The sequence below is a fragment of the Adiantum capillus-veneris genome, chromosome 25 (genome assembly GCF_014529385.1).
Source record: "Adiantum capillus-veneris isolate H3 chromosome 25, ASM1452938v2, whole genome shotgun sequence".
Taxonomy (NCBI): domain Eukaryota; kingdom Viridiplantae; phylum Streptophyta; class Polypodiopsida; order Polypodiales; family Pteridaceae; genus Adiantum; species Adiantum capillus-veneris.
Genome location: NC_140955.1, coordinates 93,280,407 through 93,424,585, shown reverse-complemented (window position 1 = coordinate 93,424,585; position 144,179 = coordinate 93,280,407). Strand labels below are relative to the sequence as shown.

The following is a 144,179-nucleotide window of genomic DNA, read 5'->3' as shown; positions in this document are numbered from 1 at the left end:
CTCTTAGCTTCAACATGTACAAGTGTGTGAGTGTGTGTGTGTGTGTGTGTGTGTGTGTGTGTGTGTGTGTGTGTGTGTGTGTGTGTGTGTGTGTGTGTGTGTGTGTGTGTGTGTGTGTGTGTGTTCTATGGTAAAATTACACACAATTTACCCTTATTCCGTGACTAAGTGATCCATCAATATATATTTTTATAGTACATCCTCCAGCTCAGCGAGCAGGCCATAAGTCCAACAACCCAAGAATATGTCATGTTTAGCTAGAGGATCGATAACAATCATGAAAAATTTCCACGTGTTTTGTGCTTAAACCATACTATAGTTAGTTAATGTTTTAATCCTGTTAAACCATAGAGACCAAGTGAGCAGAGCTCCCTGGAATATATAAGAAATGTTCTTAGAATTTTTTTGTAAAACCACAACAAAATCAGATTATCAAGTGAACAAGTCTAAACTTCCATCAGCAGTCAGTCAACCAGTAGCGAATCAACCATAACCAAAATCTAAATTTTGATCTCATAAGGCAATTTTTATGTAACCATGTTTCCCCATACCACAAAAGCCACATCAGTAACCTTAAGTCAGCCATAATTTTTGTTTATGCCACTTTCTAGGTAGTAAAGCAACAGGATTAGATTAAAAAACTATAGGTTGGTCAGAAGCTAGTGTTAGAATCCACCATTTTTTGTACCTCATAAGCACAAGATCCTGCTAAGCTTAGATTAGTATATCACATTTTCTAAAAAGCGTCTCCAGGTCCAGAGTCCAGAGTCCAGTTATTTTATACAAAGGATCAATAATAGAAATCATTCTCATCACATTTTATGCCCAAGCCTTCCCATTATAGGCCTAACAAATTTAAAGCAGAAATGTACAATTTTGAGTTTCACTCCAAACCCTGCAACATCGGATCAGGTATATCATCAATCAACATTAGTAAAAGACAAGTTTAGAACAAAAGCTAAAAAAATCCAGTGTGGTAGAATGCACAGTATACACTAATGGCGGTGAATAAAACCTTTGAAGTGAAGCCATCCATCATCACAGTAGCAGTGGATACAGATTCTTGCAAAGCTAAGCATCAAACTGACCTTACTCGTACATTCTACACCAAGTCTAAGTGAGAGAGGGAAAAAACCCTCACCTTATATAGTGAAAGAGGCAGGGGAAATCACCAAAAGTACTCAGTTGTGGAGGTGCCGCAGCAGCCTAGCATCGATTCTCCTCTATATGAGTGTAGGAGGTTTTACTGCTAGGAATCATTCCAAGAGAGTAAGGCAAGAAATCCATGCCAAGTCCCCACCAACAAGCAAGGTCATCAGAGTGAGATCGTGATACATCATGAGTGGAAGAGATCCGCCGTGACAGAGAGATGAATATTAGGTAATCGGATCAAATCAAAAGCCTCCTCTCTCACCTAGGTATGGGGCCAAAAAAATAGGTTTTAAGCAACCCCTGTAAGAGTTATATTAAGGGGTTTTACCCATAAGGTAACCAAAAATGGGTGCAGGTTTTTTTTTAAATTAAAAATTATTTGTGGTAGATAGTTCCATTTAACCACTATAATCTGCATAGAAAAAGCTAGGAATTATCATTATGGGATGTGTATAGTAAAGCACCAGGTAATCGCCCAAAAGGCAACAACTCAAGTTTTAACTCGAGTGCATATAGTTAGATGACATAATTACTAGCCAGATATAGTGATTCAAAGCATAGTCAAGGACACCCTCTAGATGAGGTGTTAGAGCAACAACAACCCGATGCAGTGCCAAACCAAGAGTTATTTAGAGGATCCATAGTAAAATGATTTCCAAAAGGTATGTAGTTGGATGTAGTAGTTATTGATAGATGAAAGGGACTGTGTGTGTGTGTGTGTGTGCGCGCGCGCGTACACACACACACACACTCACACACATACTTGTACATGTTGTGATTAATCTTTGGCCTTTGGTATTTCTTACCTCATCTAACCTTTTCATAAGTCTTGGATGTCATATGGTACTTGTATTTGACAAATAATCTATGATCTAGTCAACCATTAGACTTGTTGTGACTCTCATAAATAGATGATACAAGAGCCTAACTTACATTAATTTTATCTGATGAATATCTTGATTTTGGTAAAACCCTTGGTAGAATCTCTCCCTTGTCGTTTTGGATGACACATGCAAGGCTAAGAAAAATTTACTTTTTTTAAATCCTACATATGACTACATGGAATATTGGCTTGACTTTACATCCTGGGCCCTACAGAACTACCTGTTATAGGGATTCTTGGCTTCCTTACATAGGGTTTCCCTTGTATGGGGTTGTGTGGATGAAAAATTGGGGAGAAGTTCCCTTCCTATTGGGAACATGACCCTCTTCTTATCTTTTGGTGGTTGGTGTCACAAAGGCCTCTTGGGAAAATGCATATGTGGAAAGGGGGGATGGATATGAACCACGAGCTAAGAGAGAGGGAGAGAGATTTTGATAGATATGAGTGTACGAAAATAAAAATAACCTCTTATGTTGAAAAACATTTGAAGGTTATTTAAGTCTTTGAGGCCCATGCAACAACAACTGACCGTGACCACATGAACTTGTGGTGCATTCTCTACATGCTACAAGAGATCTATACCACATGGGAGGCCTTATTCCAACATTCCTCCCTATAAGACCGACTACACACAAATTGACAAATTGATAACATATCAACATATATAGGCAAGTCTGTCAAGCCTTGTGAAACAAGAGGAGAACCCCCGTTGGACAAAAACATAGGGTATGTGTACTTCTCTCTAAAGACAATTAGAAGGGACAAAATATATAGACTCAACAATAAAAACATACTTGGTTACACCACATAATGATGAGTGAACATAACAATAAGACTCTCCCAGCAACAAGTGCCCCATAGACATGGACAGATTGATGTCTTGGGATGGTATTACCCTTAGATTCAATGACTGGACGAAAATTGACAAGCTCTGAGAAACAACCTTGTGTGATATGTTTACAATCACTGCAAGAAAAATTGTTTGTCACGTTTAGATTTATTTGGAGAGGCATAAGGATAAAAGATTGACAAAGCTAGGCCAAAGGCATCTCGTCTCCACAACTTGAACCCTCGCACTTTTCATGACAATGTAGCCCCTAGATAGTTCTTTTGCTGCAGATTGGTTTTTCAAAGAAGCATCGACCAACGGGAAGTTGTGTGTGTGTGCATGTGTGCGTGCATGTTTTAGAGAACAAGTGAAGGAAGAAGAGCTTTGAGCAAGCAAGGAGGAAAAAGGGAAGGTTTTCTCACTTTCTCTCTCACTCAATAAGGCTTGGTTGACAAGGAGGACAAAGTGAGATAATTACTCTCTTGATCTCTCCAAATCTCTTTCTTTTTCTCAAAAAAGAAAAAGAAAAAGAATATGAAGAAGATCAATGATTGACTTCAAGGACTTGCATCGTCTTTATCCTCTCCTCTAGTGTATTCCACTTGTTGCAAGCTGCATAGAAGGAGAGTTAACCCTAGTGTTTATTGCTTGTATTGAGCATACATAGGGCCCCATTTGTGGAAATTTCTTGTAATTGGCTTCTAAGTTGAATTATCAGTTTGGTTCTTGGTTGTAGTTTGAAATTTATGTAGCATGTCTTGTGGTTTGATTCTTTAAATTCACTCTCTCACATTTAGGGGCTTGGTGCTTTCTCAGCTCCTCTCCCTAACCACTTAATTCCAAATAGCAGGGGAGAAATGGCATTAAGCTTTGTGTGTGCATAAGCTTCTGGAGAAGCTAAATCTTGATTCATAATAAAAAATTGGTCTTCAACAATTTTGGGAGCTCCACAGTCACTACACAATAAGCACACTAGAGACTTGGAGCATTGAAGATCATAGCAAGGCAAAGGGGGCATTGAATTTTAATGCTAGTAGGAGATAACACAAAATAAATCAATGCAATGCATAGCTATAAGTAGCACTAAAGCATGGTAGCAAGTAGCACTAGAAACACAAGCTTAATAGATAGCTTTAAATTCAATGCAAGTAAGGAAGTGAAGAATCGTTGAGATCTTGCAATGAAGAGCAGTAGAGAGCATCACAAAAGCAACAAGAGAAGGGAGTTGGAAACTCCCGACAAGTTCATACAAATAGACACAAGAAAGTGGGAAGACTTTGGCCTCACAACCTCTCCCATGCATGCTTTCTGGGAGTTTTGAAGCATGTGTCCATGGAGCAAACACAACACACACTCTTGCAACTTGTAGTTGAAGGCAGCTATAGGCACTTTAGAGAGAGCAGGAGTGTGTATAGGAAACACACACAACACACATAGTGTACAAGGCTCAAAACGTGGAAACATTGGACTTTGAGAGTCTGAATTATGAGCTTTAACATAGCTCAGAGGTAGTGGCTACTGGAGATTCAACATCGACATAGGTTTGCTCAGAGGTAGTGGCTACTGGAGGTTGGAGATTCAACATCGACATAGGTTTTCAAAGATAGAATTTGTGGGATTGACTCAGTCTTTTGGCTTTGGCACAGGATTCTAAGACAGGTTTTTGGAATTTTCTTTACAAGTGGACTTTCATTATGTGTTTCATGGCTCATATCTCTAGGCTCACAGGGGACATCACACTTTTGCCCTGTTTATGCACTCAGGATTCTTACAGGTGTTTCATCTCTCTACAATTTTTCAAAGAGGCTTATAATATCCATATGAATTTTGGCTCTATGTGTGACATTTGTGGACATCTTTCAGAGAGAACGAGTCTCTAGATTCTTGTGTATAGCCTAGTTGTCTACTTGGACACTCTTTACATAGGTACTACAAGATTCAAGTTTCAAGTCTACTTAGGAAACATTTTTTCTTTACTTTATTGTCTCTTGTGTGGGAGCTATGTGCATATAGTGTGCACTATTGAGCAATGTGTGCTCTTTTGAGAGCGACAATTTCATAGGGATTTTGGTATATTGCTTGCATTAATATTTGAGAGTAAGTCCTACTACGTATAGTAGTGACTATATGTAGTAGGACGTTGCATTGTAGATACTACCTTTGTAGTGACGTTGTGGAGCCATTTCTTGGCCTCCACAGAGTCCCAACAACCTTTTCTTAGAATTGGTCTGGAAGAAATCACTACTGAGATCGACTATAATCCGCAAGCCTTTGGAGGGTTGTGGTGAGGTTTTATTGATTGGGGAATTCTCAAATGTTGAGATCCTTTTGGTATGATAGAGGTTTGTACCCTATTTACAAGTCCTTGCCGTAGTCTTTTGGCTTTTGTGATTGATGGTGAATTCACCCATATTTAAGAGACATTGTTTATGAAATTTTTCATGCTTTTGGCAGCATCCCTTTTTTTTTGAGACTTTGCTCTAGTTACAGGGGGAGACTACCAAAATCTTCCCAAGATTTTCACCATAGTCTTGGTTTTCTTGCCATAGACTTGATACTTGGTAGTTATGGCTTTCAATTCTAACTTTTCCATATGGAAAGAGGAGATTCAGGTGGTTTTGATTCAGAAAGGTCAATTGAAGTCATTGTTTGAGTGGCAAGAGGGCGATGATTACACAGATGTCCAGTGGAAATCACTTGATGCCAATGCTAGATCCACTATTTGTTTATATCTTGCAGAGTTAACGTATTCCACTATTGTTGGTGAAGCTACTTCTAAAGCATTATGGGATAAATTGTGCAATGCGTATAAGAGCAAGTAACAAGGTTTACTTGATGAAGAAGCTATTTGAGCTTTATATGAATGAAGGTAGCACCATTTTTGGACACTAAAATGAGTTCAATGTTATCTTTCAATGACTTAATTTTGGTGGAGGGGTGCAATCACTCTTCTTGTTTTTGTCTTGTCTTCCTCATGGGATACTATTTGCATAGCCATAAGTAAATCTGCACCTAAGGGGAAGTTCGTTTACAATGATGTAGTTGGTATTTTTCTCACTGAAGAGACTTGCATAAAATCTATTGAGCCTACCAACAGTGGTGATGTGTATGTTGCTAGCTCATAGAAGAGGTGAGGTTGCACTCATGATCATGCCAAAATAGAGATTGCGAAAAATCACGCAGTAAATCTCAGGGTTCTAAGCATAATGTTGGGTGTTATTATAACCATAGGAAATGACATCTGAAGAAGGATTGTAGACCATGGTAGATAGACAAGAAGAATTCTCAAGATGAGAAGTAGTTTGACAATCTTGTAAAAGGCAAGGGCAAGATTGATGAGGCCAATGTTGTTGGCATAACAAATTATTCATTTTGTTGTGTGTTTACATCCCCTTGGAGATCACTATGAAGAAAAGTTGTCTTCACATCCATTTGGACCAACTCTAAGTTCTAAATAGTTACTAGTCCAAGCACCATACATAAAATAATCATCTTGACCACGAAAAAAATGGTCAAAATCCACACCTTTTTGTTGTTTGAACCTCTAGCTACAAGTCTAGCCTTATAATTAAGCTTTGGATCCCTTGATGCATACTTATTCTTGTAGACCCATTTACATGGAAAATCTTTCTTTCCATGAAGAAATTTAACTAGCTCCCAATTACCATTTTGCTCAATTGAGTCTAGCTATGATTGCATCCCTTGCTCCCACTTAAGCTTGCCATCCATTTGCATAGCTTACCAATACCAAGAAGGTTCACCACAATCATCTGACATGACATAATCCATGCTTGGCTTAAACTGTGCAGGTGGATGTGAGGCTTGTGTAGACAGTCTCAATCTGTGACTACTAGTGTCTACTCTCTCTGGAGTGGTGCTAGTGGAATGAACATCACTAGAGTTTTGAGTTGATTTTAAGACCATGTCCTCAAATGTAATTTTTTTTGTATTTGTTCATCTTTGACTCATTGATGATCACATGTGAGCTACAAATATATTTGCTAGATTTTGGGTGCTAGAGTCGATAGCCCATCTCTCCATCTACATAATATCTTGCAAAGATGCATTTGCATGACTTTGGGATGAGCTATTTCCTAAGCTTCTTTGGCAGATGTTTGTACGCTTCACATCCAAAGACACATAAATGATCATAGTGTGGTGTGTTCTCATACCACAACTCTTAGGGAATCGTGAAATTCAATGGAGCACTCGATGATCTATTGATTAGATGCACCGCTATCGTAACAGCCTCTACCCAAAACACTTGAGTTAGATTTTCCGTAGAAATAATAATAGTGACTCTCTCTTGAATTGCCTTTTATTCATTTTCTCAACAATGCCATCTTGAGCACGTGTGTAAGTGCATTATACTACCACCTTATCCCTCTTTTTGCATGGAAGCCTGTGAAGATATACTCTCCACATGATCAGTTCTTAAGCCTTTGAGCTTCTTGCCATAGTGATTCTCTACCATTGCTAGGAACTTTTAAAAAGTAGGGAATACATCATCTTTGTGCTTCAATGGATAAACCCACAGCTTTTTAGAAAAGTAGTCTCTCTCTCTCTCTCTCTCTCTCTCTCTCTCTCTCTCTCTCTCTCTCTCTCCCCCCCTTGCTCTAGATAGCACTGCACACATTGTTATGCACAAGCTCTAGCTTCTCTCATCGCTTTCTACCCAATGGAAAAGATTTTCTCCTAGTTTGTTTTCCAAAAATGCATTGTTCACATACAAGTATGAATAACGTAACACTAAAAAATAACCAAAACAAGCTAATATTTTCATTTCTTTTTGGTTTGTATGGCCTAATTGTCTATTCCACAACTCAATACCCGGTAATTCAGCTATACTGATACAATCTTCTTTTACACACGAGACATACATAAAATAGAGTGTTTCATGTTTATGCCCCTTGAGAACAAAAAAATTGCCTTTGTGAATCATCCATGCTCTATTCCCGAAAACGAATCATGTAACCCAAATCATCAAGCAGTCCTGCGGTTATCAAACTCTTAGCAAATTTGGGGACATGTCTAACATTCTAAGCATAAATTATGTACCATTCTACAAGACCAATGTTATGTCTCCAATACCCATAATGTCAATCACATGAGAATCTCCAAGTTTCACAATGTTGTGACGACCCGCATAGGACCATATGTTGGATGAGAGGGCCTCTCCTAGCATGTGCATGTGCAGTAAGATTTAATATGCCCAATCCTCCTTACTGAACATGCATGGTGATACAGTCCCACGCAAAGTAGACTTGAAATATATCCACAAAAATCTTCCCACAGTAATCTAGCCACCACAGTAGACTTGAACGGCTGCAAAGATTTCTCTATCCAATCAAGTAAAGGTATATAGTATGGTAGGTGGGGCATGAGAATAGCCTCTATAATCCTCAATATTACATGCAAGGGCCATTCATCATTGTTCCATGAGGCTACCTTAGTCAATACTCTTTCTACCAAAGAGCTTTCATGGAAACTTCCCCACCCACAAGATAGCCTAGATATCTAAGAGATTCAATGGACATTTCAACCCCAACAAGATAGCCTAGACGCCTAAATATGTGCCCTTTTGGCAACCTCTTACCATTCTAAAAATGCTAGAACCAAATCCTAGTTTTTTCAACACCCTCTTTGCAAAGTCCTAGAGCACTGAGTCAAAGGCCTTAGCAAAGTCAATCTCAAAGACTACTATTTCTTGACCAGTTTTGATTCCATATTCAATGCCCAAATTCACAACAAGGATGTTATGGTAGATAGATCTTCCGGCTATAAATCTCGATTGAGCCTTGTGCACATGTTTCTTGAGGAAGGGAGTAAGTCTTAATAATAAGATAGCCTTAGCCAACAATTCATATATGATTCTTATCATGGTAATAGGCCTCCAATCTCCCATATTCTTTGGAAGTAATTTTTTGGGAAATAGTTTTATAATGCCTCGCTTGAGACATGGATCCAAGAATTGAGCATGGGCACAATAATGCTCTTAAGTTGCTCCCAAAATTCAATCAAGAACTCCTTAGATAGCCCACACGTTCCTAAGGTCTAGATTTTGTAGTTTAAATAAGGAATGTTGGGTCTCTTCTCCTCAATAAATTTCCGCTCCAATTTCTCTGCATTAGCATGCTCATGAATCTACAGTGTTAAGTCTACCCTGAATTGTCTTCATCTTGGCCTTAATTTTGTCTACGTCCTTATGTAAAATGTTCATGGAATATGCCACATAATGTTCCATAATATCCATACTTTGATCCAATTTCTATCCTGTGTCAGTATGCACCACTGTTATACATTCCCTTTTGTGCTTGCTTTTAAGACTTTATACCTGTCATTACAATCCTTCAAAGCGTGTTGTTGCTAGTGCAAGAATCTTGCTTTAGTTGCTTTTGTGCTTGCTTTTAAGACTTTATACATGTCATTACAATCCTTCAAAGCGTGTTGTTGCTAGTGCAAGAATCTTGCTTTAGTTGCTTTCATCTTTTCATCTTTTCCGATGACATCTTTGGCTCGTTCATATCTAGCCATGTCCCCTTGACACATCGCTCCAAGACTTACTTCCATAGCTACCTTACTACATTACTAATCTTATCCTTGTGCTCTGAAGCTATAACCCAATAGAGAATGTAACCCAAGCTAGCAAGGGGTTAGAATGAGAGGTCTTAACTTGATAAATAAGCAACAACACCTCTTGTCTAAAGAGGTGGCGTTTTAACAAAGAATGATTAATCATCAATGGTCTCTTGGGACCAGCCTTGTTTTTCTTAGGGTCAATCTACTGCAGGGATAAGGTAAGGGGAAAGTGATTAGAAAGGGTAGTAGACATTGTTACCATATACATGTGGTAGTGATGTGTGTGAACACACTTATGACCGCCAGGGCATTTTTTCCCTCACTACTAGGAGGTTTTTTCCCCCGTGCATTGTATATACACCCATTACTCTAGGGCTATCTATGTTTCCACTGCACACTGAGTGAAACACTCTCTTTTGTGTGCCTTGAGCTTCCTTCATCTTCTCCAAGCTGTGTGTTTTTTCTTGCAACCCTAATTCGAACAATTGGTATTAGAGCAAGTTGCGTCCTTCCGGGGTTTAGCTGCCAACAGCTCCAGCACACATCTGCTCACTTTCTCCAATTTTTGTGAGCTTTGGCTAGCCTTCGTAGGTTGAAAAAAAATTGAGTAAGCTCCTAGACCTTGATTTGCTTAGAATTTTGATTTGGGCTCATTTTCACCTCCGTTTCCACTACAAGCAGTACTGCACAGTGTATTAAGTCATTTTGTGTAAATTTCCGTCAGTGTCATTTTTTTCATAATAGGTCTCTTAGAGTCTTCTATGGTTTGTGTTATATAGCACGTGTTGTTCTCGCTTTGTTTCTCCTCTTTTTGGGCAGTTTTCACATAAAGTGCAGGCATTTGTCATGGCCGACAACAACACAGATGTGTTCAAGATGTTTGCAGCTGAGGACAGATTTGTATGGGGACAATTACCCTATGTGGGCTTACATGATGCAACATGTTCTTGTGTCAAGGTGTCTAGAATATTGTGCAGGGCAGTGATGTACATGGTTCTAAGAATGTAGGTGATGTTGAGGATGTTGCAGGTCTCGCTGCAAAAATTGGTGCTATTAGAGTTGTTTTGCCTACGGCAGAACAAGCTCGTTGGGATGTAAAATATGTGAAAGCGCATGCATTGATTGCGTTGTCGGTGAAGCGTACTATTACTCCTCACATTCGTTCAGTAAAATCTACAAAACAGGCTTGGGATATTTTGGCTGGTCTTTATGCAAGTCGCAATGAGGCAAAAATTGCATTGCTGCGTAAAGAGTTGGAGTCAAAGATTATGGATGTGGAAGATGATATCAACACTTTCCTTGCTGGTGTCAAGGATATCAATGAGAAACGTATTTATGTAGGTGAAGTCATTTCGGACAGTTCCTTGTGCAGACTATTCTTGATGCCTTGCGAGATTCCAGACTTTTGCTAGTACTTGGAGACTTATGACCCAAGCAAATTCTGAAGTTGTCAAGTTTGATGCATTATGCAATGTTGTTGCAGGAGTCACTTTCCAAAAAAAAAAGGACTAGACAATGTGCTGTTGAACATGCCTTTATTGCTGCTCAAAGAAAAGGTGGTAACAGTAATGCAGTCACTTCTCATGGTTCTTCTGCGAGTGGAAAATTACATGTTCCTAATGCTTCTGCTGGCAGCAGTTTGTCTGGAAATTTTGGTGATAAGGGCAAAAAGAAGATGCATTGCCATTATTGTAAAGCTAATGACCACTTGATCAAGTAGTGTCCTAAGTTGAGGCTGAGAAGAGAGAGGCTAGTTCCATTACTAATGTTGGTTCCACTACAAGGGCAACTATTGTTGAGTCTTCTGTGAAAGGAGACTATGATGTTGATGTTGATGTAGAAAGGGCTTTTAGTGTAGAGTGCACTTATAATCATGCTCTCCGTGATGCATGCATGTCAGTTGTTGCAAATTCACATGTGTGGTATTTTGACAGTGGTGCTACAAAGCACATTGCCTCACATCATGATTTGTTCACCTCTCTTGAGTCGGCCTATCATGGGAATTCAGTTACTTGTGCCAACAATGCCTCTTATCCGGTTCAGGGAGTTGGAAAGATTGTGCTTACTTCTGCAAATGGTAGTTTCTTCACACTTTTTGATGCACTTTATGTACCTGGGATCAAGAAGAATCTTTTGTCTATTTCCGCACTTGCTAGACTTGGTCTTGTAGTCAAATTTGTGGATGACAGATGTACAGTACATGATCTTAATTTTGGTGATAAATTTGTTTTATATAGCATTTTATGTCATGGGCTATATAAGGTCACTTTGTATGACAAGTGTGGGAAAAATGTTGCAAATGCAGTTGTGGATTCAAAGGCTATTTCAGATGCAAAACTTTGGCATGCACGTTTTGGTCATCTGAATTGTTAGGAAATAAGACGTAGCTAAATAGATAATTGAGTAGATTACTTATTGGAGAGAGACAGATTTTCTCCCACGAGATTATAGAGTAGAGAGAGAGAGAGAGAGAGAGAGAGAGAGAGAGAGAGAGAGAGTACACACGATATACGTGGTTCACTCAATGTGGGCTACGTCCACCGGAAAGCAACCACTCAATGGATCCGAGTTGCATCTTGTGAATCCATGATCCACCATCCATCGATCAAACTTCAAGTACCATTGTCTTGATGCTTGCTTTAAACTATACAAGCTCTTCTTTAATCTGCAAACCATTTTCTCCTTACCTTTTACTTCATACCCCTTTGGTTGAAGCATGTAGATTTCCTCCTCTAAGTCACAGTGAGGGAATGCCGTATTTACATCCATTTGTTTGAGATTTAAATCATGAGCATCCACAAGGCTTAAGACAAGCCTAATTGAGTTCATTTTTACAACAGGATAAAAATATTTCATTGAAGTCAATACCTTTTTTTTGAGAAAACCCTTTTACCACAAGCCTAAGCTTGTACCTTTTCTTCCCACCTTCTTCTTCCTTAAGCTTGTACACCCATTTTTTTTGAAGTGCCCACTTACCTTTAGGCAACTCAACCAACTCCCATGTTTGGTTGCGATGTAGTGAGTCCATCTCCACTTGCATGCTCTTCATCCATTCTTCTTTGGATTCATGATGCATAGCTTCTTCATATGATTTTGGCTCTCTAGAATCTGAGATCAAGAGATGGTTGAAGAAAGGAACAAACCTTTCTGGAGGTCTAATTGCTCTTGTGGATCTTTGGGGAATAGGTTGAGGCTCCTCATTTGGTTGATGTTGTTGCACATTGTCACCATTTGCAATCCTTGAATCTTCACCTTCCTCAAGCTCCATGTACTCATCATCTGTTTCTTTTCTTTGTTTTCTTTCCAAGTATTTTTTGTAGATATTTTGTTCGTCAAAACTACATCCCTACTCCTAAAGATTTTACCATCTTCAGGATTCCATAGGTGATACCCAAAGTCACCTTCTCCATAGCCAATGAAGAAACACTTTTTGGACTTTGCATCTAGCTTTGAGCTTAGGCTTCTATCTATGTGCATGAAAGCTTCGCACCCAAACACTTTGAGAAAAGAATAGTTCACTGATTTACCTGTCCACACCTCCTCTGGAACTCCCCCATCCAATGCCGTTGAGGGTGACCGGGTGATTAAGTACACAGACGTACTTACTGCTTCCACCCAAATCTCAAGCGGTAGGCCTGCATGTAGCCGCATGCTTCATGCTCGCTCCATGATTGTCCTATTCATCCTTTCCGAAATCCCATTCTGTTGAGGTGTTCTTGGGGTTGTTCTTTGCCTCCGAATACCATTGCTAGCACAAAAGCTTTCAAAAGCTTGGCTTCAATATTCGCCTCCATTGTCGAATCTGAGGCACTTAACCTTGGTATCTGCTTCATTCTCCACAAAGGCTTTCCACCTTTGAAATATGGAAAGCACATCGGACTTATTCTTCATGACATAAACCCATGTTTATATACTTGCATCGTCTATGAATGTTACTTAGTACAATGAGCCACCAAGTGGTGGTGTACTTGCAGGACCCCAAACATCAGAATGAACCAACTCAAGTTTTTTATTTTTTTCTTTCATTTCTTGATTTTTGAAATTCTACTCTCTTTTGTTTATCATAAACACAATCTTCACAAAACTCTAAATCCACTTCTTTCAAACCTGGTAGAAGCTTCTTTGTTTGAAGGATTTGCATTCCTTTGGCACTCGTATACCCAAGCCGGTAGTGCCACACCACATTGTCGACTTCTGTAGTTGTTGCACAAGCTGAAGGTTGCGTGCTAATAGTACACAAGTAAATTGTACCAACCTTTTTGCCCTTGGCAACCTCCAAAGATCCCTTTGAGATCTTCCACCGTTTGTTTCCGAATGCAATGTTGTGACCGTCATGATCCAATTGTCTTGTAGAGATCAAACTTTTGCGAAGAGAAGGAACATGCCTAACATCTTTAAGCTTCCATTTATTTTCGTTAGTAGTTTTACAAAAACTGTACCTTTGCCAACAATCTCACAAGCTTCATCATCTCCCAAGTATACATACCCAAAATTATCTTTGGTGTAATCTTGGAAATGTTGCTTGTGTAGTGTTGCATGGAATGAAGCCCCGGAATCTACTATCCAGGAATTAGACACATTGTCTAATGAGAGAATTAGAGCATCTTGCTCTACTTTACCTGCCACATTGGCCTCCGATGTTGGCTTGTTGTCTTGAGACTCCGACTCCTTCTTCTTCTGGACCAGCAATCCTTCTTGACATGACCCTTCTTGCCACAGTTTGAACATTCAAGAACTGACTTTGTGCGTGACTTGCTCCGCCTTGAGCAATCATGACCCTTTTGGTTTTTGAACCTCTCCTTAGGCCTTCCTCTTGTTTCCACTGACAATGCATCACTTGATGATTCTCCTGTGCTTCTCCTTCACATTTTCTCGCTTAGGAGAACACCCACAACATCATCAAACTTAAGAGTATTTGTGCTAGAGATAGAGTTACTTACAGCCATAACAAGTCTGTCCCGACTATCTGGTAGAGATGATAGTATAAGAAGAGCTTGCAATTCATCATTGAAATTAATTTTCACTTATTGAAGTTGACTTATGTTTCTGTTAAAGTCATTTAGGTGTTCTACAATTGAACCATTTTCTGTCATCTTTAGATTGAACAAGTGCTTCATGAGAAATACCTTATTGGATGCCGATGGTTTCTCGTAGAAGTCGTCAAGTGACTTCACCAAGTCCTCCGTGGTCTTCATCTCCAAAATGTTGAAGGCCGATGCACACCGATGAAGTGAGAGGAGAGAGACTAACCACTTACCCACTCCACACAGAGACACACACACCCAAAAAACTCAGCTCAAAAGAGGAGAACTTATGATATTTAGATACAAATGAGCTTAGGCCAACACCAATGGGGAAAATAGCTCACACAATATGGGTAAAACATGCCAGATACAATCACAAACTGGAGCGGAAGCTTCGCTCATAGAAGAAACTTACACAGCCAAAATAGAAAAAAAAGAGTCAGGAATTTGGCAAAATGGACAGTGCCATCGTGTCCAGAACGGCCCAAAACCCCAGTCTACAATGTCAAAGTGCTCAAATCCGACCTCGGATGAGCAGTTTACGACCAAAACAGGCTCCAAAAACCCCAAAAACACACCTGCGGCTGTTCCTCCTCTCTTCTCCACATTTTTTCTGGTCTTCTCTCTGTTTTTTCAGTTCCCACACTTAGCTTTATCACTTGGGCACCCTTGGCCTTTTAGATGACCTCAAACGGACCCCGAACAAGCCAAAAACTGACCTCGCAATGCATAGTTGTCACCTTTTTGCATCATCCGCACACCTGGCACTCAGCTTTTTTCAATAATGCATCCCGCCACCACGTGAAGTGGCCCCAAACTCCTGACATAATTTTCCCACCCCCTAGCCTGCTAGAGAATTCATGCTCAGCAGTAGCACTAGTAGATGCTCATTCCACCTGGATCAAAAGGCCAAATACATATCGCCTGATTCACAAGAAGCATCATAACACCACACCTACATTTGTCAACAATCAACCAAAATGAACCATAGGCATATTCAACTAACACATCCGCCCTGTGTGGAGTTCCAAAAGCATAAATATTGCATGCCACATTCAACCCAACCGATAGAGACAACTCAAGTGACTCATCACCTGGCATCTTGGCTTCACCAGCCATAGCAACAACCTGCAAATCATGCACCCAAGTAGCTAAAAGCATTGTGTGAAGGTAAAGTTGTTGATATCCAAAGCACAAAAGTATCCCCGCAGCACACATATCCCTAGCATAGGCATCCACATAGCTGAGATTGGACTCATATATGCCAAACCCCTTCTCATCATCATAAGCATACTCATCATCACACATAACTTTATCCACATCATAATCATGGCTAGCACCACTATCCATAGGTTCTAGCATGGGTTCATCAGTCTCCAAGAATACAGATCCCTGCTCTAAACCACAATCATGCTCACAAATCGGTTCAATCATTGCACATACATCAAAATATGGCTTCAAAACAGGCTCCACATCCAACAAATCCACAAAATGGCTCTCAACCTTGCCCTCTTCCCTAATTTCCAAGGAACTAGTATCCAAAGATACGTGCTCATCATCAATAACCTCGACCTCACACTCACACCCAGAATCACAAGGTACACAAGTAGCCAATGCATCCTCTTCAAGACTTTTCAATCCTGTATCCAAAGCATTACTCACCTCTTTAGGCTCTTCCATAAACCTGTCAACCTGCAAGACCTCTTTACGCTTCACAATAGACCTTGGGAAGAAACGAGAAACATCATAGGATACGTTACTTTTCACCTACTTAGGCTTAACTTCATCTTCCATGTCAAATCCATCTTGCACATGCATACCTGTACTGATACCATGTTCCTCAAGACGCTTAAACTTCCATTCCTTGTGCTTTGCAATGCATACCGCATCTTCAAAAGACTCGGGCCTCTTCAACTCAACCTCGAACTGCAACCAAGGTGACAAACCATCAACAAAAGAACTTTTCTTCAATGAACAAGGGGGGGTCTCATCCTTAAGAGCAACACACCAACGAGTCCATAAATCTGTAAAACCTTGTACATAGGCATCAACACCTTGACAAGAACCTTGCTTAAGAGCATTGAGCTCATTCCATACTGCATTTGCATCTTCAAAAACCTGGAAACGCTCTAAAAAAGCTTCTATAAACTTGTCAAGACTCAAACCATAAGAAGAAGCAACTGCTTCTTTAGCTTCCAAATCCATGAACCAAACACGGGCCTCATCTTTCAAAAGCAATCCAAATAGCCTCAAAATCTTGTCCTCATCACACATATTGTTTCTTATGCATGTCACCTTGACTTGATCCAGAAAGTCTTCCGCATCTTCACCACTTCTTCCATGAAATTCCGGATAAGAGAAATCCATGGCTACCCAAGTTACAATGCTTTGAGAACCCCTTCGAACACACGTGCAAGAACCCAAGACTTTTGACTACCCAATCCCCAGAAACTTCAATGGAGCTCAGCTTTAGATAAGGACAAACACATGCACATCAAATGAGTTTTCATAGTTAATCATCGGAATTACAACAGGCAAAGGACATTCCAGTATCTCCCTTAATCTTCTTGGCCCGAACATGAAGACTATGCGCTGCTGGAAAAAGATCTTCTAGGACACATGAACATTTATCTGGATTCTTTGAGTTAAATGAAAAGGAGTGAATTGAGGTCCGTTTTGATCATCCATTAAAGCCAACCATACAGCTCCCAAGAAAGCACATTTGACTTATCCTTTGATTTTGCCAGAATTTCAGCAGCATAACAGCACAAATGCCTTAAAAGACCAAAAGACCAGCCATCATAACTTGGAAAAAATTCGACAGAGTTTCCCCAGAAGTAGACCAATGAGAACCCAAAACATAGACTGTATATGTATGCATAGACTGCCAACAATAGAACCCGAGCATCAAATAGGACTCACTAGTACATAGCCTATGGCGAGGTCACGAAAAGGGTGCTCCAACTACCTGTATCACCAAAAGGATCTCCACATTTGAGAATCCCCCAGCTCAATAAAACCTCACGCTATCGACCCTCACATGAAGGCTCATGCAAATCGCGTATAGTCAAGTCTCAGAAATGACTATCTTCTAGATCAAGTCTCAGAAATGGCTGGGACAGCCAAATAAAACCAAATATGGCTCCACAAAGGTGTACAATGGCAGTTTCCACAAGTAACGTACAATCCAGCAGACAATGCGCTCAAACAGGTGCCAAGTGATGCATACCCACAACAACTGCAAGTGACACCACTGCTAGTATATCATTGTACTCCAGCTACCTGTACCTGTGTGAATCACCTGTACCTGTACCTGTCCCTGTAACCTGTAACCTGTAGTCTGCAACCTGTAATCCCGAATCTTGAAGCTTGAAGCTCGAAGCAGAAGGTACTCGAAGAAGATCCTCAGTGGGGGCACCAAAAGAATGTGAGCGGGATGGAAACACACACAATGCGTCTATAAAAACCCGACACACACTCTTGGGAAGATACACACACACACACTATGGGGCACCACTCGGCTTACACAACCCACCTGGCCGAGACAGGGAACACACCGATGAAGTGAGAGGAGAGAGGCTAACCACTTACCCACTCCAGATAGAGACACACACACCCAAAAAACTCAGCTCAAAAGAGGAGAACTTCTGATATTTAGATACAAATGAGCTTAGGCCAACACCAATGGGGAAAATAGCTCACACAATATGGGTAAAACATGCCAGATACAATCACAAATTGGAGCGGAAGCTTCGCTCATAGAAGAAACTTACACAGCCAAAAAAGCAAAAAAAAGAGAGAAATTTGGCAAAATGGACAGCTCCATCGCGTCCAGAACAGCCCAAAACCCCAGTCTACAATGTCAAAGTACTCAAATCCGACCTCGGATGAGCAGTTTACGACCAAAACAGGCTCCAAAAACCCCAAAAACACACCGCGGCTGTTCCTCCTCTCTTCTCCACGTTTTACAGGCCAAAAATTGACCTCGCAGTGCATAGTTGTCACCTTTTTGCATCATCCGCACACCTGGCACTCAGCTTCTTCCAATAATGCATCCCGCCACCACGTGAAGTGGCCCCAAAGTATGGTCCTCATGATGAACTTTCTGTATAATTATCACAAGAAAACATCCACGTTGTGTCCGTACTCATCCACGTGCAAGTATTGACCCCGTTCGGCCTCCTGACGCAACTAGATGCCATATGACGCACCTGCTTACCTCATGTCGTCGGCCCGTGGATAGCTTCCTCGAGAAGTTTTACGTGCTACCAACTCCTCCTTATTGTAGAAAAAACACACTGGTACTGGTAATATTGAAAATCGATGCACTATGTACACCTTGTCCTACCTGTACACATGTGGGCCCCACGTAACCACCTGGCTCTAGAAAATGGGCAATCCTTTATTTGATGCACCATGCATGTGTATGTACATATGCGTAATCCCTTGCTCCAAAAAACTCCTGACAACGCCAAGCTTAACCATATTGTTCTCAGTGCCTTTCGATCAAGGACAATCCATGCTTCGTCTGCCATTGTTGCGGGCTTCTTTGCAAGACCGCCTAGTGGCAAATAGAGGTCCTTCTGGTAGAGATAGTCTTCAATCTGCATCTTCCAATGTTGGTAGTTTTTGCCGTTGAACTTCTCAATCTTGAGCTTCCCTTCCTCCGCCATAACTCCCACTCAATTCAAGGAATCCTTTCCTTGAGATAATTTAGCTACGAGCAAACCTTGCTCTAATAGCAGTTGTTAGGAAATAAGATGTAGCTAAATAGATAATCGAGTAGATTACTTAATGGAGAGAGACACATTTTCTCACACGAGATTATAGAGTAGAGAGAGAGAGAGAGTACACACGATATATGTGGTTCACCCAATGTGGGCTACGTCCATGGGAAAGCAACCACTCAATGGTTTTAGTACTTCAAAACAAGAAGTAAGTTACAAAGGGATTATACCCTTTTGGAGCTCCTGCCTTGCTTCACTCTCACCACCTCACACCCACCTTGTTGCATCAACTTCACACTATCAAATGTGTGTAGAAATGACCTCCTTTTATAGGCCAAAAGGGCTACCCTCTCTCATGAGAGGCAACCATGTGTAGCCGCCCTTGTGTAGATAAGTCCAAATCGGACCCTCCAATCTGCCCATGTGTGGCCGCCCTTGAGAAGACAAGTCCTCCTTTGAAATCAGCCACCAGCCATTGAATTTGGCCACCATCCTCATCGGCCATTGACTACCAGCCACCGGGCAACTGACAGGTTGTTTTTCGACCACTTTTTGGCCGCCGTGCGGCTATAATATTCCGGCAAAAAAGAATATTCCGGCGAAACCTAGGCTCAAGACTAGGCGTGAAAATTTTGGTTTCCGGCAAGTGATTTTATTTTCTGGCGAGTTATTTTTTCTTCACGCACGATGGCTTCTCCTCATAATGGGGGCCTTCCAAATGTGCATTTTTAACACAAAAAATTACAAGGGGTAAATCAGGCTCCATACTTAACATGAATATTACCAATTTGCAGAAATTTGATATGGTTGCTTCTTTGCTGCCTCTTGAAGCACCTGTCAAACATGTCTATGAAGGCTGTATTTTGGGTAAGATGCAGCGTTCTAAGTTTTCAAAGGATGGTTCAATTAGGGCCACATGCATGTAGCAGCTTGTGCATAGTTGTGTGCGTCTATCGCACGTTCAAAGCAAGGGACTTTTCGTACACTGTGTGCGAGCCACAAATGGCTGCAAGCACACAATCAGACTAATCTAGCAAGCTCAAGAGATCAAGGGTGTGTCACTCACCACCCTATGCTCGCCTTCATGGAGGATTCCTCGTCGCAAAGAAGAAGGAGCTACCACTGTGCTGCGCTCAACCGCCTCATCGCCGTTGTGCCATCGCAATGCTCTCTCTCTCTCTCTCTCTCTCTCTCTCTCTCTCTCTCTCTCTCTCGCATACACACACACAAGGAGATGAGGAAGAAGATTGAGATGCAGCAAGAGCACTCTTCAATTGCACAAATGAGAGAATGAATGTTTTTTAGGTTTAGGTGACTTTTATATGAGCTCACCCATTCACACTTGGGCGCCCATGCTTAGCCAACTAGCCCTTGAATGTTCCAGTTAGAGTGCACCTCTTATCGGCGATCACTCTTACCCTTTTTCTACTGGACTGACAAGCTAGGTACATGACTACTAGAAGTGGAAGCCGGTGGTTAACATGTCTCCCCTTCCTGAAGTAGATTCCGCTCTCGGAATATAACAGTGTAGTATCGGGATCCATGATAGGAGTACTTGTAGAAGAAGAAAAACAACATTATGAAAGCTCAAAGACAGCATGTGCAGATGTGCAATAAGTGAGATGCATACATGATATTCTAGAAAATGCAAAAAAAAATCACGAATTGTAACATTGCTAACTAAAACAAGTGTAGTACCTCAATAAAATGCAATTGAGTTAAGGTCTATTAGGTTGACTCTAAGAGAAGTACACAAGAGCTAGGAATAAAGTAAGTACTAGATTGACCAACGTTAATTAAAAAATATCGACTAAAGAGTAGTTAACCCTTGGAATGTTGGTCGGGGTCTAAAGACTAGTGATCTTGTCACTTATACCACTTAAGTGTGATCAACATAAAATACAAGGAATTTTGTGCTATTTGCTTTCTCTTTCCTTTTCTTTTTCTTCTTTTTTTCTTGTTTCTCTCTTTTTTGTTGTTGTCATAGTTGCTACAAGTAGCTAGGGGACTAGAGGTCTCAAATACCAGCACAACAGCTGGGAGACTCGAGGTCTCAAATACCAGCTTAGCACATGGACTTCCACAACACAAGTCACACTTAGGTAGAATAAGATAGAGAGAACTATATCCTCATAGCCTAAAACATTACTAAAGTAACTACAATTAATAGACTATTTAGGAATTAAAGTCAGCAATTAAGTTGTGTAGTTTAGCATAAGGTCATGATACCTACTTAAAGCTAACTAATAGCCCAAACTCAAAGAGAAGAACAAGGTACTAGAAGTTTGAAAATTTTATAACATTTAAATTGACAATGTCACAACTTCATAAATTTTATGCATTGTTAGAAACTCAAATGACAAGATGCAAACATGTAACTGTGGAAGCATAGATAAAGGAAGTAGTACACCTGATATAATGGAGAACATCCGTTGTAACATATAAACATGCATTTTTTTTGTCCTTTAAATACATCCTTATGTAGTCACAAACTGCACAATAGTCACCGCCAAACATCCACCTTCTAGAGGCACATCAGTTGTGAAAAAGAACATTGCTAATCACTAAACTCTAAAACAAAAACACTCCTATCGTACTAATCCTACCTACCCTCCATCACTCAAGTGATGAGGATCAAGGTGTTTGATGGCATAGGTTTCTGTTTTAGTGTATCGGATGTGACATGTGTAGGTCTGGGTCAATGATTTCGACTAGTATTGTGCCCACTTGTTTGCTAACTCCTTTGCTCTTTTACTTTTTTTTTTAATTTTTTAAACTAGGGTTTTTAGTTACTATATATCTATATAGATACAATCCATCAAGACTCCCCCCGTCCTTGGGTAGATCATGCTTTAAAAGGATGTCATCACCTTTTGGAACCAGTTATTCCAATTGGTAATAGGTGAGGATTTTAGCCAATAGTTCTCTATTACCTTGGGTGCCTCATCGAGTTGCAAGGGTGGTAAGGTACTCTCCCATGAACGAACTTGAAGTAGTGCATCAGGTAATAATTGAACAATGGGAGGTGTCGAATCTTTTGTAGCTTCATGGAGGTTGCCTATGGTAGGTGGAGGTTGTGTAGAAGCTTTTACCTCTATGGATGCATTACATGAGGAGCTAGAATCTTCATGGAACTCCCCCTTTCATGAGCTAAGCCAAATAGATTGGTTTTGCCTTGGAATCCAAACTAGCTCTAAAGTAGGTATGTAGCATTCTGTGATCTTTTCGTTCCCACGGTCTTCCACCGGCTTTGTAATTACAAGGTTTGACTCACATGGCTTTGTAGTGGATAGGGAAGAATATGATTTACGTTTAGGTGTTCAAATTCAATCATTTCCATCATAGTAGCCTTGGGCTTCTTGGGAATCCACCATGATTTGGTTTTCACCTTCTTAACCTGAGTGGACGCCTTCCTTCGAGGTTTCCTTTTTGAATTAACTTGAACCATAGGGGGGTTCAATAACGATACCTTGGGGACCCATTGATATATACCCTTGGTTAGATCAAGTGGAGCCTTTGATGTAGCATTGTCTATTGTAACCATGGAAGTTGAAGCTTTAGAGGGTTGTGCTACTGGCAAGGATGTTGTGACTTTTTGGATTGGCAATATTTTGTTGTTTTTTGTGTTATGAAGAGGGCAGATTTCATGTGTTATTTCTTGAGCCGTAGGGCCATGAGTTGGTTTTTGCGTCGTGATACTCCCAATCGATATTACATTTGACTGCAGACATCCATTTGCACCCCAGGTTTATATTACCCTCCATAGTACCAACATGCATGGCCAAAAAGCTTTGAACCACAGTTCCATTGTCAGGAGTGTGTAGGATTCCAAAAACAGTGGTCTTATTCTTATTGACACCGTTGACTTGGATGGTGCTTGTTGATAGGGGTGGTTTTCCTAGCTGACACCAAATTCCATATGATAACTAATTATGTTGAGCTCCTGTATCCAAAATTTGTTATATAGTACTCTCCCATAGAGTCTATTTAATTCAATTGAATATCATAGAGGTGGCTCATATTCTAATGAATCATCATCAGTGTCTTTAGAAAACGCTTTCGTGCTTCCCAGATTAGCCTCTCGTTGGCGTCTAAGACGTTGTTGTCTTTCTCAAGCCTCAACCCTTGCTTGGATCTTTTTAATCTCTGCTTGTTCTTTGGCTGCTTTCTTTTTGTTTATTCGAGCATGCACATTTGCTCAATATCATCACCTCTATATCTCTTACTCTTCTTGTCTAATTTTTTATTACGATCGATCTCTAGTGAAGAGTCACTAGATGAATCGCTACTTGTGCTTTCTACTCCCTTAGATAGATTGTCATCTAGGGTACCACTCAACTGTGAATGGTTTGTCCCCACATTTGCGCTCAGATTTAACTCAGATTATTTGTCCTCCGAGTCAATTTCAATTGATGATTCTGACTCCAAATCATGTGGGCTATAGTCTTGTGAGACGCTACTAATTCCAATGCTAGTCAAACCTTCATCCTATAGGTCACCAGAAGCTATATGCATTGCTTCTAGCATGTTTAAGGGTACGAATGGTGGCATTTCATACCCCTCAGGTGTTATCCAGGTCGGTCCCCTATTTCCCCAAGTGTCTATGGTTGCTGCTAATTGGACCCAATCCACATTGTCCGACTCAGTCATCATCCATATAAGGAGAATCTTCCCCAACATCAGTGTCCATTTTACATGTGTAACAATACTGTAATGGGGCCGAGTGAACTGTGGTGTCAAATCTATGATCAATTATAAACCTGTTTCCTAGAGGATGTGCTCGACCAGTTACAAGATCCACGCGATTGACAGAATCTTGGAACTGCAAGTAGACATGGTTTTCAGACCAGTCATGCACCATTTTTGCTTCCCACATGAAAGGACGTCCTAAGATCATCTCAGATGTCATAGTGTGCTTGGAGAAATCCATAACAATGAAGGTATTTCTTATTTTATGTCCAAAGACCTTAATCTTGAGATTTTCTAGCATCCCAATAGGTTTAACAATAGACCCATTGGCCATCTTTACTACTATGGTTGTGGTCCCAAGGTGAGGTCTTTCCATAATATCCCAGCAATTTTTAGTCACAATGCTAACCCCAGGGCCACCATCAAGGATTCCCTTCACAGTTAATCCCTTGGTAGTGGTTGGTATGGTTGCATTGGATTCATCGCCCTCAAACTATTGTCCCAACTTGTTAACATGTATTTCTACAACAAGGTTCTCATCTAGGTTGGGTTGTGAATCTAAGTGTTCCTTCTCTATTGGCATCTCCCTCGCTCCATCCATCTGTGCAAATTGTGGTAGCCCAACTTTCAATTCTCCATTGAGGAAAGCTCGAAGAGCTAAGAGTCTCCATATAGTTTGGACATGATGGTGGTTCTAACTTTTGAAGCCATGAAATCCATCAATTTGGCAATGTTGAATGGTATCTTTTGGGCTTCGATCCCTTAGCGTGGGGAAGATGGGATCTCCATTTCTTCAATAGGGTCAGGTAGTCCCTCTGTAAACATTCTTTCCAATAAGAAGTGAGTACGCCCACTTTCCCATGACTTTAAGTCGCTTTCTTCTTGGATGGCACTAGGTATGGCTAGGGGTGTACGGACTTTGTAAGGTTGTTGTTGCATAGGGAACAATGTGTCTGTAATTTGGATTTGCATAGGTGTTGGTTCTAGATTCCTTTGGGTATATATTACCAAACTCCTTAATTGCTTGACTCGCTCGATATCCTCTGTAGGGTTTGGATAAGTTCATATCTTCTTCTTGGATCCTGGCCATTGTGGCTTATGAGGATCTTCCTTGTTGGTTTCTTTCCTTGTGGTTGTTTTGGTCTCCATGGTTTCACCTGAATCAGAATCCTCTTCAACGTTGTTCATACGGGTCGTCACAAGTCCCTATGTTGGACTTTGAACTGGGGTCTAACTTCGCTACTTTTTGCAATCTCTTCCTTCGTGTTTTCTTCTTCTTCTAAGATTGGGCAATTGATGCCATGTCTCTTTATTCAAGAATATAATTTTATTTTTGGAGCATCGATCGTGTGAGTACCTTTACTGGTATCACAGGTCTACTTTGTGATGGCTCCTCGGTAGCCTCAATCAAGTTTAATGGTGTGATCTTCGGTGCATTTGGATTATTCAGACATTGGGAAATCAAATGATCTATGCCACATCGGTTACACATGAGTATCGGCATTGTAGACGTGCTCGCTTGATTGGTTTGCATTAGTGTGGCGTTCTTTTGTAGCGTAATAAGACACTCGGCCACACGATGTGGAGCTCCACACTCGTTTCATTGAAGAGGTGGTCTCTTGGAAGTGTAATTGATATTTTGGCCTCTTGCAGCAAGAGTAGCTACTTGATAGAAAGGTTTGACTTGTTCCCAATAGTCCTCCATGTATTATTGTGGACTTTCTTCAAGCGCATCAATTCCATAGGCAATATTAGGGTCTATATCTTCCTCACAGCCTTCCAAACAAGCAATAGATGACTCACAACCCACTTGATTCACAGAAGTGATTCTCGGATATGGTGGTTGCGATCCTAGCACTAGAGGTGGCAAGGGTGTTGTTTGAACAACATTTTGGGCCCTGGGGTCCATGTGTTGTGATGTTTGTTCAAGAGGTGGGACCAACATCAATGCAGGCACTCGAGTTGTGTTTGTCCATTCCAAGGTTGGTCTATTGGCCATTGTGCGCTTAAATACTATGCAATCCTTAGCTTGATGACCATACCTCCCCACAGGCATTGCAATTTCCATTGAATTCTACTCTAAAAATAGGGCATTCACTGGTACTATGTGGACCATAGCATACTGAGCACCATTGTTGCTCCCTTCTTGGATACATATGATTGTTTTGTGGAGCACGATTTTCTGTTAGATTCTCTTGAATGTCCTTGGTGAGATCTACTAAGGTCATCTCAGATATCTTTGGCTCCTTAGCAATAGGCTTTAAGGTCATTGGTTGATGCCCGATGCTTGCGAGCTAATAGATTTAGGCTCAACAGACACTCTTTCTCCTTAAATCATTAAATTATCCTCCAATCGGATCGCATTGGTGGTAACTGCTTCCCAAGTGGTGATACCTCTAATGACTAGGCCATTGTAGATATCCTCATGTCGTAATCCCCTAATGAATTTATCGAGCAATTGATTGTTATTGAGCACTCATTTTGATTACAACAAGAATTCAAATGCTTCAAGCGACAAATAAAGTCTATCATGGACTCCGTTGGTCCTCAAAAGAGTTGATTTTTTATTTTTACTTAAGCATGAGGCTAACATAAGTAATTATAAAGGGTGACTGAGGCCTGAGCCTGAGCGTGGGCTTGGGCTTGGGCTTGGGAAATATTCTCGATCCCGATCCTACCTTTAAATTTTTTATTTTTTTTGGATAAGGTCACCACGGCCGCGCTGAGCGCGTGCGAGCACACACACACCTAACCTACCTACTTGCAACTAACAGAGCACTGTTACACACTAACACAGTACTACAACATCTAATTAACTAATATTTCTACTTATTGTATCTTACAGATCTAACATGATAGATCTAATACCTTAAAGCTAACACCTTACCAACAGAAAACGGTACCTTATAGCAAAAAACTAACACTTTATTAACAGAAAACAGTACACTGCAGCAAAAACAAAGGTCACAAATCCTTCTCAACAAGCCACACACCTTCTTTCTCTACCTTTCCTACATTTCATAATGCACCACAAAGCAACATAGAGTGCTATTCGAGCTTAATGCGGGGCATTTCTCCGACAACGGTGCCAAATATGTACACGTTTGTTGCACATGTCAAAGCAAGGGACTTGCCGTACACTGTGTGCGAGCCACAAATGGCTGCAACCACACAACAATACTAATCTAGCAAGCTCAAGAGAGCAAGGGTGTGTCACTCACCGCCCTACGCTCACCTTCATGGAGGATTCCTCGCCGCGAAGAAGAAGGAGCTACCATCGTGTCGCGCTCAATCGCCTCGCCGTCGTCGTGTCGTCACAATGCTCTCTCTCTCTCTCTCTCTCTCTCACACACACACACACACACACACACACACACACACACACACACACACACACACACACACACACACACACATGCGCGCACGCACGCACGCGCACACGCATGCGCGCATACACACACAAGCAAGGAGATGAAGAAGAAGATGGAGATGGAGCAAGAGCACTCTTCATTTGCACAAATGAGAGAATGAGTGATTTTTAGGTTTGGGTGACTTTTATATGAGCTCACCCATTCACACTTGGGCACCCATGCTTAGCCAACTAACCCTTGAATGTTCCAGTTAGAGTGCACCTCTCATCGGCGATCACTCTTACCCTTTTCCTATTGGACCAACAAGCCCAGCCCATGACTACTAGAAGTGGACGTCGGTGGTTAACAATAGTGATGTTTGTGGGCCCATGCTAACTCCGTCCTTGGGGAATTACCTTTGCTTTGTGACTTTTATTAATGATTACTCCAGGCATGCATGGGTATATATCCGCTTATAGTGAAGTCCAAAGTATTTATGTCCTTCAAACAATTTCTCGCTATGGTTGAAAATGTCTCGAAATGTACTATCACACCCTCCATTCCGATCGAGGGGGGGGGATATATGTCTCATGAATTTAATGCATCTCTCGATAGTCACGGGATAAAACACCAATGTACAATGCCTTATACGCCTCAGTAAAATGGTGTTGCTGAGAGTAAAAAAAGGTTACTTACAAAAATTTCACGATGTACAGTCAAAAGTCAAGCTTTGCAGCATTCATTTTGGCTTGAGGACATCATGTGTGCCACTTATGTACTTAATAAGTGTCCTACGAAATGTTTGTAGTCTATGACTCCATATGAAGCATGGCATGATAGAAAGCCTTCTATTGAGCACATGCGTGTTTTTGGATGTTTGGCAAATGTTTTGGTGCCAAATGCAGTGCAAAAAATTGGATGATAAGGCTGTCAAATGTATTTTTGTTGGTTATAGTGTTGAAAGCAAAGGTTACAGGTTGTATTATCCACAAACAAAGCGTATTCTAGTTTCACGAGATGTTGTGTTTGTGGAAGATTCTATTCAGCCCTTGCTGTCATTTACTAAAGATGGTAATGTAAGCTCACGGGACATTTATGACACTTTGTTGCCTCTTTTCAATGGTGGAAGTTCAACTGTGAATTCCAATGAGGCAAATGTACAACCTATGGGGGAAATGAAAATGTTACAGATCAACCTATTGATGATGGAGATGTATTTGATGAGGAAAGGGTTGAAAATGAGCAGGCTAGAGGTATGCCAAAATGGTTGGTGCATACATTGCATGACAGTGAATTGGATGCACCTTTGTCTAGTTGCACTTGTTCAGGCTCTCACCATGCATCTTATGCATCAGATTGTTATGCTTTGGTTGTGTCTAGCTTACATGACGTTGAGGAACCTCTATCTTTTGATGAAGTACAGAATTCAAAAAATTGGATGGTTGCCATGCAATTAAAATATGATGCACTTATAGAAAATGACACATGGACTTTATGTGATTTGCCTCCTGGAAAAAAGACCATTGGTACAAAGTGGGTTTACAAGTCGAAACGCAAGCCAGATGGTGAGATTGATTGCTACAAGGCTTGACTTGTTGCAAAGGGTTATGCACAACAAAAAGGCATAAATTATGAAGATATTTTTTCTCCCACTTGTCGTATGACTACTGTGCATTTTCTATGTGCATTGGCAGCTCATTTTGGTTGGGATGAGGCAATCGTACATTGTTATTTCTTTCTTGAATGGTGACATATTTGAGGAAGTTTATGTAATGCAGCCTCGCGGTTTTGTCAAGAAAGAACAAGAGGATAAATTGTGCAAATGTATCAATTCTTTGTATGGGTTGAAGCAATCTTCTCGTGCTTGGTATGAGAAGGCTGATGCTTCCTAGTTAAATAATCATTAGCACACTAGTTCGTAAAAGGTAATATCAACCATGCATAAGATAACCAACATTTGTTAAAGTATGCGCCAATGGTAAGCTAGATTTGTGATGAAAACACCCCCTTTCCAACCTAAAAGGGCTAAAGTGATCAGCTTAACATGTCTAATCATCAAGACATTACCCAAGTAGAAAAACCTAGCTACCTAGAATCAGCCAAGTACTCCGAGCTAACAAGTGGAATTAACTCTGAGTAGCATTTTTTTGCTAGAACCGCTTACAATCTAAAATAGTTTTTGTACTAAATAAATAGGCTTATAGTGGTTTTAGCAAACAAGTCATTAGTATGAAAAAATTATCAGTAGCCAGGTATCATAACTTAACTGAGATCATGAGAGAGTAGATGATTAAATAAAACCTAAATTATATATACCATAAGGTATAGTATAAAGTAGGAAAGCTTAAATAGTACTATATTAGCTAGGCATTTCGAGCAAGCAGATGCCCAAGTACTGCTAGGTCATATTGCTCCATTAGTTTCAAAAATAAAGGACCAAAATTCCTATAAACAACCGATCGATGAAAGCATCAGGAGCTAAGGAGCTAGCATGTTCTTAGCCAACATGAGTCATAACTTAAAACTAATATCAATTTTATTATCTACTAGGAGCAGCAATTTGAGGCCAAAGTAAGCTCGGCCCTAGTTAGGGTTATGAAAATTCGCTACCAAAGTATGCAACATGGTTGAGCCATGTGTGGTAGTAAGTATGTGACACAGCCCAACCCAACAAACAATCATTATCATTGTGAGAGAAGTATCATATCAAGAGTTTCTCAAAGCATCCAAGGAAGTAAATGAACCAAGGAGACCTGACAAATTAAAGTAACTAGAATTAGCTTGTAATTAGAGTGTAACTATTATAAACAACATCATGGGAAGTAATAGCTAGGTAATACTCGTAATCAATCAGCATGCTTTGAGAGAGAGAAAAAAACATATCAAAAATTTTCCTTATTCAAAACCATTGAGACGGGATATGTCAAAAAAAACAAACCCCAGGTCACATTAACGGCAATAGTAATAGATAACTGAAATTTAATCATCGAGTAGATAGTGGAAGAATCGGGTTTACGTTTCATCCTAATGATTGAACGGGCATGCAAGCAGAGCCTTGCTCATTTTTTCCATGACCAACTACAATGGCATGGCTAGGAAGGAGGCATCCCTATTTTCTTGTCACCCACAAAATGTATTGGGTTGGCATCTCTTTAGTCAATCCACACAAAGGTGTTGTGAACCAAAAATCTCTTTGGCTTTCTTGGCCCACTCAGAGTTGGAAATATGGTTGCAAGAATGCACATGAAGATGGACAAGATGAAGGAGAAGCTCAAGAGCACACAATACAGGGAGTAGTATTACTCAATGTGCCAGTACAAAGATAATGCTTTCCCTAAAATGTTGGGTGTATAACCAACCTTCAAAAGAAGGGAAAAAGGTGCCTTGGCGATCATTACTATGTTCACACACAACACTACTATTTGATTGTTATCCTTGTTTTAAGTATTACACGAGACATTTCATCACCAAATCTTGAACTTGAAATAGAAGTAGATAAAACATAATACAAAGAGTAACATAGAAAGATGTGCCCTATTTCATTATCAGAAACAATCTGGGAATGTTTAGTTTTACAAATGAGTATGGAGGGAGTGATATTCTTTTATTGCAACATCAACACATGCAAACCATTGGCTTCAAATATGATACTATTATGCTCATAGCTATGGTGTAATGAAGTGTCCTTCACTTTCTCCTACTATGTACATGTGCATGTATGCTTGTTTATGTAGGTTGGACCCAACCCATGCAAATACTCTCGGCTGAGAACACACCCGCTCTCTCCATGTTGAAATACCAATATCCTTAGTTTGGAATCAACTCCAACTCTTCAAGGACAAAGCAATTCATTGGTAATCTCCCCCCCAATGGGGATATAATGGGGTCTCCAAATTTTGGGTTTAAGTGTACAATAGTGGATACGATATTTTACAATGGATCTAGAGTCTTCGAGGTATTGTTCTTCAAGGTTGAAGACCAAATGGAGATTCTTTGTACATCTACCATCATATTACGTGGGCTAGTGGTACATGGATACCATGGCAACTTGCCAAGATTATTAAAGAGGAACTTATGATGACTTTCCTCGTTTGGGTTAGCTTTGGCGAGTTACTAGCCTTTTTGTGGCCCTACATTGGAGAGTTGTCTTCCTCACTAGGCAAACTGTTGTTTATCTCTACCATTAGCTGACCTAATAAGGATAGAGTCTACATGATGTGGGACACCAACAAGCCTATGCTAGACACCTTGGACATTGAACTATAAGGCATAGGGAGAATTATCATCTATACTATATATTAAGGAGACTGGTTTTCCAGTGCCACGTGTTGCAATTTCCTTTATCCGGCTACAGTGAGGACAGTGCGCACGCAGGGGGGGAGAGAGAAAAAGAGAGAGGCAGCCGAAGGCCGCCGGCCACACTATATACTTAAAATGGAGTGGCTTAGCAGGCAGCTGCCTACCAATGTAGACATTTGGACATTTCTCTTAGAGTTTTTCTACATTGGTCACCAATGCATATATAATCCCCTCATATCCAGGTAGCAATCATGCGGTGCCATGGTAACAAAACTGTGGTAAAGCCCCCCTCCCCCCCCCCCCCCCCCCCCCCCCCCCCCCCCCCAAAACACACACACACACTTGGTCACTTTACTTTGCCTTGGATGCGTCTTCTAAATTCACACACACTTCACTCCTGCTTTGGTCTCCATAGTATGATCTGATGGGTATATTGTTTTGTGAAGCACTCACCTTGAATAATTAACCTGTATGGTGGACTCTTGCTATGTAAACATGTACCTTGATACTATGTGCATTTTTCTTCTCTATGGCTGAAACCTCAACGGATTTCTATCTCTCTCTCCGAGGGATATGTCATGTTGATAGCCATTTTTGCAAGATGTAGAACGAGGTCGAAGCAAGGCATGACTCGTGTACAGGCTTGGGTGGTCCGGAGACCCAAGTGAATCGTGCCGGAGAGACGAGATAGCGGCAATATTCCATTGGAGGTGGACTAATGTTCAGATATGAAAAAGTCTGTGTGTCAAAAATCGATGAGGTTCGACGAAGGATTTTGTTCGAATGTCATGATGTTCCTAGCATTGGGCACCTTGGCATCGAGAGAACTTTGGCTTTGGTCAAGCAATATTTCTATTGGCCAAGAATGCGCTCTTACATAGAGAGCTATGTGAAGAGATGCGCTCAGTGTCAGGTCAATGAGGCAGAGCGCCTTAGGAAAGATGGACTGCTACATCCACTGGAAATCCCAGATTGCAAGTGGCAAAGTATTTCCAAGGACTTCTTCGTTGGTTTGCCAAATACTAGTCGAGGCAATGACGCCATTTGGATTGTGGTCGATATACTCACAAATGGAAAAGTTTATACCAACAAAGTCGACAGTAAAAAGCCATGAGTTGGCGGTCTTGTTTGTTAACCAGCTTTACAAGCTATATGGTCTGCTAGAGGTTATCGTCAGTGATTGAGATACCAAGTTCACTGGGGAATTTTGGCGAGATGTGTTAACTCGTCTTCAAACGAAGTTGAGTATGTTGTCTTCTGACCATCCTGAGTCTCGACAGACAAATCAGACATTAGAGGACATGTTGAGGGCTTACGTCTCTCACCAGTGATTTGATTGGGAAAGGTATCTTCCACAATTAGAGTTTGCCTACAGTAGCAGCAAGCATTCTGCTACTGGATTTAGTCCATTCATGTTGATGTATGGATTCAATCCTAAATCCCTGATTGCTATTGGCTTGGAGAAAGTCAAGGAACGTCAAGCTTGTGGTTTCTTGTATGACATGCAAGAAATTCTTGAATTGGCTAAGGATAGTATAAGAACGGCTCGTGATCGAGTCACCACTCATGCTAATCATAAGAGATCTCCAAGGACTCTAGATGTGGAAAAATGGGTTTATCTGAGGATACCCAAGGATTCCAAGACTATGCGAACGGGAAGGTATTATAAGCTTCGACTAGATATTGTGGTCCATTCTTAATCACAAAAAAAATCGGTCAAGTTGCCTACAAATTGGCTCTTTCTTGAATGTTAGTGTACATCCAATATTTCATGTTAGCCGCCTTAAAGAAAAACTAGGCAAGACCAACGTTGTTGTGCCTAGCGAGGAAAATGTATGGCAAGATATGCAAACTAAGGATATTCCTCAAGAACCAGAGGTAGTTTTAAATCATCATACCCATCATTTGCGCCAAAAAGGTTATGACGAGAACTTAATTAAATGGAAGGGTCAATCTGAAAGGTTCGCCACTTGGGAATCAGTTGGAGCTTTGAAAGCTCAGTATCCCCACTTCATTGATGAGGACATCAATGGTTCTTAAGGGGGGAAGTATGTTATGTCTTGCTTATAGGAGAGAGGATCTAGCCTAAACGCCGTCGAGATGGGCGTCTAGTGTCCGAGCGGACGTAGTGCGAACTCCACCAGTGTGGCCGGTCATTATAATAAAAGGAAGGCCAAGGCCTCATTGCAATTATCGACGCATTGCAATTATCGACGCCCACTTGCAGAGTGCCAATGGTTAGTCCATGAGGCTAGGAGTGCGCGAGGTCACCTCCAGGAGGGGAGGCCGGGTGGTATGGGATGCTCGGTCTTACAGGTGTACGCTTACCTTCTTGGACACAGGCCCCAACACGGGGGAGCTTCCGAATGGTGGCTATGGTCCGGTGGTTTGTCCGACGCATCTCTAGGATGTCTGTGTAGCCGAGAGATCCACTCCATGCGTTTGTTTCAGTACTCCATCACAAAGAAGGCCTCGGTCTATGCTCAAAGATTCTAGAAACGAAATTGAGAACGGTCTGTAGAGCTTCACGCTTTGGGAACAAACGAAAACAGAATTTAGAGCTCGTCTCTCGGGAATTTTCCTCTTGGGAAGGAATTGATCATCGAGTCAAAAGATTTAGAATGGAGGGGTCACTCCAATTCTTGTGTTTGTAAAAAGATTCTCCCTAACAAAGATTCTCTTTAAGGGGGAGGACAGCCCATCTTCTGGTCCCAAATACTATGTCGGTCTTCTCCCTCATCTCTTTTGAGTCAAAGATTATTTATTTTCAGCTTGTTGATGGCTCGTGTGCGCTCTCGCTTGTGACAGTGCTATCAAAGCTCAAATTCCTCACTTTCTCTGCAAAGGAGGACGATTTCGGGAAGGAACGAGAAGAACCATGACGAGCCACGGAAGCCTACCGCTGAACACGACCTTCAGTGCGAGTACGAGTTCAACTCGCGGAATTGCCATAGTTTATTTCGTTGTCAGCTACCCAAAAGGTCAAAATCAAGAAGCCGCAAGGAACAAATGCGATGGGTGTCACGAAAATACCATCGGTGGTAGCAACTCGAAGAAGGATGATGCGGAAAGAAATGTCGAAGTGCACAAGCGATCCTTGGATTAGGAGAAACGGCCTTCCAAGAGCAAGGGCCAAGAAAAAGAATTTTCTATGCTTAATGAAAGCAAGGATGTCTCTATCTCTTCTCCATCATACTCTCCTCATTGTACTACTACATCTCCTTCTCATACAATATCTAAATCTTCTCCAAAGAAGAAAAGTCCTACTACTTCCCTACATAATACTAAAGAAAAGCCCAAGTTCAAGAAGGATAACTGCAGATGAAATCGCAAGACGTGGGTTTTCAAATCCAGTGACAAGGATGTGAATTTTGACAGCTACATAAGACGGAGAGATATCTCTAAGGCATTGTCTTTCATCAGGCAGTTTGAAGTTGCTTTGCCAACAAGAACTTCACTGAAAAATCCAAGTTGCATCATGTTGGGATGAATCTCAAGGAGAAAGCGAGCAACTGTCGGTTAGCCAAGATTCAGGAAGGTACACAATCCAGAATGTGGGCTCAATTCAAAGCTGAATTTTATGAACAATTTCTTCTGCCAAACTTTGAGAAGGACATTCGGAAGGAATGAGATGTACGTAGCTTTTTGGGATGTTCCTATTATTGGAGGTTTATCCGAGGCTTTCCTCAAGTAGCAGGACCACTCCATGACCTAACAAGGAACAAGATTCCTTTCAAATGGGGATTGAGACAACAAGGTGCCTTTGATAGGCTACAATATCTATTAAGCCATGGACCTATTTTGATAGTGCTAGACTTAACGAAACCATTCAAGGTTCATTGCGATGCTTCAGGTGATTGCTTCGGTGCAGTGCTTAACCAAGAAGCCCATGCATTGGCTTATTAAAGTAGAAGGCTTAAGGTGTAGACTTGCATGCCTTCATCTACGCAAAGGAACTTATGGCTGCAATTCTCTCCTTGTCTACCTGGAAGCACTACCTTCTAGGAGCGGATTTTGTGATCAAAACCAATCATAAGAGTTTGCGGTATTTCCTTACACAATGGAAATTATCTAAGAAGCAAATGATATGGCCTAACTTTTTGTCCATGTTTCACTTCCAAATCCTTCACATAGCTCTACGTAAGAATGTGGCTACATACGTATTTTCTAGACGGCCTAAGGTGAAAGAGATTACTTATGTATCAGGGTTATCCTCATACGTCATACAATAGCATCCATATCGTATGATACGTTCCGTATGCTCCGTGCGTTGCGTCCGGTACTCATGCCGTTATTTTTTTCAAAAATTGGATCCATTAGCCAGTTTGATCAGCAGTCAACAGTTACATTTCCGAACGTTTCCGCATTGGGAGAGTGGGCATTTGGGATCCTTGGGGCATGTCACATGTGACATGATGCCATAGTCATAGTCTCTCTCTCTCTCTCTCTCTCTCTCTCTCTTTCCCACATCTCCCTTTGAGTTTTAACCTACCTCTCCCTCCATCATCCATGGGCCATGGCACATCATACATGCTCTCTCTCTCTCTCTCTCTCTCTCTCTCTCTCTCTCTCCCCCTAAAATCTATATAATTCTTGCCCATCCTTTCTTCTTCTCCATCAACTTACCACCTCCCCTATCTCCCTCAAGATCTCTCCATCACTCTCAAGCTCTCTCCATCATTCATCAAGCTCTCCATAATGACACCCTCTCTTTATGAAGCCTTCACCAAGCATTACCGATACTTTAAAAGGGTGAAGAGGAAGAAAAATGTGTGCCGTTGGTAGAGCTTCACGCTATGGGAACATATGGAAACAAAATTGAGAGCTCGTCTCTTGGGAATTTCCCGCTTGGGAAGGAATTGACCATTGAGTCGGAAGATTTAGAACGTAGGGGTCACTCCAGTTCTTGTGCTTGTAAAATAAAGATTCTCTTCAAGGGGGAGGGAGGGGGGGACCAACCCATATTTTGGTCCCAAATACTATGTCGATCTTCTCCCTCATCTCTTGAGTCAAAAGATTATTCATTTTCAGCTTGTTGATTATTTGTGTGCTCTACTGTTTGTGACAATTGAACACGATGGCCTTGGTTTTATCAAAGTTCACTGACAAACCACTGCCCTATGCAAAAGTGTGAACGTCCTTGAGATGTTGCTGCCATACCCTCTATGGAGTCTACTATAAGCACAATATCATCAGCATACAACAATCGTGATATCCAAGTGCCAGCCTAGAAAAGCCAAAGGTCAAGAAGGATAACTGCAGGTGACACTGCAAGATGAGGGTTTACAAATCCAGTGACAAGGATGTGAATTTTGACAGCTACACAAGACATAGAGACATTTCCAAGGCATTGTCTTTCATCAAGCAGTTTGAAGTTGCTTTGCCAATGAGAACTTTACTGAAAAATCCAAGTTGCATCATGTTGGGATGCATCTCAAGGAGATAGCAAGCAGCTGTTGGTTAGCCACAATCCAGAACATGGGCTCAATTCAAAGTTGAATTTTATGAACAATTTCTTCCACCAGACTTTGAGAAGGACATTCGAAAGGAATGAGATGTACGTAGCTTTCTAGGATTGTGTTCCTATTATCGAAGGTTTATCCGAGGCTTTGCTCAAGTAGCAGGACCACTCCATGACCTAACAAGGAACAAGATTCCTTTCAAATGGGGATTGAGACAACAAGGTACCTTTGATAGGCTATAGTATCTATTAAGCCATGGACCTATTTTGATAGTGCTAGACTTAAGGAAACCATTCAAGGTTCACTGCGATGCTTCAGGTGATTACACCGGCGCAATGCTTAACCGAGAAGCCCATGCATTGGCTTATGAAAGTAGAAGGCTTAAGGATGTAGACTTGCATGCCTTGATCTACGCGAAGGAACTTATGGCTCTGATTCTTGCCTTGTCTACCTGGAAGCACTACCTTCTAGCAGCGGATTTTGTGATCAAAACCGACCATGAGAGTTTGCAGTATTTCCTTACGCAACGAAAATTATCTGAGAAGCAAATGACATGGCCTAACTTTTTGTCCATGTTTCACATCCAGATCCTTCAATAGCTCGACATAAGAATGTGGCTACAGACGCATTGTCTAGACGGCCTAGGGTGAAAGCAATTACTTTTGTATCAGGGTTATCCTCGTACGTTGTCAACAGCATCCATATCGTACAGTACATTCCGTATGCTCCGTGTGTTGCGTCTCGTACTCGTGTGGTTATTTTTTTCTAAAATTGGAGCCGTTAGCCAGTTTAACCATCTGCCAATGATTGCATTTTTGAACGTTTCTGCCTTCGGAGAGTGGGCATTTGGGAGGCTTGGGGGGCATGTCACCGTGACATGATGCAATAGTCATAGTCTCTCTCTCTCTCTCTCTCTCTCTCTCTCTCTCTCTCTCTCTCTCTCTCTCTCTCTCTATAAAATCTATATAATGCTTTCCCACCCTTTCTTCTTCTTCATCAACTTACCACCTCCCCTATCTCCCTCAAGCTCTCTCCATTCATCAAGCTCTCCCTCAAGCTCCCCATCACTCTCAAGCTCTCCCTCAAGCTCTCCATAATGCCGCCCGCTCTTTATGAATCCTTCACCAAGCATTGCGGATACTTTGAAAGGGTGAAGAGTAAGAAAAATGTGTGCCATTGGTAGAGCTTCACGCTATGGGAACATAAGGGAAAAAAATTGAGAGCTCGTCTCTTGGGAATTTCCTGCTTGGGAAGGAATTGACCATTGAGTCGGAAGATTTAGAACGTAGGGGTCACTCCAGTTCTTGTGCTTGTTAAAAGAATCTCCCTAATAAAGATTATCTTTAAGGGGGGGGAGACATACCCATCTTTTGGTCCCAAATACTATGTCGATCTTCTCCCTCGTCTCTTTTGAGTCAAAAGATTATTCATTTTTAGCTTGTTGATTATTCGTTTGCGAACCTGATTGTGACAGTTGAACGCCATGGCCTCAGTTTTACCGAGGTTCACTGACAAACCACTTCCCTACGCAAAAGTGTGTACGGCCTTGAGGTGCTGTTGCATACCGTATGAGGAGTCTTCTACAAGCACAATATCATCAGCATACAAGAATCATGATATCCAAGTGCCTGCCGACTCGGCTCCTATGCCTCCTAATCAATATATAATCAAAGAGGGTCAAAGTTTGGTCAATGAGTGACCAACATTAATAGTGTGATAGTTATTTGGTAAATTGGGATCACCATACTTGAACATTGACACGATCGTGGACATACTCGAAATGTCCAGAAACCCCTCACAGAGCACTATTAAACATGAGAGCTAGTAGATCCCCTACCGTGTCTTTGGCATGTATGAAGTACTCAGCTACTAATCCATCATGGTCATGTGATCTCCTCGTACTCGACTTGTCAATGGCTTTTGTTTACCATGTATATGGGAAAGAAAGTACAAGTGGGTGGGCAATGCTATGGCGGATCGGGCATAGGGCTTGATATGGCATGGTAAATAGTGAGGTTGCATACTCCCCCCAAGTCTCCGGAGAGGTAGTAGCGACAGGTGTGGAACGCTCTTGAAGCATCCTCCAAGCCTCCCTTCAATCCTAACTCAAGAACAGTTGGTACATGTCTCTCTCAAGCAGGGCCAAGAATGCTTACGTCTTTGTAGCAACCTCTCTCCGCAACTCAGCTCTCATCTCTTTGCATTCCTCATCAAACCAACTGTTCTGGGGCATGCTCCCACAAAGTTGTCACATTGTGGGCTGGCTATGGGGGAAAGATGTCGTCATAGCCTCAATGAAGATCTGAGTTAGCTCTGCCAAAGTCCTCCATGGATCCATACTCAAAATTCTATGTCTCAGATGTGAAGACTCTACTCGTCTCTCTACACAAACTGTATCTCGGGAGCAAGTCTATAGATCCCTGAGTATGGCTACTCCATTAGTGGAACTCCATCGAAAATGATATGACTTGTAACGGGACGGCACCACGTGTCAACTGAAAAGAACAAACTAGAAAAAAAAATTAGCACTTCAAAAACAATTGAAAAGAGAGAGAGAGAGAGAGTCCACATGACACAGGACGGTAGAGTTCCACTCTCAGACGGCACTAGACCCAAACCCTGGCATCCCTTCCGGATTTCTTTATATTTCTCAACAAGATACAAGCTTTGAGAACTCTGCTCTACTTCTCCATGCGATAGACTGCCGGAGAGAGAGCCCAGTTAACAAATTTAAAGGCCCTTGGCCTATCCAAAAGCATTTACATGAAAAGCAACACATCCAAAAGCTCAGTGTTCAAAATTTGACGAAAAAAAGTAACCAACCCAAAATCCAAAATTCCATACAGCTGTTAGTGCGAAATTTGGGCATGTCCGTATAGTCTACCATGTCATCAGCTTTGCGTAGATTTGGGTTTTAGTCGGTCTTTTAAGGTTTCAGGCCCCTCGACCAAAATCTATCAGTTGGTTGGGTGAGGATTATTAATCCTGACCCTTTTTTCTTCTAGGGCCTCTTGATCGGCTTCAGTAAGTTGGACTTATTATCTCCTCTAATCCTTTAGAAAGTCTCCTTGTTGGATTGTGTTTTTATGTTTTTATACATATTGGTCCTTAAGAACAATCCTTAGTTTACTCCTTAGGTATCTACACACACACACACACATCTAGACTAGAAAATCCCTCTGGTTGCCCTTGGCGAACTTCTTTTGTTAAGGTTTAGACCCCTCGGCCGGGATTGTCACATTCGATAGTGTTAGGATCACAGAGTCCTAACCCCCTTCATCTTCAGTGGTTGACATGTCAACAATTTGTGTCATAACCCCCTCTTGAAAGAAAAGTAATCGTTCGGGATTAAACTTACAAAAACTCGATCAAGTTAGCTCAAAATCCAAGGGTCGTCCCGAGGGTCGATCCATTTTCTCATTCCGTAACAAAGCTCTTGATATTTTGGCGTAGCAATGTTAGCCATCACACCCAGACTGTGATGATCTTTATAGGGGTGTCGATTCATTAATATTACATACGCAGGCAATCTCACCCAATTCCAAAATTTTAAGGTTATCATTCACGATGCAACACATATGATTACAGATGCAATTACATGACATAGAGACATAAACTCACCGATGAACACTCCCTCTGAGTACAGAGGTCCCAAATCATGAAAATTTTAAAGGCACACATCCCCCATGAATACTCTCCCCACACTCACATGAATCCTCCCCCTAGGAAAAGCTTGACCCATGAGATTTTCAGACATCTTTAATCACGTTCTTCTCTTCAATACTCCTCCCAAAGCAATGTTCAAGCCATGAGTTGATCACATAATTTCAATCACAATTTTCTCTTGAACACTCCTCCCCCAGACGAAGGTCCCAACCATGAGTGATCCAAAGGTTTTCCCAAAATCATTAAAACCAGAATCAAGCAAAGTCAATCGGCACCAAGACAAGTTCAAAACAGATAAACTCCATTTCAAACGAGTTTCAATTTAAATAGATAAACTCTATTTCAAGTTCAAAAAGATAAACTCCATTTCAAACTAAGTTCAACAATATCTAAAGACAAAGCAAACTTAAAAGTATTCTAGGTAGATCTCGATCAATCGAACTCGAAAGACGATTGGCTTTCCATCTTGCCACAAAGGTATAATTTGGTTCCTTTCATAAGTTTGTAGCCGATTGCAACGTATTCCATAAACTCTTTCGTAACAAAAACTTGCTTGGACAAATAGTATTTCTATAGCCGTGTGATGGTAGTCCAATGATATAGCGTTCGCACTCATCCTCCAAGGGTATCAACTTGAAGAGACACGTGAAGATAGATGTGGAGGAATTTCCTATTGTAGGCTATCATAGAACCGTGGCAAGCATTTTCATGTTACCCCACTTTGCAAAAAGCTGCACTTCAAAAGAGGTCATGTAACTTCGGGCAAATAATTTTCTTGAATGCTTGCCTAGTCCTTGGAGTGTGTGGCTTGGATATAGCTAGTCTTTGAGGAAAAAAGTGGCTCGAGAGATATTGAATTCTTAAGTGTAGTTCCCCAGGGCATAGATGTTATCAAACTCCTACAAGAACTGTAAAGTTTTGGTGCCATGTTACTTTGTTTGTTCTTGAATGGATTGGTATGCTTTTAGAAAAGCACACGCCTAAAGCTTTCATACCACTGTAGCACGACGGCACCACGTGCCAACTAAAAAGAACAAACTGAAACAAACTTTTAGCACATCAAAACAATTGAACAGAAAGAGAGAGAGAGGATCCTCACGAGACACAAAGTGGCACACTCGTGCCTCTTGCGATATTTCTTTATAATGCAACAAGTCCTTGAAACTCTGCTCTTCTTCTCCACGCGGTAGAATGCCAAAGAGAGAGCCCATATAACATATTTGAAGGCCCTTGGCCTATCCAAAAGCAACAGCTCAGTGTCCAAAATCTGACACCAAAAAGTAGCCAACACAAAATCCAGAATTTCGTCGAGCTACCATCGCAAAATCCGGGCATATTTGTACAATTTGCCACATCATCAGTTTTGGGTAGATTTGGGTTCTCGTTGATCTAAGGTTTTAGGCCCCTTGGCCAAAATTCGTTCATTTGGATGGGTTAGGATTATTATCCTAAACCCTTTTGTCTTTTAGGCCCTTTAGTAATTTGGTAAGAACTTCTACTTCTATTGTTAGGGTTTGGGCCACCATGTCAGGATCTCCAGGTTGGCCAAGGTTAGGATCAAGGGGTCCTAACCCCCTTTCGTGGTTGACACGTCATCAGTTTGTGACATATCCCCCTCTCGAAAGAAGAGTAATAGTCCGGAACTAGACCTGTAAAAACTTAATCAAGTTAGGTCAAAAATCTCAGGGTCAATCAGTTTTCGCATTCCATATCGGAGCTCTTAATATTCTCGCGTAGCAACGTTAGCCATCACACCCAAATGTACCAATTGAAAAGAACAGATTGGAACAAACTTTTAGCACTTCAAAACAATTGAAGAGAGAGAGAGAGAGAGAGAGAGAGAGAGAGAGAGAGAGAGAGAGAGAGAGAGAATCCACACGATACATGGAGTGGCAAAGTTCCACTCCCAGACGGCATTGGCCCCAAACCCTGGCGCCCCTTTCCGTGTTTCTTTATATTGCTCAAGCTCTGGGAACTCTGCTTTGCTTCTCCACGCAATATAATGCTAGAGAGAGAGCCCACATAACATAATTAAAGGCCCTTGGCTTATCCAAAAGCATCTCAATTGAAAAGCAACACATCCAAATGCTCAGTGACACCACAAAGCATCCATTGTAATATCCGAAATTCCATACATTTGTCAACGCGAAATTTGGGCATGCCCTTACAATCTTCCATGCCATTAGCTTTGCGTAGATTTGGATTCTCGTTGATCTTTTAAGATTTTAGGCTCCTCGACGGGAGTCTGTGAGTGTTAGGAAATAAGACGTAGCTAAATAGATAATTGAGTAGATTACTTAATGGAGAGAGACAGATTTATATACATGAGATTATAGAGTAGAGAGAGAGAGAGAGAGTACACACGATATACGTGGTTCACCCAATGTGGGCTACGTCCACGGGAAAGCAACCACTCAATGGCTTTAGTACTTCAAAACAAGAAGTAGTTTACAAAGGGATTATACCCTTAATGGAGCTCCCGCCTTGCTTCACTCTCACCACCTCACACTCACCTTGTTGCATCGACTTCACACTATGAAATGTGTGTAGAAATGGCCTCCTTTTATAGGCCAAAAGGGTTGCCCTCTCTTATGAGAGACCCTACAATCCGCCCATGTGTGGCCGCCCTTGAGAAGACAAGTCCGCTTTTGAATTCGGCCACCGGCCATTGACTTCCGACCACCGGCCAACTGACCGGTTGTTTTCCGACCACTTTCCGGTCATAATATTCCGACGAAAAAAAAATCTCGGAGGCCTCCGCCCCCGAGGCCTTTAAAGTTGCCCCTGATTCTTGTCCGTGAAAATTTTGGTTTCCGGTGAGTGATTTTCCTTCACGCACGATGGCTTCTCCTCATAATGGGGGCCTTACAAATGTGCACTTTTACCACAAAAAATTACAAGGGTAAATCAAGCTCCATACTTAACAGTGAGTTGGTTGAGTTAGGATTATTAATCATAAGCCCTTTTGTCTTTTAGGCCCCTCGACTGACTTCAATAAGTTAGTAAGAACTTCTTCTGCTTCTTCTGTTAGGGTTTAGGCCCCTCGGCCCGAATCTGCAGGATGGCTAGGGTTAGGATCAGGGATAGGACAAGGCTCCATTGTGAGATCGTGAATACATGGGGTGAATCCTATTTGAGCTTAACACATAATCTATCGTGCTAGCTCCTCGTTTATGAGGAAAGCAAGTAAAACTGCTAGATGTCATATATCTCCCCAAGCCATTTAGAATGGCTCTCCCCATCTCCAGTAGATATCTCCCATACTTTATGTACTCCTTGTTTTGTGAGTTGCGACTAAGTCTAAGCTTTGTAGTATCTATCTCTATCAGCCTCTTCTCAATCGTGTCAAAAGAGGAAAATTGCCTCTAGGTTGCAAAGTCTCCCAGTAGGATGATATCCATATCCCTAGAGAGCTTCCATATGTCCTCATCAAGAATCATGGAAGGTGACTGTTTCTTGGGTGATGTATAGGGAGATGTGCTGGAAACAAAATAACATATTGCAATGTACAATAGTCTATCCGTCTCTGCTCCCACCTTGACCCTGTTCATCCCTTCATACAATATGAATGAAGGACTGCAACTCCTCCTTGTACAATACTGCTACACCTCCAAATCCTCATCCTAATCTCACCTCCAGTAGACTCCCAACAGTATCCTGTCACCTTCGGTAGGGTGCTAACCAATGCCTGGTGTCTCTGAATAGAAGATGACGTCTCTTTGTTCAAAGCTGTCTTCAAGGCACCTACATCAAGCTTCGGTGATCCATTACAGTTCAAGGCTGCTGACTTTAGGCTGGTCCCATGCGTCTCGCACAGTCATGTGGAGCATCTCTCCAAGATCACACCTCTCCTCCCTCAGTAGAAAGCAATTTCCCTTTCTCTCTGGTTGCTTTGATCTCCGGCATTTTCTCTTGCATGTGTGTTATCTATGCTAGGGTGAGATCATCAGCCTGGAAAATCCCAATCTACTCGAGTGTTGGTCTTTTCTTCATAAACTCCTTTTTAGCTCTCCCATCATTCACTTTTTTTTCCTATCTCCAAGCCCTGTGTGCATAGGTTCAGAATGCTTATTTGTTTCAGGAGTTCAATACCTTCTTCCACATTGTTGGTGTCCTTGAGACCTGTGACACAAATATGAAGAGCTCTCATCTTCCTCTTTTGCTCCTCCTCCAAGGTCAAGTTAATCATTGTGGTGGATGGGGGTGTGGTAGTAGACATTCCATCTTTTCCTTTATGTGCGACCTTGATCCACTTCTCCACTTCATCAATCTTCTTTTGCATTTTGAAGAGGATATCCGCCCATGACGAGGCTTCCCGCGTTTTCCACTGCTCCTCTTCCTAGAGTGTTCTCATTGTTGTTACTCAGCTCCTCTGTCAATGAGGGCTGGGTTTCCCCATCCTTCTCCGACTTGCTTTTATAGTCTTCGAGTTCACCATTGGACCTTCAATCACAGCATCCTTTTTACTCATCAACTTTTCCACTTTGGATTTCCATGCTTCAAAAGTGAAAGTTGTCTCATCTAACTTTTTTTGTAACAATGTCTTGGTAGCAATGACCTCGGCTTTCATAGCATTTCGCACTTCCTCTTTGGGTGTATTATTTAGTTCAGTTTTGTAGGCTTGCATGGCAGCAGATACTTCTCTTTCAAAGTTGCTCTCAGAAAATTCAGCTCAGCTCTAATCATCATTTGTACCTTCTCATATATGTGCTCATCTTTGGTCTTGGACACCTTCACTACCCTCCGCGGGGATGGTAAGCTTTCCCTCAGCCTCTATCATCGGAAAGTTTTCTCTGCCTTTGGTGGAGTCTTGAAAAGGCCGCCTTCTCCGTGCTCTGTTGATTCATCCATTTAGATAGAGGGAAAGTGGCCTGCAAGTAGGGGGTGTGCTTCAAACAAGCCCTCTGCTTCCTCTGAAAAAAACCCTGCTAGTATGAAAAAGCTCAACTCCTGAGAGAGAGAGAGAGAGAGAGAGAGAGAGAGACTCATTGCTTACTGATGAGACCAGAAGTTACAACCATATGAGGGAAAAACATAATAAGAAAAAACCCTAGATCCTAAAGTAAAACTGCTTACCAACAAGGGTAATGGGTAACTAGGATAGAGCCTAAGTGATACAAATGGCAGTAACATGGATACATCAATGGGGATTTGGGAGGGGGGGGGGGGGGGGTTAAGAGAGAGATCTTATTTGTAAAAAATTGATGAGACACTCACCACTTATGACAAACAAATGATGCTGAAACTGCATTTAACAGCCATCCAGCTTCCCTTGCTTTAATGTTTCCATGGTTCAGACAACACTACAGGCCTACTAGTATATGTACACATAGAGTCAATAAACTCACGTGCATTCAAGCCTATCCTAATGATCTGAAAGAGAATGCACTTAGTCTATCAGCCCTTCAGCATAAGCCCGTCGAAGCTTGGATTCTATGGCACTAGTGTGATTATTTAAAAAAGATACAGCACCCTCAAGCTCTGAAACTTCGTGTTCAATCTCATCAATCTGTTGATTAAACTGTTGGAAACTATCATTTTTCAACTTAAGGCGCTCCACAAAAACTCGAAGGCCAGCTGCAAAATCACCAAATTCATTGTACTCCTCTGCTGTTCGCAAGTTCATCCTTTCAAGAAGCTCCAATGACTCTGTGTCACACTGCATTGCAAAGGACATCTTTCAAAAAGACTACAATACATTCCTTAGGCCAAAAAGCGTTCTTTCATATACAAACCTGAAGTTGAGACTGCACAATATTAGCCACATTTACAAAAAGCGAGCTAAAAGCTGCCGCAAGAGGATCTTTATGAGGTTCCACCTCTGAATCTTTTCCTCGCCATTTTAATTCCTGCGGCTCACCGTTAATACCCCTTGAAGTGGACTTTTGTTGAGATGATTCCCCTGACATGTCTGCACCTCAGATCAATGTACACCCAATCACCAAAAGCATCCACAAAATTCAAGCTCTTAACACTTCTTGCTCCGACTTTTATATCTCAGAAAAGGACACTTGAGTACTCTATGCTTAGAAATTGATTGAACACAAAATGGAGCTCTTGCTGCAAATCGTGTGCACAATTGAGTGACAACAAACCGACACAAAATACTATGGCATTACAGAGAACAATTACTCCGGTAAGGAGTAGGACCGCGGAGGATAATGAAAGCTTACGTACAAAAGTAAAAAGTTGGGAATGGGCAGCACACATCCTTTGAAACGAACCTCATAAGCTGTGGCAATGAAACTTTGAAGGAACACAAAACCAGTAAAAACGGAAGGCCAAAAATTATACAGATTCCTATCAAGCGGGCTTTAAGGGACGCTCCTTATGTGCAAGCCTGCAGACCAACTAGGGAAGGTAAGAACTCCTTCCCAGAACCAATCCTACAGATGTGTACCTCTGCTGGTAGAATATCTACCAAGCACCATGCCCAATTAAAGTCAACAAGGCAGACCCTGAAACCACCTATGTAAGCCTCTCCTCCAACATACCCATCTGCAAGCCTTTGATTGACCAATTTACTCTCTTTCATATATAAGGTGTCACATAGCCTGTAGCAGCTGTGACAAGGTTGACTGCACTCCGGCCAAAGAGCCTAGAGAGCGAGATTCAAGGGTGAGACCGCCCGGCCGCAGTGCCGGGGCGGCCAGACCAATGTGGACGGCAAGCTACACACATATATAAGGTCTAGGACGGAGGGGCAAGCCTGATTCTCTCAATGGCTGGGTGGAGAGCTGACAACCTATCCCTCCTAGGCAGGTAAGCCCATAGTGGTGTTTCGGTATTCTAACATTGATATCAAAGCCCTGGGTTGGAGTCTGGACCATCGTGCGTGAACAGGCCCACATGAGCCTTAAACTAGCTTTTGATTGGATTAAGGTGGGTTGAGAGGATAAGGAGAATCTGTTGCTACGAGGAAGACAACAAAGCAAGCTATGGAGAAGTGAAGCTCTCTCTCTCTCTCTAGCACACGCACGCACACACACACTCTACTCTCCACCCCTCACAACCGTTCTCTCTCTCTCTCTCTCTCTCTCTCTCTCTCTCTCTCTCTCTCTCTCTCTCTCTCTCTCTCTCTCAGCGCTCGCCCCCCGTTCAATTTCCACCGGCGGGTACTCCCGCCTCCGCTGGGTGGGCCCTCTCCCTTGTGTATGGGCCGCTACCACTAACCGCACTCAGCTAATTTATCTCCTTTTCAAGAGCTTGGTCAAACTCTTCTTGCGAGTACAGTTTCTTTTCTGTACTTGGCTTTGCTTTCTGCTGCATTGCTGACTTAAGAGGTGCATAGACAGCCTCTTGCCATTGTGAGTGAACCTCGTCAAGGGAATAATTCTTCAAGGCTTCAAATACTTCGGGTTCTAGAAGTACTTGATCAATTTTTCCACACGTGTCAACCTGCAGTTCACGTCAGTAGTCTATCTTGTCAAGATCCCCCGCCCAAAATTTGCCATGCTCTCCCAAATCATCGGAGGAAGCCTTGCTTCTATTGGAATCTCCATTAATTTCTTTTGATACCCACGCTCGGATTCGGAGTTTCTTCATCTCCCCGCAAACGATTAGTCAAAGGGGTATCATCTCTGTCGGATTCACTACTAGAACCCATGAGTGTTGCAGAAAGGATCGGATCCTCCGTAAGGAAAATGTTCTGACCTTTTGAACCATTGTTACATGCTTGAACACTCTAAGCCAAAAATCAATAGCAACACACAAACAAAAACTGCGAACAACTAAACTGAACTTGAAGAGAGAGAGAGAGAGAGAGAGAGAGAGAGAGAGAGAGAGATCATAGATAGATAGATTGAATTATCGTCCACGGAGGTCAGATATGACCTATGGGACCGAACAAAAAAGCATTACAACAGATTCTGCAAAAATGTGTGGGGTTGCGGGATACATCTCAGTTAAGGATTGAGGGTCCATAAAAAAGAGAGGGCGGGGGGGGGGGGGGGGGGGGGGGGAGATAGGATGAACAAAAACAAAAACCTATGAGGAGAGAGGTGAGGGGGAAGCCGGTTTGAGAGTTCGAAACTCTTCAATAATGGCTTTACCTCCGCGATAGACTGACCATTTCCCTGCTGTGCGCGCTTCTCGCATTTTTTGGAGTTCTGTCTTCTTTTGCTTGAGTTGAGCGGGTGTGAGATCTTCCGCAAACCATATTTTGGTATCATTAAGAAGCCTTGATTGTTCAAGGAGTTTGCTTCGGTCCGCCTTGGTTTTGAAGGTGAGGATGGCATGATTGGTACGATGCTCGTGTGCAAGAGAACTAATTGATGTTGGATCCCATTGGACCATGTGGATTACAGATTGGATGCGGGTAAAGGACTCATGATTGAGGTCCCCTTCCCCTTTCCAATCGTTTGGAAGACCGCCAATGTGAACATTGAGGGCGATAACCTCTTGCTGTTGGTGTTCGCGTAGCGCCGATGCCACTCGATCTTCAACCTTGCGAGAGATGATCTCTTGTACTTGGTTTTTAACCTCCTTTGTGAGGAGAGAGAGAGAGAGAGAGAGAGAGAGAGAGAGAGAGAGAAGGAGGAAATCCGTACATGGCAATCAACGTAGTTTACGGAAATCTTAAATCAACCCTTCCACTTTTGTCTTTTTGGATTAAGGCTCCTCGGCTAGTGCTCTTCAAGTTGGTAGGGGTTAGGTTTTTAAAACCCTAACCTCCTAGGCCTCCTAGGCCATACTTCTCAGCCAATCTTTTTAGATTCGGCATGCCACGTCACAAACTTGTGACAGCACAACTCGACAACTCGTTGCCAAGAACTTCTCTTAGAGACATGGCGTGGACTACACGAGACCTTCGCACCAATTGCGACGATGGCAACCATTCGGACAATGTTTGCCCTTGCTCTCTTTCTTGAGAGTCCGTGTTTCAGATGGATGTCGACTCAGCTTTCCTCAACGACTTACACCTAGCCTTTGTTCATCTGGACATGCTACCTTCAAAGACTTCTCCACGAGCATCAGACATTGAGACAGCTCTTGCAATTTGAGATTCTTGGAGTTGGATCCTGGACCACGGCACATGACATCTTTGGAGGATCTATTATCCAACTTGCAATGACACTGTGGTTTCATTTTTATCAACAACAAACCGGAGATTCCTGTTCACAGCAAGGGTACCATGGAGTTGATTCCAGATAGGGTATGCATACGTCCAAGGTTCATTATGCTCCAAAGGTGAATTTCCATCTCATGTAAGTGCATGATGTCTGCAAGTTAGGCATGGAAGAGGTCTCCATGGCGGATGCAATGTCCATACAAGATCTAGACTTTCACAAGGAGGTCAGAGGGGGCACAATGGAGCAAGGTCTCTACAGGCTCCAAGATCTTTGTTCACTTACTAGTTCTCCTACTGTCACAAGTTGGTAACGTGGTAACAACAGAGATTTACGGTTTTCATAAACCTAACCCTTACCCTCCCAACTTAAAAGATCACCGGCCGAGGGGCCTAAACCCTTGAAATAAAAGCAACGTGAGCTGATGACGTGGCAAGCCGTATGAACATCGCGGAATGCAAAGGCTTGCTAACGTGGCAATGTATGGAAATCCCGAAAAACGCACTTGTGCCAAAAGGATGATCAAGTACTCGAAGGACCCAAAGTATGCAAAGTATCTGAAGAATCAACCACTTGACGAGGTTCACTCATACCAATCGAGCCTTGCATACATGCAGCAATTCGACTTCGCTTTTTCTGGAGGTCATTTCTTGGAAGTTTCCAAGGCATGAAAGGCGACATCTTTTCTCAACACTAGGACTATGTGAACACAAGCCACTTCTGTGGGTATAAGAAACGTTTTTGTAAATTCTTGTTCTCATAAGCCATAGAAAACCTCACCAAAAGATTTTAAAGATTTGTTCTCAAAGCATGTAAGGAGTTGAAAAAAATATATACATAAAAATTTTCATATTAAATTACTATTTTTCAAGAGCTATCTTTTAGGAACAATCGAACAAAAATTGCTCAAAAAATTTCATATCCCATGTAGACTCCTTAAAAACCTTCAAAGCACATTGAAACTTTTTTGAAAAATACATGGACGTGTATACAATGAAAATCTATGCATGTACTATTTTTAGAAAAAAGATTGTCGACTAATTTTACGCGTCAAAAACGTGTATGTTGTCATATTTTAAGCCATTTTTGCGGCTTTTTACTACTTTTTAGGGGGGGGGAAGTATTTTGCACTTTTTTGGGGTAAATGGTAAACCTAGAGTTAAAGGTAATGCACAGGCTTGGTGGTCAACCCTATTGTTACACAACAAAAGTCACAAACCATTCAAAGGCTTATGGCACACGCCAAGGAAGGCTTTGGTATGCATTCCAACTCTTTGACCTATCCCTCAAATAAGCCAATGCTCATCTCAACAAGGAAGGATTCTTTCGACGACAAAGAAGAAGGGCAAGCAACAGAAGAAGAAACACACCGGCCTGAAATTATCCGTAGAGCAACGTGCAGAGTACCATCAAGAGGGCAAGTATTACAGTTGTGGGAAACAAGGACACATCCTTGCGAAGTGTCCAAAGAAAGCACTAAGGGAGTAAGTTGAGGAAAAACCGAAAACTTTGAAATCTACACAGGAGCGTGCAAAGAAAGGAAGACAAAGGCAAACAGGTTCTAGATTTTGTGGGAGCGACCCTAGAGCAGATGGATAAGAGTACAGAGCTTTGCAGAGAGTGGGACAAAGTACGCGATCAAGAAGTCCTTGAATCATTCGACGGAGGAGACAAGGCACTCGAATTGGCCGCTCGACTAGGAATAACACTTGAAGAAATGGCACCACAAATGGATGCGGTTTTAGTAACACGGAAGCATGATGTCGCCATTATACATGTCATTGGTAAATTATGGTTGCATTGTTAGGGGCATCTAGGACACAAGGACTTCTATATCATGCCATTAGAGGGGTTTGATGTATTCTTGGGAGTACCCTGGCTCCACAAAAACCATGTCGCGATCGACTATTCGGCTAGGAAAGTAACATTGAAGAATGAAAAAGACAGAGAGATCATCCTAGATGTAAAATTAAAAAGCGAAATAGTTCCACTTGTATCGGCCTCTTGACCCAAAACCGTAACACCCCTTTTGGTATTTCTTCTCTATTGCTCTTGACAAAGGTACAACTACCAGGGAGAGCCGCTTTGCAATCTACACATGCTAGATCTTCTAGAGAGTGTCAAAGGTGCAACGGAAAGGGGTGAATCGAGTAATGAACTTGTCTACAACCGCAAGCAAACCACCTCTCCGTGACGGGCAGCCAATAGATATCGGATCTATCACGACGGATCTCCTCTTCGTCAAGCTCCTAGCGTGTACCACCCACTGAACGGGCACACGAACTCACCGCACACGATGCAACACCGAGAGGGTGTGTACACCACAAAAGAGAGAGAGCACTAGGTACAGAGAGAGAGAGAGAGAGAGAGAGAGAGAGAGAGAGAGAGAGAGAGAGAGAGAGAGAGAGAGAGCAAGGTAAAAACGCCAGTAGAGGTAAGATCGACGTGGAGAGAGAAAACGCTAGAGAGAGGAGTCGCCGGCACACCAAACTAGCAGACAGAAACGCTAGAGATAGATAGATTTCATTATCGTCCTCGGAGGTCAAATATGACCTATGGGACAAAGAGAACATACATTGTCGGGCTCTTGCTAAAAGAGTAATGGAGAACATAACTAAATGTGGATACAACAAAATTGTGACATATGTCACTTGAGAGGGGAAGAGGAAGTGGGTAAGGGAAATGGCTTGGGGGTTTTTGGGACCCGAAACTCCTCAGTGATAGCCTTGCCACCTTGGTATACGGCCCATTTGCCTGCTGCTCATGCATCTCATTATTTTTGAAGCTCTTGCTTCTTGACTTTAAGTTGAGCGAGTGTTAAGGCCTCACTAATCCAGATTTTAGTGCCCTCGTGGAGTCGTGCTTGTTGTAGAAGCGCGATGCGTGCCTCTTTATATTTTAAGACAAGAATGCCTTGGTTGATGCGACTGTTGTGGTGAACCTTCTCGATTGTGTCGGGGTCGAACCTAGTTGGGTGAATGGCTTGGTTGAGCTTTGCTAGAGTCACAGAGAGAGAGAGAGAGAGAGAGAGAGAGAGAGAGAGAGAGAGAGAGAGAGAGAGAGAGAGAGAGAGAGAGAGAGACCCAAATGCTGGATCTCTGCACTGAATAACATGCCAAAAGTACAAGGGGTTGGTCTGCATATATAGGCAATCTCGAAGTCTGCCCTACCTAGTGCAGAAATCCCACGATCCCAATAAATGGCCTTAAATGCTAATATGTCCTGAGATACTTGAGCCACCACCGGACAAGAATCTTAACTCTAACACCCCCTTCTCAGCTCCTGGATGGGAAACGAGTCCAAGGGAGCTGGCATGAGAGAATACTGTCGCCTGTGGAAGAGATTTGGTGAAGATGTCAGCAGGGTTATCCAAAGTCGGGAGGTACTCTAGGCAGATAGAGCCATCCTTGGTCTTTTCACGAACAAAATGGTACTGTATCTCTATATGCTTGGTCCGGGCATGGAACAACAGGTTCCTTGTGATGGCTATACAACTCTGGTTGTCTGAGTACATAATGGTCGTCTGCTACGGAAGGCCCATCTCCAAAAGTGACCTTCAAATCCACACTGACTCACATGTAGCACTATAAACAGCAAGGTACTTTGCCTCTGTGGAAGACAAGGCACAATTGTTAGTTGTTTCTTGCTGCTCCATGAAACTACTCCTGTGCCAAAAGAAAAGGTATAACCTGTAGTCGACCATCGTCCATCTAGATGTCCACCCCAATCCGAACACTCCATCCTCGTAGTGTCACAAGGCGGGCACCACGTGCCAATAGAAAAGAACAGACTAAAAAGACTTTTAGCACTTCAATAACAACTAAACTGAAAGAGAGAGACGACATGCGACACGGAGTGGCGGAATTCCACCCCAGAGAGTATTGGCTCCAAACCTTGGCGCCCCTTTCAGTATTTCTTTATATTGCATCAACACAATACAAGCCGGTACTCCAGACTCTGCACCTTCTCCATGAAGCATGCCAAAGAATGAGCCCTAGCCTCATATTTAAAGGCCCATGGCGTAAAAAGCAGTTTACATGAAAACCTTTCAAACTCAAAAGCTTCTGGTCCAAAAAGCAATGCCAAAAGCTAACAACGTACATCACGGAAATCCGTACAGCCTGCAACGTCATCAGCCAGCGCAAAACGCGAAAATCTCCTTGTTGCCCTTAGGGTGAGGGTTAGGGTTTCTGCAGTTTTAGGGTTTCTAGCAACAAAATTAGGGTTTGCAGGTTTTAGGGTTAGGGTTTCTAGAATTAGGGTTTGCAGGTTTTAGGGTTAGGGTTTCCAAAATTAGGGCTTGTAAGTCTTAGGGTTAGGGTTTTCAGAATTAGGGTTTCAACACTTAGGGTTTTTGGCAGAAATTAGGATTAGGGTTTTTGCTCTCGGGCAGCCACGTCATCACTTTGTGACAGTTTAGGCCCCTCGGCCACATCTGTAAGTTGGCTCCATTCTTTAGGCTTTGACATGTCAGCAGTTTGTTACATCTCCCCTTCTTGAAAGAGAGTAATCGTCCGCGATCACAGCATATTTGAAAAACAACTCAAGTTAGCTCAAAAATTTCCGAGGGTCATTCCGAGGGACATTCCAAGGGACAATCAGTTTGCCCTTTTTATTAAGGAGTTAGCTTCTCCTTTCGGCTGTTTTGATCAAGGAGTTAGCTTCTCCTTTCTGCTCTTTTGATCAAGGAGTTAGCTTCTCCTTTCGGTTGTTTTGATTAAGGAGTTAGCTTCTCCTTTCTGCTCTTTTGATCAAGGAGTTAGCTTCTCCTTTCGTCCAGATCAGAACTCTTGACATTCTGACGTAGTAAAATTAACCATCACACCTAGACCGTACTGATCTTCCACGGGTGTCTTGATGCACTAAAATTACCTACCTAGGCAATCTCATCCCATTAGGAATATTCACTAATTGGCACATCACAATGCAACACAAATGCTTACATATGCATGTTACAAGACATACAAACATAAAGCCGTCGATGAACACTCCTCACGCATAACCTAACAAGGTCCAGGCCGGGAGATATTCAACGACTCCCTCATCACTCCTCCCGCATAACCTAAAAAGGTCCGGGCCGGGAGATATAGAGGCGTTTTACAACCAAACGCCCCGCAGACCGCAGCCTGCGTCGTTTGGAGGTGTTGAGAGTAACCACTACGCAGACTTCTTCATACTCCTCCCGCATAACCATCCAGGTCCAGGCCGGGAGTCACAACAACAATTATTTTACAAGCATACAACCAAACGCTCCCCACGCATTGGCCTGCGTCGTTCGGAGGTTTTCAAACATACAACGCTCCCCAAGCATCGGTCTGCATCGTTTTGAGGTTCAAACAAAATACCAAAACAATATTTCTCACTTCTCACTCGGGAGTAAAATCACGAATCATTAAAACCAGTATCAAACCAGAGTCAAACAATTCAAATCGGCACCAAAACACGTTCAAAACAGATACCATCCATTTCAAACAAATTCCAAACAGGATCACAAAACAAGATCAAACAAAACTCAAACTTAAAAAGCAATCTCGACATCAGTCGAGCTCGAAAAGTCGACTGACTTTCCATCTTGAAACCTACACCAAAAATTAGGGTTAGGTTCCTTCCATGAGGTCATAGCCGAGCACAGCATGGTCCGTCAGCTCTTGGACACACACTGTTTCTTTGGCGGCGATGGTAGTCCCAAGAGAGCAATCGCACTAAATCTCTAAGGTCACCTGCTCTTGAAGAGACATCTACTGAGAGATGTCAAGAAATTTCAAGATATAATCTGCTATGGTTTCCATGGCAAGCATTTCAAGATACCCCACTCCGCCAGAAGTTGCACTACGAAGGAAGATGTCAGAAACCATATAACTTCGGGTAATTTTTTTAATTTTTTTTCTGGAAAGCTTGCCAAGTACCGAGAGTATGCTGCTTGGTAGCTGTAGACATCAACATCTGCATGACATTGCTTCTGAAAAAAACAGTGGCTTGAAACAAATTTGGATCCTTCTCTTGCAAGTGATCTTAATTGGCTTATGCCCTGTAAGACATGAGCGGTGAAGACGGGAGCGCGCCCGATGCGCGATGAAGTAAGGGTGGGAGTGGCTAATAACTCCGGGTTGGAGGGTGAAGATACCTCAACTAAAGCTCTGTCTGCTCTTTTGTGGGACCGGTATGCTTATAGAAAAGCACACGCCTGATGCTCTGATACCACTGTCACAAGGCGGGCACCACGTGGCAATAGAAAAGAACAGACTGAACAGACTTTTAGAACTTCAATAACAACTGACTCAAAGAGAGAGACGACACGCGACACGGAGTGGCGGAATTCCACCCCAGAGAGTATTGGCCCCAAACCTTGGCGCCCCTTTCGGTATTTCTTTATATTGCATCAACACAGTACAAGCTGGTACTCCAGACTCTGCACCTTCTCCAGGAAGCATGCCACAGAATGAGCCCTAGCCTCATATTTAAAGGCCCTTGGCCTAAAAAGCAGTGTACATGAAAAGCTTTCAAACTCAAAAGCTTCGAGTCCAAAAAGCAATGCCAAAAGCTGCGAGCGTAAATCACGGAAATCCGTACAACTTGCCACGTCATCAACCAACGCAAATGCGAAAATCTCCCTGCTGCCCTTAGGGTTAGGGTTAGGGTTTCTACAGTTTTAGGGTTTCTGGCAGCAGAATTAGGGTTTGCAGGTTTTAGGGTTAGGGTTTCCAGAATTAGCGTTTGCAGGTTTTAGGGTTAGGGTTTTCAGAATTAGGGTTTCAGCAGTTAGGGTTTTTGGTATAAATTAGGGTTAGGGTTTCTGCTCTCGGGCAGCCACGTCATCACTTTGTGACAGTTTAGGCCCCTCGATCAGATCTATAAGTTGGCTCCATTCTTTAGGCTTTGACATGTCAGCAGTTTGTTACACGTAGAATGATTTGGGAGTCTGTACCTCCAGCAGCATAGTATATGCCTAATGACTTGGGTCACCTTCAAATACCGCAGGATCCGAAGAGTCTGCTCCATATGTGACTTGACGGGTTTCTGCATGAAAAAATTGAAAAGACCCACCAGGAAACTGACATCAAATCGGGTGTTGAGAACCTAAATGAGAGGACCAACCAGTTTTCGATATTGTGTAGCATATGCTACAATAGGGAGATCAAACTGTGACAACTTTTGACTGGGATCCATGGGAGTTGAGATAGGTTTGCACTCGATCATACCAAATGCTTCCAACAATTCTTGGATGTACAACTCTTGAGAGAGAAAGATGCCTTCCTCTGTCTACCAAACCTTCAATTCAAGAAAACGAAGAAGCAAGCCAAGATCTGTCATCTCAAACTCCTTTGCCAAGGTTGCCATAATATTGCGGATGTGCACAACATGGCTACCTGTAATCACACAAGATCGTCGATGTAGAGGATAACAAGTGTCACTAATCCCTCCTCTTGTTAAATGTACAAGTCTCGGTCAGCAGAAGCTCGTCAAAAGGAGTGTCGCAAGCAGAATGATTCAATTTTCTGGTACCACGTTCGAGGAGATTGCTTTAGGCCAAAGAGGCCTTGAGTAACCTACAAAGAGGTTGCTCCACATACACCTCCTCCTCTAGATCACCATTGAGGAATGCCAAAACAACATCCATCTGAAAAACCGACCACCTGAAAAAGGCAACAAGGGAAAAAACAATCCGAATGGTCGCCATCCTTGCGGTCGGTGCAAAGGTCTCCTCGTAGTCTACACTGTTGGGGTTAAGGCCTATGTGCCTTGACCGGTCGCCCAGGTCATGGGCGCCCGCCCACTGTTGCCCTATACTTATAGTGAGTATATTGTATAGGGGGAGCTGCCACTTCACAGTCTCCCCACCCACATTGTGTGTGTGTCTCCTTCTCTCTCTCTCACTCTCCGTCTGTGGTGCTCCCCGATCCACTTCAATTGGTATCAGAGCTATGGTGACCACGGAGAGCACGACGGCTTTGAGAGCTTCGAGGCGATAGCTCGCTCGCTCTCGACAGTAGAGAGATTAAGAAAGCTTGGAAGCTTTGTGAGAATGCAATGGAAGCTTGTGAGCTCAGTTGAAAGTGATGTATGCTCTTGTGGAAGCTCAGAAAGGAGTGTGGAAGATTGTGTGTAAGTGAAGGTGCTGTCCTAAAACTGTGTGCGCAGCAGCACTGTTTTCAGATTCGTTTTTCTCCTTGTAGAATGCAGATCTGAGAATTCTGTCCACGATTCCCATCCGTTTCGACGTGGTCTACAACTTTATAGAAGAAACTTTTTGCAAATTCCTCACCGTTTTGCTGATATTCAGCTCAGACTGACTGTATACAGAAATTCCAGATTTTCTGTTGTCGCATTGTGTGCGAGTTTGATGCACTTTTGGAAGCACGGGAGATGCTTGAAGTTGAGTGCATAAATTCTGAGCTGAAGATGCAATTGCAGCTTGTGTTAAGCTTGTGGTTTGAGGGTTTTTTTGGTAGACTTGGGCAACGAAGTACGGAGGCGTTTACACACCACCGAAGCGGTCTCTTGAGAGACGCAGGTTTTTGGAGCACACAGGTGGAGCTTCTTTCACTGGTTTTCACAGGATACTTTGGCAGTGATTTTGTGCTTGGATTCATGGTCTTTGCGGATGGTTTGCATATGGTTATGGCGCTTGGTTGATGCCTATTATACATGCATTTTGGGGAGCACTTTCAAGTGCCAGTGAGCTCTCTTGAGAGCATTGTTTTCGCATTGATCAAGTTTCCGGATTGCAAATCTTTTGGCGCTTGCTTATGCGCGGTCACTCCGTTGATGTACGTTGAGTGCGGATTGCCATCGTATGTGAAAATGTGGAGCCATTTTGGCATTTCTACTCATTGGCATTGAGTAGTGTTATGGTTTATGGTAGAGATTGTACTTGAGTTTTTTGCTCAGTTTTCAGGGGAAATTCTGTCGGATTTTTCCCAGATTCTCGCCATAGTTTGTGATCGAGTGTTTACTCTCACTTTGACAGGTTTTGTCAGTTTGGACACAGTTTTGTGTTTTTTGTATCCACTCTCGCAAGAGCGAGGAGTTGTGTATCTTTCTTTGCTTGAGACAGTGGTTTGCTCTCAAGTGGGAGAGTCTTGTGATCTCGAGCATTGTTTGCCATAGTTTTGCAGAGCTTATGCATGTATGTTGAGTATAGTTTGATGCGCATTGATTGCTCATTGTATTGAGCTTGCAGGACAATGGTTATTTTGTGTTGATAGCCATTGTGCGTCGAAACTTTGGCGAAATTTTCCCGGGAGTTTTATGCGTATCATTTATGCGATCTAGGTAGAGATTGCGGGTTGCACTCAGCATTTGCGTACGGTGTTCTCTGCAGGTGATGCGCATGTTTGATGGGTCAGACTTTGCGGCATGGAGAGAGTGTATGCTTGATGCATTGACACAGCGAGGGTTGCATCGACCATTGAGTGGTGATGCAGGTAGACCTTCAAACATGTCTGACGATCAGTGGCAGGAGCTAGAGGAGATGGCACTATCTACGCTCTCTTTGCACCTTGCGGAATCTGTATATGCTCTTGTTATGTATGAGACTACTTCGAGAGCACTTTGGCACAGATTACATGATATGTATGATAGATCTGAGTCATCAAGGACTCGTGTGAGACATGTACATTCACGAGTACGCCGACAGGTGATATGTTGGTATTGTGGTCATTCTGGACACGTTAGACGGCGCTGTTTTCGTCGTATGCGGCATCGTAGGAGACATGGCAGTCTCAGAGATGTATGTAGTGATGCCATGGACTCAGTTGCTTTGACAGTTGAGGCAGATGTAGTGTCGAAGTATACTAGTGACGGGGATGTCACTTTTACCTCGAGCTATGCACGAGATGCTATACATGTGGATAGTGCACTCCCTTCGCAGTGGTTGCTAGACGCAGATGCTATGTTTCATGACACGCCGCATCGTGCATGGTTTTGTAGCTATTCTAGCGGGATGCTTGGCAGTGTACGTTTGACCGATGGATCAGTGCATGCGATAGCAGGTGCAGGAGTGAGACTGTCATTACCGAGTGGTGCATCTTACTTGTTACGACATGTGCGCTATGTACCAGATTTGACAGTGAGTTTGATCTTGATTGGTCAGCTTAGAGACTGTGGATGTCAGATTTCGCTACGAGAGCGAGATTTTGTGATGCATTTGGGTTCGCTAGTGATTGCGAGAGGTGCCAGGAGTGGTACAGGTTACCCATTGCATGTGGATCACGTGAGAGACTGTGTTGTCTCTGTGATCATGCAGCCAGGTAGAGAGCGAGAGAGCAGGCGAGTCTCTTTTGCTTGTGGGTTACAGGATGCTTTGCATGGAGTGCAGAGTAGTGACCTTGTTGTGCAGGTTGCGTCTACGGATGCACAGGTAGAGCGGGACAGCTCTAGTGAGTCACAGCAGGATGAGTCATCAGAGGTGATGACAGAGATGACTCACATGGATATTGAGATGTCGGCTATTATGGAGTCATTTCTTGATATGCTTATGCCAGAGCTTGATGCAGATTCAGGACAGATGGATACTCTTGGTACACATGTGATATGTGGTGGGCACGAGGAGTCACTCCAAAGCTCGGAGTCAGAGTGCCATGGTCTCTATGATAGGCGACAAGATTGCCATGAGTTGAGTTCTGAGTTGGAGGTGGCAGAGGTTGCCAGGGTTGCATCAACGTTCGGTGTCCTCATGTACGAGATGTTGATCTCGAGGCCCGACATAGCAGCTGCAGTGGGAGCATTTGCAGCAGGGTTGATTAGTTGTTCGATGACTGATCTCGGCATAGAGCATAGGGGAGGTTTGCAGGTATTGGACCGATACTTGCAGAAGTGCATGAGCTCTTGTAGACTCTTTGCAGAGCTTGGAGCTAGCTCTGTGTGGCTTCCGCAGCAGGATGTTTGTCTATCAATAGAGCCGGATGCACTAGCTCATCGAGAGTCAGTGGGCATAGGTTGAGAGAATATCTCACCTTCTATTAGTTATACACTAGTAGATCTTGCTTAAAGGCACATTGGCCTTTAAGTGGGAGGTTGTTGGGGTTAAGGCCTATGTGCCTTGACCGGTCGCCCAGGTCATGGGCGCCCGCCCACTGTTACCCTATACTTATAGTGAGTATACTGTATAGGGGGAGCTGCCACTTCACTGTCTCCCCACCCACATCGTGTGTGTGTCTCCTTCTCTCTATCTCACTCTCCGTCTGTGGTGCTCCCCGATCCCCTTCAATTGACCAATTGAAGGGGATCGGGGAGCACCACAGACGGAGAGTGAGAGAGAGAGAGAAGGAGACACACACACGATGTGGGTGGGGAGACAGTGAAGTGGCAGCTCCCCCTATACAGTATACTCACTATAAGTATAGGGTAACAGTGGGCGGGCGCCCATGACCTGGGCGACCGGTCAAGGCACATAGGCCTTAACCCCAACATACACCGGGTTTTTGAGAAAAGCCTTTGGCAACTAGTCTTGCCTTGTGCTTGTCCAAAGAACCATCAGATTTGTACTTGGTCGTGTAGACCCATTTGACACCAATCACTTTCCGCTTGGCAAGCCATAAAACCAACACCCAAGACACCCAAGTATTGTTCTTCTTGATCGAATCAAGAAGAGGATCTCTATCCTTGATCACTCTGGACATCAAAGCATAGTAAACCTGTAGTAAAGGGTCATCCACCTCAACAAGTTGAAGTCGCTAAGATCATCATGTAGGGCTTCACGCCAATCAGGTGGAAAATCCGAAGTTGTTGAATCTTGCGAAGTCTCCAATAGCCACTTTGGTAACTTGTTGGTCGAGCTCCCCAGGGGAAAAGCTACTGGTATACCTGGCTCTAACTCGGCACTACGATGAGAACCACTGTCATCTGCATCATCGGGAATGGGTGTATGCTCCTCCAAAGCCCGAGGGACAGGGGTAGGAGAAGAGGGCTCATCAAGAGGCAAATCAAAATCCGGGTCTCCAAGTATCGGCAAATCGAGGGTCGTCGTGGAAGACTTGGGAGCGGAAGCCCCCTCTGAAGGTAAAATCTCGTCGAAGAAGACATCACGGCTGAGTACAATATCCCTTTTCTTTGGATCATAGAGTCGATATCCCTTGGAAAGAGTTGTAGCCAACAAAAATCATTCTCCGGGTTTTGGGGTCGAACTTCCCCCTTTGCTCCTTAGGTACATGGACATAGGCATCGCTCCCAAAAATCCGAAAGTGGGAGACGTCGGACTTCTTACCAAAATAGGCTTCAAATGGTATCTTCTTAGGAACTGAAGAGGTTGGAGATCGGTTGATGGTGTGGACAGCCGTGGCAACTGCCTCTGCCCATAAGGACTTTGGTAAACCTTGATGCTCAATCATGGTCGGTGCCATTTCTACCACTATCCTACTCTTCCGCTCCACAATTCCATTCTCTAAAGGTCAACTGGTATTTGCAAGCTCTCGCTTGATGCCCTGGTCTACACAAAACTGAATAAAAGCATTGGAAGTCAACTCCCCACCTTTGTCCGATCGAATAGTCTTGAAAACTTGATTGCTTTCCTTCTCCACACCAATTCTTGAAGAGGCTAAATGCCTCATGCTTGTGTTGTAGAAAATACACCTTGGTAAAGCGGCTGAAATCATCCACCAACAACATGAATTAAAGAGCCTTGCAGAGGGAAGGGGTCTACATAGGTCCACAAAGGTCGGTGTGAACCAACTCAAATACGGCAATGGCTCAGCGTGTAGCAACCCTCTGAATAGATTCTCAATGTTGCTTCCCACGAATGCAAGTAATGCATTTCCCATGCTTACTCCCAACATATGGTAAGCTTGTAAGCATCTGCTCACGAAAAGCAAGCCAAAGAGCACCATTGTTCAAATGACCAAACATGTAATGCCAAAGACCACATATGGGTATCCGAGTTGATGAAGAAAGAGCATGGAGCCTGTAGAGTCCGTTCTCTATCGAGCCCCCTCTGACCTCTTTGCCGGATTGCCGATCCCGAATAGATATCGAATCCTCTCAGACATAAGATGAAATCCCAACTTTGGAGCAGAAAGTACCTTGGAGGTATGCATACCTCCTCTGTCGTTGGGAATGAGCTCCATGGAATCCTCGCTGTGAATAGGAATTTCAGATTTGTCGCCAATGAAAATGATACAGCAGTGTCGTCGCATGTTGGACAAAAGACCCTTCGAAGGTGTCATGTGCCGTGAGGCACCACTGTCAAGAATCCAATCACGATCATCTCGACCCGCAAGAGCCATCGTAGCCTCCGATGTCCGTGGAGAGTCCATCAAGGGGAGAATCTCCAAATGAACAAAGGCGGGTGGCTGCACCACTGCCGTCGGAGAAGTCGAAGCATCTCCAACTCGCTTTGGCGCATTCTCCAATAATGCCCCTTCTCACCACAATTGTTGCAATGTTGCTCCGCTTCAAGGCCTCACGCTCAGCATCACTCTTCTTGTCTTTGGTGTTGTTGCTTTTCTTCTTACCCTTCTGCTTCTTCTTGTTGTTGGAAGAACTGGTCAAGCCTTCAGAGCCGAACTTCTTCCCTGTATTGAACCGCTCCTCTTGGTCCAATTCCATTGGAATAATCTCGTCCCAAGAGATAGCTCCGCTTCAATCGGCCACTCATAATCAAGGAAGAATAGAAGTTGGTGTACCGAGAAGGCAATTGGGCCAAAAGCTGGATGGACATATCCTCTGAACTAATAAGCTTTCCCACATGAAGTATCTCTTATTGAAGCTCATGCATCTTGTTGATATGATCTTGCATGGAAGAGTGCTTCGCATCCATGGTCCTCAACTGCACCTCAAGGGCTATCCGCTTCATTGGAGAACTCGATCATAAAGGGAAGAAAGCCGATCCCAAATCAACTTCGCATCTTTCATCAATCATATATGGCTAATAACTGATGGTGTATTGTTGAGGATAATGAAAGACCAGATCCAAGCATTGACACGCTCCCATAACTTCGCTCCCATCAAGTCCTTTGGCTTCTGAAAGTCGCTTGAGACAAAACCTCCAAGCTCGTAAGAGTCGAAGACCGTCATCATGGTAGCTTTCCAAAAGGCATAGTTGTCTCCATTCAATTGCCGATCCGAGGGAAAGGTAGGGAGTGTAGTTATCTTGATTCATTGATCACCTACGCTAAAATAGAACTCAAACCAGTCTCCCCATTCCTCGTTGACAGTGGTCTCACCGCTACCGATCCCATCCTCATGATGTAGTTCGTCACCACGGGCTGAATTGGTTTCAGAATCATCACTCCTCTCCATGGTGTTGGAGAATTTAGGCATGTGGTAAGGCTAAGTTGATGTAGAAGTTAAAATCTGAAAATCTGCCCACTTCAGCCGAGATCAGCCCCAAAAGAGTGAAAACAGCAGAAAAAACAGCAAACCGTCTCCTTTCGTCGCGAAAAATCAGCACCACAAACTTGCACAAATCACTGATCCAATTCGAGAGGACGTCGTGGCTCTAATACCATGTCAAAAGTGCAACGGAAAAGGGTGAATCGGGTGATGAACTTGTTTGCAACCGCGAGCAAACCACCTCTCCGTGACGGGCAGCCAATAGATCTCGGATCTATCGCGATGGATCTCCTCTTTGTCAAGCTCCTAGTGCGTACCGCCCACTGAACGGGCACGCAAACTCGTTGGAACGGAGTTTCCCTACCATTTCAGACTGGCTGAAACGGCGTTTTGGAATGTCATTCTTTTAAAACATTTCTGCTTGTGTGCGCCCCTCTTTGCGCTCCTAATCCTATGTGCTCTGCATTGCCATCTAAGGCTATCTAAGTGCCTAATGTCACATGTGACAGTGTGTGGGTTTTATGGGCTGAGCGTGTGCATTGTGTGCGTACCTTGCACGGCTCCTAGGTCTTCACGCACACCATGACAGACCCATATTGGAGGTATGTGACCAAATTGGCATGCTATGGAGGAAGAGGGGGCTCAAAAAAATGGAGATGCAACTTTTGTGGGCTTGAGAAGATGGGGACTGTAACTCGAGTGAAAGATCACCTTGGGCATGTACTTGGCAAGGATATGGCACCTTGTGAACACATCCTAGCTGATGTGAAAATTGGCCTTACAGAGTGGAAAGCAAAACGCTTGGCTTTGGTCGGCATTGAAGAGGAGACTCAAACAAGTCAAAGTGCAAGAGAAGCAAGCCAATTGAGCTCAAAAAGAAGTCGGTTGGAGTCCACAGCAGGAAGTGCAGGTGCGTGATCCATTTCTCATGGAAAAAGGACTCCTTTGCCTAATGTTGATGGAGGTAAAAAGGGGCCGATCACTCTCCAATCTGCAAGCATTAAAGCTAGCATTCAAAAGCAAGCTATGAAGATAGCTACCTGTGAGGTGACACGCCTCTTCATAAGATGTGATATTCCATTCAATGTGGCCAGAACAAAGCAATGGAAGAGGACAATGAGGGCAGTGAGTCGCATAGGATGTGAGTGAGAAGGTCCTTCATTTGAGACATTGCGAACACGAGAGCTTAAGTAGGAGAAGATAAGTGTAGACGCTCAGCTTGATTTCCTGAAGGAAACATGGAAGAAGTATGGATGCAATATTCTTTGTGACAATTGGTCAGACGTGTGCAAGAGAAGTGTCTACAATGTCTTGATTTCTTCATGCAAGGGAACTATGTTTTGGAAGGCCATAGATACTTCAGGTGCTGGTGTCACTATTACAGGTGCTTACATCTTTGGACAAATTAAAAGGATCATCGAGGCGATTGGAAAAGAGCATGTTGTGCAAGTAGTGACTGACAATGGCAACAATTGTGTATCAGCAGGACACATGTTGGCAAATGAGTTTCCTACCATTGTGTGGACACCTTGTGCTTCTCATTCCTTGGACTTGCTCATTGAGGATATTGGCAATATACCTTGGGTAAGTGAGCTCTTTGCTACTGCTAGAAAAATGGTCAAGTTTGTGACTAAGAGGCCTAAAGCACTCGGCATGTTGCGTGCCAATAGTACTTTGGAGCTCTTGAAGCCCTCCTCCACTAGGTTTGGTTACATGTTCATTGTGCTTGAGCGTCTCATTAGAGTGCGGCAAAATCTTATACGCACAATTAGCTGTGATGAATGGCTTGCTTGGAATGACATTACTGAGTTTCGGCGTAATATTTTCGATGAATCTTGGTGGATGGAGACGGAGGCATTGGTAAAATCCCTGAATCCAATCTACACGGTTCTACACATCACCGACATGGCGGGAAGGACATTAGACCTACTCTACAAGTACATAGATAAAATTGGGGAAGCTCTCAGCAGGAAAACATACTTTCCATCGGACAAGTAAGTCCTATCTCATTTGTAGCTACTTCAAATCTCATGTTTTAATTGGCTGAATTTTATTTGCCCCTTTGTTTATGTCATATGTGTCATGCCAATCAATGTCACAAGGTTGATGAGTTGAGAGAGGTGTGGGAATCACGATGGAATTGGTTTCACAAACCAATCCATGTTGTGGCGCATGTGTTACACCCTTTATGGCATAGTGAAGACCAATTTCTGTCAGATGAGCTAGACAAGGGATTTCAAGAGTATGTGGCATAGTACACGCGAGGTGATGTAACGATGGCAAGAAGAATAGAAGATGATTTGTTGGCCTTTCACTTTGGTCGAGCCATTGCAAAGCTTCGGGACAGACAGCTCCAGCATGTCTCATTGTGGGAGAAGTATGGGAATTGTGCACCTACTTTGGTAAATACACTTTCTTAATCCCCCACAATACATTCTAGGCTTTGCCATTAAGCTTTGCAAAACCAAGTGTTTAATGCAGTTGTCCCCCTTTATTGTCATGTGTTGTTTGCAGAAACGCCTTGCCATTCGAGTCCTCTCACAAGATTGTGTTGTTGGTCCTTGTAAGAGAATTGGAGTCATTTGGCCCTCTTCCATACAAAGAAGATAAATAAGCTGACAACCTTGCCACTTGAGCGATTGGTGTTTTGTAATTGCAACTTACAATTGCTCGAGAAGCTTTCTGATTCCCCCGAGCCTACACAGGTCAATGTCGATACAATTGACATTGAGAGGGTGCGTGACATTCCAGATATCCCACAGCACGAGCGTGATTTGTATGCCTTGCTCTATGAGGAGGCTATTGCTCCAGCTCATGATACAAGGGGAGAGCGGCGGCAAGGAGAGTTGCTCAAGTTGCTGGCACTAGTGCAGTTGTATCTTTAGCGAGTTCAAAAGAGTCCTGTTCCTCTTCTTCCAGTGGGGTTGCAAAGAGGATGAGGCTGAGGATGATGCTTACCACTCATATTTGAGCATGATCATTCACATTATGACCTACTATTTTGATTATGGACCCTATCTTATGTTTGTAGTGATTTCAGTAATATGTATTAGACATATTAGGACTCTGACCTTTGACCGGGTTTTATGACATTGATGTTTTGGATCATGGATACTATGAGTCATGGCTTTTGACATTTTGACATGTCATATGTTACAAACTTACATGTATCATATGTGATTGTATCTTGGTTTGACTCATCACACCATGAAGTACTAGGGCTTGTTTAAAACCATTCTAAGAAGTGCTAAGTTGTAAACCAATAGGTTTATACTGGTTTACCGTTTCTATGTTTGAGCATTAAGTTTGTAACGTTTGAATTAGGTCTTCTCATTTTTCAATTTTGAATACACATATGGCCCCTCCTATGATACTTGTTTTATGAAATACATTGTTTACAAATTGGAAATAAAAAGTGTCGTTTCTCAACCATTTATGCCTCGGGCGAAACTCCGAAACACCGGTTTTTCTATTTCTGTTTCGGGTGGTGACTATGACAGAGAGAGATCGCAAGGTATAACACCAGTAGAGGTGAGATCGATGTGGAGAGAGAAAACGCTAGTCACTGGCACACCAAAACGCTAGCAAACAGAAACGCTAGAGAGAGAGAGAGAGAGAGAGAGAGTCCCAGACGTTGGATATGTGCACTAAATAACATGCCAAAAGTACAAGGGGGTGGTATGCATATATAGGCAAAGTGAAAGTTTGCCCCCCCCTACCACAGAAATCCCACAATCCCAATAAATGGCCTAAAATGCTAATAAATATGTAAAACTCACTGAAAATGACCAAGGACACATATTTAGTAGCAAAATTGCAGAAGACACAAGACTCTGACCCCAAGAAACCCTACGAACGGGGATCCCGCCTCATGCCAGCCTACTAGATGAGCAACACAATGAAGTGTACCACCGTGGATAGGTGCATCTACCTCAAGTAAGGCCAAGCACAACCACAAAACAGCCCTCACTCCCTAATCTGCTCCTGGGAGATACTAGAGCCACCACCGAACAGGAATCTAAACTCTAACAGAGAGCTCCCCCAAGGTACTTATTTAAAGGCCCCAAGCCTTGAAAAGCATTAGATATGACAGTTGGAGCAAAGAGCAGATTTTCGTGAATTCTGGCTTGCCATGTAGGCTTCCACTATTCGCAACGCGGTTTCCAATACTTCGTATAGCAGCTTGCCATGTTATCAAGACGCCAATAACTGCTTTAACATGTGTTATAGTGTCACATCGTCACTTTCTGATACTACGTGTGCCACGACATCCCTAAAGAACATCACATTTTTCCAAAGGCATGATGTTGAAGACTTCCATGTCCTAAGTAACCTTGACAATAAGTTGTAGCTTTAGCCTGCCAATGATAGACGTTATGACAACATCATACCCTTGTGCTACCAGAACTGCATCTATTTGTGGCCCCATGTCTTCATGCTTTATCCTAATCAAGCCTCCATCTCTGTCTAAATAAAGTTGGCCTTGGCTCCACTATCAAAGAAGATGAGCGCTTCTTGGTCCTGTACTTTGTCCCACGTCTTACTGAGCTCAACATTGCGATCAGACTAACTCTCAGGCGTCCCATGAAATCTGGAACAAGCTCGGCCTTGGTTTTCCCTTTCTTTGCTCGCTCCTCAACCGCTTTAGATGATTCTAGTTTTTATTCGTCCTTCTACTCCTTTGGACGCTTTGCCAAAATGTGTCCGATCTCTAAGCACTTGCCTTGCTTGTAATACTCTCCCTTTTGCTCAACATACATTTGAGGGGTAGAAGATTTTTTCTTATGAGATTTCTTGGATTTATTTTTATCCTTGGAGGCCTCTTTCTCTGCAACCTTAGTCATTGGTTCATATTTGGTGCAAGGTGCAATGGAAGTGAATGTTGAACTTTGCTCGAGATGAGTGCTCCGAACTATGCTCAAGGATTTCTTTTACTAACGGAAGGGAGAGCCTTCCGTTCCTTTAGTGAGAGAGTGCAATGATCACAAACAAGTTGCATGAAAGTACTGAGACTGAGAGATAGAGAGAGAAGAATACGACACCAGACAAGTTGTCAAACCCTCCTCCAAGGGCCCCCCTCTCGATGGCGAGAGAAGTCTATGCTATTGATTGCACAAATCTGGTACAAGATGTTGATGCAAGTTCGTGAGGCTATGATGCAATGTGGATCTAAGTGTCACAAACGAGAGCGCATAGCAATATAAAATATACTCAGATAAATAAAATTTATCACTTAATATTGAAGCCAGAGGATATAGAGAGAAATAGACAGAGAGAGAGAGATCAAGTGAGAAGATCGACACAGTACAGGGACCAGAAGATGGGCTGATCCCCCCCTGTAATAGTATCTTTATTACTAAGGAGAAGTCTATACAAGCACTTGAACCGAATGTATTACCACGTTCGTTCTAGAATAAGACTTGATGGTTTCCGGAAGCCTCAACTTCCGATTCCTAGGGCAAAACCCTATTCCAAGGAACTTCCGTTCCATATTCCAATTCCTCGAGAATCAAGGTTCTCGCCTCTGGATCTCACCTTCCAGACTCAGGGCATGACATCCCTGCAACTCTCTTTCCCAACTCTATTTCCAGAGTCCTCTTCCCGCAGAACAACTCTGCTTTCCCGGACACGAAGTCCTTACTTTGGGAATCCCAACTTCCGGATGGCAACTTGAGAGACTACCTCTCTTTGATCCGTGGATCTACTTCCCAAACTCGGGTACGAAACCCCTGGGCTGATCCGGCTCTAGTTCCTCAAAGTGTTTTTCTCCTGCAGAGGCTCATACCTTCCTCTGCTCCTACTCCCTCACTAAGAGGAAGTACACCTGCAAAAAAATACTCAAGAGTTCATAACATGAAAATCTTTACCTTCAAAGTCTCGACGCTCGAAACGCAACTCCGTTCTCGAAAAGCAATTCCCCGGAAGAGATCTCTCCATAGAAAATCCTCTCTTCCAATCCTACACACAAAAGAGGTGTGTTCTACGGTTCCTTCTCATAAATCAGCCCCGTCTACGACGTTTAGGGGCTGAAATCAGAGAAAAACAGCAGCTTGTCGGGATGGAAACACGCTCCGTAAGCACTGGGTCTTGGCGACATCTGGTACACTTGGGGCAGCCATGGGCATCACCTGCAACGTCTTCTTTACGGCTGAAATTTGCAGTAGCATCTCCTCCTTACAAAGATTGGTCCTCCTCTCTGAGTAAGGGCATGTGATTCTTTTATAGCTCCTAACCACGAGCACGAATAGCTGCTCGCGTAGAGATCGCGGCCGGTTTTTTTTTCTTTTTGTTGAAAATTTTATTTTTCGTTTTTTTTTTCCACTGCTCTGCCGGAAAGAGAGAGAGAGAGAGAGAGAGAGAGAGAGAGAGAGAGAGAGAGAGAGAGAGAGAGAGAAAACGCTGGCTGATCTGTTGCCTTATTTATCAAATGGCTGCCCACTTATTAAGTGGGCGGTCGGTCACCTTTAAAAATGGTCTGAATCTGTCATTAAAACCTTGTAAGTTAAAAACAATGCTTTCACAGTACTTCCCAGGCGTCCCTGGATGCAATCACATGCACAGTTGCAATGCAGACATAGACTTCCTCGCGAGAAAGCATCTGCTTTCCCGAAAGGCAATTCCGCTTTCTCAAAAAGCATCTGTTTTTCCTCAAAGTTTTCTCTGAATCAATCTTCATTCAAGTGCTTGCTTTTTCCTTGTGCACAATTCTAACACAGTTCAGAATTTCCTCCCGACTATGGATATTCCCTTTCCAATGCACCCGTCACCCACCTTGTGACGCATCAAGAATACCCATCACCTAGTCCTTTCCTACCAAACTTACGGTACAATCTCCTTCACGATGCTCTATGTCACCCATCCTATGACGCATCAGAGATGTCCGTTCCCGGATGGTCAGATACTTCTTTCTGATGCTCCCTATCACCCATCCGATGTAACGCATCAAAAGTACCCGTTCTTGGTGGCCTTACAGATATTCCCGTTCTCAGTGTTCCCGTCATTACTTTAAATGACGCACTAGGAATACTCTGTACTCGGATGTCTCAAGTGAGAAAAGCCCTCTCACTTAAAATTCCAATAAATCATTTAGAATTATTTTTCTGTAAGATAAAGCCAATTTAGCAACATCCCTCTCACTTATAAACAGTTGTCCTCAACTGTAGAGGTCCAACTGAACTGCTCGGGGAGAAACCGGGAAATTTCCAAATCTTACTCAATGGTGAGTTGAGCTGGTCCTTTCTCAAAAAAGAACTTTAAAATTAAATAAACAGAAATTCAAACATTCAATACTTACCTTACCGGTTCATGTCCTTCCTCTAGTACCTCGAGGATATCCTTCACCAATCATCAAACTTACGCGCCATGTAAGAACTCATCATTCGCGTCTTTCCAACAGATCGAAAGTTTCCTCATCCGAGAATCTGTTAACTCAATTCCACCTTCTCAATCCCGAGAAGAATAATCCTCCTAGAAATCAATCTAGGTCTTTGCCCTTGCGCATAACCTTGCGCTATTAGTCCTGAGGATATTAAACCTCTTGTGTCCTCTCGCATAGGGCATGTCGAGAGCATTAAGCTCATGTGAATCTTCATGAGCCAGACAAAGTGTGCCATCTTACCAAAGTAAGCTCTTATTCCGGAGCCTTTGCTTTGGGTAGGCCAATTGTTCTGATCCAAAGTTTCCTTATCCGAGACTCTGTTAACTCGATTCCGTCTTCTGTAACAGACTTGGACACTCCAAGTCAAGAATCAACCGCGACAGCACCAAATAACCACTTCAAAACAATTCACAGATCACAATAGATTTGCACTGGCCCGGCGGAGTTCCGTGCCTAGAGATATTGGCCCCAAAGACTGGCGCCCCTTTCGGTATTTCTTTTTGTATTAATCAATCATCAAAGTACAAGAGAGCGGTTAGGGTTTCACTCTCAGACTCTGCGTCCAGATGCTCTGAGAAGTGAAGCCCTCACCACTTATTTAGAGATACAAGGGATGCCCAAAAGCAGAGCCCCAAAAGCTTTTTAAAATAAAAAGCATCAGTTCTCTCTCTCTCTTAGAGAGTCTTTTCTCTTTTTTTATAAAAAAAAGCAAAATTCGCGTCGCTCATCATTTTTCAAAAAAAAAAAATCAGCCTCCGCGATTTCCGGAAATCATTGAAACTAGTATTAAAACTAGAGTCAAACATTTCAAATCGGCACCAAGACAGATTCAAAATAGATACCATCCATTTCAAACAAAGTTTCAAACAAGACTTTCTCAAACAAAGTTCAAAAGTATCTAACTATAAAACAACTAGAGAGTTCATTTAGGATTTTGTTCGGACAACCGAACTTTGAGGGCGACTGGCTTGCCCTTCTGCATCATAGTGATGGTTCAGTTCCGGACTTGGAGAGTCGCATCATTCTTGTCATGCCAAGGCATGCCTAATAGAACGTCACAATTGCCCAACTTCATGATGTGGAAATCAGCTTTTCCATGATAATCTTGAATAGTCACTGGAAGAGCACCAATGAGCGGTACTACTTTCTGAGTTTGCCCTGTGGCTAGCTCAGCTTCAATTTCTCCACCCTCTGCATCATAATCAAAGTGCATCTGCTTTAAGAATTCTAGATGGATGAAGTTCTCTGTAGCTCTGGGGTCAAAGAAAATAAGGGCTTTGGAACCATTGACTTTGCCATATGCTCCACACAATTCATTTGTACTCTCAAGGCGTATGCCATAAATATCAGGAACTAGTCCAATAGCGGGTCTAGCTCTCTTAGCAGGAGGTGGCGTTGGGGTTCTGTCGACCGTTGGTGCGGGCGTCCGCTCCTCTGGTCTATCAGTGTGTTCGGGACAATTAGAATGATTATGCCCTGTTTGAAAGCATCCAAAGCATCGGCCTTCTTATAGTAAGGTGTCTCGTTGTTGAGGCGTCAAACGAGGCCTTTGCGGTTGATTTTCACGAGACTCTCGAGAATTTGTTCGTTGTTGCCGAGAGTTGTGGTTACTGGCTAGAGATTCTTCTGTGGTAAACTCTAGCTTTCCCTTCCTCAGTTTGTAGCCGACCGCGGCATGGTCCATAAGTTCTTGCATGGTAGAGACTTGCTTGGATAGACAATATTCCTGCAATGGTGATGGTAATTTAATGGTGTATCGCTCACATTGGGCCTCCAAGGGAACAGATCTAAAGAAGCACACCGGAAGGTACACGTCGAGAAACCTTTGGTTATATTCGTCCATGCTTTCAGTGGCAAGCATTTTCAAGTTGCCCCACTCTGCCAAAATCCGCACTTCAAACATAGAAGTCATGTAACTACGTACAAAAACTGTCTTGAAAGCTTGCCAGGTCCTTGGAGCATGCGGTTATGTCGCGATTGAACTCCACCATTGAATAGCATTATCTTTAAGAAATCCCGCTCCTCCAGAAATCTTGGATTCTTCTGTATAGTTCCCTAAAGCATAGATGTTGTCGAATTGCTGTAGGAACTACAATGCTTTCTTGCGATCTTTCACCCCGGAAAAAGTGAAAATGTCACGTGACACATCCAACCCTATGTGTCCGTGGACAAGCTACAGCACGACAAGGGTTCAATCAGTCCAGTCAGTCTAGATTAGAAGTGATCTCGCACTTTAGTGAGTCTATTCGTAGACCGTGCATGCCCAGCCACTTAGTGTAGATGCATATCCTCTGGTTGCACACAACATGATCATCAGTATTCCCACCAGAATCCATTAGAATCAGTTAGGGGATTTTTCCAGTGCATTTAGCCTATTTTCCCTATTTTTGACATTTTTCACTTATTATTTTCAAGTGACTTTCCAACAAAAGTAGGTAGGGCAATTTTGCTAAGTTAATATATAAGCAAACCCAAGTTAGCACTTTCTGGCAGAAGAGGCAGCAGGAGCACATGCTCAACAGGCACCTTCTCAGCAAAACCCCAGCAGGACCATTGGCGTTTTTGGATCTCCATCCTCGCCATACACATGAGCCAACGTTTTCAGCTTGCATCATCGCCAGAAGCCCTCAAAGCCCTGGCGTTTGCAGATCGCTAGCAGCAGTACCCAAATGCATTAGCATTTTTGGATTTCATCAGTAGCAGACCGAGAACAAGCATAGCGTTTTTACTAACGCTCAACAAGCACGTAGCGTTTTTGGTTTTCAACCAATCCTCAGCAGAAGGAGATCAGCGTTTTTGGTTTTCAGCCATTGCCGCATCAGAACAGCAGCATTTTCAGCCTTCTTGGACAACAGACCATTCAGCCCTAGAAGCATTGCAGATACCCCCATTTTCAGCCATAAAAACACAGCCAAAACAGTCATTTTCAGCCACCAAAACAGTCCCAAAATTCAGCAGATAGAAGACCACAGATTTCAGCCATAAAGTCATCGTCGTCGTCATCGGCATAGTCCCAGATTGCATCAGTCCATTGCATCGTCATTGTACCACTTAGTGCAATCATAAGTAAACCACTGTCGCCGACGAGAGTGGGGCCTTCGGAGGAGGGTTTTACAACGTCTCTGGTGTCTTCTCTCTCTTCTCTCTCTATCTCTCAGTCTCATACACTCGCACCCATAATGTCCATTCACTTTGTTTGTGATCATGGCATTCTCTCATTAAGAACGGAAGGCTCTACCTTCCATAAGAACAAAAGGAACCTTGAGCACAATTCGGAGCACTCATCTTGAGCAAAGCACAAACAATCATTCCGCTGCACCTAATGTCACCAGCGTGTGACTACTATCTATCCTTTTTGTTGATTTCTTTCTTATTATCTATTTACTTTCACTTTTTGGAAACACCCCTCGGGAAATCTAACTGCCCTGCATTGCATAGCTAGTGTGGAACTGTCCAGAGGGAGTCCAGGCCTGAGGGCAAAAGAGCACTAAGGTTAGCCAAAGTGGGGTCATTGACTAGCCAAAGTGGAATCCTTTGCTACAGAGGCTACATTTCAGTTTTGGGTGTGGCTGCAGTGTACAAAGGGGGTCGGATGACCTAGAAAGATACAATGGCAGCATCTCCTAAAATTTAGGGAACTGCTATTTGGGACCTGAAAATGTCTTCGCGTCATTACCTGCAGTTTGACATGGGGATCATTTTGTTACTTTGTGGCCAAGTCAACAGAGGCTGCAGGTGAGATATTTTTAGACCCGAGGGTCTAAAGCGAGAAAATGCACAAATGAGTGACACTTGGCACTCTGAGGCCAGTTTACTACTTATAGAGAAGGCAAAAACGTGATTTTCAGCTGTGAGCTCATTTTCAAGTTTCCTGTCATTCACAGGTTAAGAGCTATGGAGTGCTTGCTTTCCCTCCTATGTACAGTGCGGTGCCAGGAGTGATGCCCTGCACGCTACGCACTGTCCTCTCTCTCCCCTATGGCAGTATGTTATGCCCCTCTAGTGGGCTTTTCATTTGACCAATGTACAGTTGTGTGGGTTCATGCGTGATTGCCGAGGCAAGAGCCTCTTGCATAGGTACTGGATTAGCTAGAGGCTAATCCCCCGCAGGTATAGGTGAATTCGGATAGGTTTCACGCCAAAAATCTCGTCCGATTCAAAGGGCAAGTAGCCCTATAGGTGCGGGAGCTCGAGGACTTGCTACGGATGTGACCGGCACGCGAAACGGAGCCCGAAACAGTAAATTACAGCCTGCTGTGTATTTTTGCAGGTTTAGGGTTTTGGCCCTAAACGGTCCCTAATTACCCCAGGAGGTTCGGGGACACGAGGGGACCGCTGTACAGGTGATCTGGCGCATTTTCGGGGCTGAAAACAAAGAATTCAGCGTGCTGCAGATTCTCGCCAGGTTTTGCAAAGTGCCCGTATGCGTCGGGAAAGTCAGTGAATGCGTGGGAATACTGACTGTGAAGGGTCCTAGTATAGTTATGCTGCCGAAATCGGGCCGGAACAGATGAAATTCAGCCAAGTTTGTGCGGGGCAGCTTGTAGGGAACCACAGCGTTTATTCCCTCTTCTGAACAATAAAGAAATACCGAAAGGGGCGCCTAAGTTAGGGGCCAATCTGGTGTCCGTCTACTTATACAGGTGCAATCTAGCAGCCTGTATCCCTCTCCCCTTTGTTGTGTCTTGAAAGTATAGGTAAAGTGGGCGACAAATTGAATGGGTGAAAGCAAATAAGGTTTAAGTCTAAAGCCCTTTTTGAAAGTACAGGCCAGTTTCATGGTTCCATCGACGGGATTAAATCACTTTTTCCCATAGAAGTGAGCCTTGGTCAGGTTGGGCTTGAAAACACAGGGGATCATAGACCAGACACAAGGAATTGCAATTATGGCTGACAGACCAGATGATGTGACTGAAGAGGTTTCCTCTTCACAAGGTCAACAGACACATGAAGTGGGTGAGTCTTCAAGACCACCACAGACGGATATATTCAGGACCCAGTTGGCTAGTGCTGTGGCTATGTTCACACAAGTAATGCAGAACCCGAGGTTTTTAGCCTTTCTGCAACCTTCTCTTCCGTCTCAGCAAGTTGGGTCACTAGATCATATTCGAAAGCCTGTTAAGGCTCAAGCACAGGTGATTCATACTGCAGAGTCAATGGAAACACCTGTACACTTGACGGAGAACATGCAGTCTCCACAACCTGTGCCTAAGGTGCAAGAACAAGTGGCTGAGATGCAAGTCTTTCAAGCTGTACCAGTTCAGCCCGCCACCTTTCAACAGCCTATAGCTGGTTCTAATGGGTAGGGAAGCAAGGGGTAGGGAAGCAACCTACAGGCTATGCAACAAGTCTTCCCACCACCTTCAGTACACCCTGGCTATTTTGGAGGTGGATCGGTATTCCAGAGCATGGCTGGTCATGCACCTGGAAATCAGTTTTACACGCGCCATGTATGGTGTCACGGGCATGCTACCAGGGTTTCAAAGCACTCAGGGCCAATTTGGGATGCCACAGGCAAATTTTGATATGGCTTGAATTACAAATCAGCAACCAAATATGGCATTTCCAGATCAACTTAATTGCGGTCAGGGAACACAAATGAACCCTAACAATGTTCCCATGTTTCAGTCACTTCCATATGACAATTTAACACCGTTGGAGAGGCCAACTCCGTACAAAGAAGGTGGCAAACGTGTGACATTCACGACCTTTACAAGGTTTGATGACACGAAGAAGGCTCTCTCATTCCTCTAGCAGTTTGACAAGGCCTATGCAGGGGGAAACTTTACAGAGGCTTCAAAGGTCCGTAAGGCAGGCACTTTCTTGACAGGGAATGAGGGACAATGGTGGACAACTTTATTGCTTCAAGGGCAAGCTCCGTCCACATGGATTTACTTCAAGCAGATTTTTGCAGCAACATAGTTATCTGATGACTTTGAAGCAGATGTCATGACAGAATGGCACCAGCTTAATGCTGCTACTTGCAAGAATCTGGATGACTACAATCGGAAGTTTTGGAAAGCTCTACTTCCAGTAACTTCCTATAGGTTTGTGCCATTGACAGAACAGATTGAAAAATATTGTTGTGGCCTACCCAAAGGATTGAGAAAGTACTGCACGAAGACCAAAGTCACTACTTTGACGCAGCTCATCGAGGTAGCAAACACTGGCAATGGTTTGCTCAAGGGAGAAGATTGTGAATTCAATACTGGCGTCAAGGAAGGATCAGCCAAGAAAAATTCAACGAAGAAGTATGTTCCCAAGGAGGTTCCTAAAGTGACTCAAGAGCCGGCCAACGCAGGGAAAGACAAAGCTACGGTTGAATCAGAAAAGGGACCAGCGAAGAAATGGAAAAGACGTTTTCCTCGCAAGTCGGAAGAGCAAAAGAAGGTCCTGCGGTCAAAGAACAAATGCTTCATCTGTGAGCAGCCTGGCCACATTGCTTACAATTGTCCTACAAAGAAAAGGCCAGCTGATTCTGAAGACAAGGAGGACAGGAAAGGAAAGAAGCCCATGGTTGGTCTAGTGCCAGATATGATGGGCGACAAGCCAAATTCAGATGCAAGTGAGCTTTGCAGAGCATGGGGAAAGGTCAGGGATCAAACAGTGCTTATCTTCTTTGATCCAGGTGCCAAAGCCAACTTCATTTCCCCCGAATTGGCTTCCAAGTTGGGAATCAGACCTGAAGAGATGGGGTATACAGCAGAGGCAGGTTTGGCATGTCCTAGCCACACAGAGGCTGTGACACCCATCATCGGAAAGTTGCGCCTACATATCCAGTCCTATGTAGATGCTAAAGAATTTTACATCATGCCACTGAACGGATGTGATGTGTTGTTAGGTATTCCTTGGTTGTTTCGTGTACAGGGAACCATGGATGCCTACAACAAAAAGATCACTGTACAGAGCAGGGGAAAGACTCACATTTTGGATATAAAGCTTAAAGGGGAGTCTATTCCCACTGTATCACCTTCTGCTATTACTTCTGTAATGAAAAAGCATCTTTCTGCGTACTTGGTTTTTGCACGTGAAGTGTCAGATTGTGATGAATCAAATTTATCTGTGCTAGATAAAGAAAGGTCAATGGTTTTACAACAGTATAGTGGTTGTTTTTCCGATTCATTACCGTCTCAATTACCGCCAGAGAGACCCGAGGACCATGCGATAGATTTGGTAACGGACAGTAGCCCACCAAATGCCAAATAAGCCTCTGTACAGGGTTAGTGCGGCTCAGCAGAAAGAGATAATGGGCCAAGTACAAGAGCTGTTAGAAAAGGGGCTGATTCAGCCCAGTTCATCTCCATTTTGTTCCCAGTGTTGTTGGTGCAGAAAAAGGATGGCTCATGGCGTATGTGCATCGACTACTGTGCACTGAACAAGAATACCATCAAGAATAGGTTCCCTATACCTAGAATTGATGACATTCTGGACAAATTTGAAGGAGCGGCTATGTTTAGCAGGATAGATCTAAAGAGTGGGTACCATCAGATCCGCATTAGATCAGAGGATGTGCACAAGACTGCTTTTAGAGCGACGTTTGGCCTTTACGAATTTTTAGTGAAGCCCCTTGGTCTCACAAATGCTCCTGCTACGTTCAATAGGATGATGGACAGAATTTTCCGTCCACACCCGCAGTTTGTTGGTACATTCTTTGATGACATGATAGTCTACTCAAAGAATGAAGAGGAGCATAGTCATCACTTGGCCATTGTGTTCAAAGAGCTACGCAGTCATAGGTTGCTCATCAATGCAAAGAAAAGTGATTTTTTTTCTGGAAGAGATCCACTTTCTGGGACACATTGTCTCAAAGGATGGTGTCAGAATGGATCCTCCAAAAGTTGAAGCGATCAAGTCATGGCCAGATTTGAAGATGGTGCATGATGTCTGAAGTTTCTTGGGACTATGCTCCTATTACAGAAGGTTTATCCGAAATTTCGTTGAGATTGCTTCACCTTTACATGCTCTTCAAAAGAAGGCGGTCACCTTTAGATAGACACAGAAAGAGATTTCAGCGTTTAATCTCTTAAAGGAAAAGATGACTTCAGATCTAGTCATTGTGTTGCCAAACCTTAGGAAGTCATTTGTGGTCCAGTGTGATGCCTGTGGTAGTAACATTGGTGCAGTGCTTATGCAAGATGGCAGGGTAGTAGCCTATGAGAGCAGAATTTTGCAAGGGCCAGAGATGACCATGCAGGTCTATGAGAAAGAGTTACTGGCTATGATTCATGCGCTCTTAAGTTGGAAACACAACCTGCTAGGTGCAGATTTCGTTGTCCAAACGGACCATCAGACCTTGCGATACTTCTTGACACAGACAAAGTTATCTGAGAAGCATATGCGATGGGCAAATATCTTGTCCATGTTCCATTTTGTGCATGTGGAAGGCAAGAAGAACGTTGTGGCTGATGCCTTGTCAAGGAAGCCACAAATTTCAGCTGTGTCAATTCCTTATCATCATGAACTTGATGATATGAGGGAACAGTATGCAAATGATGAAGATTTTGCAAGGGTCTTCGAGCAACTAATGGATGGACAACGTCATGAACACTATCTTCTCAAAGATGGGTTCATGATGATGCATGGCAGATTGTGTCACAAAGCCATTGCGACGCAAAGTTATGGAAGAGAGTCATGTCCCACCGTATGTAGGGCATCGTGGTATCGATGCTACAGTTAAAGCGGTTTAGACATTCTTCTATTGGCCTACATTGAGAAGGGATGTGGATGCCTTTGTGCGAGAATGCCTAATTTGCCGGAAGGTCAAGTTTGACAGGCAAAAGGCACCAGGGTTATTGCAACCACTACCTATTCCAGATAAACCATGGGAAAGTATTGCTATGGATTTTATCTTTGATCTTCCGAGAACACAGACAGGAAACGATGATATCTGGACCATCATTTGCAGATTTAGCAAGCAAGCTCATTTTATTCTTGTCAGGAAGAAGATAAAGCCAGATCAGATGGCACGCTTGTTTATGAGCAATATTTTCAAGTATCATGGCATGCCACAGTCGATTGTTAGCGACCGTGATCCACGCATGACAAGTTTGTTCTGGAGAGGCTTGTTTGAGAATATGGGCACAACGCTCAAATTCTCTTCATCATTTCATCCTCAAACAGATGGGCAATCAGAAGAGGCAAATTCTATTGTCCTAGATCTGCTGAAGTGTTATGTGTCAGAGCATAAAGGAAAGTGGGAGCAATATTTGCCATTGGTGGAGTATGCATGCAATAATACAGTGCATTCATGAACTGGCAAGGCACCTTTTGAGATAGTTGAAGGTGACAAGAAAGTTCCTCCCATACTGCATACAAAGGACAAGATATTTGAAGCAGATAAGTATGTTCAGGACATGGATGAAATGTACAAGAAGGTCAAAGTGGCCTTAGAAAAGACTCAGGCAAAGCAAAAGAAAGCAGTTGATCGTCACCGTCATGAAGTGGTATTTTCACTTGGTGATTGGGTGCTTTTACGCTTTGAAAAGGCAAGGTTAAAGAAGACGAAGGGCAAGGAAAGACTGTTTCCAAAGCTCAGCATGCATTACTATGGGCCTTTTCAAGTATGCGACATAATCAGTGATGTTGCATATAGGCTAAAATTGCCTGACAGTTGGAAGATTCACAATGCGTTTCATGTGAGTCTTCTTAGACCCCATGTGGGTGATGTGCCACAAGATATGCCAGCTGAAGATCAGCCGGAAGTCGAGGAACTTGACGAGATCTTGGTCCCGGTACAGATTTTGGCACATAAGGAAAGAAAAGTGAAAGGCAAGGTGGCTAGGCGTTACTTGGTAAAGTTCAGAAACTATCCATCAATGGATGCTAAGTGGATGGAAGAAGGTGAACTTGCAGAGTCACCAACTGTGTTATCACTTTACCTTGAAGCCTTCGATTTGCAACCTACCTTGACCCCTTGAGTTTCAAAGCTACATGGATTGTCAGTGTGACAATGGCTTTTGAAAGAAATGATGTACATGGTATTTAAAGTGAGCTCAAATGAAATACCTGTTACATGAATGTTAGAGCTGTACAGATTGTCAATTTGGCAATTGCTCTTATGGAATGTCCAAAAGTTTGGTTAGTGCTATAGAAGTGAGTATTTCTTGTCAGTTTGTCAAGGATACAGTAATTGCTTCTATTAAAGGGTACATGTGTAACTGCATTTTTAAACTGTCGGTTTGGGTATGCTCGAAAGTGTTACTGGGCCCAACGTGTACTATAAGACAGTGGCAAAATGTGTAGCTACCATTTTGTCATTGGAAAGTTAGTGACTCAAAGTAATGGCAGAGTGCGAAGCTACCACTATGTCATTGGGACAAGGTTCACACGCAAGCAATACATGTGTCGACGAGGTGTTGAATACACGAGGGTTGACAATGAGCATGTATGTGTCGTACATGTGTCGACAAGTGTTGAATACATCAGTGTTGACTGTGATCATGTACGACATAGATGCAAACGAGGACGTTTGAGATTTCAAGAGGGGGGTATGTCACCAGCGTGTGACTACTATCTATCCTTTTTGTTGATTTCTTTCTTATTATCTATTTACTTTCACTTTTTGGAAACACCCCTCGGGAAATCTAACTGCCCTGCATTGCATAGCTAGTGTGGAATTGTCCAGAGGGAGTCCAGGCCTGAGGGCAAGAGAGCACTAAGGTTGGACAAAGACTATGGTTAGCCAAAGTGGGTCATTGACTAGCCAAAGTGGAATCCTTTGCTACAGAGGCTACATTTCAATTTTGGGTGTGGCTGCAGTGTACAAAGGGGGTCGGATGACCTAGAAAGATACAATGGCAGCATCTCCTAAAATTTAGGGAACTGCTATTTTGGGCCCTGAAAATGTCTTTGCGTCATTACCTACAGTTTGACATGGGGATCATTTTGTTACTTTGTGGCCAAGTCAACAGAGGCTGCAGGTGAGATATTTTTAGACCGGAGGGTCTAAAGCGGGAAAATGCACAAATGAGTGACACTTGGCACTCTGAGGCCAGTTTACTACTTATAGAGAAGGCAAAAACGTGATTTTCAGCTGTGAGCTCATTTTCAAGTTTCCTTTCATTCACAGGTTAAGAGCTATGGAGTGCTTGCTTTCCCTCCTATGTACAGTGCGGTGCCAGGAGTGATGCCCTGCACGCTACGCACTGCCCTCTCTCTCCCCTATGGCAGTATGTTATGCCCCTCTAGTGGGCTTTTCATTTGACCAATGTACAGTTGTGTGGGTTCATGCGCGATTGCCGAGGCAAGAGCCTCTTGCATAGGTACTGGATTAGCTAGCGGCTAATCCCCCGCAGGTATAGGTGAATTCGGATAGGTTTCACGCCAGAAATCTCGTCCAATTCAAAGGGCAAGTAGCCCTACAGGTGCGGGAGCTGGAGGACTTGCTACGGATTCGACCGGCACGCGAAACGGAGCCCGAAACAGTAAATTACAGCCTGCTGTGTATTTTTGCAGGTTTAGGGTTTTGGCCCTAAACGGTCCCTAATACCCCCAAGAAGTTCGGGGACGCGAGGGGACCATTGTACAGGTGATCTGGCGCATTTTCGGGGCTGAAAACAGAGAATTCAGCGTGCTGCAGATTCTCGCCAGGTTTTGCAAAGTGCTCGTATGCGTCGGGAAAGTCAGTCAATGCATGGGAATACTGATTGTGAAGGGTCCTTGTACAGTTATGCTGCCAAAATCGGGCCGGAACAGTTGAAATTCAGCCAAGTTTGTGCGGAGCAGCTTATAGGGAACCACAACGTTTATTCCCTCTTCTGAACAATAAAGAAATACCGAAAGGGGCGCCTAAGTTAGGGGCCAATCTGGTGTCGGTCTACTTATACAAGTGCAATCTAGCAACCTGTATCCCTCTCCCCTTTGTTGTGTCTTGAAAGTACAGGTAAAGTGGGCAACAAATTGAATGGGTGAAAGCAAATAAGGTTTAAGTCTAAAGTCTACTGCCCTTTTTGAAAGTACAGGCCGGTTTCACCTAACATTGGTATCAGAGCTTTGGCAGTGTTCTGTATCACTCAAGGAAAGAACCACAAGAATTTTTTTGCTTGTTGAGGTCGCACGAACCCAAGTTCGCTTAGGCGTGTCGATTCCCAATCGTGTTTTGTTGAAGTGACAGGAATCCCAAGAAAGAAGGGCTTGTCCAGCCTCCCCTTGTGTCTCTTTTCACTCATTGAGAGCGGACCGTGCACTTAGCGGCCGGCCAATCGACGTGAGGTGGGAAAAAGCAACCTTGGTGTGAGCGCAAGGCCGCCAAGGGGTGCGCCCGCGGAAAAGAGTAGAACACGAGTGAAGAGAAGATCCTTCTCCAACGCGATTTGCAAGCGAAAGAAAACCTCAAGAACCTCCAGACCCTCAAGAACCCAAGAACCAAGACCCGCAAGAACCCAAGTTCCTCGTGAACTTAAGAACCCGAGACCACAAGAACCCACAATTGCAGAATGGTCATCACTCGAAGCGGAATGGATACTTCGCTTGGAGGTGATGAGCATGAGAGAGGCGAAGAGGAATTTTCCCCACCAGGAGGTTTTTCTGACCCTTCCCCATCTACGACACCGATTGCACTAACTCCTATGGAGGCTTTCGACAAGAGGATGATGGACAAGAAGTTAGAAGACAAAGCAAGAGATGCAGAACGAAAAGCAGAAATAGAGCGTGAACACAAAGAAAGAATAGCAACCATAGAGCATCAGTACCAAGAAAGAATGGCAGCCATAGCGCGTGAGAGCGAGCAAGCACGCTTGGAAGCCAAAGCAAGAGAAGCAGAATTTGATCGAGAGAACAAAGCAAGACAAGCAGAATTTGATCGCGAGAACAAAGCCCTCAAAGAAAAGAGCGACCAACACAACAAAGAGTTTTGGCGACTCTATTCTCAAGTTCAGGCACAGATGCAAGAGATTTGGGGAAAGGAGACTCTCTCAGTCTCTTCTTCTCCAAAGCATGATACACAAGATTCGCATGATTGTGAGAAGCATGATGATTTGATTAACAATGATTTGCATGATGATTTGGATGACAAAGATAAGCATGATGATTTTAATGATATTGATAAGCATGATGATTTGGATGCCAATGACAAGCATGATGATTTGCATGATCAAGATGTGATTCCTCACGAACATGATAATTTGCATGAAGATGATGTGATTGTTCACAAGGATGATGTGTTAGTGGATGCTTTTTCTAGCGAAGCTAACCTCGTTGTAGATTCGATCAATCACGAAGAACCGATCTTGGCTTTCGAGTCGAGGTCTGAAGAACCCCCACAGGACGATTCGATCCCTCAGGAAGAACCGATCTTGGCTCTCGAGCCTAGGTCCAAAGAACCCTTACAGGAAGTATTATGTGTTCGCATGATTGATACGCACGCATTGTTCGAATGTTTCATTCGTGATCGTTTCCTGTATTTTAGTCAACATCTTTATGTGATCCCTTTTCCTAGGCATGACATATTGTATGTTGAGCACGTTTCACTCATGGATGAGCACGAATGTATGCGGATTTTTCATGAAAATCTAAAAAGTATGTATATAAGGAAGTCACATTCCATGTCTCTTCCTTTGCATGATACAGTACCCGAGAGAGCACATGAAACTATGAGCACTAAGCATGGGCATTTCCATTGTGAATTGCCATCGTTGATTGCTTTAGATCGGAAACTCAAGATTCGATCTCATTGTTTGCGTGTGTGTGGTGAACGGTTTGGAACTCGGTCTCTTTGTTCATCCACATTGCATGCACAGTCTTTGAGGAAGACAAGATTTTCTCCATTCACTTTACATGGAATGGGTATGTTCATGTTTTTGTGTTGGAAGTGGTTTCAGGAATTTTCAGCCATGGAGATTCTTGAAGACGAAAGAAGCAAGTCTCTAGACGAAGTAGGAGCCACAGAAGACTTTGTGTCGCTTTTGGCGTGGCCCAAAGAAGCAAGCGTTGCAGACCTTTATGAAGTTCAAGTACCGCACGACCCACACATCAGAGTGGGCCGGCGAAGAGTCCCTTCTAGGATTCCGGATGCTATTGACGATCTCCCTCGACGCCATACAGTTCGGTACCAGTACCTCACTTTGAAAAGGAGGGAATGTCACGTGACACGTCCAACCCTATGTGTCCGTGCAAAAAAATTTGTGGTTCTTTCCTTGAGTGATACAGAACACTGCCAAAGCTCTGATACCAATGTAAGGTGCAGCGGAAGTGAATGTTGAACTTTGCTCAAGATATGTGCTCCGAACTGTGCTCAAGGGTTCCTTTTACTTATGGCAGGAAGAGCCTTCCGTTCCTTTAGTGAGAGAGTACAATGGACACAAACAAAGTGGTGAACACTGTGAATGAAGGTGATGAGACTGAGAGATAGAGAGAGAAGAATATGACACCAGAAATGTTGTCAAACCCTCCTTCGAAGGCCCCACTCTCTATGGCGAGAGCGGTCTACTATTGATTGCACAAATCTCTACAATGCTTTGGACTTGCCGACGATGTCGACGACGATGTCATGCGGGAGAATCTGCTAACGCTAGGATTGATCTGTTGTATCCTACTGTTGCCAGGCTGTTGCAAGTGCAAAACGCTGGGCTGATCTGCAAATTGAAGGAAACGTTGGCTGTTCTTGGTGCAAAACGCTAGGTCTTGCTGCTGATGCAAAAACACTAGGCCTGCTGGGGGGTCCTGCTGAGAAGGTGCCTGTTGAACTGAGTTCCTGCTGCCTCTTCATAGCCCCTCTCTCCCCCAATGTCTTCTAAGTCATATTTCGCACAATGATAGGGCTTTGCTGACGGTTTCCTTTGCAAGTATGTCCTTTCGATTGATCTCGGCGAATTTTGGTCGATTTAACAAAACTCTACCCTGTCTGCTCCTACCATGGGAGATGGAGCAACATTGCAACCATAGAAGACTAGAAAACCTTTAATCGGATAGCTGGCCGTCAAGCTTGGCGACTTGGATTTCTTTTCGCCTTTTGAGATCATCAATTTTACTCTTGATCACCACTTTGCTATTGCATACCGCTTCACATGTTACCTTGGTTGCGGGCAACCCTGAAAATGGAAGGCTACAGAGGCCTTCTTGGCTCTCTGAAGCTGCATAGGAAGTCCTATGGAAAATTTAGGTAGCAAAAGAAACTCAAAGTTTCTTTTACTCTTGCTCACCACTTTGCTATTGCACACCGCTTCACATGTTACCTTGGTTGCGGGCAACCCTGAAAATGGAAGGCTGCAGAGGCCTTCTTGGCTCTCCGAAGTCCTATGGAAAATTTAGGTAGCAAAAGAAACTCAAAATTTGAATTTGGCTCTCTGAAGTCCTTTGGAAAATTTACGTAGCGAAAGAAACTCCTTCTTGGCTCTCCGAAGCTGCAGCGGAAGTCCTTTGGAAAGTTTAGCTCGCAAAAGAAACTCCTTCTTGGCTCTCCGAAGCTGCATAGGAAGTCCTTTGGAAAATTTAGGTAGCAAAAGAAACTCAGAGTTTGAAATTTGCCTTCTCTTTTAAAAGGCCCAAACAAAAAGTAGTATCAAATAGAAGGCCTAGGTTGTGACTGGCCTTTGTTTTTTTTTTACCTTGATTATCTAAGATCGATTTAATGAAAGGAGCAACGCTAGCTATGCCATGTGTCCACATGATGTAGAGAGAGAGAGAGGAAGAGAGAGAGTGAACAAACCAATGGTTTAGGATTGGATTTCCCGTAAAAGAGAAATCGGTCGTGCTCTGATACCACTGTAACAGATTTGGACACTCCAAGTCAAGAATCAACCGCGACAGCACCAAATAACCACTTCAAAACAATTCACAGATCACAATAGATTTGCACTGGCCCGGCGGAGTTCCGTGCCTAGATATATTCGCCCCAAAGACTGGCGCCCCTTTCGGTATTTCTTTTTATATTAATCAATCATCAAAGTACAAGAGAGCGGTTAGGGTTTCACTCTCAGACTCTGCGTCCAGATGCTCTGAGAAGTGAGGCCCTCACCACTAATTTAAATGTTACAAGGGATGCCCAAAAGCAGAGCCCCAAAAGCTTTTAAAATCAAAAGCATCAGTTCTCTCTCTCTCTTAGAGAGTCTTTTCTTCTTTTTTTTTTTTAAAAAGCAAAAGCAAAATTCGCGTCGCTCATCATTTTCCAAAAAAAAAAAATTCAATAATCCGCTTCCGCGATTTCCGGAATTTAGGGTTTTTGGCAAAATTTAGGGTTTGCAGGAATTTTAGGGTTTCTGCTGTCCGCCACGTCATCACTTTGTGACATACCCCCCTCTTGAAAGCATTGTAATCGACCGCGATTACGCCTGCAAAACCGACAAAAGCCATAAACCGTCTTAGCAGACACTGACTGTTAGTACCTACGTACTAGGAACACACATCTAGCACATGTACAAAATCAACAGTCACATCACACGACATCACAGGACATCACCAGACATCACAGGACATCACATGACATTCAACATTCATTCGGATCTTAGACCATGATTTATCGGCAATGTAGCTAGCAATCACATCTAGGTCCAATCGGGACCTCATCGATGTCCGATTGACTAACCCCTATTGCAACCATGTCCATTCGAGATCAATCAGACCAAAATGCTGCAGTCATTTCGGCTATCAGTTCCTGCACTCACAAGAAGTCAAGAACAAATCAGTATCATAATCAGGAATTCCATTTCATAAAGTCATCCAGCAGAATACTGTCAGCTCTCAGTATCCCTGAAGCTCAAAGAGACATCAGTGACTTTAGTATCAAAATCAAGGCATCTGTTGACAAAGGAGTGGAGTGACTCCCCTCTTGTGCATCCCACTGCACCAGATCTCTGGCCAAGCTGAATTCTGGGTTCCGTTTAGAGTAGACTATGCTAAACCAAAACATCGAGGTAAAGTTTCACAATCCGAGGAGTATCTGCTAGGTCCTCCTCCTCCATCCACTTCGCATCAAATGCAGGAAAGTTCTTGAACTTAACCAAGAACCGCCTTCGGACTTTACCTTTCTTCGTATCATTATGTGCCAAAATCTGTTCAGGAACAAGGATCTCCTCGTTTTCTTTCACTTTGGGTTGCTCATCAGGCTCCCCATCATCAGGCACATCACCCTTAACAGGTTTCAAGAGACTCACATGCAATGCATTGTGAATCCTCCAAGTATCTGGCAGTTTCAATCGGAAGGAGACATCATTTATCTTGTCAGTAATCTAGAAAGGTCCGTAGTATCACATACTAAGCTTTGGAAAAAGCCTCTCCTTTCCCTTTTTCTTTCTTAGGCGTGCCTTCTCAAAAGTAAGAGCACCCAATCATCCTCCTTCAGTTTCCAGTCGCGACGATGGCGATCCGCTGCCTTTTTCTGTCGTTCTTGAGACTTCTGCAAAGTCTCGCGAACCTTGGCAAAAGCCGTATCCAAATCTTGCGAATATTCATCCGCTTCAAATTTCTAATCTTTCGTGCTCAGGAAGGATGGAACCTTCGCAGTAGTTTCAACAATCTCACATGGCGTCTTCCCCGTTGAAGAGTGTATCGTGTTATTGTAGGCAAATTCCACCAAAGGTAAGTTCTTTTCCCATTGAGTCTTCTGATGCGAGATACAAGACTTCAATAAATCTAAAATCACTTAATTGGCAATCTCAAATTGCCCGTCAGTCTGCAAGTGGAACGATGACGAGAACTGCAACTGCGTGCCAATGTTCTCCCAAATTGCCTTCCAAAACCAACTCATAAATCTGGGGTCTCTGTCGGAGAGAATCGTCTCAGACGTGCCATGTAATCGGAAAATCATCGTGATCATTCTGTATTCTCGGGAGATCAAAAAAATGAAATCCATTTCAATATTTTCCGAGGGGCGGGTGGGTATGGGTAAAGGCTGTAACAATCCCTGTGCCTTATGCCTGTCAAACTTGACCTTCTGGCATACCAAGCAACTGCGCACAAACTCTTCCACATCCTTCTTCAGTCTCCGCCAAAAGAAATCTCTCTCTACCCCTTTCATGGTGGTAGCAATGCCGCGGTGACCCATAAAAGGTGGACAGTGGCAATCAGTCATAACCTTTTCCCTCAACGGCTGTGTAACGCACAACATAGTCTTTTTCATCAAGTAGCCTTCCCGAAGGGAGTATCCAGCTACTGTCTCCCCATCCCGTATCCGTGTGAAAATATCTGCAAAATCTGTATCTGTGGCACACTGATCGACCATATCCTCGAAGCTCCTATGATGTATCGCGGAAATAGCCAAAACCAACGGTTTTCGAGACAAAGCATCTGCCACCACATTCTTCTGTCCCTGCACATGGACAATCTCGAAGTGGAACTGTGACAAGATGTTCACCCACCGCATCTGCTTTTCCGAAAGCTGCTTCTGTGACAAGAAGTAGCGCAAACTCTGATGGTCTGTAAAGACAGTAAAATCCGCTCCGAGTAGGTAATGCCGCCACTGAGTAAGAGCGTGGATAACCGCCAAAAGCTCTTTCCCATATATCTGTGCTGTCATCTCCGGCCTAGAGAACAAACGGCTCTCGTAAGCTATGACATGGCCTTCTTGCATCAAGACCGCACCCAGACTACGACCACAAGCATCACAAAATACTTCAAATGACTTCTGCAAGTCCGGCAAAGTCAAAATAGGTCCCGTAGTCAATTTCTCTTTCAACGTCTGAAACGCAGTCACCTCTGTGGGTCCCCACGAAAAAGGTACTCCTTTCTGTGTCAAGGTATGCAAAGGGGAAGCAACCTCTGCAAACTTTCGTATGAACCGCCTGTAGTACGAACACAGTCCCAAGAAGCTTCTAACTTCATGGAATTCTCAAATCGGGCCAATCACGGATAGTCTCTATCTTGGCCGGGTTCATTTGCACTCCTGCTGTTGACACAATGTGTCCCAAAAAGTGTATCTCTGGTAGGAAAAATTCACTTTTGTTAGCATTAATCACTAATGTGTGATCTCGTAATGCCTGAAAGACTTGAAGCAGACGATCTCTGTGTTCTGCCTCATTCTTCGAGAAAACAATGATGTCGTCAAAGAAAGTGCCAACAAATAGCCTGTACTCTCGAAAAATCTTATCCATCATCCGGTTAAATGTCGCAGGAGCATTGGTTAAGCCAAAAGGCATCACCAAAAACTCAAATAACCCAAAAGTCGTCCGAAAAGCTGTCTTGTAGACATCTCCTGGTGCTATCCTGATCTGATGATATCCACTCTTCAAGTCAATCCTGCTAAAGCACGAGGATCCCTGTAACCTGTCGAGTATATCATCGATCCTAGGAATCGGAAATCTGTTCTTGATGGTGATTTCGTTGAGAGTGCTATAATCGATGCACATTCTCCAAGATCCGTCTTTCTTCAAAACCAACAACACCTGAGAGCAATACGGTGAAGTACTAGGCTGGACAAGACCCTTTTCCAAGAGGTCTTTCACTAGGTTCATAATCTTTTCATTCTGTACTCGGCTCACACAATAAGGTGGCCAATTCGGTGGAGTGCTTCCAGATATCGGATCAATGGTATGATCTTCAGGCCCTCTCAAAAGCAATCGGCATGAGCGTGGAGAAAAAAATCTTGGCGTTCTTTTCTTCAGGTCAAAACATATTCAACTTTTATCCATCGTTCAATTCTCCCAAAAGAATGAGTAAGAAAACTGAAGTTCATCAAGTACAATCTCTAAGCCCTTCATTTATCAAAGTCGCTTTCTCGGCCCGGTAGTCAACCACGGCGTAGTTCTTGTGGTACCAAGGGATCCCGAGTAGAACGTCACTCACGTGCCCTGAACACCCCTGTCATTGCAAACGAAGTTTGCCAATGCTCGGTGTAATGGCAACATCCCATCCGGGTGCCAGTCGAACTACCTCCGCCTGTGGCGTCAGTCTGTTGGGCGTAGTTCCAAATCGAGCCGCCAATTCCAAGTGAAAAGAAGTTGGCCTTGGCTCCTTCAAAAGAGCTTCCTGATCCTTCGCTTTGCCCCGAAAGCGGCAAAGTTTGTACTTTCATTCATTAGATTCGGTGCAAGTCCCACGCCATGTGGTACCAATTCTGCTTTTCTATTTGCCTTTTCTGCCACATTCCTCAGCTGCTCTCGAACTCTCAGACCTGTCGTCGTTTTTATCATGCTGTTCTTTCTGTGCCGTATCAGGGCACTTCGCGGAAATATGTCCATGTTCCCCGCATCCAAAGCACTTTCGATGAAGCGAGATCTCTCCTCAGGAGTAAGCTTGGGTCGTGCATCCTTTTTTTTTTCTCTGGGTTGCTCTTTTTCATTCTACTTTCATTCCCAGAAGTCTGTTCGGCTCGTTGTGTCATGGCCTCATCTGTGGGGTAGGTCAGACTACCAGCGTGAATGGCAAAGCCCCGCTTCGCATGACTCATCAACTCCTGAATAGAAGCCGACTTCTGTTCCAAGCAGTGATCTCGGATCTCTGTAGGTCGACCCAAGGTAAACCGCTCAATCTGTTCTCTGAACGAGATCTTCTTGAATGAAGAGGCGGGTAGAAAAGAGCTCCAGAATCTTTCACAATAAGAATTCACTGTATCGCTCTTGGTCATCCGGAGATGGTTCCAAGCAGCTCGTATATCTCGCTCAAACTCTTGAGTCAACCAAGAAGAAATAAAAAGCCTCTTGAATTTCATCCATGTAACTGGCACAGTCTTGCTTAATAGAAGCGTGGACCACCAATTACGAGCATTCCCCTTAAAGTAAGAGGCAGCTCTCCAAATCTTGGAGTGCTCTGAATAGCGTCCTCCCGCGAAAGCGATGTCAAACTGTTGTATAAAAGACAAAGCCTTCGAAGCATCTGAGTATCCTGAAAAGTATCAAACTTGATCGAGTGGCCACCTTCCTTAAACTCTCGGACTTTCTTGCTTTTATCTTCGAGAAAATCATACTGGTTGGCTTTGTAAAAATTCTTCTTGTTCGCATAAAACTTTCCGTCATCGGAATCTGAGCTGTCTGTAGACGAGTCCTCAGTAGAACTGTCAGTCTCTGGGCGAGATGTAGCCTTCTTTGCCTTTTTCTTGCCCGTTCCGAAGCTTTGTGTCTTGCTTCGCTTTTTGCTTTTTTCTGTCTTCTTCGCTCTAATCCGAGGAGCTAGAAAAACTGTCAGAAGAAGAAGAAGAAGAACTGGGTACTCCTTCAAATCGAACACGCTTCTTCCGTTTCTTTGCTTTGTCGAATGTCGACTGACGACCCAAATATCCCGGGAAGTCAGTACCTTTGTTCTGCTTTTTGCCGTGCTTTTTGCCTTTCTTTTGCACGTCGAAAAGATGAGCAATCCGTGCATCAACCACGTTCTCCAGTTCCTTCTCCGTATATTTCTTGGAGCCACAAGGTTTCTTGAGAGCGGGTTTCGGGAGTGGTGTTGTGGTTCTCTGCCACTCCATCTGTACCTCTTTCAAAGAGGTCTGGTTCATATATTTTGCCATCTTCGGGTCCTTGGCAAAATTGAGCATCATCTTTGTTGCATCACCAATCAATTGACGACGCTCCATCTCTCTTTGCTCCGCCTGAGTAGGCCGAGGCGGGCCATACTCTCTGTCTGAATCTTCGTTGTGATCCCAGCCCGCATCTCCAGATGCAGAGGGAGTCGACTGATCATTGCCTGAAGCCATAGGTGCCGCGGAAAAAAAAAAATCGGGGATCGGATTTCCCGTAAAAGAGAAATCGGCCGTGCTCTGATACCACTGTAACAGACTTGGACACTCCAAGTCAAGAATCAACCGCGACAGCACCAAATAACCACTTCAAAACAATTCACAGATCACAATAGATTTGCACTGGCCCGGCGGAGTTCCGTGCCTAGAGATATTGGCCCCAAAGACTGGCGCCCCTTTCGGTATTTCTTTTTATATTAATCAATCATCAAAGTACAAGAGAGCGGTTAGGGTTTCACTCTCAGACTCTGCGTCCAGATGCTCTGAGAAGCGAGGCCCTCACCACTAATTTAAAGGTTACAAGGGATGCCCAAAAGCAGAGCCCCAAAAGCTTTTAAAATCAAAAGCATCAGTTCTCTCTCTCTCTTAGAGAGTCTTTTCTTTTTTTTATATAAAAAAAAGCAAAAGCAAAATTCGCGTCGCTCATCATTTTCCAAAAAAAAAAAAAAAAAAATCAATAATCCGCCTCCGCGATTTCCGGAATTTAGGGTTTTTGGCAAAATTTAGGGTTTGCTGGAATTTTAGGGTTTCTGGCAGAAATTAGGGTTTCTGCTGTCCGCCACGTCATCACTTTGTGACAGTTTCTTATATACAAGCTTTGCCGAGTTGCCCTACCCAGTTCCCAACAAAAGATAATAAGTGAAAAATGACTAAAATAGAGAAAAGAGGTTTTGTGCACTTGAAGTAGCTTGTCCACATGCACATAGGGTTAGATGTGCACGTGACAGTTTGCTACGTCAATGACCCTCCCTAAAAGGAAAAACTATCCATCACATGTTCCATGAGCTACTGAATTCTAAAAGACCGCTGCTCGAGATAATATCGTAATATCTCTTTAAGTAGTCCACATTGCTACTTCAAAGAGAACTTTCCTGAAAGAAGCCACGAGTATAGAAGACATATAGACTTTGCACTAGTGAAATTTTCGTCCAAGTTACGACCACTTAAAATTATGCTACTTCTTTCTATCTTTTGTGGCACGTTTGCGTTATCACCTACCTTATTTTTGTGCTAATCTTTTCTATTTAATGCTTTTGCTAGTGCTAGGCTTCATTATGGCTAAATCTGCCCTGCATCTCTACAGTTATGATAGAAACTCAGTATGCAAATCTTTGTATTGATGTATGCTCGTGTGTGTATGTGTGTGTGTGAGCATATATTAGTACCTAGTTCTACACCCACTATTCGGCACTATCGACATTAGTGGGAATGTCATAATACTTAGCCAATACTCTGCATGATGGAGTTGATGATTACCATGAATCTATACCTTGCTCTTTCTTTTCAACGTGAATATGGGCTTATCTTGGATTGCTTCTGCTATTGCTAGGCTTCATTTTGGCTGAGTCTGCCTTACATCTCTAGAGTTATGACAAAAACTTAGTAAGTAGATCTTTGTATTGGTGTATGCTCATGTGTGTGGTGTGGATGTATGGGAGCATATATTAGTATCTAGTTCTACACCCATTATTGGGCACTGATGACGTTAGTGGGAATGTCATAGTATTTAGTCATTACTTTGCATGATGAAGCTGATAGTTATATTATCTTGTGAATGACTACCATGAGTCTATACCTTACACTTTCTTTTAGAGGTGATTCTAGGCTTGTCCTAGATTCATCTAGGTATATATAAGACTTTTTTGAAAGAAGCCACTAGTAGAAACATATCTCAAAATCCTTAATTGTAGGTGGAGATAGTGTCTTCCTCTCTCATCCGTAAGTAATTCCAAGCCATGAATACATCAATCAACCAAAGATAACAGCACAACTTCTTGAACTTCACCCAAATTCATGGCACTCTGCCCATAGTAGCCCTGAAGTTTCAAAACGTTTCGTATGAAACGAGTTTCAAAAGTTTTGAAACGGTTTTGCTATACTATGAAACACCACAACAGAAGTTTTGCACCAACCACAGATAACAAACGATAAACATATAAATACAGAGCTTACGCATACCAAAGTTACCCAAATGGAAACGGAAGGTACCGAATGGGACTGCAATGGGAGGGAGGAGGGGGACCGGAACGGGAACGGGAACGGGGTCGGAACAGTAGTTTATAAAAACTATATGTATTATAAGCTCATATGTTAGTGGAAAACTTTAAGCTTTTGAATTCAACCACTCTAATTAGAGCCATAATTAGGCATGTTTTATAATGACGGAGCTTGAGAGAGAGGGATGGAGTTTGACCCTTGAGAGAGAGAGAGAGAGAGAGAGAGAGAGAGAGAGAGAGAGAGAGAGAGAGAGAGAGAGGGTAACGGAGCTAGGGGGAGGGATGGAGCTTGAGAAGAAGGGGTAGAAGCCACATTTGTTCCTTGAGGGTAGTGTGCTTTTCGCAAAAAAAAGAACAGACAGAAGCTAGAGCTCCATGCCCAAGCTGAAAGCTTTAACAAAGGGAGTAGCTCAGTAGAGTGAAAGACGTTGAGAGCTTGACGAGGAGGTGAGACGAGTCCCCCAAATCAGCCCTCCAAATAGCCCCCAACCTCTCCCCAAAATAGCCCCAAATCTGCCCCCAAACAGTCCCAAACATACCCCCAAATGGCTAGTTAAAAAACATTTGACATTTTAGTTGACCGTTCCGGATGCCCATTCCGGATGGCGTTCCCCCCGTTCCAGAACGGTGTTCCGTTCCCAACTCCGTTTCACAAGCCAGACCCATCCAGAACGCCGATTTAAAACATTTAGGGTGCGTTCCGTCCCCATTGACACACAAGCCCATCGTGAAAAGACTTAAGAGAGAGTAAAAAGGCACTTTGAAGTTCAAAACTTGGACCAAAGCAACACATATATCATAACATATGCTTTGGGATGAAGTAAAACGCATTGGCCTTTGAAATGTCCAAGAGTAGCTTTGAAACGTTAGAAGTGAAGTTTCTTAGTTAAAATAACGAGTTTCTTGGGAACTATGGCTCTGCCATGCAATAAAAGCGTGGGCCACCGTGTCTGGACTCTAAACATTCCCTTTAAGATAGAAGCTAACTTTTGAACTTTGGAGGCTTCTACATAAATTACCAAGGTCGTACCAAGCTGTTGAATAAAGGGCAGAGCACGATGGGTATCCTTATGTGTTGAAAAAGTGTCAAATCTGATGCTTTGAACCCATTTTTGAACTCCTTCTGGCTTCTTCTGTCACATCAAAATTCCCTTTTGATAGCAAATCATACTACTAATTCAAAAGGCCCAAAGAAACCATTAAACTATGGGCAAGGGATTCATTCACTCCCAAAAACAAGCTTTACTTCAAATACTTTATGCTTGCAGGTTGCCTTAAGTATGTTAAGAATTCAAACCTGCGCAATGTAAAGCTGAAGAGGGCGGACTCCAAAAGGTCTGTACGTTGTTTGAGGCAGTGTAGCTGCTGGCGTAAGCGCTGAGAGGAGCCTTGATCTCTCGCAGGGTCGGAGTCCGGACTCGCGAGTTGCAATCTGCAGGGTCGCGCAGGTTCACAGAGCTGGAATTCGAATTGTAATTTTGTAATGCACGTTTCACACCTAATGCACTAAAAAACTGCCCAAGACCTAGTGCACTGGGCCAGCCAAAAATAATTAAGGGAGGTCCCTACTCCAAAACAAAAAACAATATCATCGTGAATTTTTTTTGTGTCTATATTAGCATCTGCGTATAACTTAAGATGCACGCGTGGGTGATTGCAGACTGCAGTCTCTCTCTCTCTCTCTCTCTCTCTCTCTCTCTCTCTCTCTCTTGGAATGAGCCAAGATGCACGCAGACTGTAGTCTCTCTCTCTCTCTCTCTCTCTCTCTCTCTCTCTCTCTCTCTCTCTCTCTCTCTCTCTCTCTCTCTCTCTCTCTCTCGGAATGAGCCAAGCCTCTCCAGAACAAACTTGTCATGCGTGGATCACGGTCGCTAACAATCGACTGTGGCATGCCATGATACTTGAAAATATTGCTCATAAACAAGCGTGCCATCTGATCTGGCTTTATCTTCTTCCTGACAAGAATAAAATGAGCTTGCTTGCTAAATCTGCAAATGATGGTCCAGATATCATCGTTTCCTGTCTGTGTTCTCGGAAGATCAAAGATAAAATCCATAGCAATACTTTCCCATGGTTTATCTGGAATAGGTAGTGGTTGCAATAACCCTGGTGCCTTTTGCCTGTCAAACTTGACCTTCCGGCAAATTAGGCATTCTCGCACAAAGGCATCCACATCCCTTCTCAATGTAGGCCAATAGAAGAATGTCTAAACCGCTTTAACTGTAGCATCGATACCACGATGCCCTGCATACGGTGGGACATGACTCTCTTCCATAACTTTGCGTCGCAATGGCTTTGTGACACAATCTGCCATGCATCATCATGAACCCATCTTTGAGAAGATAGTGTTCATGACGTTGTCCATCCATTAGTTGCTCGAAGACCCTTGCAAAATCTTCATCATTTGCATACTGTTCCCTCATATCATCAAGTTCATGATGATAAGGAATTGACACAGCTGAAATTTGTGGCTTCCTTGACAAGGCATCAGCCACAACGTTCTTCTTGCCTTCCACATGCACAAAATGGAACATGGACAAGATATTTGCCCATCGCATATGCTTCTCAGATAACTTTGTCTGTGTCAAGAAGTATCGCAAGGTCTGATGGTCCGTTTGGACAACGAAATCTGCACCTAGCAGGTTGTGTTTCCAACTTAAGAGCGCATGAATCATAGCCAGTAACTCTTTCTCATAGACCTGCATGGTCATCTCTGGCCCTTGCAAAATTCTGCTCTCATAGGCTACTACCCTGCCATCTTGCATAAGCACTGCACCAATGTTACTACCACAGGCATCACACTGGACCACAAATGACTTCCTAAGGTTTGGCAACACAATGACTGGATCTGAAGTCATCTTTTCCTTTAAGAGATTAAAAGCTGAAATCTCTTTCTGTGTCCATCTAAAGGTGACTGCCTTCTTTTGAAGAGCATGTAAAGGTGAAGCAATCTCAGCGAAATTTCGGATAAACCTTCTGTAATAGGAGCATAGTCCCAAGAAACTTCAGACATCATGCACCATCTTCAAATCTGGCCATGACTTGATCGCTTCAACTTTTGCAGGATCCATTCCAACACCATCCTTTGAGACAATGTGTCCCAGAAAGTGGATCTCTTCCAGAAAAAAAATCACTTTTCTTTGCATTGATGAGCAACCTATGACTGCGTAGCTCTTTGAACACAATGGCCAAGTGATGACTATGCTCCTCTTCATTCTTTGAGTAGACTATCATGTCATCAAAGAATGTACCAACAAACTGCTGGTGTGGACGGAAAATTCTGTCCATCATCCTATTGAACGTAGCAGGAGTATTTGTGAGACCAAGGGGCTTCACTAAAAATTTGTAAAGGCCAAACGTCGTTCTAAAAGCAGTCTTGTGCACATCCTCTTATCTAATGCGGATCTGATGGTACCCACTCTTTAGATCTATCCTGCTAAACATAGCTGCTCCTTCTAATTTGTCCAGAATGTCATCAATTCTAGATATAGGGAACCTATTCTTGATGGTATTCTTGTTCAATGCACAGTAGTCGATGCACATACGCCATGAGCCATCCTTTTTCTGCACCAACAACACTGGAGAACAAAATGGAGATGAACTGGGCTGAATCAGCCCCTTTTCTAACAGCTCTTGTACTTGGCCCATTATCTCTTTCTGCTGAGCCGCACTAACCCTGTACAGAGGCTTATTTGGCATTTGGTGGGCTACTGTCCAGCACCAAATCTATCGCATGGTCCTCGGGTCTCTCTGGCGGTAATTGAGACGGTAATGAATCGGAAAAACAGCCACTATACTGTTGTAAAACCATTGACCTTTCTTTATCTAGCACAGATAAATTTGATTCATCACAATCTGACACTTCACGTGCAAAAACCAAGTACGCAAAAAGATGCTTTTTCATTACAGAAGTAATAGCAAAAGCTAATACAGTGGGAGTAGACTCCCCTTTCAGCTTTATATCCAGAATGTGAGTCTTTCCCCTGCTCTGTACAGTGATCTTTTTGTTGTAGGCATCCATGGTTCCCTGTACACGAAACAACCAAGGAATACCTAACAACACATCACATCCGTCCAGTAACATGATGTAAAATTCTTTAGCATCTACATAGGACAGGATATGTAGGCGCAACTTTCCGATGATGGGTGTCACAGCCTCTGTGTGGCTAGGACATGCCAAACCTGCCTCTGCTATATACCCCATCTCTTCAGGTCTGATTCCCAACTTGGAAGCCAATTCGGGGGAAATGAAGTTGGCTTTGGCACCTGGATCAAAGAAGATAAGCACTGTTTGATCCCTGACCTTTCCCCATGCTCTGCAAAGCTCACTTGCATCTGAATTTGGCTTGTCGCCCATCATATCTGGCACTAGACCAACCATGGGCTTCTTTCCTTTCCTGTCCTCCTTGTCTTCAGAATCAGCTGGCCTTTTCTTTGTAGGACAATTGTAAGCAATGTGGCCAGGCTGCTCACAGATGAAGCATTTGTTCTTTGACCGCAGGACCTTCTTTTGCTCTTCCGACTTACGAGGAAAACGTCTTTTCCATTTCTTCGCTGGTCCCTTTTCTGATTCAACCGTAGCTTTGTCTTTCCCTGCGTTGGCCGGCTCCTGAGTCACTTTAGGAACCTCCTTGGGAACATACTTCTTCGTTGAATTTTTCTTGGCTGATCCTTCCTTGACACCAGTATTGAATTCACAATCTTCTCCCTTGAGCAAACCATTGCCAGTGTTTGCTACCTCGATGAGCTGCGTCAAAGTAGTGACTTTGGTCTTCGTGCAGTACTTTCTCAATCCTTTGGGTAGGCCACAACAATATTTTTCAATCTGTTCTGTCAATGGCACAAACCTATAGGAAGTTACTGGAAGTAGAGCTTTCCAAAACTTCCGACTGTAGTCATCCAGATTCTTGCAAGTAGCAGCATTAAGCTGGTGCCATTCTGTCATGACATCTGCTTCAAAGTCATCAGATAACTATGTTGCTGCAAAAATCTGCTTGAAGTAAATCCATGTGGACGGAGCTTGCCCTTGAAGCAATAAAGTTGTCCACCATTGTCTCTCATTCCCTGTCAAGAAAGTGGCTGCCTTACGGACCTTTGAAGCCTCTGTAAAGTTTCCCCCTGCATAGGCCTTGTCAAACTGCTAGAGGAATGAGAGAGCCTTCTTCCTGTCATCAAACCCTGTAAAGGTCGTGAATGTCACACGTTTGCCACCTTCTTTGTACGGAGTTGGCCTCTCCAACGGCGTTAAATTGTCATATGGAAGTGACTGAAACATGGGAACATTGTTAGGGTTCATTTGTGTTCCCTGACCGCAATTAAGTTGATCTGGAAATGCCATATTTGGTTGCTGATTTGTAATTCAAGCCATACCAAAATTTGCCTGTGGCATCCCAAATTGACCCTGAGTGCTTTGAAACCCTGGTAGCATGCCCGTGACACCATACATGGCGCGTGTAAAACTGATTTCCAGGTGCATGACCAGCCATGCTCTGGAATACCGATCCACCTCCAAAATAGCCAGGGTGTACTGAAGGTGGTGGGAAGACTTGTTGTATAGCCTGTAGGTTGCTTCCCTACCCATTAGAACCAGCTATAGGCTGCTGAAAGGTGGCGGGCTGAACTGGTACAGCAAAGACTTGCATCTCAGCCACTTGTTCTTGCACCTTAGGCACAGGTTGTGGAGACTGCATGTTCTCCGTCAAGTGTACAGGTGTTTCCATTGACTCTGCAGTATGAATCACCTGTGCTTGAGCCTTAACAGGCTTTCGAATATGATCTAGTGACCCAACTTGCTGAGACGGAAGAGAAGGTTGCAGAAAGGCTAAAAACCTCGGGTTCTGCATTACTTGTGTGAACATAGCCACAGCACTAGCCAACTGGGTCCTGAATATATCCGTCTGTGGTGGTCTTGAAGACTCACCCACTTCATGTGTCTGTTGACCTTGTGAAGAGGAAACCTCTTCAGTCACATCATCTGGTCTGTCAGCCATAATTGCAATTCCTTGTGTCTGGTCTATGATCCCCTGTGTTTTCAAGCCCAACCTGACCAAGGCTCACTTCTATGGGAAAAAGTGATTTAATCCCGTCGATGGAACCATGAAACTGGCCTGTACTTTCAAAAAGGGCTTTAGACTTAAACCTTATTTGCTTTCACCCATTCAATTTGTCGCCCACTTTACCTATACTTTCAAGACACAACAAAGGGGAGAGGGATACAGGCTGCTAGATTGCACCTGTATAAGTAGACGGACACCAGATTGGCCCCTAACTTAGGCGCCCCTTTCGGTATTTCTTTATTGTTCAGAAGAGGGAATAAACGCTGTGGTTCCCTACAAGCTGCCCCGCACAAACTTGGCTGAATTTCATCTGTTCCGCCCCGATTTCGGCAACATAACTATACTAGGACCCTTCACAGTCAGTATTCCCACGCATTCACTGACTTTCCCGACGCATACGGGCACTTTGCAAAACCTGGCGAGAATCTGCAGCACGCTGAATTCTTTGTTTTCAGCCCCGAAAATGCGCCAGATCACCTGTACAACGGTCCCCTCGCGTCCCCGAACCTCCTGGGGTAATTAGGGATCGTTTAGGGCCAAAACCCTAAACCTGCAAAAATACACAGCAGGCTGTAATTTACTGTTTCAGGCTCCGTTTCGCGTGCCGGTCGCATCCGTAGCAAGTCCTCGAGCTCCCGCACCTATAGGGCTACTTGCCCTTTGAATCGGACGAGATTTTTGGCGTGAAACCTATCCGAATTCACCTATACCTGCGAGGGATTAGCCGCTAGCTAATCCAGTACCTATGCAAGAGGCTCTTGCCTCGGCAATCGCGCATGAACCCACACAACTGTACATTGGTCAAATGAAAAGCCCACTAGAGGGGCATAACATACTGCCATAGGGGAGAGAGAGCGCAGTGCGTAGCGTGCAGGGCATCACTCCTGGCACCGCACTGTACATAGGAGGGAAAGCAAGCACTCCATAGCTCTTAACCTGTGAATGACAGGAAACTTGAAAATGAGCTCACAGCTGAAAATCACGTTTTTGCCTTCTCTATAAGTAGTAAACTGGCCTCAGAGTGCCAAGTGTCACTCATTTGTGCATTTTCCCGCTTTAGACCCTCGGGTCTAAAAATATCTCACCTGCAGCCTCTGTTGACTTGGCCACAAAGTAACAAAATGATCCCCATGTCAAACTGCAGGTAATGACGCGAAGACATTTTCAGGTCCCAAAATAGCAGTTCCCTAAATTTTAGGAGATGCTGCCATTGTATCTTTCTAGGTCATCCGACCCCCTTTGTACACTGCAGCCACACCCAAAACTGAAATGTAGCCTCTGTAGCAAAGGATTCCACTTTGGCTAGTCAATGACCCCACTTTGGCTAACCTTAGTGCTCTTTTGCCCTCAGGCCTGGACTCCCTCTGGACAGTTCCACACTAGCTATGCAATGCAGGGCAGTTAGATTTCCCGAGGAGTGTTTCCAAAAAGTGAAAGTAAATAGATAATAAGAAAGAAATCAACAAAAAGGATAGATAGTAGTCACACGCTGGTGACATTAGGTGCAGCGGAATGATTGTTTGTGCTTTGCTCAAGATGAGTGCTCCGAATTGTGCTCAAGGTTCCTTTTGTTCTTATGGAAGGTAGAGCCTTCCGTTCTTAATGAGAGAATGCCATGATCACAAACAAAGTGAATGGACATTATGGGTGCGAGTGTATGAGACTGAGAGATAGAGAGAGAAGAGAGAGAAGACACCAGAGACATTGTAAAACCCTCCTCCGAAGGCCCCACTCTCGTCGGCGACAGTGGTTTACTTATGATTGCACTAAGTGGTACAATGACGATGCAATGGACTGATGCAATCTGGGACTATGCCGATGACGACGACGATGACTTTATGGCTGAAATCTGTGGTCTTCTATCTGCTGAATTTTGGGACTGTTTTGGTGGCTGAAAATGACTGTTTTGGCTGTGTTTTTATGGCTGAAAATGGGGGTATCTGCAATGCTTCTAGGGCTGAATGGTCTGTTGTCCAAGAAGGCTGAAAATGCTGCTGTTCTGATGCGGCAATGGCTGAAAACCAAAAACGCTGATCTCCTTCTGCTGAGGATTGGTTGAAAACCAAAAACGCTACGTGCTTGTTGAGCGTTAGTAAAAACGCTATGCTTGTTCTCGGTCTGCTACTGATGAAATCCAAAAATGCTAATGCATTTGGGTACTGCTGCTAGCGATCTGCAAACGCCAGGGCTTTGAGGGCTTCTGGCGATGATGCAAGCTGAAAACGTTGGCTCATGTGTATGGCGAGGATGGAGATCCAAAAACGCCAATGGTCCTGCTGGGGTTTTGCTGAGAAGGTGCCTGTTGAGCATGTGCTCCTTCTGCCTCTTCTGCCAGAAAGTGCTAACTTGGGTTTGCTTATATATTAACTTAGCAAAATTGCCCTACCTACTTTTGTTGGAAAGTCACTTGAAAATAATAAGTGAAAAATGTCAAAAATAGGGAAAATAGGCTAAATGCACTGGAAAAATCCCCTAACTGATTCTAATGGATTCTGGTGGGAATACTGATGATCATGTTGTGTGCAACCAGAGGATATGCATCTACACTAAGTGGCTGGGCATGCACGGTCTACGAATAGACTCACTAAAGTGCGAGATCACTTCTAATCTAGACTGACTGGACTGATTGAACCCTTGTCGTGCTGTAGCTTGTCCACGGACACATAGGGTTGGATGTGTCACGTGACATTTTCACTTTTTCCGGGGTGAAAGATCGCAAGAAAGCATTGTAGTTCCTACAGCAATTCGACAACATCTATGCTTTAGGGAACTATACAGAAGAATCCAAGATTTCTGGAGGAGCGGGATTTCTTAAAGATAATGCTATTCAATGGTGGAGTTCAATCGCGACATAACCGCATGCTCCAAGGACCTGGCAAGCTTTCAAGACAGTTTTTGTACGTAGTTACATGACTTCTATGTTTGAAGTGCGGATTTTGGCAGAGTGGGGCAACTTGAAAATGCTTGCCACTGAAAGCATGGACGAATATAACCAAAGGTTTCTCGACGTGTACCTTCCGGTGTGCTTCTTTAGATCTGTTCCCTTGGAGGCCCAATGCGAGCGATACACCATTAAATTACCATCACCATTGCAGGAATATTGTCTATCCAAGCAAGTCTCTACCATGCAAGAACTTATGGACCATGCCGCGGTCGGCTACAAACTGAGGAAGGGAAAGCTAGAGTTTACCACAGAAGAATCTCTAGCCACTAACCACAACTCTCGGCAACAACGAACAAATTCTCGAGAGTCTCGTGAAAATCAACCGCAAAGGCCTCGTTTGACGCCTCAACAACGAGACACCTTACTATAAGAAGGCCGATGCTTTGGATGCTTTCAAACAGGGCATAATCATTCTAATTGTCCCGAACACACTGATAGACCAGAGGAGCGGACGCCCGCACCAACGGTCGACAAAATCCCAACGCCACCTCCTGCTAAGAGAGCTAGACCCGCTATTGGACTAGTTCTTGATATTTATGGCATACGCCTTGAGAGTACAAATGAATTGTGTGGAGCATATGGCAAAGTCAATGGTTCCAAAGCCCTTATTTTCTTTGACCCCAGAGCTACAGAGAACTTCATCCATCTAGAATTCTTAAAGCAGATGCACTTTGATTATGATGCAGAGGGTGGAGAAATTGAAGCTGAGCTAGCCACAGGGCAAACTCAGAAAGTAGTACCGCTCATTGGTGCTCTTCCAGTGACTATTCAAGATTATCATGGAAAAGCTGATTTCCACATCATGAAGTTGGGCAATTGTGACGTTCTATTAGGCATGCCTTGGCATGACAAGAATGATGCGACTCTCCAAGTCCGGAACTGAACCATCACTATGATGCAGAAGGGCAAGCCAGTCGCCCTCAAAGTTCGGTTGTCCGAACAAAATCCTAAATGAACTCTCTAGTTGTTTTATAGTTAGATACTTTTGAACTTTGTTTGAGAAAGTCTTGTTTGAAACTTTATTTGAAATGGATGGTATCTATTTTGAATCTGTCTTGGTGCCGATTTGAAATGTTTGACTCTAGTTTTAATACTAGTTTCAATGATTTCCGGAAATCGCGGAGGCTGATTTTTTTTTTTTGAAAAATGATGAGCGACGCGAATTTTGCTTTTTTTTATAAAAAAAGAGAAAAGACTCTCTAAGAGAGAGAGAGAACTGATGCTTTTTATTTTAAAAAGCTTTTGGGGCTCTGCTTTTGGGCATCCCTTGTATCTCTAAATAAGTGGTGAGGGCTTCACTTCTCAGAGCATCTGGACGCAGAGTCTGAGAGTGAAACCCTAACCGCTCTCTTGTACTTTGATGATTGATTAATACAAAAAGAAATACCGAAAGGGGCGCCAGTCTTTGGGGCCAATATCTCTAGGCACGGAACTCCGCCGGGCCAGTGCAAATCTATTGTGATCTGTGAATTGTTTTGAAGTGGTTATTTGGTGCTGTCGCGGTTGATTCTTGACTTGGAGTGTCCAAGTCTGTTACAGAAGACGGAATCGAGTTAACAGAGTCTCGGATAAGGAAACTTTGGATCAGAACAATTGGCCTACCCAAAGCAAAGGCTCCGGAATAAGAGCTTACTTTGGTAAGATGGCACACTTTGTCTGGCTCATGAAGATTCACATGAGCTTAATGCTCTCGACATGCCCTATGCGAGAGGACACAAGAGGTTTAATATCCTCAGGACTAATAGCGCAAGGTTATGCGCAAGGGCAAAGACCTAGATTGATTTCTAGGAGGATTATTCTTCTCGGGATTGAGAAGGTGGAATTGAGTTAACAGATTCTCGGATGAGGAAACTTTCGATCTGTTGGAAAGACGCGAATGATGAGTTCTTACATGGCGCGTAAGTTTGATGATTGGTGAAGGATATCCTCGAGGTACTAGAGGAAGGACATGAACCGGTAAGGTAAGTATTGAATGTTTGAATTTCTGTTTATTTAATTTTAAAGTTCTTTTTTGAGAAAGGACCAGCTCAACTCACCATTGAGTAAGATTTGGAAATTTCCCGGTTTCTCCCCGAGCAGTTCAGTTGGACCTCTACAGTTGAGGACAACTGTTTATAAGTGAGAGGGATGTTGCTAAATTGGCTTTATCTTACAGAAAAATAATTCTAAATGATTTATTGGAATTTTAAGTGAGAGGGCTTTTCTCACTTGAGACATCCGAGTACAGAGTATTCCTAGTGCGTCATTTAAAGTAATGACGGGAACACTGAGAACGGGAATATCTGTAAGGCCACCAAGAACGGGTACTTTTGATGCGTTACATCGGATGGGTGATAGGGAGCATCAGAAAGAAGTATCTGACCATCCGGGAACGGACATCTCTGATGCGTCATAGGATGGGTGACAGAGCATCGTGAAGGAGATTGTACCGTAAGTTTGGTAGGAAAGGACTAGGTGATGGGTATTCCTGATGCGTCACAAGGTGGGTGACGGGTGCATTGGAAAGGGAATATCCATAGTCGGGAGGAAATTCTGAACTGTGTTAGAATTGTGCACAAGGAAAAAGCAAGCACTTGAATGAAGATTGATTCAGAGAAAACTTTGAGGAAAAACAGATGCTTTTTGAGAAAGCGGAATTGCCTTTCGGGAAAGCAGATGCTTTCTCGCGAGGAAGTCTATGTCTGCATTGCAACTGTGCATGTGATTGCATCCAGGGACACCTGGGAAGTACTGTGAAAGCATTGTTTTTAACTTACAAGGTTTTAATGACAGATTCAGACCATTTTTAAAGGTGACCGACCGCCCACTTAATAAGTGGGCAGCCATTTGATAAATAAGGCAACAGATCAGCCAGCGTTTTCTCTCTCTCTCTCTCTCTCTCTCTCTCTCTCTCTCTCTCTCTCTCTCTCTCCGGCAGAGCAGTGGAAAAAAAAAACGAAAAATAAAATTTTCAACAAAAAGAAAAAAAAACCGGCCGCGATCTCTACGCGAGCAGCTATTCGTGCTCGTGGTTAGGAGCTATAAAAGAATCACATGCCCTTACTCAGAGAGGAGGACCAATCTTTGTAAGGAGGAGATGCTACTGCAAATTTCAGCCGTAAAGAAGACGTTGCAGGTGATGCCCATGGCTGCCCCAAGTGTACCAGATGTCGCCAAGACCCAGTGCGCGAGTTCCCTCGCGAAGAAGTGCTTACGGAGCGTGTTTCCATCCCGACAAGCTGCTGTTTTTCTCTGATTTCAGCCCCTAAACGTCGTAGACGGGGCTGATTTATGAGAAGGAACCGTAGAACACACCTCTTTTGTGTGTAGGATTGGAAGAGAGGATTTTCTATGGAGAGATCTCTTCCGGGGAATTGCTTTTCGAGAACGGAGTTGCGTTTCGAGCGTCGAGACTTTGAAGGTAAAGATTTTCATGTTATGAACTCTTGAGTATTTTTTTGCAGGTGTACTTCCTCTTAGTGAGGGAGTAGGAGCAGAGGAAGGTATGAGCCTCTGCAGGAGAAAAACACTTTGAGGAACTAGAGCCGGATCAGCCCAGGGGTTTCGTACCCGAGTTTGGGAAGTAGATCCACGGATCAGAGAGAGGTAGTCTCTCAAGTTGCCATCCGGAAGTTGGGATTCCCAAAGTAAGGACTTCGTGTCCGGGAAAGCAGAGTTGTTCTGCGGGAAGAAAACTCTGGAAATAGAGTTGGGAAAGAGAGTTGCAGGGATGTCATGCCCTGAGTCTGGAAGGTGAGATCCAGAGGCGAGAACCTTGATTCTCGAGGAATTGGAATATGGAACGGAAGTTCCTTGGAATAGGGTTTTGCCCTAGGAATCGGAAGTTGAGGCTTCCGGAAACCATCAAGTCTTATTCTAGAACGAACGTGGTAATACGTTCGGTTCAAGTGCTTGTATAGACTTCTCCTTAGTAATAAAGATACTATTACAGGGGGGGATCAGCCCATCTTCTGGTCCCGGTACTGTGTCGATCTTCTCACTTTATCTCTCTCTCTCTATCTATTTCTCTCTATATCCTCTGGCTTCAATATTAAGTGATAAATTTTATTTATCCGAGTATATTTTATATTGCTATGCGCTCCCGTTTGTGACACTTAGATCCACATTGCATCATAGCCTCACGAACTTGCATCAACATCTTGTACCAGATTTGTGCAATCAATAGCATAGACTTCTCTCGCCATCGAGAGGGGGGCCCTTGGAGGAGGGTTTGACAACTTGTCTGGTGTCAGATTCTTCTCTCTCTATCTCTCAGTCTCAGTACTTTCATGCAACTTGTTTGTGATCATTGCACTCTCTCACTAAAGGAACGGAAGGCTCTCCCTTCCGTTAGTAAAAGAAATCCTTGAGCATAGTTCGGAGCACTCATCTTGAGCAAAGTTCAACATTCACTTCCATTGCACCTTGCACCAAATATGAACCAATGACTAAGGTTGCAGAGAAAGAGGCCTCCAAGGATAAAAATAAATCCAAGAAATCTCATAAGAAAAAATCTTCTACCCCTCAAATGTATGTTGAGCAAAAGGGAGAGTATTACAAGCAAGGCAAGTGCTTAGAGATCGGACACATTTTGGCAAAGCGTCCAAAGGAGTAGAAGGACGAATAAAAACTAGAATCATCTAAAGCGGTTGAGGAGCGAGCAAAGAAAGGGAAAACCAAGGCCGAGCTTGTTCCAGATTTCATGGGACGCCTGAGAGTTAGTCTGATCGCAACGTTGAGCTCAGTAAGACGTGGAGTGCACATATCCAACGTCTGGGACTCTCTCTCTCTCTCTCTCTCTCTCTCTCTCTCTCTCTCTCTCTCTCTCTCTCTCTCTCTCTCTCTCTCTCTCTCTCTCTCTCTCTCTTTCTGTTTGCTAGCGTTTTGGTGTGCCAGTGACTAGCGTTTTCTCTCTCCACATCGATCTCACCTCTACTGGTGTTATACCTTGCGATCTCTCTCTGTCATAGTCACCACCCGAAACAGAAATAGAAAAACCGGTGTTTCGGAGTTTCGCCCGAGGCATAAATGGTTGAGAAACGACACTTTTTATTTCCAATTTGTAAACAATGTATTTCATAAAACAAGTATCATAGGAGGGGCCATATGTGTATTCAAAATTGAAAAATGAGAAGACCTAATTCAAACGTTACAAACTTAATGCTCAAACATAGAAACGGTAAACCAGTATAAACCTATTGGTTTACAACTTAGCACTTCTTAGAATGGTTTACAAACTTAATGCTCAAACATAGAAACGGTAAACCAGTATAAACCTATTGGTTTACAACTTAGCACTTCTTAGAATGGTTTTAAACAAGAACCTAGTACTTCATGGTGTGATGAGTCAAACCAAGATACAATCACATATGATACATGTAAGTTTGTAACATATGACATGTCAAAATGTCAAAAGCCATGACTCATAGTATCCATGATCCAAAACATCAATGTCATAAAACCCGGTCAAAGGTCAGAGTCCTAATATGTCTAATACATATTACTGAAATCACTACAAACATAAGATAGGGTCCATAATCAAAATAGTAGGTCATAATGTGAATGATCATGCTCAAATATGAGTGGTAAGCATCATCCTCAGCCTCATCCTCTTTGCAACCCCACTGGAAGAAGAGGAAGAGGACTCTTTTGAACTCGCTAAAGATACAACTGCACTAGTGCCAGCAACTTGAGCAACTCTCCTTGCCGCCGCTCTCCCCTTGTATCATGAGCTGGAGCAATAGCCTCCTCATAGAGCAAGGCATACAAATCACGCTCGTGCTGTGGGATATCTGGAATGTCACGCACCCTCTCAATGTCAATTGTATCGACATTGACCTGTGTAGGCTCGGGGGAATCAGAAAGCTTCTCGAGCAATTGTAAGTTGCAATTACAAAACACCAATCGCTCAAGTGGCAAGGTTGTCAGCTTATTTATCTTCTTTGTATGGAAGAGGGCCAAATGACTCCAATTTCTCTTACAAGGACCAACAACACAATCTTGTGAGAGGACTCGAATGGCAAGGCGTTTCTGCAAACAACACATGACAATAAAGGGGGACAACTGCATTAAACACTTGGTTTTGCAAAGCTTAATGGCAAAGCCTAGAATGTATTGTGGGATATTAAGAAAGTGTATTTACCAAAGTAGGTGCACAATTCCCATACTTCTCCCACAATGAGACATGCTGGAGCTGTCTGTCCCGAAGCTTTGCAATGGCTCGACCAAAGTGACTGCTTTGATTTCGAAAGGCCAACAAATCATCTTCTATTCTTCTTGCCATCGTTACATCACCTCGCGTGTACTATGCCACATACTCTTGAAATCCCTTGTCTAGCTCATCTGACAGAAATTGGTCTTCACTATGCCATAAAGGGTGTAACACATGCGCCACAACATGGATTGGTTTGTGAAACCAATTCCATCGTGATTCCCACACCTCTCTCAACTCATCAACCTTGTGACATTGATTGGCATGACACATATGACATAAACAAAGGGGCAAATAAAATTCAGCCAATTAAAACATGAGATTTGAAGTAGCTACAAATGAGATAGGACTTACTTGTCCGATGGAAAGTATGTTTTCCTGCTGAGAGCTTCCCCAATTTTATCTATGTACTTGTAGAGTAGGTCTAATGTCCTTCCCGCCATGTCGGTGATGTGTAGAACCGTGTAGATTGGATTCAGGGATTTTACCAATGCCTCCGTCTCCATCCACCAAGATTCATCGAAAATATTACGCCGAAACTCAGTAATGTCATTCCAAGCAAGCCATTCATCACAGCTAATTGTGCGTATAAGATTTTGCCGCACTCTAATGAGACGCTCAAGCACAATGAACATGTAACCAAACCTAGTGGAGGAGGGCTTCAAGAGCTCCAAAGTACTATTGGCACGCAACATGCCGAGTGCTTTAGGCCTCTTAGTCACAAACTTGACCATTTTTCTAGCAGTAGCAAAGAGCTCACTTACCCAAGGTATATTGCCAATATCCTCAATGAGCAAGTCCAAGGAATGAGAAGCACAAGGTGTCCACACAATGGTAGGAAACTCATTTGCCAACATGTGTCCTGCTGATACACAATTGTTGCCATTGTCAGTCACTACTTGCACAACATGCTCTTTTCCAATCGCCTCGATGATCCTTTTAATTTGTCCAAAGATGTAAGCACCTGTAATAGTGACACCAGCACCTGAAGTATCTATGGCCTTCCAAAACATAGTTCCCTTGCATGAAGAAATCAAGACATTGTAGACACTTCTCTTGCACACGTCTGACCAATTGTCACAAAGAATATTGCATCCATACTTCTTCCATGTTTCCTTCAGGAAATCAAGCTGAGCGTCTACACTTATCTTCTCCTACTTAAGCTCTCGTGTTCGCAATGTCTCAAATGAAGGACCTTCTCACTCACATCCTATGCGACTCACTGCCCTCATTGTCCTCTTCCATTGCTTTGTTCTGGCCACATTGAATGGAATATCACATCTTATGAAGAGGCGTGTCACCTCACAGGTAGCTATCTTCATAGCTTGCTTTTGAATGCTAGCTTTAATGCTTGCAGATTGGAGAGTGATCGGCCCCTTTTTACCTCCATCAACATTAGGCAAAGGAGTCCTTTTTCCATGAGAAATGGATCACGCACCTGCACTTCCTGCTGTGGACTCCAACCGACTTCTTTTTGAGCTCAATTGGCTTGCTTCTCTTGCACTTTGACTTGTTTGAGTCTCCTCTTCAATGCCGACCAAAGCCAAGCGTTTTGCTTTCCACTCTGTAAGGCCAATTTTCACATCAGCTAGGACGTGTTCACAAGGTGCCATATCCTTGCCAAGTACATGCCCAAGATGATCTTTCACTCGAGTTACAGTCCCCATCTTCTCAAGCCCACAAAAGTTGCATCTCCATTTTTTTGAGCCCCCTCTTCCTCCATAGCATGCCAATTTGGTCACATACCTCCAATATGGGTCTGTCATGGTGTGCGTGAAGACCTAGGAGCCGTGCAAGGTACGCACACAATGCACACGCTCAGCCCATAAAACCCACACACTGTCACATGTGACATTAGGCACTTAGATAGCCTTAGATGGCAATGCAGAGCACATAGGATTAGGAGCGCAAAGAGGAGCGCACACAAGCAGAAATGTTTTAAAAGAATGACATTCCAAAACGCCGTTTCAGCCAGTCTGAAATGGTAGGGAAACTCCGTTCCAACGAGTTTGCGTGCCCGTTCAGTGGGCGGTACGCACTAGGAGCTTGACAAAGAGGAGATCCATCGCGATAGATCCGAGATCTATTGGCTGCCCATCACGGAGAGGTGGTTTGCTCGCGGTTGCAAACAAGTTCATCACCCGATTCACCCTTTTCCGTTGCACTTTTGACATGGTATTAGAGCCACGACGTCCTCTCGAATTGGATCAGTGATTTGTGCAAGTTTGTGGTGCTGATTTTTCGCGACGAAAGGAGACGGTTTGCTGTTTTTTCTGCTGTTTTCACTCTTTTGGGGCTGATCTCGGCTGAAGTGGGCAGATTTTCAGATTTTAACTTCTACATCAACCTAGCCTTACCACATGCCTAAATTCTCCAACACCATGGAGAGGAGTGATGATTCTGAAACCAATTCAGCCCGAGGTGACGAACTACATCATGAGGATGGGATCGGTAGCGGTGAGACCACTGTCAACGAGGAATGGGGAGACTGGTTTGAGTTCTATTTTAGCGTAGGTGATCAATGAATCAAGATACCTACACTCCCTACCTTTCCCTCGGATCGGCAATTGAATGGAGACAACTATGCCTTTTGGAAAGCTACCATGATGACGGTCTTCGACTCTTACGGGCTTGGAGGTTTTGTCTCAAGCGACTTTCAGAAGCCAAAGGACTTGATGGGAGCGAAGTTATGGGAGCGTGTCAATGCTTGGATCTGGTCTTTCATTATCCTCAACAATACACCATCAGTTATTAGCCATATATGATTGATGAAAGATGCGAAGTTGATTTGGGATCGGCTTTCTTCCCTTTATGATCGAGTTCTCCAATGAAGCGGATAGCCCTTGAGGTGCAGTTGAGGACCATGGATGCGAAGCACTCTTCCATGCAAGATCATATCAACAAGATGCATGAGCTTCAATAAGAGATACTTCATGTGGGAAAGCTTATTAGTTCAGAGGATATGTCCATCCAGCTTTTGGCCCAATTGCCTTCTCGGTACACCAACTTCTATTCTTCCTTGATTATGAGTGGCCGATTGAAGCGGAGCTATCTCTTGGGACGAGATTGTTCCAATGGAATTGGACCAAGAGGAGCGGTTCAATACAGGGAAGAAGTTCGGCTCTGAAGGCTTGACCAGTTCTTCCAACAACAAGAAGAAGCAGAAGGGTAAGAAGAAAAGCAACAACACCAAAGACAAGAAGAGTGATGCTGAGCGTGAGGCCTTGAAGCGGAGCAACATTGCAACAATTGTGGTGAGAAGGGGCATTATTGGAGAATGCGCCAAAGCGAGTTGGAGATGCTTCGACTTCTCCGACGGCAGTGGTGCAGCCACCCGCCTTTGTTCATTTGGAGATTCTCCCCTTGATGGACTCTCCACGGACATCGGAGGCTACGATGGCTCTTGCGGGTCGAGATGATCGTGATTGGATTCTTGACAGTGGTGCCTCACGGCACATGACACCTTCGAAGGGTCTTTTGTCCAACATGCGACGACACTGCTGTATCATTTTCATTGGCGACAAATCTGAAATTCCTATTCACAGCGAGGATTCCATGGAGCTCATTCCCAACGACAGAGGAGGTATGCATACCTCCAAGGTACTTTCTGCTCCAAAGTTGGGAGTTCATCTTATGTCTGAGAGGATTCGATATCTATTCGGGATCGGCAATCCGGCAAAGAGGTCAGAGGGGGCTCGATAGAGAACGGACTCTACAGGCTCCATGCTCTTTCTTCATCAACTCGGATACCCATATGTGGTCTTTGGCATTACATGTTTGGTCATTTGAACAATGGTGCTCTTTGGCTTGCTTTTCGTGAGCAGATGCTTACAAGCTTACCATATGTTGGGAGTAAGCATGGGAAATGCATTACTTGCATTCGTGGGAAGCAACATTGAGAATCTATTCAGAGGGTTGCTACACGCTGAGCCATTGCCGTATTTGAGTTGGTTCACACCGACCTTTGTGGACCTATGCAGACCCCTTCCCTCTGCAAGGCTCTTTAATTCATGTTGTTGGTGGATGATTTCAGCCGCTTTACCAAGGTGTATTTTCTACAACACAAGCATGAGGCATTTAGCCTCTTCAAGAATTGGTGTGGAGAAGGAAAGCAATCAAGTTTTCAAGACTATTCGATCGGACAAAGGTGGGGAGTTGACTTCCAATGCTTTTATTCAGTTTTGTGCAGACCAGGGCATCAAGCGAGAGCTTGCAAATACCAGTTGACCTTTAGAGAATGGAATTGTGGAGCGGAAGAGTAGGATAGTGGTAGAAATGGCACCGACCATGATTGAGCATCAAGGTTTACCAAAGTCCTTATGGGCAGAGGCAGTTGCCACGGCTGTCCACACCATCAACCGATCTCCAACCTCTTCAGTTCCTAAGAAGATACCATTTGAAGCCTATTTTGGTAAGAAGTCCGACGTCTCCCACTTTCGGATTTTTGGGAGCGATGCCTATGTCCATGTACCTAAGGAGCAAAGGGGGAAGTTCGACCCCAAAACCCGGAGAATGATTTTTGTTGGCTACAACTCTTTCCAAGGGATATCGACTCTATGATCCAAAGAAAAGGGATATTGTACTCAGCCGTGATGTCTTCTTCGACGAGATTTTACCTTCAGAGGGGGCTTCCGCTCCCAAGTCTTCCACGACGACCCTCGATTTGCCGATACTTGGAGACCCGGATTTTGATTTGCCTCTTGATGAGCCCTCTTCTCCTACCCCTGTCCCTCGGGCTTCGGAGGAGCATACACCCATTCCCGATGATGCAGATGACAGTGGTTCTCATCGTAGTGCCGAGTTAGAGCCAGGTATACCAGTAGCTTTTCCCCTGGGGAGCTCGACCAACAAGTTACCAAAGTGGCTATTGGAGACTTCGCAAGATTCAACAACTTTGGATTTTCCACCTGATTGGCGTGAAGCCCTACATGATGATCTTAGCGACTTCAACTTACTACAGGTTTACTATGCTTTGATGTCCAGAGTGATCAAGGATAGAGATCCTCTTCTTGATTCGATCAAGAAGAACAACACTTGGGTGTCTTGGGTGTTGGTATTATGGCTTGCCAAGCGGAAAGTGATTGGTGTCAAATGGGTCTACACGACCAAGTACAAATCTGATGGTTCTTTGGAAAAGCACAAGGCAAGACTAGTTGCCAAAGGCTTTTCTCAAAAACCCGGTGTATGTTGGGGTTAAGGCCTATGTGCCTTGACCGGTCGCCCAGGTCATGGGCGCCCGCCCACTGTTACCCTATACTTATAGTGAGTATACTGTATAGGGGGAGCTGCCACTTCACTGTCTCCCCACCCACATCGTGTGTGTGTCTCCTTCTCTCTCTCTCTCACTCTCCGTCTGTGGTGCTCCCCGATCCCCTTCAATTGGTTTTGCGCTGGCTGATGACGTTGCAGGCTGTACGGATTTCCGTGATGTACGTTGTTAGCTTTTGGCATTGCTTTTTGGACCAGAAGCTTTTGAGTTTGAAAGGTTTTCATGTAAACTGCTTTTTACGCCATGGGCCTTTAAATATGAGGCTAGGGCTCATTCTTTGGCATGCTTCATGGAGAAGGTGCAGAGTCTGGAGTACCGGTTTGTACTGTGTTGATGCAATATAAAGAAATACTGAAAGGGGCGCCAAGGTTTGGAGCCAATACTCTCTGGGGTGGAATTCCGCCACTCCGTGTCGCATGTCGTCTCTCTCTTTCAGTTTAGTTGTTATTGAAGTGCTAAAAGTCTTTTTAGTCTGTTCTTTTCTATTGGCACGTGGTGCTCGCCTTGTGACACTACGAGGATGGAGTGTTCGGATTGGGGTGGACATCCAGATGGACGATGGTCGACTACAGGTTATACCTTTTCTTTTGGCACAGGAGTAGTTTCATGGAGCAGCAAGAAACAACTAACAATTGCCTTGTCTTCCACAAAGGCAAAGTACCTTGCTGTTTATAGTGCTACATGTGAGTCGGTGTGGATTTGAAGGTCACTTTTGGAGATGGGCCTTCCGTAGCAGACGACCATTATGTACTCAGACAACCAGAGTTGTATAGCCATCACAAGGAACCTGTTGTTCCATGCCCAGACCAAGCATATAGAGATACAGTACCATTTTGTTCGTGAAAAGACCAAGGATGGCTCTATCTGCCTAGAGTACCTCCCGACTTTGAATAACCCTGCTGACATCTTCACCAAATCTCTTCCACAGGCGACAGTATTCTCTCATGCCAGGTCCCTTGGACTCGTTTCCCATCCAGGAGCTGAGAGGGGGTGTTAGAGTTAAGATTCTTGTCCGGTGGTGACTCGAGTATCTCCCAGGAGCAGATTAGGGAGTGAGGGTTGTTTTGTGGCTGTGCTTGGTCGTACTTGAGATAGACATACCTGTTCACGGCAATGCACTTCACTATGTTGCTCACCCGGTAGGCTGGCATGAGGTGGGACCCCCGTTCCTAGGGTTTCTTGGGGTCAGAGTCTCGAGTCTTGTGCAGTTCTGCTATTAAATATGTGTCCTAGGTCACTTTCAATGAGTTTTACATATTAGCATTTAACGCCATTTATTGGGATCGTGGGATTTCTGCACTAGGTAGGGCAGACTTCAAGATTGCCTATATATGCAGACCAACCCCTTGTACTTTTGGCATGTTATTCAGTGCAGAGATCCAGCATTTGGGTCTCTCTCTCTCTCTCTCTCTCTCTCTCTCTCTCTCTCTCTCTCTCTCTCTCTCTCTCTCTCTCTCTCTCTGACTCTAGCGAAGCTCAACCAAGCCATTCACCCAACTAGGTTCGACCCCGACACAATCGAGAAGGTTCACCACAACAGTCGCATCAACCAAGGCATTCTTGTCTTAAAATATAAAGAGGCACGCATCGCGCTTCTACAACAAGCAAGACTCCACGAGGGCACTAAAATCTGGATTAGTGAGGCCTTAACACTCGCTCAACTTAAAGTCAAGAAGCAAGAGCTTCAAAAATAATGAGATGCATTAGCAGCAGGCAAATGGGCCATATACCAAGGTGGCAAGGCTATCACTGAGGAGTTTCGGGTCCCAAAAACCCCCAAGCCATTTCCCTTACCCACTTCCTCTTCCCCTCTCAAGTGACATATGTCACAATTTTGTTGTATCCACATTTAGTTATGTTCTCCATGTACTCTTTTAGCAAGAGCCCGACAATGTATGTTCTCTTTGTCCCATAGGTCATATTTGACCTCCGAGGACGATAATGAAATCTATCTATCTCTAGCGTTTCTGTCTGCTAGTTTGGTGTGCCGGCGACTCCTCTCTCTAGCGTTTTCTCTCTCCACGTCGATCTTACCTCTACTGGCGTTTTTACCTTGCTCTCTCTCTCTCTCTCTCTCTCTCTCTCTCTCTCTCTCTCTCTCTCTCTGTGTGTGTGTGTGTGTACCTAGTGCTCTCTCTCTTTTGTGGTGTACACACCCTCTCGGTGTTGCATCGTGTGCGGTGAGTTCGTGTGCCCGTTCAGTGGGTGGTACACGCTAGGAGCTTGACGAAGAGGAGATCCGTCGTGATAGATCCGATATCTATTGGCTGCCCGTCACGGAGAGGTGGTTTGCTTGCGGTTGTAGACAAGTTCATTACTCGATTCACCCCTTTCCGTTGCACCTTTGACACTCTCTAGAAGATCTAGCATGTGTAGATTGCAAAGCGGCTCTCCCTGGTAGTTGTACCTTTGTCAAGAGCAATAGAGAAGAAATACCAAAAGGGGTGTTACGGTTTTGGGTCAAGAGGCCGATACAAGTGGAACTATTTCGCTTTTTAATTTTACATCTAGGATGATCTCTCTGTCTTTTTCATTCTTCAATGTTACTTTCCTAGCCGAATAGTCGATCGCGACATGGTTTTTGTGGAGCCAGGGTACTCCCAAGAATACATCAAACCCCTCTAATGGCATGATATAGAAGTCCTTGTGTCCTAGATGCCCCTAACAATGCAACCATAATTTACCAATGACATGTATAATGGCGACATCATGCTTCCGTGTTACTAAAACCGCATCCATTTGTGGTGCCATTTCTTCAAGTGTTATTCCTAGTCGAGCGGCCAATTCGAGTGCCTTGTCTCCTCCGTCGAATGATTCAAGGACTTCTTGATCGCGTACTTTGTCCCACTCTCTGCAAAGCTCTGTACTCTTATCCATCTGCTCTAGGGTCGCTCCCACAAAATCTAGAACCTGTTTGCCTTTGTCTTCCTTTCTTTGCACGCTCCTGTGTAGATTTCAAAGTTTTCGGTTTTTCCTCAACTTACTCCCTTAGTGCTTTCTTTGGACACTTCGCAAGGATGTGTCCTTGTTTCCCACAACTGTAATACTTGCCCTCTTGATGGTACTCTGCACGTTGCTCTACGGATAATTTCAGGCCGGTGTGTTTCTTCTTCTGTTGCTTGCCCTTCTTCTTTGTCGTCGAAAGAATCCTTCCTTGTTGAGATGAGCATTGGCTTATTTGAGGGATAGGTCAAAGAGTTGGAATGCATACCAAAGCCTTCCTTGGCGTGTGCCATAAGCCTTTGAATGGTTTGTGACTTTTGTTGTGTAACAATAGGGTTGACCACCAAGCCTGTGCATTACCTTTAACTCTAGGTTTACCATTTACCCCAAAAAAGTGCAAAATACTTCCCCCCCCCTAAAAAGTAGTAAAAAGCCGCAAAAATGGCTTAAAATATGACAACATACACGTTTTTGACGCGTAAAATTAGTCGACAATCTTTTTTCTAAAAATAGTACATGCATAGATTTTCATTGTATACACGTCCATGTATTTTTCAAAAAAGTTTCAATGTGCTTTGAAGGTTTTTAAGGAGTCTACATGGGATATGAAATTTTTTGAGCAATTTTTGTTCGATTGTTCCTAAAAGATAGCTCTTGAAAAATAGTAATTTAATATGAAAATTTTTATGTATATATTTTTTTCAACTCCTTACATGCTTTGAGAACAAATCCTTAAAATCTTTTGGTGAGGTTTTCTATGGCGTATGAGAACAAGAATTTACAAAAACGTTTCTTATACCCACATAAGTGGCTTGTGTTCACATAGTCCTAGTGTTGAGAAAAGATGTCGCCTTTCATGCCTTGGAAACTTCCAAGAAATGACCTCCAGAAAAAGCGAAGTCGAATTGCTGCATGTATGCAAGGCTCGATTGGTATGAGTGAACCTCGTCAAGTGGTTGATTCTTCAGATACTTTGCGTACTTTGGGTCCTTCGAGTACTTGATCATCCTTTTGGCACAAGTGCGTTTTTCAGGATTTCCATACATTGCCACGTTAGCAAGCCTTTGCATTCCGCGATGTTCATACAGCTTGCCACGTCATCAGCTCACGTTGCTTTTATTTCAAGGGTTTAGGCCCCTCGGCCGGTGATCTTTTAAGTTGGGAGGGTAAGGGTTAGGTTTATGAAAACCGTAAATCTCTGTTGTTACCACGTTACCAACTTGTGATAGTAGGAGAACTAGTAAGTGAACAAAGATCTTGGAGCCTGTAGAGACCTTGCTCCATTGTGCCCCCTCTGACCTCCTTGTGAAAGTCTAGATCTTGTATGGACATTGCATCCGCCATGGAGACCTCTTCCATGCCTAACTTGCAGACATCATGCACTTACATGAGATGGAAATTCACCTTTGGAGCATAATGAACCTTGGACGTATGCATACCCTATCTGGAATCAACTCCATGGTACCCTTGCTGTGAACAGGAATCTCCGGTTTGTTGTTGATAAAAATGAAACCACAGTGTCATTGCAAGTTGGATAATAGATCCTTCAAAGATGTCATGTGCCGTGGTCCAAGATCCAACTCCAAGAATCTCAAACTGCAAGAGCTGTCTCAATGTCTGATGCTCGTGGAGAAGTCTTTGAAGGTAGCATGTCCAGATGAACAAAGGCTAGGTGTAAGTCGTTGAGAAAAGCTGAGTCGACATCCATCTGAAACACGGACTCTCAAGAAAGAGAGCAAGGGCAAACATTGTCCGAATGGTTGCCATCGTCGCAATCGGTGCGAAGGTCTCGTGTAGTCCACGCCATGTCTCTAAGAGAAGTTCTTGGCAACGAGTTGTCGAGTTGTGCTGTCACAAGTTTGTGACGTGGCATGCCGAATCTAAAAAGATTGGCTGAGAAGTATGGCCTAGGAGGTTAGGGTTTTAAAAACCTAACCCCTACCAACTTGAAGAGCACTAGCCGAGGAGCCTTAACCCAAAAAGACAAAAGTGGAAGGGTTGATTTAAGATTTCCGTAAACTACGTTGATTGCCATGTACGGATTTCCTCCTTCTCTCTCTCTCTCTCTCTCTCTCTCTCTCTCTCTCCCTCCTCACAAAGGAGGTTAAAAACCAAGTACAAGAGATCATCTCTCGCAAGGTCGAAGATCGAGTGGCATCGGCGCTACGCGAACACCAACAGCAAGAGGTTATCGCCCTCAATGTTCACATTGGCGGTCTTCCAAACGATTGGAAAGGGGAAGGGGACCTCAATCACGAGTCCTTTACCCGCATCCAATCTGTAATCCACATGGTCCAATGGGATCCAACATCAATTAGTTCTCTTGCACACGAGCATCGTACCAATCATGCCATCCTCACCTTCAAAACCAAGGCGGACCGAAGCAAACTCCTTGAACAATCAAGGCTTCTTAATGATACCAAAATATGGTTTGCGGAAGATCTCACACCCGCTCAACTCAAGCAAAAGAAGACAGAACTCCAAAAAATGCGAGAAGCGCGCACAGCAGGGAAATGGTCAGTCTATCGCGGAGGTAAAGCCATTATTGAAGAGTTTCGAACTCTCAAACCGGCTTCCCCCTCACCTCTCTCCTCATAGGTTTTTGTTTTTGTTCATCCTATCTCCCCCCCCCCCCCCCCCCCCCGCCCTCTCTTTTTTATGGACCCTCAATCCTTAACTGAGATGTATCCCGCAACCCCACACATTTTTGCAGAATCTGTTGTAATGCTTTTTTGTTCGGTCCCATAGGTCATATCTGACCTCCGTGGACGATAATTCAATCTATCTATCTATGATCTCTCTCTCTCTCTCTCTCTCTCTCTCTCTCTCTCTCTCTCTCTCTCTCTCTCTCTCTTCAAGTTCAGTTTAGTTGTTCGCAGTTTTTGTTTGTGTGTTGCTATTGATTTTTGGCTTAGAGTGTTCAAGCATGTAACAATGGTTCAAAAGGTCAGAACATTTTCCTTACGGAGGATCCGATCCTTTCTGCAACACTCATGGGTTCTAGTAGTGAATCCGACAGAGACGACACCCCTATATACAGCACAAGCGAAGGGCCTATACTTAGCACGACTAGCTGGAGACGAGCATGTGTCAGTCCCTAGTCTCTTAACCTGGTATCGTAGGGGTTCCAAGCCTTAGGAGTCATTAGAGAAGCTTTTGCATGAGGCATGCAGACACTCTTGGGCAAGATAAAGTCAAAGAAGGAGGAAGGCTTCGACTGTGGCTGCGTGCAACCCCCCCTAGCACACATTGTGACGAATTAATTCTGATCTTCACCACAAGGTGTGTGGCCACCCTCATTATGTGCTCATATAGGTGTGGATTCATTTCTGCAGCCCCGCAAGAGGAGCTTCTCTCTCTCTCTCTCTCTCTCTCTCTCTCTCTCTCTTCATCACGAACCTGTGCAGTAGCCTGCCATCACCATGTTGTCGAGCCTTGGGTTCACACCCTCCTAAGACCACCAATTTTTTAACTATGGGTTTTTAACTAGGCAGCTAGATAGTTGTTCCCACTCACGCACCTCGTAGTAGCCAGTCTCCAACGCACGGCAAGGCCTTCAAGCCTTATACATGCACCGACTTTGATCCATATCCCACCAACTATTAAATACAAAAATACAAAAAGAATCTTCCAACAATGTAGTAAATTTGAGGCTCGGCTTGAAAATATAAAGCACCACTTTGTATTCATGATTTTTTGGTAATGTAGCCATAGAGATGACGATGCAAAGGAGGATTTGGAAAGCAACAACAGATTGTGATCATGACATCAACACACAACATTCAATAATTTTTTAGAATTGAATTTGGTAAGGCCAATTGTGTTCTCTTAATTGTTGGGATCTTAGGCTCATTTGGCAAGAAGCAACAGATTGTAATCACAAAATCAATGCACAACATTCAATAGATGTTGGGATCTCATTAACCTTGGAGAAATTCTCATTCGACTCGAATTTTCATGCTTTGTTTGCTCTTTGGGAGGACTGGTATGCTTCCAATACAACGTCCTACTCAACTAGGTCGAGGATCGACAAAGTCGGTTTTATTTTACCCCTGTCTAGTTATGACTTTTGAGCATGGAAGCAAGGTACCATATGAGTGTATAAAAAATGCAAAGACCATAAGATTGACCATGGTACATCGGTCATGTTTCGACTAAGGAGCATGTAAAAAAATAAAGAGCAGGCACATTGTTATCCACGGCTACAAGTTGAATCCAACGCATACAACCACACCACGGGGTGCTGCAAATTTTGATGCCAAGGGGAGTGATTCAAGCAAGTCGGTAAGCAAGTTAGATTTACAGTTTACACTTCGGACAAGAATGGTTTGCACTCAAATGAAGTTTGATAGCTAAGTTTCTTGAGCTATCTCCTTTCAACATTACGCAATCTAAGGTACTTTTACGATTTACAGTTTACGCTTTGGACAATGTGCGCTCCTTGCCGCATTGTCGAAGCAAGGGCCTTGCCTAACACTGTGTGCGAGCCATAGACGGCTCCAAGCACACAACTAGCTTAACTAGTAAGCTCAAAAGAGGGCAATGGTGTGTCACTCACCGCTCTATGCTCCTATCGTGGAGGATTCCTCGCAACGAAGAAGAAGGAGACGCCGCTACGTCGCGCTCAACCGCTTCACCGCCGTCGTGCCGCCGCAATGCTCTCTCTCTCTCTCTCTCTCTCTCTCTCTCTCTCTCTCTCTCTCTCTCACACACACACACACACACACACACACACACACACACACACACACACACACACACACAAGGAGGTGAAGAAGAAGAAGATGGAGATGGAGATGGAGCAAGAGCACTCTTCTATTGCACAAATGAGAGAATGAGTGAATTTTAGGTTTAGTTGGCTTTTATATGAGCTCACCCCATTCACACTCGGGCGCCCATGCTTAGCCAACTAATCCCTTGAATGTCCCAGTTAGAGTGCGCCTCTCATCGGCGATCACTCTTACCCTTTTCCTATTGGTCCGACAAGCACGGTACCTGACTCTACCAAATACATAATACACGTCCGTCGTAGGTGATGGGGTGTCCGTGAGCCGTGAGGGTTAACATGCCCCCCTTCCTGATGTAGATTCCGTCCTCGGAAGCTATTGAGTTGAAGCTCGTTCGTCGAGGTGGAAGAGCATTTGAGATGAATGTCCTTAGCCTTTTTCAGTCACTGCAAAATCAAACAACATTGGCACAGTAATTGCATTCTCATAAGTGATTAAAAAGCATATGCAGTTTTAGGTAGACAAATTGATTGGTAAAAGAATTTCAAAAAATTTGTCAGCAATGAACATTAAATTGCAATGTAATCAAATGCATAAACAGATGTAAAGGTAAAAAATTAAACAAGTCTGGGGTCGCTAATTTGACGGTCGAAAGGCATTAGAGATCGAATATTAATACCATGGGTAAGCTTCTTAATTTTCTCTGGTCAATTAAGTTGTTTAATCGCGAGAGCCAAGTATTTCATGTTCGCGGGCTAACTAGAGGCTATACTTAGAGGACCTTGTAGTTAAGCTACGATAAAAGGAATTTCTCATGAAATCATCGCCTGACTGATTACCTTTTCTTTGACCCCCCAAAGTGTTTTCACAGTGATTCAATTTGATGTGTGTGCTTATTTTGTATGCCTTGGATTTTTTGCTTTTCAAGGAAAAGCGCCCATACTGGGAAGCTCTAGGGCTCTAGTACCATAGGCAATACATGTGAGTGAAGTACCAAATCAAGCTGAGATTTCTCTTCCAGCTTAAGATTTTACAGTGTGGCACTTTGATTTTTTGTTTGTTCATTTTCAGCATTTTAATTTTGTAACTTTGGGGGGTCATATAACACTGATACACCTCCCCAAGCTCATCACACTAGTAAACTCGCTTTATAATACTTAAGCGAAAGGTCAATAGGGTCAAGCCCACTAGAAAGCCCTAGTACATTTCACACAATGCTGCCTAAATCGGATTAAGAACCTAAGTAACCATTGATTATTAGGAAGGCATTCCCCATGGTATTAAGAGAAGATTTCTAACACCTAACTTGGTCAAACTAGCTTAATCGGACTGCTTGATTTTTAAACCTAGACAAGTGATTATGACAAAAAATTACATTGAATTAAATGTTTGATACTAAGCAAATGCGGTGAATATTAGGCTACCAATCACAATTAAAGTAGACAATCATAGATGCAAAAAAGATAAGGGGCAATGCTAATGGACAAGAAACACCTGTTTGTGTCGATGGTCGCGCTTGATTTGAAGAGTGAGTCGAGATAAAGATTCCATGAAGGTCCAAATCCTATCAATAGCAACACGCTCCTGTACACACTAGGAAACAAAAGGAATACCTCCCCGGCACATTAGTGGGAAAAGGTACCAACATTTATTGAACACAACAAAAAACATAAGGAACCCTAACCTAATTATTTGCACTCCCCCTAGAGAGTCAAAGGAATAGGATATTGTAGAGGTTGAGGGGAAACCCTAAGGCTAAACCCCTATCCTCATCATCGAGATAAACAAAGTCATCATCCATGAGACCATATGTGCCATCCGTGTAGTCCAGTAAATTTTCTTCTTCATCATAGGTGCCCATGTTTACTAAGAAGGTCACTAGATGCCTATAGTCATCTTGGTCAAAAGGGTAGGCTTGTGCAATGGGAGAAACGCTCTCTACTAAGTATGGATCAGACGTGGTCAAGAGACGTATCAGCCATTCTAACTCCTCAAAATTCCTCTCACATGCTAGCGTACCTATCAAATCCCATTCACATGCAAGCACTGGAAAGACCATGTGAAATATTTGTGAAAAGTAACGAGGGTACCTCTCACCCAAGGCAGGAGTGGATGACTCTAGCGTACTAGCCATATCTGTACACGCAAATAGATGATGGTTAGAGTGCAAATATTACAAGGGTCGTGTTCTTGTGCATAATTTGTTTTTATGATTTGTGTTATGGCTCTTGCTCTTTTACTTTTTTATCTTGTTTTTGTGAGTATAAGGCTTTATATATACATTCCCTAAGATTGGAGATTAAGAGGTCAGGGAGAAAGGTTGAGAGGGAAGCAAGTGAATAATGGATGTCCACAAACACTCCCCCCTTCCTTGGGTAGATCATACCGTTTAAAATGATGTCGTCACCCTTTGAAACCAATTGTTCCAGTTGGTAATAGGTGAGGATTTTTGCCAGTAGTTTTCTATTACCCTAGGTGCCTCGTCAAGTTGCAAGGGTGGTAAGGTACTCTCCCAGGATCAAACTTGAAGTGGTTCATCAGGTGATTCTTGAACACTGGGAGGTGTGGATTCTTTTGTAGCTTCATGGAGGTCCACTACTATAGATGGAGGCTGTGTAGAAGCTTTTACCTCTATGGATGTATTACATGAGGAGCTAGAAGCTTCATGGAACTCCCCCCTTCCTGAGGTAGGTGGAATAAATTGGTTTTGCCTTGGAGCCCAAACTAGCTCTGGACTAGGTGTGTAGCATCCTGTGATCTTTCCCTTCCCACGGTCTGCCATTGGCTTTAGCGTTACACTGTTTGACTCATATGGGTTTGTTGTCGATAGGGAAGGACACATTTTACGTTTAGGTACCCAAATTTGCTCATTTCCATCACAGTAGCCTTGGGCTTCTAATAGTTGTTTTGGAATCCATCGTGATTTGGTCTTGACTCTCCTAGGGCGCGCTCTTGGTTTTCCGAGGAAATTTTTTCTTGGAATGGATGGGAGGGTTGAGGTAGTTGGAAGTTAGGCCTTGGGGACCCATTGGTATGTACTCTTAGGTTGTGCAGGTTGAGTACTTGCAATATTACTGCTTGCTGCAACTACAAGTGTTGAAGTGCTAGATTCATGGGTAGCCGGCAAAGACGAGTTAACCACCTTGGCTTGTGAATGTTGGCTATCCTTCAACTTTGCTAGAGTTTGCAACGTAGGTGACTTTGCTTGAATGATAGGGGTAAGAGTCGGTGGTCGCGTCGTGACACTACCAGTATCCCAATCAATAATGCATTTGGTTGCCAGCATCCACGTGCGTCCCAGGTTTACGTTGCCTTCCATAGCTCCCGCGGGCATGACTAGAAACCTCTGCACTATGCTTCCATTGTCATAGACAACAGGGGTCTGAAGGACTCCAAGAATAGCAGTTTTCTTTTTATTAATGCCCTTGACTTGCATCGTACTCGGGGATAGGGTCGGTTTCCCTAATTGACACCAAACTCCATAGGATAACAAATTGTGTTTAGCTCCCGTATCTAATAAGGCATTGTATAGTACTTTCCCATAGGGGCTATTTAGCTCAATTGGGTATCGTAGGGGTGGCTCAGATTCTAATGAGTCATCATCTGTGTCCTCGAAAAATGCTTGCGTGATTCCCAGATTAGCCTCGCGTTGGCGTCTAAGACGTTGTTGTCGTTCTCAAGCCTCAACTCTTGCTTGGATTTTTTTAAGCTTTGCTTGTTCCTTGGCAGCCTTCTTTTGATGGATGGCTTGTAACTCTTCCTGGCTTAGAGGATCATAATATCTTTTGAATTTAATCCCATTAAGGAATCAAATGGTTTCAACTCCATCTAGAGTCTCCACATGAATGGTACCTTGCGGGGTAATTTCACACACTCGATATGGTCCTTTACCAGCGTATTTCAATTTCTTCTTTTCATTACGTACCCCGTACATAAGAACTTTATCACCAACCTTGATGTCTTTATCCTTTAAATGGCTATCAAACCACTTCTTTCTCCTATCCTTCTCCACTAGAGCATTTCGCACAGCTAATTGCCTCTCTTCATCTAGCCTTTCTAGGATATATAATCGCTCCACTAAGGGGTTACCATCCCAACCTTCTTGAGAAGCTACTCGAAGACTAGGAAGGACAATCTCCCATGGCATAACTGCTTCTTGGCCATAGACCATCTTAAACGGTGTGCAATTAATAGCAACTTTATACGCAGTACGATAAGCCCATAAAGCTGATGTAAGCTTTAGGTCCCAATCAGTGCGATGAGCCTCGACTGTCTTTGTCAAAATGGAGATGAGAGTTTTGTTGGTACTCTGAGCTTGGCCATTTGCTTGGGGATAATAGGGTGTAGACTTGTGGTGAGATATCATGAAGTTTGATGTGAGTTCTTTTATTACTTCATTTATAAAATGAGTTCCATTGTCACTCACAAGTTCAAAGGGGCATCCAAAACATGTGATAATGTTCTCAAAGAGGAACTTAGCTGTTGTTTTTGCATCCGCCTTTTGTGTTGCTTTTGCTTCAGCCCATTTGGTTACATAGTCGGTAGCCACAATGATATATCGTGATTGCGTGTTACATGCAGCCGGACTAATCGGTCCTACAAAGTCTAAGCCCCACTTTTCAAATGGTTGGGTTACCTTGATGGGATGTAGAGGCATCCTATCCCTTCTTTGTGGCTTGTTGAAGCGTTGGCATTCATCACATCCCTTTGCAAAAAGTGATGCATCCTTAAACAGAGTGGGCCACCAATAGCCTGACTGTAAGATCTTTCGGGCCCAACTTTCCTGAAAAGTGACCACCAACTACGCCCATGTGTGCCTCTTGTAGAATATATAAATACTCATCCTCGCGGGCACAGCGTCTAAGAACATCATCTTTTCCTCTCTTATAGAGAGTTCCAGCCAGTAAGCAATAGGGTTCGCATTCCTTGATTAATTTTTGAGCTATATCTTTTCGCAGCTCTTTGGGTGGAAAACCATTAACTAAGAAGTTAACAATCTTTTCACTCCATTCAGGCATTGTCTCAACAATGAACAAAGGAGTATCAGGCAATTCATCATCAACCCCCGTAGGAGCTTCGCCATTAGGGATACGAGATAAATGATCCGCCATGACATGTTTCCTCCCAGGCCTCACAACAACGGTGAAGTCAAACTCAAGAAGAATTAACAACCATCGTGTAATTCGACCTGTGGAACACGGCTTGTTTACCAAATATAGCAATGCTTGATGATCAACATAAAACACAAACTTGGTAGCAAGAAGATAATAGCGAAATTTCTTTACTGCGTAAATCATAGCTAGACCTTCGCGCTCTGTAGTAGTGTAGTTCATCTTGGCATCATTTAATTGGCGACTTGCAAAGCTAATAGGGTAGTCCAATTTATGTTCTCCTGGTTGAGTTAGAACACACCCAATAGCAAAATTTGATGCATCAATATGCACATGAAAAGGTACATTCCAATCAGGTGTTTGCAGGATTGGAGCACTTTTTAGGGCCTTCTTTAATAACTCATAAGATTGATGACATTCTTCCGTCCAGTGAAACTCGATAAGAAGCTTGTACAATGGACGCACTATCTCGGCAAAGTTTAAAATAAACCTTCGATAATAACCAACATGGCCCATAAATCTTTAAACTCCTTTATAGTTCGTTGGTGGTGGCAAATCGGCAATGGCTTTAATCTTACTCTCATCTGTGGATATCCCGTTCTTGGACACTATATGCCCTAGAATGACTCCATGCTTAACCCAAAATTGGCATTTGAAAGGGTTCAATGAGATGCGATAAAATCTGCACCTTTCAAATATTTTTCGTAGATATAACAAATGCTTCTCCCAAGAAGAATAAACACAAAGGTCGTCTAGGAAAGCTTCACAAAACTCCCTTAGAAATTCTTTAAACGCAGTGTTTATTAATTGTTGGAATGTAGCAGGGGCATTTGTTAAGCCAAAAGCCATAACACGAAATGCAAACACTCCAAACTCTGTGATAAAAGCAGTTTTAGCTTGGTCCTCTAATGCAATTGTGATTTGATTGTAACGAGAGTACCCATCTAAAAAGCTATAAGCTTCCTTGCCCGCAACTCTTTCAAGCACATGTTATGAATATGGCAAGGGATAATGATCTCTCCTAGTGGCTGCATTAACTTTCTTGAGGTCCACGCACACTCTTAGTTTCCCATTCTATTTTGGCACAATGACTATTGGAGAAACCCATTCTGAGTGCTCATATAGGGTATATGAATCCACATTGGATAAGTTTTTCAATCTCCTCTTGTACAATTTTGGCGTACTTAGGATTCATTGGATAGGGTCGTTGTTGGACGGGTTTAGCAGTGTTGATCATGGGAATTGTATGTTGCACCACAGAAGGTGGAACGCCCTTCATGTCATGATATGTCCAAGCAAAGATATCCTTGTATTCCTTAAGGAGCTCCTTAAGTACAACCTCTTCAGTTTCGGTAAGGTCTTGAGCAATAAAGACTGGTTTAGACTCCTCACATGGTTCTGCTAATTCTATCTCTTTAACTACCGTTGGACCATCATAGACTCCACTGCTTCCATTGGTAGGTATTCGTTGGGCTTTGGCATACAGAACCTTTCGCTCCCCCGTGGTATAAGATTTAAAATGTTCAGAGCCGTATGTAAGTCAGCAGGCTCTTGTCCTGACAGAGACCTTTCTTTTAGTTCTGCCTCCTTTTGTTGTTGAGCTAACTCTCGGTTTTGACGTCTTCTTATAGTTCAACTCAATTTCGGCTCTGTAACCTCCAATTGAGCAAGGTCAATGGGTCGCGGGCTGCACCACATGACACTCTGGAGATGTTCACCCCAATTGTCTACTAGCTTTCGATGAGCATCACATGCCCCTAGATAGCTAAGCCATTCTGCAGTAGATCTTTCCTTGTTTATCCTAGCTCTCACATTTGCTCGATATCGTTGTCTCTTATATGACCTTTGTTTCTTGTTAGGGTTTTGATTTTGGTAAATGTTTGAACTCGACTCGCCCGATAGGTCTTCGCTTATATCTTCTTCACTCTCATATAAATTACCATAGATGGTCGTACTAGGCCTTGAGTGTTCAGTTTCTATACTTGGCTCACTCGATGTTTCCTCAGGTTCCGAATCCATTTCTTCCTGAGATTCCGTTTCCGATGTGTATTGGCCTGAAGCCTTTGAGGAATCATCAGTTTCACTCTCAGGTAGGTGTGCCTCTTTCTTATCATCGGATGTTACATGCGCTACACCTAACATGTTTACTGGTACAATGTGTGGTATCTCTTCCCCATCTGGTGTTACCCAAGTTGTTCCTCTAGCTCCCCATGTATCTATAGTTGCCGCTAGGTGTACCCAATCGACATTGTCTGACTCAGCCATTCTGGGTAGGATATCCATATAAGGCGAGTTCTCCCCAATATCCGTGTCTTCGTTACACGTGTAACAATACTGTAATGGAGCTGAGTGAATTGTTGTGTCTGATCGATTATCAATGATGAATTTATTTCCTAGAGGATGCGTTCGACCACTTAAAAGATCAACTCGAATGACAGAGTCTTGGAACTATAAGTAGATGTGGTTTTTGGACCAGTCATGCACCATTTTTCCTTCCCTCACCAAACATTCTCTCTAGTAGGAAAGGTGTGGTCTTTATATGAATCCACATTGGATAAGTTTTTCAATCTCCTCTTGTACAATTTTGGCGTACTTAGGATTCATTGGATAGGGTCGTTGTTGGACGGGTTTAGCAGTGTTGATCATGGGAATTGTATGTTGCACCACAGAAGGTGGAACGCCCTTCATGTCATGATATGTCCAAGCAAAGATATCCTTGTATTCCTTGAGGAGCTCCTTAAGTACAGCCTCTTCAGTTTCGGTAAGGTCTTGAGCAATAAAGACTGGTTTAGACTCCTCACCTGGTTCTGCTAATTCTATCTCTTTCACTACCGCTGGACCATCATAGACTCCACTGCTTCCATTGGTAGGTATTCGTTGGGCTTTGGCATACACAACCTTTCGCTCCCCCGTGGTATAAGATTTAAAATGTTTAGGAGCCTTATGTAAGTTAGCAGGCTCTTGTCCTGACAGAGACCTTTCTTTCGGCTCTGTAACCTCCAATTGAGCGAGGTCAATGGGTCGCGGGCTGCACCACATGACACTCTGGAGATGTTCACCCCAATTGTCTACTAGCTTTCGATGAGCATCACATGTCCCTAGATAGCTAAGCCATTCTGCAATAGATATTTCCTTGTTTATCCTAGCTCTCACATTTGCTTGATATCATTGTCTCTTATATGACCTTTGTTTCTTGTTGAGGTTTTGATTTTGGTAAATGTTTAAACTCGACTCGCCCGATAGGTCTTCGCTTGTATCTTCTTCACTCTCATATAAATTACCATAGATGGTCGTACTAGGCGTTGAGTGTTCAGTTTCTATACTTGGCTCACTCGATGTTTCCTCAGGTTCCGAATCCATTTCTTCGTGAGATTCCGTTTCCGATGTGTATTGGCCTGAAGCCTTTGAGGAAGCCTCTTTCTTTCACTCTCAGGTAGGTGTGCCTCTTTCTTATCATCAGATGTTACATGTGCTACACCTAACATGTTTACTGGTGCAATGTGTTGTATCTCTTCCCCATCTGGTGTTACCCAAGTTGTTCCTCTAGCTCCCCATGTATCTATACTTGCCGCAAGGTGTACCCAATCGACATTGTTTGACTCAACCATTCCGGGTAGGATATCCATATAAGGAGAGTTCTCCCCAATATCCGTGTCTTCGTTACACGTGTAACAATACTCTAATGGAGCTGAGTGAATGGTTGTGTCTGATCGATTATCAATGATGAATTTATTTCCTAGAGGATGCGTTCGACCACTTAAAAGATCAACTCGAATGACAAAGTCTTGGAACTGTAAGTAGACGTGGTTTTTGGACCAGTCATGCACCATTTTTGCTTCCCTCATGAATGGACGCCCTAAGATCATCTCAAATGACATAGGATGCGTGGAAAAATCCATAACAATGAAAGCCTGCCTTACCTTGTGTCCCAAGACCTTGATCCTGAGATCCTTTAGCATTCCAATAGGCGTAACAATAGATCCATTAGCCATTTTTACCACTACGCTTGTGGCTTCAAGGTGAGGTCGCCCCATAGACTCCCAACAACTCTTTGTCACCATGCTGACTCCCGCACCACCGTCAAGGACCCCCTTTATAGTTAATCCTTTAGTAGTGATTGGTAGAGTAGCATTAGATTCATCACCTTCAAAGTATTGCCCCAACTTGTTAACGGGTACTTCAATTACAGATTCATGTCCCGCTAGGTCAGATGGTGGTGCTAAATGTTCCTCATCATTCATTACCGAGTCATGTTTGTTCATATGTGCAAACTGTGGTAATCCGGCCTATAATTCTCCATTGAGGAAGGCTCGAAGAGCTGAGACTAGCTCGTGGTCTTTATATAGTTTGGACATGATGGTGGTTCTAACTTCTGAAGACATGAAATCCATCAATTTGGCAACATTTAATGGCATCTTGTGGGACGTAGGACCCTGACAAGAGAATGGTGAAGATATAATCTCCACTTCCTCAAGGGGGTCGGGCATTCCCTCACCAAACATTCTCTCTAGTAGGAAAGGTGTGTGTCCACTTTCAGATGTCCTACCCTCACTCTCTTCCCGAATGATACTGGGTATAGCTAACGGCCTGTAGTTCTTGTGAGGTTGAACTTGTGTGGGAAACACTGTGTCCAACATCTGGATATGTTTGGGTTCAGGTTCTAATGTTCGTTGAGTTTCTTCCATCAAACCCCTCAGTTGTTGGACTCGTTCAATTTCCACTGTTGGGTTTGGATAGGTTCCAATCTTTCTCTTGCAATCCTCATTTTTTGTCTCTCGTGGCTTATCTTGGGGGTTCGCAACTGCATGGTTTAACTTTGAATACTCTTTTGGTGTTCGTCGTAATTCCCTCTCGTGATCCTCCTCACTGGCTTTTTCCTTTGTAGTAAAAGTTTTGGTCTCCGTGGTCTCTATCGAATCTGAGTCATCCTCAGGGTCATTCATATACACGGGATCCTCTCCTGTCCCTATGTTAGTCTTTGAACTAGGTTTTGAGCTAGAAGCATTAAGGGATTTCTTTCTTCGTGTTTTCTTCTTTCTCGCTCGGCCAATGGATGCAGCATCTCTCTCTTCGAGGATGTAATTTTGCCTTTGGAGCATCGACCGTGTGAGTGCATTCACTGGTGCTATGTTTATAGTTGGTGGTGTCCCATCAACAATCTCTATTATGTTCAATGGTGTGATTTTCGGTGCGTTTGGATTGTTAGGACACTGTGCGATCAAATGATCTATGCCACAATGATTACAAGTGAGTATTGGCATTGCCAATGCACTCCCTTGACTTGTTTTCATTAGTGCGGCGTTCTTTTGCATTCTAATGGGGCACTCAGCTACTCGATGTGGTCCACCACATTCGTAGCACGGAAGAGGTGGTCTCTGGGCAAAACTATTAATGTTTTGGCCTCTTGCTGCTAGCGCAGTAGCTTGATATACCAGTTTGATTTGTCACCAATGGTCTTCCATATAGTACATGGGACACTCCTCAAGCATGTCGACTCCATAGGTGATACTAGAGTCTATGTCCTCTTCGCAATCTACATAAGTACTAGATGACTCGCAACCTATTTGGTTCATAGGTGTACCTCTGGGATGAGGGGGTTGCGGTCCTAGCACTGGAGGTGGCAACGGTGTGGTTAGGACCACATTTTGGGTTCTAGGGACCATGTGCTGTAATGGAAACTTTTGCTCCATGGGTGGGGTAGGAATCAATGCAGGAACTCGAGGTGAGTTTGCCCAAGCTATAGGCGGTCCATTTTCCATGATGCGTTTAAGCATTAGGCAATCCTTTGCTTCATGGCCATACCTACCACACGCGTTACAAGTCCCATTAAACTTTACTCTGAAAGTAGGGCATTCACTCGTAGTATGTGGGCACAAGTAAATTGAGCACCATTGTTGCTCCCTTCTTGGATACATATGAGTGTTTTGTGGAGCACTATTACCCCTAAGGCTTTCTTGGATGGCCTTGGTGAGATCTGCCAAAGTCATCTCAGATATCGTTTGCTCTTTCACGATTGGCTTTATCTTCATTGGCTCATGCCCTGACGCTTGCGAGCTACTAGACTTCGGCTCGACAGACACTCTTTCTCCTGCAATCATTAAATTATCCTCCAATTGGATTGCATTCATGGTGACTGCTTCCAAAGTAGTGATACCTCTAATGACTAGGCCATTATAGATACTTTCATGTCGTAGTCCCCTAATGAATCTATCGAGCAATTGGTTGTTGTTGAATCGCTCGTTTGGATTGCATCGAGAATTCAAATTCTTTAGGCAACTAATGAAGTCTCTCACGGATTCACCTTCTTCTCGTTGGGCTTTCTGGAGCTGAGAGGCTACACCCCAAAGTACTCCCTCTCGTATGTATTCTTTTAAGAACAGTCTCCTAAGAGTAGAGTAGATCGTTTTTCTTCTACTCTTAAGGTTCTATACCAATCTCCAGCCTTTCCGCTTAGGGTCAAACTCAAAGCCTTACACTTATGTAGCTCATTGTGCTCTTCCAAGGAATCGCACACATGTTCAAAGACTTCCATATGCTTTCTAGCATCTCCGTCTCCACTGAATTTTTGTGTGAGCTTAGCTCCTTGAACTGCCTTGCTCCTAGGATCTCTATCAGGTGCACTACGCATGTTTTCCGCAATAGAGCGACCGATAGTTTGAGCAAATTCTGCCAAATCTCCTATTTGAGCAGGTATAATGGGTGTATGTGCTCCTGGAACCACATGTGAGATGGGAGTTGGCCTTGGCCTCGGCATACGCGCGGCTCTTGGGTCCCATATTTCGTATGGTGGTGTACCAGACGGTGGTCCAAAGTTTACAGGCGTGGCCCTAGGCATAGGGGGTGCCTGATATGCCATGTTATTATTAAATGGCATGGCTCCACTTGAATGAGAGCTTGGATAATGCCATTTGTGGATTGTAAGCTCTTGGAATAATCGGAGGTGTAGGAGCTACATGAGGCTGAGGTATGACAGGTGCACATGATTGATACATACATGTAGGTATAGTTGGGGGAACTGTGCTAGTAGGCATCGGCGCAGTGTTAACAAATGAACTCCATGGTGTATTTCTTGTCATGCTCACCACTGGGATATACATGGTAGCCGTAGTGTCATTAAGAGAAAGATGAGCTAGATCTGGGAAGGTAAAGCTGCCACTTCTGGGCTCAGATTGTACTGAGGCCCCTGGCGAAACAACATATGGAGGATCAATGGGGCTCACTGAGGGAGTCTCCATTTGTGATAGGGTTGGTTGGTTGGACTTTCCCGTATCCAAGAATCTCATTAGGCCTGTTGAAGGCATGTTGATCCCTGTGTTCTGTCTTTCTAACTCGACAATCCTATGGAGGAATGATATTTGGATTCATTAAAGTGAACATCATTGCTGCGGACAACCTTTCTGGATTCGGGATCCCAAAGTCTGTACCCCATCTCACCAGAATTACCATAGCCTAGAAAGATGCACTTTCTACTCTTTGGCTCAAGTTTGTTCCTAAATTCCTTTGGAACGTGAGTATATGCCTCACAGCCAAAGACTCTGAGATGCTTGTATGAGGGCATTTTGCCTGCCCATACCATCTCTGGCACTGAATCCTTCTGCAAAACCTTGCTAGGAGATCTATTTACAAGATGAACAGCTGTTGATACAGCTTCAGCCCAAAACCCATTTGGCAGCTGTGCATTAGACAACATACTTCTGACCTTCTCTTGTATGGTCCTATTCATCCTCTCAGCAACACCATTTTGAGGAGGATTGTAAGGAGCAGTAAGTTCACGTTTTATACCTTTTGACTCACAAAAGTCCTGAAAGGCCTTTGAAACATACTCTCCACCATTGTCAGTGCGTAAGCATTTAAGCTTCTTGCCACTCTGATTCTCCACAAGTGTCACAAACGTTTTGAAAACACTAAACGCTTCATCCTTGTGCTTGAGAAAGTAAACCCATACTTTCCTCGAGTAATCATCTATAAATGTCATAAAGTAAGAAGCTCCCCCTAGAGATAGGTTAGGCATAGGTCCACACAAATCACTATGAACAAGTGCCAACTGTGTATCTCTTCTACTGCTTCTATGCTTATGTGGCTGCTGTGTTTGCTTACCCTACAAACAATGTTCACAGAATTCAAAATCATTAAATGAAAAGCCAGGCAAATAACCAAAATGAGACAAGATTTCCATTCCCTTCTTGGACATATGTCCTAACCGGCTATGCCACAAAGAAACGTTCGGCTGCTCGGTTACATTGATTACATTTTTAGAGACATTTGATACATAAATCATGTAAAGTCCTCCAGACTTTACTCCATGTGCTATTGTCATAGAACCCTTGGATATCTTCCACATGTTCTGTCCAAAAATGGTGACGTAGCCAGCATCATCAAGTAAACCTGTGCTGATCAAGCTCTTTGTAATTGCGGAAACATGTCTCACATTCTTCAGCGTGAAAGAAGAGCCATTCTGAAACTTCAATTGAACATCTCCAACACCTAAGATCTCACATGTCTGCCCATTGCCTAGCCGAACATGATCTTTAGTGGTCACATAAGAAGTAAACCACTCCTTGTTTGGAGACACATGAAGTGATGCCCCTGAGTCTATAATCCAGTCACTCAGTGCATTTCCATCAGATGCTGTAAGAAGAGCTGAGTCCATTGTATTCTTCAAGAAGTAGATGTCTCCTGACACTAGACTGTCATCCTCTGCAACAGTGTTTGTCACATTTATTTCTTGAATCTTCACTGAGGACTTGTTCTTCTCACCATGGTCTTCAGCTTTCTCTTTGCCTTTTTCTGCTTTCCATTCTCTGCAGTCTCTTTTCATGTGACCCTTCTTGCCACAATGGTAGCATTCTATGTCACTCTTGCCTTTAGCACTGCGGGACTTGCTACGAGACTGATTCCTCTTTCCACCTTTGTACTTTTCTTTGGTCCTTCCCCTGACAACTAAGGCTGTTCCTTTGCCTTTGTCCATTGTCTTTCTATTGGTTTCTTCAGTAAGCAGACTTCCTTCTACACCTGCTATGTTCAAACCATCTGGAGGTGCAGAATTACTCAAAGCTGTGCGAAAAGTGTCCCAACTTTCCGTCAATGTGATCAACAGGAACATAGCTCTAACAGGTTCATCAAACTTGACACCTTGAGCTGACAACTAACTGTAGATTGTGTTGAATTCATTCAGATGATTGGACATAGGTGTCCCTTCTTTCATCTTCAAGTCAACAAGCTTCTTAAGCCAGTATACCTGTGAAGCTGCACTCTGCTTCTCATAAAGATCACTCAGCTTTTACCATGCTTGATAAGCCGACATCTCGTCTGCTACATTGAAGTAAACGCTTTCTGCCAAAGTCAGCATAATGGTAGAAAGTGCCAATTCATCCATTTCGCTCCATTCATCTTCGTCTATATCTTCTGGTTTTATCCCCTTGAGCTTTATAGGTTTTATCTGCTTCTTTTGTACCAACACGTGCCAAATCTGCTTCTTCCACAATGGGAAATTGGTTCCATCCAGCTTCTTGATATTGTAAAGAGCAGTGTCCTATGATCCAGCCATAGCTACGCTTCACAATGGTTTACTTTCCTGGGAAAAATTCGATAGAGTTTCCCCTGTAAACTGACCTCTGAACCAATATCAACCTGTCAAATGAACCAAGAAAGCTTCAGATTCTGCAAAAATTTCGGCAGAGTCTCCTTTGTAAAATGGCTCTGGTGTACTCAAAAACAGACCAAAAAACAGCTCAAAAAACACTGTCTCTCTGACACTGTAAGCTGCGGGTAAACCTGTCCTGCACCTGTATTGTCTCTCACTGTCCTATAAGCATAGACTGCGACAATGCCTCAACGGCAGTAAAGCAAAGATGCAATCCCAACTGTCTAACTCACAGTCAATACATGCTAGCTGCCTATCTAAGGGTGCTCGAGGGATCGCTCCAAGACCTGTATCACCGAAAGGATCTCAACATTCGAGAATCCCCCAGCTCAATAAAACCTCACTCGACCCTCAACAAAGGCTGCAGTAAATCTGACAGTGCATAGGCTTCCCACAAAGTCATACATCCACAAATTTCCCACTGTATGCTGTAACCGCTGCGGCGGTTGTTTGCTGCGTGACTCACAGCCAGCAAACCCTCAACAGACATACATCATCTCTGACAATACATCCCATGTGGAAGTACCTGCAATGTCACGATGAAATCTGGAATATCAAGCAGCAAACACAAGCTACCTGATGAACTAGTGGATGTCGCCTACAGTCTGTGTGTAGATGCACCCGTGTCGTATGTGACACGCCTCCAAGAACTGTGAGCCGTCCTTCGATGTGTAGACAGCCACAAATCAACACTCTGGGAGTGTCGATATCCTCATCACCTGCAGTCGTAGGCCGAAAACCCCAAATTTGCAGAGTCGGATCTGCACTCGTCGAGACCACGTACTCGAAAATAGCCTGCGCAGACCTTTGTCGAAGCCGAACGGTGGCCGAGATGACCTCAGAATGAAATTCTGAGAACACCAAGCCCTTCGCGCTTTCCCACAAGATTTGGGGCCGTGTTTTCGCCTGTCGAATTTCACTCCAATCTGAGCTGGTGACTCTAGCCTCCTGTAGTGCTGCCCCGAGCCCCGAGCTCTGATACCAGTTGAAGGAGTACGAGCGGAAGTGCGACGCGAGAGAGAGAGTGCGAGAAGAAGAGCACGACGATATGGTGAACTCGCTCTATTGTAATGTGTAGAGCATAGTGAGTTCTTATTAGGTTTTTACAAAAGAATATGTGTACATACCTGGCGGCCCGCCCACTTACCTAGGCGACCACATTGGGCTTTATACCCCAACATGGAGGACATCACAGAATTTTTGTTGTTGCTCATCTATGCTAGTAGCACCCGATGTGGATTGTAGAACATCTAACCAACCCACATGATAGGTGTGTCCTGTGTACCGATCAGTTAAAGCTTCTGCTTGTAGGTCATACTCCCAATTTTCGTTTAGGAATATCCCATCTAGGCCTAGCGTGCTAGAGGTTTCGCTCGAAGTGGAAGCATTATTGCTCCCCATCGCTTGTCCCTCTGTGACTGCTACCTTGGGAGCACTCGGTTGCTCGGCTAGCATGATTTTTGTCATAGGAGCCTTTGCTTTCAGGGCTCGACTTTGTTCTAGCCTTCGTAGGTTCTCAATTTCCCTCTCCCTTGTTGCTTGCATATAGCGTTCGATCTCTTGTACTTCGGCAAGACTCCTACCATCGGGTAGTAAAACCTCAGAGGGAGATAGTCCTAAAGGATCAGGAGGTGCAGTGGATGGAACATTCACATGCACACTCTCAAGAAGCATAGGGTCTATTTTAGGCATGAATGACGAATTTACTTACCCACTCCCTTCATTTATTTCATTACCGCATGTTCGGAGCGAGTAGCTCTACTAAGGGTCTCTTTTAAGCGGCTAAACACGATGGACCCGGGCCGTGGGCCCATGGCATGCATGTCTTGACTTGAACTATCAGGGTTTGGTGTAGGATACCCCTCCATGACTTCGTAGTCAGAGGAAGAATCACTAGACGCGATATGAGGATCTTGGGTCGCGCTACCTTGAGTCCCAGCCGAAGGTCGAGAACCTAGGGTGGAGGAATAATGGGTGCCCGCGTAAATGGAGGCACTACCAGTATGCTCGTGCTCTAACACTCGTCCAGAGCGTAGGTTCATATGACTTGGATCCCCTAGAAGTGTCAGTGAGTGCCCGTGAAGGCTGCTCACCTAGTATTTTTGGGTGTTTTGCAACCCAAGTCTTTTCTTATTTTTTTATTATTTTTTGGTCCTTTTTTTCTGACCCAGCTATAGAATAGAACGTATGATAGCTCAAAACGAGCGTCTCGGTCAGAGGGACGTGCCGTGCTTTACAGCCCTCCGTTTGGTCATTTTATGCCCTCGGAATCCCTAAAACCGTCAATTTCTAGTAGGGAACTAGGCCCAAATTAGAAAGTCTAAGGGTGCAAGTGGGAAGAGAAGGGAGGAGAGTGGAGGACTTGCCCCGCATGCTCTCATTCCCTCTTGAGGGGGTAGGGTATATATATAAGGGTGAGTCTAGTATATATCATAAGACTGAGGACTGAGGCCTGGGCTTGGGCTTGGGCTTGGGCTTGGGCAAATGATCCCGATCCCAATCAGAATTTTAGTGTAGCCCCCCAATCACTCACGCTTAAATATTTTCGGTTTTTTTTTTTTTTGGCGACGACCGCGCGCGGTTTAGGTGACCCTTTCTTGGCCACACACACTGTCAACACCTACCTAACCTCTCTGTCAACAGCTCACAACTCACAGACAGCTCACTACCTTATCTACTTACTAACAGTGCTGCTAACCACTAACTAATCTACTAACTAATCTATTAACTACTTACTGACATTGAGCTAACTGTCCACCTACTTCCTCTCTCACTACCTTACTGTGCAAAGACTGTGTGCAGGCAAACCTTGACAGGAAACTGTGTACAGACTGTGTGCAAACAGAAATTGCTGACTGCCTTCCTACTTATTCATTCACTGCAAACAAGCTAACGACTACTAATTGTGCAAAGACTGTGTGCAAACAGAAAACACAACATTATGCAGAAATCACAGAACTTGCAGACAATACAGAAATTAACAACTTGCAGAAAAACAACTCATTCCTCTTCCTCTTCCTCTTCTTTCCTACTACAAACAACTCATAGGAGAAGCACAAAGTGCCTCTTGGGCTTAGTGCAGGGCGATTCCCCGGTAACGGCGCCAAAAATGTGCGCTCCTTGCCACACTATCGAAGCAAGGGCCTTGCCTAACACTGTGTGCGATCCATAGACGGCTCCAAGCACACAACTAGCTTAACTAGTAAGCTCAAAAGAGGGCAATGGTGTGTCACTCACCGCTCTATGCTCCTGCCGTGGAGGATTCCTCGCCGCGAAGAAGAAGGAGATGCCGCTACGTCGTGCTCAACCACTTCACCGCCGTCGTGCCGCCGCAATGCTCGATCGCGCTCTCTCTCTCTCACACACACACACATACACACACACACAAGGAGGTGAAGAAGAAGAAGATGGAGATGGAGATGGAGCAAGAGCACTCTTCTATTGCACAAATGAGAGAATGAGTGAATTTTAGGTTTAGTTGGCTTTTATATGAGCTCACCCCATTCACACTTGGGCGCCCATGCTTAGCCAACTAATCCCTTGAATGTCCCAGTTAGAGTGCGCCTCTCATCGGCGATCACTCTTACCCTTTTCCTATTGGTTCGACAAGCCCGGTACCTGACTCTACCAAATACATAATACACGTCCGTCGTAGGTGATGGGGTGTCCGTGAGCCGTGAGGGTTAACAGACAAGAAGGGTTTGCACTCAAATGAAGTTTGATAGCTAAGTTTCTTGAGCTATCGTCTTTCAACATTAGGCAATCCAAGGTACTTTTACGATTTGCATAAGACATCCAATTCAACAAGGTTGATTTTTTTTTTCCATGACATTTGTATGTCAGCATGAGCATTTGTTAGCTACGAGTAAAAAAACTCCATCATGTTTTATTCTTACATTGTATTTATGTGAAGCAAGGCTTAAATTTTAGACATATTGCAAGCAACTTCCAACATTTGGAATATGCTATCAACATACAAACTTGGGGGGACTTTGCAACGTGTCTAAATGATATTTTACATGGTGTCATTATGGACTAAGACAACATGACATACATGGTACATACGATAGCTCTCATCATACATGGCTATGAGCCAAATTCAAGCAAGAACAAATTCAAACTAAAATTCACTCTCAAGGAAGCCTTTGCTTTTGAATTTTGAGACGGCTGGCCACAAAGGGGCGACAAGGTTAGATAGTTCTTGTTTTTGTGTGTTTTAACCTTTACTTTAGAACGAATGTTCTGCTTTGCAAAGCAAAGTGTTTTGAAGGCCATCATGAGAAGCATGGCTTCTACTCTATGCCAAGGTATTGCTCATTGACTTGGGATCAAGGGCAACGGCACACAGATTTGGGACATTGGCAATAAAGGGGATATAAGCTCATGTGAAATTGTGGTGTATCCATGCTAGTACTGATTGTGTAGGGCACTTATGGTATTAGTGCAAATTGTTGAGGCCATCATTGTAGCCAAGGGTTTATCATTTTATTTTATTTTCATGCATGGTGTGAAGGTTAGGTCAAATTCATTCCACCCCATCATTGTTAACGCTTCTGATATAACATCAACTACTTTGTCAAGGAAATCATTATCTGCCTACTGATCACGGTGGATTCAACTTGATGTGGTCTCCATATGCACTGGCATTGCTGTCCTGCAGCTCCGCTTCCATGGAGGAAAAGTGAGTAGAGGGATACAGATTAAGCTTCTTTGAAGGCTATGTATTCATTGATCAGTGGTCAGGGCTTGATAACAAGCTGAGTTTAAGCTAGATGTATGCCAGATATGGCTTTAAAGGGCCAAAAGTTGTCTTGTTAATGCTAACAGAGAGTATGCTTGAAATGGTCATATTAGCTGGGAGTTTCGAGCTTCAGCCAGGTTTTCGAAAATGGTAGAATAAGTACTCGAGGAGTATCTTGTTCAGAATCATCTCTTGTAGTGCATTAATAGCTAGTGCTTCAATTGAATTGTATTTCGTGGCGAGCTAATGAAGACACAAATGATGTGCTTAACGACGCTTTGGCCGATACATATGGCCAAAAAGGCAATGTTAAGGGAGGTTTAGATTGATTTACACTAATGCTAGAAGCCTTAACAGCCGAATGCTATGCTTAGCATTGCCTAGGGTGATGTATACACCAAATGTGATGCCTTCACAAAAGCACATTAATGTCTCCATTCGACATCAGCTGCGCTAATTTTTGAGCGGGCTCCAGCTCGGATTGCCACATCATCAAGGGGCCGTGCCCACTAGCGATATCACTAGTGGTTGGCCATAAATAGAAAGGGGAGTTACCCACGCAAAGAAAAATCTCCCATAGTTGGCTCTCATAGAAAAATCCCTCATGCTCTCTCTTCCCTCCTTATGCCATAAGCCTTGATACCTCTCTAAGGAAGACCTTACATAGCCCACTTTGATCCAAGCCCTCTCTCATGAAAAATCCTTCAAGCTCTCTCCTTCCTCTTCATGCTCAAGCCTTAGAGAATTATATCCCTCCCACTGTGATAGATATCCCTCTCTCTCCCATAAAACCAAAACTCATGAGCTTGATCCATGTTAATCCATATGAAATCACTCTCTATCTCTCTTGCCTTCGTCAAAGCCAAGCTCATTAACTAAGAGATATATGATATCCCTCTCTACTCAAACTCAAGATACCATATCCCAAGCCGAATCTCTTTCTCAATCCCAAGCTCATCAGCTTGGTTTTTCCATAATTAATCATATCCCTCATCTCTCTCTCTCTCTCTCTCTCTCTCTTTCTGAGTCCTTGCTAGGGTTTTAAAAGCCCTTCCACTTCACTAATATACCCTTGCTAGTCCATGACTCTCTCTCTCTCTCTCTCTCTCTCTCTCTCTCTCTCTTTCTCTCTCTCTCTCTCTCTCTCTCTCTTTCTGAGTCCTTGCTAGGGTTTTAAAAGCCCTTCCACTTCACTAATATACCCTTGCTAGTCCATGACTCTCTCTCTCTCTCTCTCTCTCTCTCTCTCTCTCTCTCTCTCTCTCTCTCTCTCTCTCTCTCTCTCTCTCTCTCTCTCTCTCTCTCTCTGAGTCCTTGCCAGGGTCTGAGAAGTCTGCTTTTATTCCCTCCCATTCTTCTAATACATCATGGCTCATTAGCTGGCTAGTCTCTGTCTGATCCTTCAAAAGCCAATTCATTAATATATTAAAACTCACTAACCTATGATTATGCTTTGGTTCCTTGCTAAGGTTGTATGAAGTTTTATTCCATAAAACACTCTTCTAAACCTCCTAATACCTGGTGGGTATTGGTAGTCTTTACCTTCCCTTGCGGAGATATGTGTGAACGATATCCTATAGGCACAT

General features: G+C 43.5%; 1 protein-coding gene and 2 pseudogenes across 6 annotated transcripts; 1 reads left to right on the top strand and 2 right to left on the bottom strand.

The window, feature by feature from the left end:
- Positions 1–45,880: 45,880 nt before the first annotated feature.
- BLOS2 (biogenesis of lysosome organelles complex 1 subunit-like protein) lies at positions 45,881–121,926 on the bottom strand. 6 transcript variants are annotated; one of them, XM_086500515.1, is made up of 5 exons: positions 121,771–121,923; positions 96,267–96,427; positions 96,000–96,102; positions 46,396–46,571; positions 45,881–46,319 (listed from the first exon to the last, which is right to left on the bottom strand). In XM_086500515.1, exons 4-5 carry the CDS (start codon positions 46,567–46,569, stop codon positions 46,050–46,052), a joined length of 444 nt encoding a protein of 147 aa, XP_086356641.1. In that variant the 5' UTR covers positions 46,570–46,571; positions 96,000–96,102; positions 96,267–96,427; positions 121,771–121,923; the 3' UTR covers positions 45,881–46,049. The 6 variants fall into 6 exon arrangements, with proteins under 6 accessions (XP_086356641.1, XP_086356637.1, XP_086356639.1 ...); XM_086500511.1 differs by lacking the exon at positions 96,000–96,102 and having other exon boundaries at positions 96,267–96,401; positions 121,771–121,925; XM_086500513.1 differs by lacking the exon at positions 96,000–96,102 and having other exon boundaries at positions 121,771–121,922.
- On the top strand, positions 64,732–66,881 carry LOC147425304 (uncharacterized; annotated as a pseudogene).
- Positions 108,345–112,420, bottom strand: LOC147425303 (uncharacterized; annotated as a pseudogene).
- Positions 121,927–144,179: the final 22,253 nt, after the last annotated feature.

Bases quoted from the DNA above. Each gene is read 5' to 3' on its own strand.
- BLOS2 (XM_086500510.1), bottom strand. From the start codon at position 121,795: ATGGTGATGGCAGGCTACTGCACAG. The intron at 96,495-121,770 runs GTTCGTGATGAA...CCAGTGCACTAG, and splicing joins GATGGCAGGCTACTGCACAG to GTCTTGGGCAGTTTTTTAGT. The intron at 46,572-96,266 runs GTTTGAATTCTT...TCTGAGGTGCAG, and splicing joins TTCAGCTTTACATTGCGCAG to ACATGTCAGGGGAATCATCT.